Raw genomic sequence first — 144,179 nt, 5'->3', positions numbered from 1 at the left:
ATAAATAAGGCTACAAAGGCTAAGTGTTCCTTAAGAGCAAGTCCAAACAACAATGATAAATTCCTCAAAAATGTAACCCTTCTTCTGATCTGCATTGAAATATTTTGCGTAGGTTTAGACTATAGTTCTTCACAAAAAATGTATCCAGTGAAAAATTAATAATACTTTATTTAATCCTCAACGTATCATAGAGGTTAATATTAAACACACTTTATTGATGTAAGCACTGAGGTTTAGAGAATGTTGACAACTTGCTTAAAATCACATTGCTGATGGGACTAGATGAGGCTGAAAAGAGAAAAAAAGAAACAGATTTTTAGGCAGAAAAAGGAGGAAGGGGCAACAGCGAGAGAGACAGGACACAGTTGAGGAGGAAAAGAAAAAGACACTGAGGTACTGCACTTGCTGAAGAAGGAATACTATCAGATACTGATGCTATTAAATAGTCACAGTATTGAATACTGAAGAATACTGGGCAATTTTATTGTTATTTAAACAAAATTAAAAATGAAATAGAGACAGACTCATAGATGGAGAGTGAATGACAGCTAAGGGGGCAAGGAGGTTACTGGTGGAGGGACTGAGTAAAAATGACAAAGACTCACAGACACGGACACCAGTGTGGCGATTGCCAGGGTCAGGGTGGGTGTAAAGGGACTAAACAATAATGGGAAAAACAATAAAACATTCAAAATGAAAAACAAATAAATTTTAAAATGGCCAATTTGAATGCAGTGAGTTTTTTAACTTAGTTGTTATAATTAGTTTATTCATTATGTAAGAATTTTACTAATCTTTATGATTTTGAGCATTTTCTTAAAAGCGTTCTTCCTACATTGATTTACCAACTTTGGTCATGTCTATACTTCTACGTCATAACATGGCAGCTAGTAGCCAATCGTGATTATTACAATTTCATTGTTGAAAGAGGAAATTTTTTAAAAAGTCATTGCAATTAATTTAAATGAAAACTTTCTAGATGGTATCTGATAAAAGACACTAATAGTCTCTTATGGGTTTTGAGTGTTTGTGTGGGTGGGTCTGTTTGTGGATGTGTGTGATTTGGGGTCTTAATGGAAGTACTTGAGGTTTATTGGGAGTAACACCTGTTAAAGGAAAGAGGGGTGCTTTCCTGCACCTACTGTCCCTCGATCTTACTCAGATCTATGTGTGCTAACTGGTTTGTGGATCAGAGCAGCATCAATAGGTGTGAGCTCTACCACCTCTAAAAACCAAGGGGAAAGCCCTGCAACCAATGTTCCTCCTTGTTTGTATTAGGAGATACATGATGGACTTTGTTTTTTAATTTTGGAGGGAATGTTTTAGCATATTCCCCAAAATGTCACAGAAGTGGTAGGTTTGTGAAATGCCATCACCTTTATTTCACCTCTAAAGAACATGTTTTTCATCAGTGCCTCTAGCAAGCCCGCCAGCTCTTATAAGTCTAACATTATTGATGTAACTGTGAAATACGATATTCTCTGAGAGGCCCAGACAATCCAGATCATTTTCGGTTGAGAGCAACATTGTTACATATTCACAAAACAAAACAGTAAAAGGATATTGTTGACTGTTCCACATGAATGCAAACTGGTTTTTATTCACTTTACTGGTTGAGATAGAAAAAAAATGTTTTCCAAATCAATAGCTACTAGTTTAGCTTACTAGTTTAGCTTACTCTAGTCTATAGTTATTCTCCAGGATTCATCTGGTACCATACTCACCAGGTTAGTGGGCTACAGATAGAGAGGACAGATTCTTTGGACTAGAGTTGACAGTAATCTCTTCTATTGGGACAAGGCCTGAGTCTTTGAAACTTCCTTTACAGGCTGCAGTGAATTAGCTATTCACCAAGTCTGGTATGGGAGGGCACTCTGCCCCTGACATTTTTCAAGTAAAGACTTTGTGACTGCCTAGCGCCAAGCTGAACGATCACACAGAGAAATACCAGATGGAACTGGACTCCTTAAACCCCTTTAGCTATTGCTCCAATGCTGGTATAGTGACCACAACCTTCTGACTTCTGGCAGTCTACATTTGGTCTCAATTGCTTCAGCGTTCAAAAATCCTCATTACTATTACTGAGCCAAGAGACTGCATTTCCCAGCGTCAACCCTGGCTCCCAGAAGAGATCGAATGTCAAACTTCTCAGTGTAGCTGGCATTCTCCCACCAGGATGGCCCCGACGGCCTTAGTCAATGGTACCCTCTCTGAGCCTTTCTCATGGGACAAAATGCTCTGACCTCCTATGATATATCCATTTCTGCCTCCTGTCTCCCTTGCACATTTTTTGAGATGACAGCTAAGGAATTTCAACTTTTTCAGTGAAAGTCATCACTTTCTTCAGATCGTTAAGAGCCTTCCTTATTTATTGGAGTCCTTGCTAGGGAGTTAAATCATCTATCCCCAAAGAGTGTTCCCAAATCAATGTGTTCTTACACTCATTTTGTGTACTTTCTGGTACTAAACCATTGGCCAAAATCCAATTCTGTTGGTACTACTTAGGTCTCTGCTGGTCCTCACTAGAAAAGTGGGTGTAGAATCCTTTTTACCCTATTAGGTCTGGGATATCTCCAGGTTATTTATACTATGATTTAACATTAGTTAATGGTCTGAAAGCCAGAGGGAAGATGAGAGCAGCCCCTGCAGTGTATTTTCAGGTGTGGGAAGTGTTAGTTCTCACAGCAGGGGATGAAGTTCCCCTTCAGATTCTGAGGGTTCAGAGGAATCACCAGAGTCACCGTTCTAGTGGGATCCACCCAGGTGCTTTTACTTCATATTTAAGAGTCCCAGGTTCTCTCTACTAGACCCTAGACCTTAGCATAGCAGGCTTATCTTGGCTGACAATTCAATCTTTGAAAGTCTGAAACTCTAACTGTCAAAATCCTGAGACTGCCATCAGCAATGTCTGATCTTCTAGTGTAAGAGGTAAGGTTCTAGGATAACAGATGATGTGGAAAAGTTTTTTTTCTGTCTTCCCCAAACCATTTTTACTCTTTGATAAGCACCCTGGATTTCCCTCATCCCCCTGGAAAATGTCAATGCATCTTAGTAATAACCAGACAGCTGCAATATTGTTATGGGTACAACTCTCCCTCATGCCTTATAAAGCCTGACTTTTCATGGAAGTACGGCACTCTGTAGGAGATCACTCAGCGTGGTGTGGGCCCAGCCCCCAGGGGCAAACATTTACTGCAGAATAACTTCCTAAAATCCATGCTAAAGCTTCCAAGGAGTGTAACCGGTTCAACCACTTTTGCCTTTTCACTTGCAAATATCCCTCTTCTGTGATGTGATTAGCAGCATTGTCTCCTCTGTTTTCTGTAAATGGTAATGACCTAGAGCAACCTGTGCATAGTAAATGAGGACCATCTTGAAATGTGCTGAGAAACCCAATAAAGGCTGGTCAAGGCGAGGGCTCAGGCTTTTGCTCCCTTTGAGAGGAATCCCTTTTCCTCCACAGGACTCGGTAGTATGTGAATGTCTCATTTCATTCATGATAACACAGACACTGCAGGCCAATGTCCAAATCACACTCTTTTTCAATGGGGCATTTTCCCAAATCCCATCTAGAAGAATTTTTAGCCTTCGGGCTACCACCTTATTCTAGTAACTATTCAGAGGACATGGCCTCATGATAGCTTGCGATCTAGTTCTTGGGGCCCATCGGATTGATGCTTCCTGAGACCACTTCTGACAAGACTATTGTGTCATTTTGGTTCTACCAGGAACCACAGGCTAACATAACTTTAGATGTCGGGGCCTAAAGACGGTGAATGCAATCCATTAAGAAAATCGCACCAGGAGGGCTTGGCTGAGGCAGCCCCAAACAGGATGCTGCAGCCGAGCCAGGTAGCCCCCACCCTTGTAGGCATCTCTTAATCACGAGTACTACCTACCAATTAAGATGCTGATCACGCGCCCACCCACCAACGGTCGCCAAGAGCATGCAGTGAGCATGCACAGGACAACCTATCGGGACCACCTCCCCTTTTCCCTTCCTCTCTATAAATAACAGCCCCGCCCAAAATAAAATTTGCAGCTTGATCAGAAACCTTTGTCTTGCTGCCTTTCTCCGCGCCTCTTGTCCCCATCCCTATACATCCGTTTCAGGTAGACTCGGGACCCTCGTTGACTGTTCCTCGGGATGGAACATTTAGAAGTGCAAGGGATTTATTGTGGGTTCAGGCTGTNATGAGAGCAGCCCCTGCAGTGTATTTTCAGGTGTGGGAAGTGTTAGTTCTCACAGCAGGGGATGAAGTTCCCCTTCAGATTCTGAGGGTTCAGAGGAATCACCAGAGTCACCGTTCTAGTGGGATCCACCCAGGTGCTTTTACTTCATATTTAAGAGTCCCAGGTTCTCTCTACTAGACCCTAGACCTTAGCATAGCAGGCTTATCTTGGCTGACAATTCAATCTTTGAAAGTCTGAAACTCTAACTGTCAAAATCCTGAGACTGCCATCAGCGATGTCTGATCTTCCAGTGTAAGAGGTAAGGTTCTAGGATAACAGATGATGTGGAAAAGTTTTTTTCTGTCTTCCCCAAACCATTTTTACTCTTTGATAAGCACCCTGGATTTCCCTCATCCCCCTGGAAAGTGTCAATGCATCTTAGTAATAACCAGACAGCTGCAATATTGTTATGGGTACAACTCTCCCACATGCCTTATAAAGGCTGACTTTTTCATGGAAGTAAGGCACTCTGTAGGAGATCACTCAGCGTGGTGTGGGCCCAGCCCCCAGGGGCAAACATTTACTGCAGAATAACTTCCTAAAATCCATGCTAAACCTTCCAAGGAGTGTAACCGGTTCAACCACTTTTGCCTTTTCACTTGCAAATATCCCTCTTCTGTGATGTGATTAGCAGCATTGTCTCCTGTGTTTTCTGTAAATGGTAATGACCTAGAGCAACCTGTGCATAGTAAATGAGGACCATCTTGAAATGTGCTGAGAAACCCAATAAAGGCTGGTCAAGGTGAGGGCTCAGGCTTTTGCTCCCTTTGAGAGGAATCCCTTTTCCTCCACAGGACTCGGTAGTATGTGAATGTCTCATTTCATTCATGATAACACAGACACTGCAGGCCAATGTCCGAATCACACTCTTTTTCAATGGGGCATTTTCCCAAATCCCATCTAGAAGAATTTTTAGCGTTCGGGCTACCACCTTATTCTAGTAACTATTCAGAGGACATGGCCTCATGATAGCTTGCGATCTAGTCCTTGGGGCCCATCGGATTGATGCTTCCTGAGACCACTTCTGACAAGACTATTGTGTCATTTTGGTTCTACCAGGAACCACAGGCTAACATAACTTTAGAAGTGCAAGGGATTTATTGTGGGTTCAGGCTGTGCCAAGATAAGGCAGAAGGAGAAAGTTTAAAAGCAAAAACCTAGAGTCTGATGCTGGTCTGATACCTCTGAAAGGTGAGAAGGATGGATGCTTACTTAGGAAGAGCCACAGCGTGTGGTACAGCTCTGAGAAAATCTCAGGTGAGCTGATTTGGGGCAAGGGATATGCACAATACAAATATAAGGGATATGTACAATATAAATTCCCCGTGCTTAATTCACTGCCTCAAGTTTACTTGATCTAAAAGGTGTCCTTTGGTCAAAAGAGGAATAAAAGGATGATGAACAAAACATTACATAAATAAGTTGATGGTGGCTTTGACAGAAGTATTGGGAGTTAGAAGGTCACATTCATATCCAAGAAAAGCATCTACTCTAGTGAGAACAAACTAATGCCCTCTTTATAATCAAAAGGTTGGGACTAATGAGGGACCAGATATGTCTTGGTGAGGCTTGGAATTATTATATAAACATTTTTTCTGGGCCTCATTAAAATCTCGCAACCTTATGGATTACTGAATATCAAGACCCAGTAATATGTCCAAATAATATAAAATGCATGCAAAATACAAAGACATTTTTAAGCATGAAAAGACTTTCTTGTTTGGAAATACCAGTTGCAGTATGTTCTTAATATTGTAGGGGATAGCTCAACTCACTATAACCCACTGGAAGCATGTTACTGAACAAAGGGTCCGAGGGGGGGCAATACTTGGCCCACCGAGGGATGCCAAAAACTGCTACAGAAAACAGGGGCCCCTCCCAAGGACAATACTCTAATATCTATAGGGTTCTTCTGTNACCCACTGGAAGCATAGAAAAGTCCCTGAGCTAATGAACTTCTAATTTTGTGGGTCATACTTCTCACTTGTGTTTGTATTCACTTCTGAATGTGAATTACAAGTTATTCACTAATACGCAGTTACCAGTACAATCAACATTGCCCCATCTTTATTGCATACCTATCCAACATTCTAGGGTTAGCCTGAAGGTTTTAAGTGTGTTTTGCTAAACATTCAACAAACTAAAAATATTATGGAATTAATATTCATTTCTCAGGAGTAGACTTCAACCAAATATTGAAGGAAGAAACAATAGGCATACTCCAGTTCTCTTGCCCTTTCAACAGGATGATTCCTAAGTTACATGTTTCATTCTGCCTCCTGGACTTCCCCTGTGGGAACAGGCTCCAAGTACTCATCGTGGTCACTTGATTGATAGCACATTTTCAGTATGATATGATAAAGACTAACTCTCTACAGATTTAGTAGAGTTCTGTAAGTCAAAAATCTGGAAATAATATTTTAACTAATTGGCTTAATATTTTGATAACACATGGCTTAGGAAAATTAACTAGTTTACTAGTTATAAGGAGGAAACCAAGGTGATAAATTAATAAACAAACTCAAGTTATTTAAAAAAACTAAATGGGATCTACTTTATTCTGTTAAAGAGATATGGATAAATAAGGCTTAGTCAGATTTATTTTCTCCTATTAGGTATAGCTAATAAGATCAGCCCTTTGAATTTAGTAACTGCATCCTGAAATGTGCAGAATTATGGCAAGTGAGATGTGTCAATTTTTAAGGCCCAACCTTCTAGTCTTTCTGATTTAAATTTTCTTATACAGGTACTCATGGACTTTGTACCCTACCTTGAGAGGCAGCTCAGGATTGCTCATAAAGCTTGCACACAAACACACATGAACACATACAAATGATAACTTCTAGACGTTGGTAACTTCTAGCAATGACCTTGGATAACAATCCAGTAATATATGAAGGAAGTGTAAATTGTGCCAAACTCTTTTTTTTGAAATTATCTGGCAACATTAATTGACAGGGAATATGTGCATTCATTTTGGCACATAACACCAGATTTTAGAATTCCAACAGACTTGATAATACAATGCATATCCCTTGTAAAGCAGTAGGGGGAGAATATTAGAAAGAAATTAAATGTCTAGCAGTGTAAAATAGTTGACCTTTTCTACATCTATCCAATAACATCGGTGTCATACACCCATGGCAAGTTATAACTAAGTGTGAAAGCATATTGCACAGTTAAATACAAGACAGGAGATGGGACTGGGGATAGAAGTTGGGAGGGGAAGGGAAGGGAAACAGAGAGGGGAGAGAAACACTTGAAAAAATATGAAAGAAAAGAAAGGTAACAAAGCTACCACACTGGCTACTTTACAGGCCAAGGTAAGAAGCTGACTGAAGATTCTTTTTACAAATCAATACAATAAATCATCCTTAAATAAAATCTAAAGACAAATAAGCAAAACAAGGTAGTATATGAAATATGCATATAGATTTCTTAATGAAGGGATTGAGAAAGCTCACTTAACTACAGAATTTGATTAAGGGAAGCAAATAAGCTAATTTAATTCTTACTTAAAAATGCAATTATAGACATAGTCAACATTTAGAATATTCAGCCTCTGAAAGTACATTAATCACTTTTTTGACCCTTTTAAAATGAGTTTTGGTATTCTCTTCCTCCTAAATTTCTTGGGTAGATAGCACAATTTTTATTAAGGGAAAAAAAAAAACAGAACAAAACAAAGCAAAGGTCATTGTGACCTAATTTAGCAACTTTTTTCCTACATTCAATTTATAAAATGTATCTTAACCATGAAATACAAAATCAATATTCTTCTTGATAAATTAAAACACCAGGTCATCCTATACTGTTGTTTAAAAGATCACACAGAAGTTAAGAATTTCAAAATATATAGAAGTTAATACCCAAAACTTATATCACATTTTTAATTCCAATTTGAGAATTAGAATTCAACTTGATCAAGAAAGAATAAGAAACATTTCTTAGATTTTTTAAATTCACTTTTTAATTTATAGCATTATAAAGTTAAATTTCAACTGCTTAAAACTGTTGCAACAGATGAAAATGTCTTCTAACTGAATTTCAATAGTCATTATAATGTTAAGATTATGATGCAGTTGCTGGCAGGATCTTAGCATCTTGATGCTCATTTTTCATTTCTGCTGCAAAAAAACTCAGACTAAAACCCTTCTTTTCTTATCTTTTTCTTTCTCCTTCTCCTCCTCCTTTTTCTTCTTCTTCTATTCTTATTCCTTCTTCTTCTTCCTCTTCTTTTAGTAGCTGACACTGTTTAATGCTTGACTGATCTAAAACTATTTGAAGACAATCAAAAAATAGCCTCATACATAAATGTATCTAATTTCTAATTTAATAGTCCGTCACAAATTTGGAAACAAATAATTTAATACACTCCAGAAATAAAGCCATGTACACTACTTGGGGGTGAGATAAGCAGATAAGCAGATGTGCAGGTACAACTCTTTGGTACTTTGCTATTTAGGAATTAACCAGAACTAATAAAACTTCATCTTTTCACACCTACTAACATTCACTAAATTTTGTGTTTTTTCTCTGCATCTTTCTAGAAACAGCTTCTGAAATATTCTATATAGAGTATGACCTTTCAGAAGAACATGAAAAAACAAGATGTGGTTTCTTTAATTCCGTGGTTGTCAGACTTCCATTCAACTAAGATAGCTCAGGGGGGATGACACCAAGCAAAACACATGGTGGGGGGCGGGGGGGGGCGGACCTTGGCCTGTACCACCTGGGAAACCATAGTGCCTGATCATGTAGATCTTAAAAGGAGCAGCAGGAAAAATGTTAGCTACGTAAAGAAGAGTTCCCATAAGACTGTCAGCTGATTTCTCAAAAAAATTTTTTTAGGCTAGAAGAGATTGGAAAGAAATATTCAATGTCACAAAAACCAAGACCTATAGCCAAGATTGCTTTACCAGGAAAAATATCATTTAGAATTGAAAAGTGGTTAGAGAGCACCCCAGACAAGAAAAAACTAAAGGCATTCTTCATAATCAAACCATTATTACATGACATGTTAAAGGGACTTATTTAAGAAAAATAAGAAATCAAATCTATGAACAATAAAATGTCAATAAACACATGTCTAACAGCTGAATCTTAAAAACTAGGTAAATGGGAAGAACAAACAGAATCATGGATATGGAGAGAGTTTTGATGATTGTCAGATGGGAAGGGAGTGTGGGGAAATGGGTGAAGAGGTGAGGGGTTTAAGTACAAAGAAGTAGTTACAGAATAGCCACAAGGATGTGAAGTACAGTATAGGAAATGGAGTTGTCAGTGAACTTACACGTATAAGTGATTGACATGAACAATGATGTGGAGATTGCCTGAGGAGTGCTGGGTAAAGAGACACAAAGGTGGAAAAATTGAAACAACTGTAATAGCATAATCAATAAGGTATAATTATAAAAACAAGATAATCAAATTTTATTTTTTAGTTATACCAGTAGGTGATTATACAATCAAATTTTGTGAACTTTTGTACATTAGTACAAAAATTGGTAAGGAATTGGAAAACTTTTCTTTCCATATTAAAATTAAACTTCCAATATAGATGCAAAGATTTTGTCATTGCTATTTGCCAGTAATGTGTCCCAAACTGGAAAGCACTGCAGGTGAGTAAGACGAGAGAGAGAGGGGCGGAGAGAGACAGAGAGAGAGAGAGAGAAAGAGAGAGAATGAATGAGACTTCTGCCCAAAAGAATTTGAAACTGTGTCCATTACTTGAAAAACCACTTTAACAGTAATCTTAGTCTCAGCACGCATGTATCTGAGCTTAGATAATCATTTTTAAAATGCATCTCTGCATCTTTGGCTTAATCAGTACTGTTATACAGCAGCAGCAGAAGTCTCAGGCTGCCAAACTCAGAAACGGCTTGAGTTACTGTGTGATTGATAAAACAAGTTTAAGAAGTAAAATGTAATTCTATTGTTAAATGCAATACCAATGAGGAATCTTATTTCACTTTAGTGGGAGAACAATACGTATTATATAACAATACGAGTTATATAATTCTGCCTAAATTTGACTCACTGTGCAGTTAATAATTAAATATATTGTTACAAGTGACTTTTTTCTTTGATATTAGAGATTAACAAAAGAACAATTTCACCTAGACTCTATAATTGTTATTCAAGAGGAATAATTATATATATATATATATATGTATAGAGATATTTAAATTGTGTATACATGCTTATAAAGATTTGTAAGATCTTTGGTTTATCTTTTACAGTTCAAAAAATGTTTACTGTTAACAGATAAATTAGTTACTTGCTTACTACATCAAATTACATAAACATATTTTGTATATATGGTATCTAATTCTACAAAATTGTGAATATATTACTAACTTTGTCAGATTGTCATATTTTTCTTTAAGGTTATGAATTCTATTTTTAAAATTAATGTTATATATTTTCTAATATATATGTCTTATGTGCTTGTATGTGTATATTAAGATATTATATTCAATATACTTTGATTATTCTATTCTATCATATAAATTATTCTATTCTAACATATAATTAAAGTATTTCCTGTCATTTTTACTATCCTAACGTGTCACTTGTATAATTTTAAATAATAATTTTGCTAAAAGTTCTATTCAAGTGAAGAATTTCATAGTCAATTTTGGTTAGTGGAAACACTATGGATTCTAGAGTCTTGAAACATAGGTTCCTGGTACTGAGTTTACAGCTACCTATTACGGCAACTTTCTCTACTACAATTGTTGTATTTTTTTTTCTTTTTTAATCTTGTGTTGGAAGTTGGAAGTTGGTTAAATCAGACCTGTTTTATCTAAGACTCTAAATATATCATACCATTATTGTACAATAAACCAATATATTATTACACTTCTATTCACAAGGGTTTTATTTTTTACCCAATGAGTTTTTATTACTCCCCACTCACCATATATCTATAACAGAGGCAGTTATAGGAATAGAAATAACAGAAGAACAAATACATTCTACTTGAAAACATGTATTGTAATCTAGCATTGTATGCAATATATTAACCATAAATATGCTAATGTAGAATCATGTTCAATACTTTACTGGAACATACAGTGGGAAGCTTTTAATTCAGCTTGACCAGTAAGAGGGAGTTAAACAGATGATATTGGACCAATGTCTTTAGGATCGAATATGTGTTCTTCAAGTAGATTGAGTCTGAAATTAGAATGGGCTGGGAGGGAGACGCTAAAATGAATGGCTAGCAACTCCGCTTTTGGGTATATATCCAACAAAAATGATAACACTAAGCGGGAAAAATACATGCACCCCCATAATCACTGCAGTATGATTTATAATACAAATATACAGAAAAACCATAATGGATAATATTTATATATTATTCATCCAGAAATGAAGCAAATCTTTCCATTTGTTTTGGGATGGACGGACCTCCAGGGCACTATGCCAGGTGAAATAAGCCAGAGAAAGACACACACCTTAGAATTTCTCATGTGTGGACACTAAAAACAAACAAAACCACCGAGGATCCCAGATACCCTAGTTAGAGAGTCAGTTGGCCACCGCCAGAGGTGGGGGTGGGGAGTGGAAGAAATGGGTAAACTTTTTTTTATTCACTTAAAATAAATCCAGTTAAAAAATAAGAATAGAAGAGAATGGCAAAGAGGCAACAATAAGCCAATCAGGCAAGAGCCAAACTGAAATAAATTAATGAATATGAAGTAATAGTGACATAAAATTTAAAACATTGGAAACTTTCTAGGAGTACGGATCAACATATGGAATAAAAAATAAACTGACATATTCAGCTACCTGAAAATAAGAACAAATGCTCAGATTCAGGCAGGAGACGAGATGTGGTCCCATATGGAGCCATATAAGCCATCCTTAAAAAAAAAGAAATAGCAGGGGCTGATCAGCGAGTCACCTCTTCCCTGTGGAGGTCAATTTAACTGAGACACCAGTTTTTCTCTAAGACAATAACCAATTCAGTGTTATGATACTTGGGATAAGGAAAGCATAAAAAGTGAACTCCACATTTATCTCAGCTTTCCCCCCGGTGTGTTTGGCAAAGGCACAAGGGAAAATGCGACAGAAGCAGAGGTGGCTATGTTGCTGCATGGATGAAAATGGGAAACTGAGGCAGACAGGGCAATGAAGTTTGGGATGCGGGTTGTGAGAGAGGCAGAAACTACATACAAGGACATCTAAAATCTTTATAAAAATTCTCCTGGTATCCTTGGCTATATACATATTCAAGGCAAAACTTTGGGAAACCTAGGAGAGAACAGATTCTGAGAGACTGAGAGCCAAATAGGACTGCCAGAGGTTTGCAGAGTTGAAATCCATTGGTGTATAATAAACTCAGACAGGGTAGAGATAACTTAATGTAGATTCTGGGTGTTGAGACACTGAAAACCACAGGAAAGAGCTAAAAGAAAGAAATGCACACGAGGAGTCCTAAAAATAGTCCACACTAAGTTCCCTAACACTCACACTAATAGTCCTCATAGTCAACAGGACCGGGGTGATCCATGAGTGTGAGACTACATAACAGAACAGATATTGTTACTCTTCAGAAAAAGTCAGCATATGCCAGCTTCTCATGGTAACAGGCCCAGTACTCAGTATGCAATAAAAATCGTTGGGAGTGTGAAAGAGAAGTTTATCAGGTGATATTCAGGAGGTGAAACTGTCAACAGTAGCTGACTTGAAAATAACTGAGATTGTGAAGTAAACCCAAGCATCAGAAAGTTATTTGTATGTTAAATTAAAACTATTTTACAAAATGGATGAAAAGATAAGTTAATGCTAGACTAACATCATTGACTAAAAAAGAGGATTAGAAAATTTAAAGATAGTTCAAGAGAAAAATACCGCATCTGAAACACAAGAGAGAAAAGAATGGAAAAGAGAGACAGCATAGGAAAATGTAGCATATGATAAAATACAAGAATGTTGCCCTGGCTGGTGTAGCTCAGTGGATTGAGCGCAAGCCTGCGAACCACACGATAGCGGTTTGATTCCCAGTCAGGGCACATGCCTGGGTTGCAGGCCAGTTCCCATCAGGGGACTCACAAGAAGCAACCATACATTGATATTTCTCTCCTTCTCTCCTTCCCTTCCCCTCTAAAAATAAATGAATAAATGAAATTAAAAAAAAGAATATAAATGAGGTCATAGAAAAAGAAGATAGGGAAAGAATTGCAGAAGTAATTTTTGAGAAAAAATAATAAGTAAGAACTTTTTAAATATGAAGAGATATCAAAACACATATTCGAGAAAGTGAATAAAGGAATCAAAGGAAGAAACACAAAGACAACTACACGTAGAAAAAGTGTAAACAAACCTCAGAGAATGAAATATAAAGAGTAAATCTTAAACTCAGCCAGAGGAAAAAGAGAAATACTTATTTTTAATGATCAATAATGAAAAATAACTGATTTCTCTACAGAATCTGTTTTTTTAGCAAAAAACAAAGAAAGGTTATGGTTCAGTTGATGAAAAAAATAGAACAGTTAAGAAAGAATTCTATATCCAGCCAGAATAGTCTTCAAAAATGAAGGAGAAATTAAAATATCCTCAGAAAAATTAAAGCTAAGGAAATTTATTTTAAAGTATATGTTCACTATAGGAAATGCTATATTTCAAATAGAAAGAGATAAAGTCCTCTCAGAAGGAATAAAGAGTAATGGAATGGTAAACATATAATTAAATATATAATGCTATTATTGTTTATAGCATCAAACTATTAAATACAATGTCTTATATTTTATAAACATATGTAGGATCAAATATATAACAAAAATTGCACAGGTAGGTACAGAAAATGAAGTCATTCCATTATAATCATTTTTATATTGTTTTAGATGCTGTAAAAATAGTAGTGACTTATTTAATAATAAAAATATGTAGTATTTCTCTAATATATTAAGGCTATTTGTTATTTCTAAGATAACCAGTAGAAGAGCAATAAAATGTATAGCCTAGAAGCTACCAGAAGAAATTTAAATAAATGAAATAAAAATATCTAATATAAAGCCCTGGCTGGTGTAGCTCAGTGGATTGAGCGCGGGCCTGTGAACCAGATGATCACGGTTCGATTCCCAGTCAGGGTACATGCCTAGATTGCAGGCCAGTTCCCACCAGGGGCCAGTTCCCAGCAGGGAATGCACGAGAAGCAACCATACATTGATGTTTCTCTTCCTCTCTCCTTCCCTTCCCCTCTTAAGATAAATAAATAAAATAAAATAAAATAAAAACTTATTAAAATAAATATCTAATATAAAGAGCACCAGGAAGGGAACAATGCAAAAGAAAATGACAAACAGAAAACATAAACCCATATGATATATTTGAACCCAACTGTATCAGCATTTATACATACATGATCTAAATATTCACAATGATCATCAGATAGGACTTCAAATAATAATTACTCAAACTGTTTTTAGAACATGTATACATCAAATATAATTATTATATATAAAGCCTGAAACACCCAGAAAGGAGCACGCCCTCTCAAAGAAATACGCACTGTATAAAGCTCAGTTCTAACACCAATGAAGTGATTACCAAAGTTTTCTTTATACTTTTTTTCCTCCATAAGACAACAGAAGTGCTCTTCTATTGCGCATTACAGAGGTTCGGGAAATGCACTGTGTACTTCCTCCTTCGGCTTTCTGTGTAGCAACGTGGGCGTATTCTTTCTGAATCAACCTTCCCTTGTCACCTTTTGCACAATCGAGTGATAGTCCATGTTCAGGCTCAGTTGATGTTAGTTCTCAGTATCAATCTGGAACCTCAAAGTGAAGAATCCCAAACAGATATTGAAGACTTCGGCTGGGAGTACAGTGATGTAATACGGAATGTCTTGGCCCAGCTGTCCAACTGGAGAGACAGCCAGCATCGAGTGGGAAGGTTTAAGTGGGCCAGAAGAATTGCTAAACTACACCTGGGTCTCATCTCCGAAGACGCACTTCTCTTTGTTTTGAAAGCAAACATTTCAAATTTGATACTAGTTACTTAATACCCCAACCTTTTTTTGGCACCAGGGACCAGTGTCATGGGAAACAATTTTTTCAGGGACCAGAGCGGGGGTGATGTTTTCAGGATGATTCAAGCACGTTACATTCAAGGTCACCTCCTGCTGGGCAGCCCTGGTGCCTAACAGGCCCTGACTAGTACAGGTCCATGGCCCAGAGGCCGGGAGCCCTGCTCTGTACCAATGGCATCACCTCATTGCATCCTCACAGAGACTCTATGATTAGTTCCCCCTATGTTGTGTGAATTTGAGGCTGTGAGATATCGGGTACCTTGTCCAGGTTCATACAACTAGAGCATGGAGAACTTGAAATTATTGTTGAACTCATTGAACCCATTCTCCGGAAAAGTGGACTATGAAAAGAAAATCAGACAATTGTGCTCAGAATAGATAATGTGATGTTCTCATGTACAGCATACTAGAAATATGTGTCAGAATAGAACAGATATGGGTTTAACCCCATCTGTACCAGCGGGTATCTGTGCGATTTGGCTATAAGCTCGTGACCATTTCTGAGCCTACATTTCTTTATTTGTAGGGTGGGAAAATTCCTGCATACCTTTTTATCTAATTGTGGAGATCCAATGAGGAAAATGTAGGAGGTAAATAGTGCAATAACTTATGGCTGGTTTTCAACTTTGGTAGTTCTGTTAAGCATAACATCAATTAAAGCTAAAACAAACAAAATGCAAGTGTAGTCTCGTTCTTCTGTGTGCATATTTATTTTATAAATTGAAATTAATATATAGGTATTAAGATATTAATCTTCATACACAAGTGCCAAAACAATGAAACCGAGTGTTGACTAATATTACATTTCCTTTTAAGGTGTGTTTTTAAATTGTTACTTTAGTGGTATCTGATGAATTATTCTACTGTATAGATAAGGTTAGCTATATTTTATATACAATGAGGTAATTGCAGAAAGTTCTTTCTTTTAGTGAAAAAACTGTAAATCCTATACATTAATCAGTTGGCTGATTTAAAAATTAGAGGACCACTTTATGAGTACTGTTGTTGTCAGACAGGTAATGATGTAGGTGTTGGCAACATCGCCATGTGTAAATGAAAAAAGATCACTGCCTCCAAGGAACGTAAGTCGGATGGAGGGAAACTAGGGCCTGTCAACAACAGACAAAAGAGACAGACAGAAACGCATGCCCCTTAGCGATGCCCGATGAGCAGTGGTACACCAGGGACAGTGCCATAAAGAAGGTGGCAATTACACTGTATTGAAGGATTTACAAATATACAGAGAACAGAAAGACTTTTTCCTTAGCATAATGCTTTCCAGTTTCATCCGTGCTGACAAACAAGCAAAATGTAACCAAGGACACTGAAATAGAGAACAGGCTGACAGTGACCAGAGGGGAGAGGGAAGGGAATTTCAGGGGAAAAGGGGGAAGGGCTTACAGGGACAAGTATAAAGGACACATGGACAAAAGCTCGGGTTGGGGGGTGGAAATGGGAGGGAGGTGGGGAGCACTGGCGGGGGGGGGGGGCTGGGATGGGAGTAAAAGACAGAAAACTGTATTTGAACAACAATTAAAATAAACTGTAAAAAAAGAAGGAAAAAAAGACTTTTCGGGCAGAGGGAACAGTATATGCAAAGAATGCAAACCAAACAAAAAGCAATATATTCAAGGAAGTATGGAAACTTCCAGTGCCCTTGAGTCCTGCAAATGGTACCGGGGGCACTAGAAACTGAAGTCTTCAGAGACCTACAGATCCTGCAGGCTTAGACCCTCTCTTCAACATACCCAGGTGCTGAACTTGTAAGCTTGTTATTCTCAGGTCAGCTCCCTGGCCTGTGCTTGCTTTTGGACCTTCTCATTGGAATCTTCAGGGGAGCTGTGGAGAGCACCATGACCTTGACTTTACCTGACAACAACTGAATCAGAATGTCAAGAAGAGGAGCTTACACAGGCAATTGTCTGTCATATGTGGATACCAAGAAGAAACACTGACCTAGTTTTATTCCAACCAGGGTGAGATGCCATCAGACAGTAGATAAGAGTCAGACATATTTCCTTTTAGTAGGTTTAAAAAGAAAACTTCACAAGATAAACTTCATTCTGCAAGGTGTAAATTGTTCTTTTGGTATCTTAAGAGAAGAAACTCAGACTTTATACTCTGGTGTCTCAGCACTTGTACCAAAGTCCTGTGTGTGTCAAAGTTATTATTTACAGGTTTGCTAATTTAGGCAGATTATGTCAAAGTCAATGTTTAACTCAGAACTTTCCATCTTTTCTTGGCTATGCCCTTAAGATATGTATGTGTGTATATATACATATATATATATGTGTATCTGTATATATACATATATATGTATATGTATATATACACACACTCTTTTTGTACTATCTCAATTATAATTTTGAAATATATATTTATGCTATATGTGTGCATATATGTATATAGCATGCATATATTATGTATGATGCATGTGTATATAATGTATAATATATAGCATATAATGCATAGCATGCATATACCATATACATATATTAAACATATAATATATGTGCATATGATATACATATATGCACACATACACACACTTTTATACTATCTTAATTATAATTTTTTGTGCAAATCATCCAATTGATACTTATTACAATTATAACAAAATACAATGTATTGAAAGGTCATATACATTGTAAAAGTATAAAAATTGCAAAGATGAAACACATGTAAATTCAACAATAATTTAAACTTTTTTTAAATCTAAAAGAAAAAATAAAAGACTACAAATTAGATTTTTTCCTTAGAACATTTAAGAAATTTTAAGAGGGATATTATTACCAGAAAGCTGTGCAAGACATTTATATTAAAGTCATTGATGGAAATATCCTTATGAACAACCCATAAGAAATTGCTATTAACTAAATTAAAACATGACAGACACATAGAGATAAATATTAGCTTACTTGTTGGAAAACATATTCTTCTTCTTTCAATTGCCTGCAATTTTTGTTATTTCCATTGGCAGGCTCCTTTTTGAAGCTCTGAGATACTGTTTATTATAAAGCTCTTTGATTTAGCGTTAATGTTCCTAGAATTCAAATAGTTGTTATCAGTCTTTTAAATATCAAAGTGTTTCCATTTGTATAAATTTTCTATGTACTTATAAATTATTTTAAAATTGCCTTGGCCTTCTAACCTAATTCCTTATTAGAACTTATTCTAAATCTAGGTACACATTCTCTATATTTAGATAATATTTATGAAGAATCTATATAACAAGGAAAACACGTTACATATAATTTCATATTGTTCAGAAATTGTGAGAATTAGAAATTTCTCCAGGGGATATGTAATATTCTAGGTACTTGTGTCCATCAGCTCATGAATTGGGATGTACTTTGTTGCCAGCAGGCAACTGAGGAGGCAGTAGGTCACAGTGCTTAAAAAGAATGAAAATTAAATTTAAACAAAACTGGTTTCTGCTCCTGGTGCTATCAAAATCCTGGGTAAGTGAATTTTGACAAGTGACTTTGCTGACCATATTTCTTTAGACTATATCAAGAAAAGAAAAAAAACAACAAATTCCACCTTGCAGAGTTGTTTCAAGAAATTTTAAGAAATTCTTATTGGTACTAATAAATGTATACAATAAATTATGGCCTTTGCTATTATTGTAATTAATGGTATTGTTATTACTAGTGCTAGAAATACCAGTTGTAATACTGGTTCCGAAGATGATGATAACCATAAGCAGAACTTTCTAAAACACAGTGAAAGAGTCACTGTAAGCCATTCAAGATTTGCATGGTTTATGAACATCCAAGGAGAGATTTCAAGGATTCGGTGAACTTTCTAAATTTGCATCTTCTATATAAAGCCTGGGATGTGTCAAAGCTCCCTGAACTCTGCGGAAAAAACGAAGAACAACCAAGAACAGCAACGCTAGATCCAAAATTCTACTGCTACTGTGTTATATGAAGTGTGACTCCATGATCCCAGAGCATATGTGGTCCATACTTCACTCACTTTACCTTTTCCTTAAGTTTTTTTCTCCGTTCTCAAAAGAAAATTATCCCCAGGCATCTGCGTGTGTGTGAAATCATGGAGTGCAAACAGAACAAGAGATAATTATGCAGGAGAGCGGTCTGAGGATGAACATGGGTGTGAAGTCAAAGGAGGGGGTGTCCTGCAGGGGAAGAAGTCCTGCTGGCGTCAGATCACAGAGAGTGACTTGACAGTAGGATTCAGAATTGGGAGTTTTTTGGAAACAAAAAATCATAATATGCAGGTCATATTATTTTTTATAATGAAATGTTTAGGTTTTAAGCCACAGGTTAGCAACAAACACCAATTTGGACACCCACACAGGTGCAAGTCGAGGTTCCTCCAAGAAAAATAGTATTGTATGGAAAATAGCAGTACAGTCTTGCAGTGGACTGGATGTCTGTGCTCTCCCATCACTCAGGTGGTGACGTCCCTCTACCTAAGGTGATGCTGCTAGGAGGCGGGGCCTTTGGAACATAATTATGTGGTGAAGGTAAAGCCTACCTTAATAGGATGAGTGCTTTTTTAGAGAGAACCTGACGTGATCCCCGACCCTTCCACCACATGAGGATGTAGTGAAAAGACTTCAAGTGAGGGCATGCTGGCTCTTCAGGCTCCAGAACAGTGAGAAATAAATCTCTGCTGTTTACAAACCTTCCAGTCTGTGGTATTTTGTTGTAGCAACCTAAAAGGACTGAGACACATCTTTTGAGTGCCTCAGCTTTCTCCATCTCGCAGCATGGGGTGTTTGGGTTGGAGACTCTAGGTGATTCCTCAGAAAAGATTTCCCCATTCAAGCGTGGGATGAGGGCACGGGATCCTGTGATCTTTCCTGCTGGGATAAGGCCATCAGGATGAAAGGAACTCTCCTCTCTGACTGTGCCCTGTAGAGACATCCACTTATCAATCATACAAGGCAGGTAGAAGCCTAGTAGTCTTTCATGCCTATCTAATTTAGTTCTACTGAGTCGACCCATTATTAGTTCAACTTGAGGTAAAAAACAGCTGAAATGGAGAGGAGAAAATGATCATTGGAAATCGAAAAAGCAAGGCAAGGAGGAATCAATGCATTGTGAGGATCACCTAAGTGATTGCTGAATTTATTAAGGTCTTTAAATGATTTAAACAAGGAGAGTAAGACATGACTAGATCTACGACAAGCAAGATATTCCTTAATGTTCGAGTAAAGGAAATGAACAGACGGCCAGGCAAAGACAAACAAGGAGATCATTCATCCCAACGCCAGGCCCGGGGTCCATGGGCTACATGGCAATATCATCTCTCAGATGAGAAACATGAAATGGAAAATAGATTTTATATGACTGCCAGCTGGAGTTAGAAAATTGAAGGGGATGTTCAAAGAAAAGGCTGAGCACACAGAGAACCTTGTGAGATTAAACAGATTCACCATCAGGCATAATTGGTCTGAGGGGATTCTAGGGAGGTTCCGGGATGCCTGAAGCCACGGTGATTAAAAAATCACAGTGATGATAGGTGATTGAAGAAGCTTCAACTCCAGAAAGGTTGCCTGCAAGTTGGGGCGTGAGTAATGATGGCTTGTAAAGGAAAAGGAGGAGATGATTCATATTTTTTTCTCCATTCCTGAGTATACTTTAATCTTGAGGTTGTAGCAGCAAATCTTTGGTGTTGCGCTCTGCTGGGGGGTATCCATAACAGTGACAAGTGGAAGGTGTTGAGCGAAGCATTTTAGTTTCAGCTGGGAAGGAAAGAGACGTTCCTACCCGGGTGGTCCTGTGACTGGTGCCACTGCACAGGGAGCTCTGTTCCCTAGCTGCCCCCGTGACATACGCAGGTCTTCACGTAAGGGCCTCACCAAACACTGCAGGCAGGACCAACTGTATCCTTAAAAACCCGCTTGAGTTGATTTTATTTATGAATTCATCCCTTTTTTCCACTTCAGTACATGATTAACCAGCATTGTGACTACATTATTTTTTCAACATTTCTCTCTCAACAATTTGCAAAATGATTATTGTATAACAGAATAGTATTTATTATAATAAATGTTAAAATGTTGAGGTTTTCTCTGCAGTAGGGATATATTGGTTGTCTTCAATGGTATTAAGTAAGTGGAGTCCTCAAGTATGGCGATGCAATATATTAAAAACAGAAGAAAAATTCTATAGCATCTTTTCTCAGTAGTAGTATATTTTAAGTTCCAAATGACTAAGTTAACTGTAACTAAAGTAATTTAGAAAATAAATAAATAAAATAATATCTTACATTTGCTGTTAATGAATTTCAAAATCCAAGTATATAGGAAGAGGAAATACATTCCTACTGTAAATAATGATGATGATTAATAATTTTTGCAAATCTATGTCTTTGCTAAATATTCACATGCATTATTCTTAGTATTAAAAACAATTTAAAAATAATATTAAATGCTACTTACATCTGAAAATTTACAATTACCTACACCTATGATCTAGAAGAATTTTCTGTAATTCCAAGATTTGAGTCCTTGGTTTTCAAATGCTCCGTGATCAACACGATTAATGGAGAGCAAGGCAGCAGACTCCTGAGACAGTAATCATTTTTAACCTGGCAAACTCTGCCCCACCCCCCAACCCATGTCTCTTTTTTCTAGAAGTCATAAAAATTATTTCAAATCAGGCAATAGAACACTCTGTCGCATTGTGGATTTCACACAAAACAGTCTTTCCTTTCAGTTGGGTGTCAGTGGGAGATGAAATGTACGCAACTTTAGAGATTTAAAGATTTTATTTGTGAATACTTATCTTTAAACTATAATAAAATACTTTGTGTTCTTTTTCCTATTTTACATATATTACTTTGTCTCAGTATTAACAAAGAGACTTCTATAATGCATACTTTTATCAAAAGGAACAAGTAAATTTGGCAGAAATCAGTATAAAAGGACACATGAATTTTAAATTATGTGACTTTGCCTCAAGAAAACACTCTTAGCCTCCATGAAGAATCCACTAAGCTGTTGTTTACCATTTTGATGTGTCTGGTCCTAGGCAATATGCATAAAGCTTTATTTATTCCTCCTCTTCTGTTGTAGAGGAACAAATGAAGTACCCTTTTTTTGCTTATTTCCTGTATTTTAAATTCATAATTATTTAAAACCATTTACTGGTAGTTCAATTACCGTGTATTAGCAGTTTCACCCTCTGCTTGGGGATATGTAAATCTGTATTATCTACCTGTTTGTTTTCCCTTTTAAGATAAATTTCCATAACTCACATGCCTCAGATAGATAGCTCTGTTATCTGTACTTCGTGGATAAGCTACAGAGCTGGAAAGTAAAACGAAGTGGCAATTTTATTCTTATTTTCTACTGTGACTGTTTGTTTGAAGCATCAAATAGAGTATTGATACATTTTGGCATTTAAGCTATTTACCTACTGTGACTTAACCCATTGTCATAAAGTGAGTCATATTCCCAGCTGTACATTACATACAACTATCACTACAACTTCTTTTCAGAAGGATTTATCTGCTAATCAATATCTTTCTATTGTGCCATTTCCAGAAGTAGTAAAGGGACTCCTCTTCTGAAACAGGGTTTAACTCTGCTAGGATTTGCCCTCTCTAAAGGCTGTGCAATGTACAACAGCGAATGTAACAGGTGGACCACCTTTGCAATGCAGCTGTGGTTACTTTTCCAGAGCAGGTGAAAATCCCTCAACTGCATTGTCAAGTGTAAGTGTTATAGCAACTTGAAATTGTACTTGAAATAATTATTTTTACTGCAAGAGAACATTATAAAGCATCAACACTAGATGCTTTTAAGTTATTGTTGTGGAATTTTATTTTAGTTTATAAACTCATAGAGACATAAAAATTCATTATCATCAATAATAAATTTAATATGGGTTATTCCTCTTCCTTTTTTTACACTTGGCATTTTGGTATTGAACAGAAAGGTGTGGTGGTGAATTCTGCGGAGACTAGGCAAGGAATTCGTTTTGAGAAACAGTGCTTGCTCTCCATGTGATGTATATTTTCGACAGATGATTTACAGGTTAGACATGCTGTGACCTTTCTCTCCCAATTGCAAACAGATTAAAGGAGCTGATTAAAGGAGACAAAAAACACGGGGTTATTTTCTCCTACGGGGGTCTTTGACAAATCCCTCCTCTTGGAGTCCTCCCACTCCATTCGCTTGCAAATCACTGTGCGCAGAGTTCTTTACTGCCCCAGCCCCAAACGGGGAGCCCTGCAGCGCCTTCAGCGGCAGTATCTTCCTGTTCGAGGGACCGTCTCTTATTAATCAGAAATGCTGAAAGGAAACCAATCAGATAGAGAGTTCCTTTGGCTTCAGCTTCCTGCCTGCCTGAGTTAAAAGTGATGCTCGAAGAGCGAGAAACACTGAGATGCATGAAGATTCAGCTGTGAAGATACTATAAAAAGAGGAGGAATAAGACAGAGCCACACTGCTGCCGGGGCTGAGCTGGGCTAAACTCAGTCCCACTGCCTAAGACAGTAAGTGTTATTTACTTTGATTGCAAATATGAGCTATTCATTATTCAATTTTTCTTCCTAATAATGAAATAGTACAAACAGTGCCTTTCTCCTGTTAGCTATATTTCTCCCTTTCTCTCCCAACGTTTGGATCAGGTAAGAATACATTCTGTGGTAGTTGAATAAGGTATTATTAAAATGCGTGGGTAAAAACTTGCAAACATTAGTTTGTTATTTCACTTTTACAAAACTGATACCTACTCAAGCTCTTGTTATAGTGTTCAAATCTGCATATGGAGCATTGTTATAAAAATAAAACCAAACTTTAAATTGCTAGTTGATATTGGTAGCTTTGAGTCATTCACACATTAATGGATTTATGTTTATTATTATTATATTAATTTTAAATGATCCTTGTGTTTCTCATAATTGTTGTTTATTTAATTTGAGTCAGAACTGTTAAAAATCACATCTTTTTCATAGGTTAAGAAGATATGGTTTATTTATTTTTAATATTAAAATGAAGTGATATGTAAATTATATATGTAGACGGACAGAGGATGTCAGGATTATGTGGTCACTTCACCTGGTAAAGGTTTATTCAAACATCTATGGTCCTTGCCCAGGTCAGCATTCTGAATGTGTACATTGGTTGGCTCTAATTGCTTTCCATTACAGTGGGCAAATGTATCCTAATGTAAAAAAGACTGAATCAAAACCACAGGATGAAAAGAGTTTTGAAAGCAAAATTGGCATGTTTTATTTGAAGAGGCATGGAAAATGCACTGATTTGATGAAGCGTTGTTTATTTTTCTTTGCATACTTAACACAACCATTCTCATCAATTAATTTTTAAGCACATTAATCTCAAAAGGTATGATAAATTTTAATTTTAAGGTTATCATTATTCCACAGAATTTGCAGTTAGACATTGCTAACATTGCATGCTCTTGGATTCTATTTTAAACAACAAAGGTGCATTAAAATAAATATGATCACCTATCATAGGTAAATTCACTTTGATTTTTATGATTTACTTTTAATGAGAATGTAATGGACAATAGATTTGAGGAGAAATTGAAGTTTTTTGGAGATCTGTTGTCATTTAATATTTTGCCTTGAAGATCTATGTGACTACTAATAAGGTTTCTTTTATAAGGTTTTTGAATTCTATGTAGTATGAAAAAAACGAAGGATTATTTGATAGCAAAAAAGTGGTAACTTTTGCATGAAACTTTCTTTTTACTTTATGTATGGTATTAAAAGAGTTACCCATCTTCAACTATAGGTGACTGAGTGAGTTTGATCATTCAATGTCCTTTTCTTGGAAAAATTATCATTTAAACACCTTCTGCATATAGTAGAGGGAGAATTCTACTTTTAGAAGCAGGCACTGCTCCATCGCCTAGGCAATGCCAAGTCAAGTGCAGACTGCATTTGTGCAACTATGAAACTGCTTAATTCAGGTTTGAGTGGTGGGGTTTTGAAAGATAACGAAAATGAAATAACATGTTATTCCAGCACATGGAAGCAAAGAAGTTGGACACAATATGAACAGCTTGCATTTGTGATCTTCTCATAGAGCATATTATTATGCATCTAACTGCATTTTTTTCTCAAAGGAAGAGCACAAAATAACTGTGTGCACTTAGATATATGCTGAGATGTTAACACACTGTCATATCTGTGTTTGTTTGGAAAAATGAGACAATGGAAGATAAAGTACAGAGTATGATGAAATCTAATTCTGTAAATAATGACTAGAAAATGCTGTAGAGGAAGCTGATTATTAGTATCAATTTAAAAGTAGTTCACTAACTTTAGTCAGATATATTTGGTAGGAATATTGAAGCAAGTCATATAAGATGATAATTTCTAGAATTTAAAAAAACACGAGTTTTCCTTTTACTACATGATTTGATAGTTTTTAAAACAGTTTTGAAATGGTTACGCTGCCGTCACTATATTTGTTGTATAATTGAAACAACAATGTCTTGTACCACTGCCTATGTGTAACAAGGTCATGCTATCAAAATTGGCTTTGAAATTATGTTTTTAAAAGCTGTGTTGCTCAAGTTGATACATTGTATGTTGGATCAGAAGCTCTTCTGAGTGTCACCTTGCATGGGGATTTCATTTGGTGTTTTTCTGTGACCCTACTACTTGCAAAGTTTAACCAGTACACTCAATCTCTCTACTATGGTACAGTCACCAACAGGATTAAAAAAGTTAATTGACAGTTGTTTTTCTATTGGCTTGCTTCTGTAGATATTAGTAGTGATTTGAAGCAAAGATGCATTTTCTACAAGATTTGCAGTATGAGTAGGTGCAGTTAATCAAAATGCTTTGGGTAATCACAAAACAATGTGTGAGCAATATGGCAATACCTTGTATGGAAGAATGTGTAAAGAAAAATTTAATGTAATGACACATGTGAGTATGCAACTTGCCCTCTGTGAAAGTGAGCAGTCTGGATGGATGATTACTTAGTGTTAATAAAAATACTTCAATGTGATGGATCATTAGTTTGGTATTCTTTAAGACTAATTTTGTTCCAGCAAATGAAAATTTAAATGTAATGTATAAATAAATCTAGCATTGGTAAAACAACAGAGTGTGATACATTAAGAAATGTCCAATAAGATGTTTTAAATATTTGTACTTTTCATATATATTATCTTATTCTTTTAATTTTATAGTATTTATAATATTAAGTCATAGTAATATTAATTGTAGAGTAAGTTTGGTTTATGGTAAGATATTATAAAAGCTCTAGTTAGGTTCTTGGTTTGGGTATTTTACTTTTTAAATTATTTACTTAAATAGAATTAAGTGTTCTTAAGGAAGAAGAAAATATGTTAAATAGGAACAAAAGAACCTTGGTTTTAAGTAACTTTGTTTACTTTTACTTGACACTAATTTACAAACGTGGCCATTTGTGTTGTAGAACATAAGACATTTCTTGAGATAAAGCATTTTTTCTTTTTCTTTGGCATAATTATCAAAAATGAGGTAGGTCTTAGAATATACTCCCCCAAAGTCTCTGAATATCTATGGCATTATCTTATTTATGGGTTTACATAAATTCTAGAACTTTAGCAACTGGTTTTAAGTACCTCCAACTCTGATGTGACCCCAGAACACTGAGGATTACAAAATCAGGTTAGACTTGAAGACCGGCAAATTGTATATGTAATTTACACACACACACACAGAGTGATTCACAGAAAACAATGATTCCTGGATTGTTTTAAACACCCTGAAAAGGCTTTTTTATTTACTTAATTTTTTATGACTCATTTCACATTCCTCTGCCTGATACCATTCTTCTCACCATGAAAGTACAGCGAGGAACGCACAGTGAGGAGAGTGTATTTACAGCACTTTATACATTTCCATAGCAGCCCTAACAAGTTAATGCACTTGTCCCTAAATTCAGCACTAGTAAGAGATGGTCTTATATCCATGTTAAAATGCCAAGTGTCTGAATAAAAGCAGGATCCCTGGAGCCTAACCAAGACGTGTTCCCTTGGCAATACCAAGAAACCTCTCCCAAAACCAAAAAAGTCACAATAATGGTCTCCCTATGAAGAGAGAAAATGGAAACCTCAGGAGGTACTAGCTTTGTGGTGATGGTGGTGGTGGTGTGTGTGTCATTTTATTCACTTTTATCAGAAAAGGTAAGGAAAAGGGGGAAAACCTGAATATTTCTTGAGGTGGTATTCAAAGTTGTTCTTTTTTCCTTTTCTGTTCCCTTACTTTGCCAAATTGTAAGTCAGTTGCAGGAGGAATGAGTACTCTCATCTCATAATATTTCTCTTCATGAGCAAGATAATTGTTGTTCTTACTAATTTATCAACGAAACACCAGAGTATAATTGTTTCATGAGTATGAATTAAAAGGCTGCCACTCACATGACTTTTTGAGGTTAACTTTACAATGGTGAACAGCATGGATGACTTCCTTATATTTTTTACTCTAAAACTTAATCAACTTAAAGTGGAAAAAGCAATTGCTTGTAGCTATTATTGAATTTCGATTTTAAAGATGAATGTTTCTTAATGCATTGTAAGAAATACATACCTCACAAAATTTATATTGGAACTTGCTAAATTTACTGTATTTATGTAATATTAATAGAATATCCAGTGCATATGGATTTTTCCCATCATATTTACTAAAATAGAGTCTTAGGAAAGCCAAGAAAAACAAGAAAACTATTTACAGGAAGTCAGTATAAGAAGTAAAACAACAGCCCATGTAAACAAGGTATAGACTAAGTAAATAAACACCAACAACGCACCTCCTGGCACATCTGTAAACAAAGTTTAATCTTAGTTGTAATGAAGGATCTCAATGTAAAATATGCACTATTTATGTAAGGTAAGATCTATTCATAAAACTGGGATATCAATTCTAAAAGTTTTCAATCGGAGTTTTCCCTCAGACAATTGACTAACTTCTTTTACCTATTTTTTCCTTAGAAAGCAGGTTACCATAATAATTTACTGCAACTACCAGAAGTAGTTTTCATGATATCCACAATATGTGCTATATGTACTTCACAATGCAAAGACTTATCAGAGATTCAAGACATTAAAATATATATTTATACTATAATGGTAATTAAGGCACAGTTGAATCATACAAGAAAACTTATAGGTGAAATACAAAGTCACATCTGTATATCTATTATTTCATATCTTTATCTATGTATCTGCATCTATACATGTGTTTACATTTAAATTTCTGAGTATCTATGTATGGAAGTAAAGCTGTATGTGTGTACAATCTCAATGTATATGGGAAGTAAAAAGAACTAACAATAAATTATTTCAATTTATACATTTATTATAGACTTTAAACTTACAATGGTATAATATTAGAAACGAATGTTAACATTAGACAATCAAATATATTATATAATGAAGAAATGGCAACATAACAATTTCAACTTATTTTAATTTAGAAAAAGTTAAACTCAGTTATAGTCCATGTGTTATGGCTGATTTAGATCATTTTTTGATTAGGGAGAATTAGGCTTTCATATTTTAAAACTGTAACTGGAAGTAATCACACTACATTCGATGTGCACAACTCTTGAAGAGGTAAACAAACAATACAACTCCTGCCCTGGTCAGTGAGGCTCTTTTGGTTGAACTCTTGAAGAGTTGTCCAGTGTGTTGGATGATTCCTGGTCAGGGCACAGACCTAGGCTGTGGGTTTGTTTCCCGTCAAGGCGCCTAAGAGAGGCAACTGGTCATGTTTTTCTCTCTCATGGATGTTTCTCTTCTTTCCCTGTGTCTCTTTAAAAAAAGAAAGAAGACATATACTCAGTTAAGGATAAAATATGTCTATAAAAATATATAATCTCTTTACCCCATCTTATGGTAGATTGGAAAGTGTTATATTGAGTGGGAATAACAATACTATCTCAAACCATATTATGTAAAAATTAGGTTATTAATATATCAGATTATAAAATTCTCATTTTTTTCCTTTGTTATGTAGAATGCAGAGGAAGCACTTGACATCCTGAGAATTGAAGTTATTTATTTGCTCATGTTCCCTCACTTAGATTCAGGTCACTAGACACTTTATAATCTGTATTACTGGGTAACTTAACTATGCTTAGTTGGAAATTTGTTCTGTATTAAAAATGTGATATTTAGATTAAATAGTGTTGCCTTATATCTGGTAATATGTACAATAAATAATAAAACAGTAAAATAAGTATTTATATTACTGCCACCTCTTCCATATTAATGTTATAACTTATGAGTGTATCATAAATCAACTATACATGCACTGAGCAGAGATCAGAATAGGTTTATCCTTTAAAAGACACATAATATATTTCATTTTTACCCAAATCTTTCCAGTTTATCTAGGTAATTTGACATTGTATATAGTTTCAGTTCAGCTATATTTTAATACAGAGCATTAAATAATATCCAGATTTGTATTTCTGACAATACTTACTCTTCCAAGGATTAAATAGTTGCTGCAGTGTTATCATAATAATTATGATTAGGTATACAAATCAGTTTTTCTGCCTTTTATGTTTAGTTTAAAATTAAGAGCCCCAATAGTTATTAATGATGAATAATGTTATTATCATGACTTCAATAAATATATATTTTTGTAATTTAGATTAACTTTGGTCAGTTAAAAATAGGGAGTTCTATTAAAATATAAATAGTGAATGGCAATAACAAACATTTTTAATATCACAGGGTTATTTTAATACATTAACATGTCCCTTTTAACCAGTCCTGTCTCCATATATTTATTTTTAAATCTAGGTAGATATTTAAATTAGTATAATGTGTCTCAAGCTCACTACTTTGGACTTGAGACCTTGTGACAAATCTTGTTTTTAATAGCTACCATGAAAGATGATTTTATTCATATAGAAAAAATTCAACATTGCACATTTTTTGTGATTTTACAAAACTAAGAGGATGATTATCTGATAGAATGTTTAAACATACATGTGTATCAGGAAACTACTTGAGTTTGTAATTACTTGCACCCCAAGGTGAATGTTGAAGCTGAGGGAGACCAAATGATAGAAAGAAGGGACACCAAAAAGTGGTGGGATGCCATCGCGGACCCAGGAGCAGTCTCACAATGGTTTGAGTTTAATAATGAAGTCGTCACAGTATCTAATTTCTCCCTAGACCTAAGCTGCTTGACAAATGAAGCAGAGCCTTAGGGATGGCCATCGCCCCTTATTTATGCATAGGCATGGAGGGCCGCCTTTGTGGGGGCGACTTTCCTCCCTGTGCCATGGATGAGAGTAAACATGACTGAGACATGATCTGCTTGGGGAGGAGAGGTGGCCCAGTTTCCCAGAGGAAAAAGGCCTTGAGCAGTGGCCAGTTTCTCAGGGGGGAAAGGTGTTGAGCCCCTTCCTCCGAGGGCTTTTATTGGGTTGTAATACGCAGGAATACAGGGAGGCAAGGATCAAACAGTAGATAACATTTCAAAGAAATCTGAGGGCTTAGTCTGAGTCAGAGTTTGTCAGGAACAGAGTTTTAGGGTTTCCTGAATGAAAGCACTCTTAGCAGAGTAGATTTCACAGGTTTATCAGGAAGTCTTTGTGATGCCAGATTTTCCCCCAGGACAGGCTCTAGCAAGGGAAGGAGCTATACCTCTCCCCATCAGGTATTCAGGCTTAAGGGGATTAGAGCCAGGAAGTGCTTCTCCCAGAGGACATGGGGGCTTGGGCTTTGTCAAAGTGGGGGGGGGGCAAGAGTCCATTGCTCCCTCTTTGTCACAGTGCCCCCAGTCCTTCCATGATCAAGTGTGGCTTAGGTTGCCCCCCCCCTGTGAGGGGTCTTACCTGTCATTGACTTCTGACCAAGCTTTAGGGGCAGGGAAAGAAAACTAAGGCAGCATTTGCTACCAGAGACAAGCTTTGTCTCCTGTGGCTCGAATTCCAAAGGTCACTGACTCATCCTTAGCCACAGGGGGTAGAGTTACAATTCTTAGAACCAGGCAGAGTGGTCCACAAGACTTCTTCAGTACCTTGAGACTAAACTGTGTTAATGGAAGCCTGACATTGAAATTGAGCTTTAAACACATACTCAGGGAGAAACAAAAAGGTTATTTTAGAATAAGAATAAAAGTCACTTGGATATGTCTTGCACTGTATTTAGTGACCATAATTACAAATTGAGTGTTTCTAAATGTACAAGAAAATGTAGAAAAAAGTATGAAGAAATTCTATCTCAGAATGAAAATTTTATCCAGATTATGGGCTTGGGCAAACATGTTTCTAACTATTTACAAACCATATCTTACTCTATATAATACAGATTTGAAAGTAAATTTTAGAAAATGAGTATCTGATCATTCTAAAATTCTATATATATATATTCATATAATACAGAGGCTTTCTATAAATGAGATATTTTACCAACTATTGGTAATAGATATTTGTTATTAAATTTGAAGCTTTAGATCACTTTTTTAAATGTAATTATTTGATGATTGTAGTGTTTTTTATTCCCAGAAATGTGGCTGGTGTCAATGAATTGTGATGGTTCATTTGTCCTGCTACTTTTCACTTCTTGGGTGTCCTACCTTCATTGCAACTGTAGCCTTCCTGCTACATATGTTTCCGTTTTGCTTGGCTTCTTCCCCCTCATCACCCCCTTCTCTCCTCCTTCACTTCAAAGACAGAATCCATTGAACTCTTAGTGAGCATCCTTCTTAACTGGGCTGGTATTTTGTGGAGATGAACTGTAACAGAAAAGGCGCTGTCACACGGTAAGAAACTCCTTAGACATGGAGATAATAAAAATCAGTCCCTATATTCATGGACGATCTTAGAGACTCTGCTTCACTTCTCCCTTTTACTGTCTGTTTGGCTGGAAATGAGCTTTCTAGTGTGTTTTGAGTGCCTCCAAGGTCCGGATTCCTTAAGAAGGTGTAAGTGGAACAAGAAGACGTGTTGCTACTAACAAGAGAGTTTGCATATAAGTTCAGGAAGGCAGCCCTGCAGGTCCCCACCTGCAGGAGGATTTTGGAGAATAACAGGTTCTTGAAAACCCAAGGCTATCCCTGCAGACTTACTATTCATGAGGTGGGTGTGTGAAGAGACAAATTGGCAAAGTGTTTTGATATTGACTGCAAGGCTGCAGGAGTCCCCAGATTGAATGCGAAAAGCGTACAAACTTTTCACACCAAGAAGCTGACCTTGTGTTCCATTTCCAGGTAGTAGAATCGGCAAGCCCACCTTACAGTTTGCAGGTGTAAGTAGAAGCTGTGCTTCTCTTTACATCAGTACAGTAATGTAATGATGTCCTAGACATGTGCAGGCTTGTTGAGAAGTGGAGTCAGAACCCTCTCTGCACCTTTTGTCATTGGTTTTTTTTTTCTTTTCTTAACCTTACAATCAGGAAAAAGATCTTCGTATTACTTGTGATACTTAATTAATTTATCCACTGGCTGATTATTTTGTTTTCTTATCTTCGAATTTGCTCATTATTGTGCCCCTGCTGTGGTAGTGAAACACAAGCCAGGGAACTTTCTCATGGACATCACTGTTGCCTCCAAACCACTTTAGATGTTAGAAGTTCTCTTCTTGCCACGCTGCTTGGAACTGATCTTTATTCTACCCCCACCTAAGAGCATTAAATTCATGCAAAGAAAACGTTGTGCATTCCGTAGTTCCTGTTTCGTAGAAACAGTCCTGGTTACTTCAGCTGAAAAACAAGTCCCATTTTACAGGCCGCTCTACCATTCTGGTCACCCTATGTAAAATGAGCCCCTCACCTGTACCTAAAAATAAAATTGATAATACCAACATGAAATATAATTCCCTCTTAAAATCTACTTTTCAAATTAATCCAAGACTGTGCTTTCACTCTTCCTCAATGCTGCCAAAGTCACACCCAGAAAAATTCTCTTCATGATTTTTTATTTTCTCTTAGATAAAATTACCGAATTCTGAGGGCTATAAACCTCCTCACATGTTGCATTGCTCTGTTACTGTCTAGCCTTTAGGCTATTCTTTTCGTAAGAAAATATCTCTTTGCTGTACTAGTAAACCATTTTAATTGCTTACTTAGGAAACAATTTATCAAACTACTGATATATTTCACACAGTATAATTTTGTAAATTAAAGGTTTTTCAAGTAAACTTCTCTCCCCTCACCTGCAACTCACACGCCTACAAATCTAAAAATAACTCAGCGCTCCTCAGCCTTGCACCTAAGCCTTCAGCAATTGGTTTTATCTTAGATTTTATGTTTTTATGCTAAATTGTGAGTTGCAAAAAATGGCCACAGTACAGGAGCTTAAAATATAGGTTTTTAAAATATCGAAACTATTCTGAAATCTTTACAAAAGTATTATACTTGTGATTAATTGTGTGTATGACATTGAGAAACTCTTTTAATACCTTGGAGCACCAGGAGTGTCTTGTAAAAAATTAACGCGTTAACCGTATCTACACTGTAATGTATTATGAGAAAACACAATCAATTTTTCCAATAACCGCTGTTGTTGTTCTTGTTGTTGTTGTTAGTATTATAATTATTGCTAAGAATGTTGTTGCTTGAGTTTATTATATCTAGGTAAGAGTATTGGGACTCTCAATATAGAAAAGTGTAAGAGAGACCTAGCTTAGTTTGTTGACTAATTTCTTTGCTTGTTAATTTAGAAAAGACAAATTTATGTGACTTACAAAGTTATGAATATAAATATTAATAAGCGCCATGTGCTTTTAAATTAAAGGTGACATAACATACAGGAGAATATAAATTTTGAATTGCTTGGTTTTGTAAATTTATATTGTGTTGAAATTAGTATCAAATATTTACTGTTGCAGAATGTCATAACATTTATTGCTTTAAGTCCGAATGAGTACATTACACATGGATGTGAAACATGTGAGTATGGAAGCCTTTTAAATCAATAGTATTTCATATCTCACATAATTCAATGCCATGCATTTAGCTTTTCTATCATTCTTATGGTTGTCCACTTTATTTTTTGAATTTTATTAATAACTATGTAGTAAATTATATTCTTGACCTCAAATGGGTAAAGCTTATAAAGATGGTTTTTATTTGTGTGAGCATGTTATTATGTTTTGAAGGTTATAGTTTAAACCCCAATAGTAATAATGATGGCATGCCTGTGAGACATTCACTAAAGTTAACTTGGAAGTTATATTTGTGATGAATGTTAATAATTTACTATCTTAGCCCTAATCTTTGTAAAAGTGAAGCGTATTATTCATAAAATGTAGAAATCATTGTATTATTGAGCACATTTGCTCTATAACCATGTGTTAGAGCCGCATAGTTTTTCAACCTTTACTACGCACGGAGCGTTTTTCTGCTGCTGAGGTTGCAGGAGCAAACACAATGCGAGGAGTTTCCAATCACAGGAATTTGAGTAGTAACCCAAACAACTAATAAATATGGTATTGAAGAATGCTGAAAAGGTAGGGAGTGTGAGGGACAGTTACTTAAAGGAATGGGTGGAACTTCATTAAGGTGGTGAGGGAATGTTTTTTTTTTAAAGATTTAGAAAATTTACTTTTTACAGAGAGGAGAAGGGAGGAAGAAAGAGAGGGAGAGGAACATCCATGGGTTGCCCACTTGGGGACCTGGCCCACAACCCAGGCCTATGCCTCGACTGGGAATCACACCTTTGGTGTGGAGAAGGACATCCAACCCCCTGAGCTGCACTACTCAGGGTTGAAGGAGGGCTTTTTGAGAAGGTGATATTTGAATAGATTCTGAATAGAAAGAAGGGAACATTATGAGAAATATCATCTTAAGTAAAAGAAATAGCAGTCTAACCCTGGCTGGTGTGGCTCAGTGGATTGAGCACCGGCCTGTGACCCATACCCGATTCCTGACCAGGCAACATGCCTTGGATGCGGACTGGTCCCCAGATTTGGGCATGCAAAAGGCAGTCCATCCATGGATCCATGGATCTCTCACATGGATGTTTCTCTCTCTCTCTCTTCCTCCATCCCATCTCCTTTCTCCAAACTAAATAAGTAAAATTCTTAAAAATTGAATTAGTATTCTCAAAGGTTCTGGTATGTTAACAGACTTTGCTTACTTTATGATATAATCCTAATCACAATTATTTCAATTTATATACACTGCATTATTATATTATGATTATTTAGAGATAAATTTAGTAATAAGAATGTGAACTAAACATTTTCTACTTTTCAGGGTAATGTTATCTTAACAACCTGTATTCTTGAATATTTTTGCTTCATTACATGAGCGGTTCCAATATAATATTTATCTTTTATGCAGATAATCTTAGGCTCTTATTAAATCTTACTATATATATAGACAGCTACTGTAGAATATTTAAATATTAAATATAAATGTCCATATATTTAGTTTTCATGATTTTCCTGGTTATAAGTAGAAATCTCACATAAGGTAGGGAAAGGTAGCTTATTGTAAGGAGGTTGTATATAACTGTGTATATCACTGTATATTTCTTTCTACATCAGTATCTATATAAGGGCCATATGGTCTCACGACTCTCCAAAAAATGGAGTATGTAATAGGATTGATCCTCCTTGGTACTGAATATTGAGGAGAGTTCTGTCTTCAGAGATACTAGGCATAGGGTGATCTGCTCTCAAATTCTCTCAAATGTCTCCAAATATCAGTTCCTTCATATTCGTGTGATTTTATCTTGAACATGGTTTTCATACTTCTAATACAATTTACAAAAAAAGAAATCTAATTACGTGACTCAGGTTCTCTGTTTCTAAATATATGCTCCCCTACAGGTTCCATACTCATCACTTTGTGTGTGTGCCACACCAAGAAACTTCCGTGTTTCCTCTTTCATTGTTACTGACTTCCTCTCTCTGATGATCTCAGTTAAACTTTTTGACATAATTGCATAAATCAAAATTTTGTTGCTTTGTACCGAGACTCTAGATGGTGTTCTGGTTGGTATTCAATATTTTCCTAACCATATCTAATTTAGATGTCTCCAGTTATCTTCTCTTGAGTAATGCATTTGCATTTCCTGGAAAACTAGCTTCTGGCCTCACAGGGATTAGTCAGACACCCTTCTTTAAAGAACCAGTCATTATGCTACTCACTGTATATTAATAGGTCCATACTATTTGCACAAAGAAAAAAGTATAATGACAATATTCTGCCCCCCTCCCCGATAACATGCAGATAATATGCTTCTTTCTTATGCTACACAATGGTGTTCATCTTGCTGAAAATGTATTTTGTAGTTATAAAACAAACATGAAAATATGCCTACTTTGGAGTTTTAATATTATATCATAAAAACTTACTAAATATTTTCAACAAAGAAGAATAACTGTGTTTTGGATGAATCATGTTCAGCAAAATTACTCTCTTAGTTTTGCATTCCATAATTGTGAAACTGATTCATCTACCATATTGGAAGTATGGTATTTATAACTACCTGTTTGATGATAACCCAAGATCTCCTAACTTCCTACTTTTCCTTTGCTAACCCAAATCTGCATGCTCTTGTTTGGAGCTACAGAGTAAGGAAAAGATCATGTTTATTTTAATGTTAACTGTCAGATTTTTGAGCCAGATATAGCAGCTCATGTCTTGCCTCTAGTATGGTCTCAGCAAATTTGTTTTATTTCCCTAAATTTCAGTTTTCTTATGTGAAATGTGAATAATTATAATCATTAAGGATGTTCTCAAGAACAATTATGACATTACATGAATCAAAGTGCTTATCAGAGTAGGCACTTAATAAACATTAATTTTGCTTACTATTATTACTATAATCACCATGTGCTAAAACTATCACTTATAGTTATACTACAGCTTTCGGAGAATTTTACTATTGTATTTGGGAAAGTAGTTGCAATATTCTCTACATATTTTTAGAACTTCCCCTCTCTAGACTTTTATTTTTATTTTATTATAATTTATTATTTCTTAAAGATTTTACTTATTTATCTTTAGAGAGGAAGGGAAGGAGAGAAGGAGAAAAATATCAATGTATGGCTGCCTGTCATGAGCCCCCTGCTGGGAACTGGCCTGCAACCCAGGCATGTGCCCTGACTGGGAATCGAACCGCAGTCATGTGGTTCACAGGCCCACGCTCAATCCACTGAGCTACACCAGCCAGGGCTTCTAGACTTTTAAAACAGAATAGAAAATGAAAAAGAATTATACCTTCAAATAATTGATGGAAAAGATGCCTTTGGCCTGTGCTAGGATACTTGATTAAGCAACATGTTTTATCTAAAAAAAATATACACTGGCTTTTAAAAATACCATGTTACCAGTCATGAAAGCAGACTAGGAGTGACAATGAAAATATATTTTAAAAATTGAACAAATGTTAAAAATTATGTACCTAATCATACCTTCAAAAGGCACAGAACACTAAAAAACACCCCAACTATCAGATTATAAAACTATGTTTGAAAATGCATTAATATATTGGTCTCAGAAAAATATTTATACAATGTTTACTATTAATGAAAATAAGACCAAGTTGTCATAATGATTCCTAAAGATATTACATACTATTTTAAATGGAAAAAGTTTGTCTAAAAAAATGTGATCTCCCCCCTTGGAAGGAGGGTTTTAAATTAAGGAAAGAATGATTTAATGTAATCAGGGATTACAACAGCAAGTTTGCTTAAAGTTATCCCCGAGGAAAAAATCAGAGAGTACAACCCAGGTCCCCAGAAATAAATCTTGTGTTTAGAAATGCCTTATAAATAAAATTATTATATTTTTGCAAAATTGTTTTTGGCCGTTAACCCTTTACATGGAAGTTTGGCTTTATAGTGAGCATGTGTAGTCAAAGGTAAAAAATGTCTGCCATTGGGTTGACCAATGTGGTTGGGCTTTCTCTGCAAACCTTACTGAGAAGTAGGATGAACCAACTGAATCCTGAATGTAGGGAAGGAAAAAATAAATGTATGCCATGCCTATGCCATCTGGGTTGACTGTTTACCGACTTTTACATGGTGCCATTACAATCCAACCTGGTATAGAGAGGAAAACAGTGAATGGGAGGGAAAAGACCAGAGATAAGATGTCTGTGTAGTTTGCCCACTCCAGATTAAATGTCTTCATTTTAAAAATGGTGAAAAGAGGCTAGGAGACATGTAAGGGCTCTTTCTGTGCCAAAGTCAATTGAATCTTACTTAAAAATAATTACCTTTACAGGAACAAGTATAAAGGACACATAGACAAAAACTAAGGGGGGGGATGGAAACAGGAGGGAGGTGGGGAGCACTAGGGTGGGTGGCCTGGGATGAGAGTAAAAGACAGAAAACTGTACTTGAACAATAATTAAATTTTAAAAATATGCAAAAAAAGAAAATAATTTTATATTTAATTTTCAACTGTTTTTGTAATAAGCTTCAGTCTTGAAATAAAACAATAGAAATACTGTGCTTAAAAATATCAAAAAGCTTGGATATCATGCTCTCATACATGATCCTCTCAAAGGCCTGTTCTAAGATGTGGATTTTTCTGTGTTGTTGTCAATATAGTAACAAATGTCTTGCATCTGTTCACATGACTTTCTTCATATTGCCTGTATTTCCAACACTGATATCAGAATTCCCATGTGTACAGAGAATGAGTTGGAATTACATTATTATCAGATATATTCAGAAATGTATTCATTTCAGGGTGTCCACAACACTACTCTGTTTCAAACACCATATCAGCATATTCACAACTATTATAACACATTCAAATATCAACCACCTCAAATGTAAGACAAGTTTGTCCTTTATTTCAATACACTTCTGTGTGCTGTGGCTAATTGAAAGAGAATGATATATTCATTTGTTTGAACATACTTATGTATATATAAAATTATACTATTTTATATTATTTGTGTAAATGATTTTCATACTGTAGAAAACATTGCATGATATGGAACAATTTCTTAATATAATTACCCAATATTTGGGAAAAAAGAAAATATGTAAGTTTGACAATTTAAAAATAAGGATTGAATTGATTTATTATAAAGGGAAATGAAGCTAAAAAACTCAATTTGTAAAATACTTTTTATATATTGACATTGTTTCACAAGTTTTTAAAAATATTTTATTTACTTATTTTTAGAGACAGTAAAATAAGGAGAGAGGGAGAGAAACATCAATGCGCAGTTGCCTCTCATGTGCACCCTACCAGTGACTGGACCTGACCCGCAACCCAGGCATGACTGGGAATTGAACCAATGACCCTTTGGTGACTCTTTGGTTTTCAGGCCAGGGCTCAGTCCACTGAGCCACACCAGTCAGGGCTTGTTTCATAGTTTTTTATCCTTGTATATTATTTCATTGTTTTGTTTTAAATAATATTTCTTAGGCACTCCAGGTACTAGACCCCACTTAAACCTGGAAGAAATTACAATTCATAACCATTTTTCGTCTCTAGTGTTATGAGATTAATAAGAAAAGCATGAGCATGCAAGATAAATTCCCCCAAATCACAAAAAAGCAACACACCCTGTTTCAATGTAATCTCTTAAGGAAACATAATACAAATGCCCGATTAAATATTTTGCTTTCACAATCTATTTACATGAAAATTAATTATTTATAGGTAAATTATCTTCTTGAGATTTCCTACTGGAATTACAGATTTCTTTCTGATGGTCTAAAGAAATTAATCTATTCACTAATTAAATTAATCCCATTGTAAAATGCCATTTTGTAATAAGGATCTGCAGCTTTTCTTTTTTTCTTTTGGCAGGGAACCTTTAGTTATAGTGATATCTTACCCAGGTCTCTGGGGAAAACAAGTAGCAGCTGTGTTCGATATACCACGCACGTAATTAGCATACTGGATCTCTTTGCCAGTGATATTGCTGAAGTTATATGTTCCTGGGGTGTGTTTTATAGATGAATCATATTTTTATTACTTTTAAGAGTGTTCTTGAAAGACACAGAATGCATCCAAATTTAGTTTGTATTGTCAATATTGATTCTTCATTTACTTACACTGTACCACAGATAAGGAACTTAATCAAAATGCATGAAGGAGCCTTTTTTTCCCCTCTTGTGAAATCCTACATGTTCAATCCAGAAATCTTAGCTTAGATTCCGTAATCATTTTGAGCCTTTTTTGTTGTTGATTTTCTAAGTAATTACATTCACTACTGGCCAAGTGGTATGAAACAAAGCAAAAAATAGCAATAACTGACTAGATGAAAGGAGTGATCTGGCTAAATTCTTCTACCCTGTTTGTCTTCCATTACAACCTGTTATTTATCCACTGATAAATTTATTGATCAATTCATCATTTATTCATTTACTTGTTCATGTATTACATTTGTTTTTAATATCAAAGTTTTGAAATTTGGTCAGTTAACTTGGTTGCTTCTCAAAGGCATGTTTTTAAAACACAAAAAGTCTCTCAGCTTGCCTGCCCTGGGAAATCCTCAAGCCCTTTATTTTGTTCCTACTGAACACATTGGCCATAGAAAAGTTACCCAGTACTGAGAAATCTAAGGAGAATCACTCACTAAACCCCAGAATCAGAGCAAACAAAGTGTGCGTGTGCATGGAAACAACCTCAGTATTATTGCAGTAGTCCTTTTATTCACAGGAGACACATTACTAGGCCTTCAGCCCTGGCTGGTGTAGCTCAGTGGATTGAGCATGGGCCTGTGAAGCAAAGGGTCACCAGTTTGATTCCCAGTCAGGGCACATGCACCGGTTTCAGGCCAGGTCCCCAGTTGGGGGCACATGAGAGGTGACTTTTCTCTTACTCTTTCTCCTTCCCTTCCCTTCTCTCTAAATATGAATAAATAAAATATTAATTTAAAAAGATCTTTAGTGGACACCTGAAAAATACAGTAACAAATCCTACCATTATTTTTTCTATATATACATATATTTTCTCTTAAAGGAAGCCCTTTAAGGCTTCTCTTATTGCATATCTGAATTACCAGCATCACTACTCTTGTGTCTTGGGGTAACAGAGAAGGACAAGGTGAGATTTTTTTAAAAACTGCACGAAATGGTGTGCACTTTAAAACTTTATGAACATTTCTATTTATAATAGAAATTTTGGACTATAAAATATTTTTGGACTATAATTGACCTAGGGTAATTGAAACTATGGAAAATGAAATGGCAAATAGTGGGAGATTACTATAATCTCATAAATGTGGAGAAAAATCATGTGATTCAATTTACTTGAGGCTCATATGATTCTTCCCCTTTCTTTATAAGACTCAGTATTAAGAAATTTCACCCTGGCTGGTGTGGCTCAGTGGATTGCGCACTGGCCTGTGAAAGGAAGGGTCACCAGTTTGATTCCCTGTCAGGGCACTTGCCTGGGTTGCAGCCCAGGTCCCCAGCAGGGGCATGTGAGAGGCAACCACACATTGATGTTTCTCTCCCTCTCTTTCTCCCTCCCTTTCCCTCACTCTAAAATAAGTAAATGAAATCATAAAAAAGAAAATAAATTTTACTTATTGTTCTTTTCATCTTTTATAATTAATTTTTAAAATTTTATGATGGCTGAAAAAAATAATTTTCTCCTGGAGGAATATACAACTTTATAGCCATTAATATATAAATATTAATAAGTCAATATGAGAGTCAGTTAAATATACATCTAAACATATTGTGCAGTTCATACAAGAAACAGATCTAAAATCTCACATTCATAAAAACAAGTTACTTAGCATAGTACATTAGCTCCCTCTTTTGGATGGCTGATATTATAATATGAAAATAGGAGAAAATGCCCTAATTTGCCTTTTTTTTCCTGGAATTGTATAATATTTTAGGCAGTGTTTATTCCATTATTATACTGCATAAAGCTAGTCCTTTTAACCAGTTTTCAAGTGAACATAAGCCTGAATCTAGGTGTATTTTCTTAGTTGAATGCTCATTTAATACAGACTGTGTTTTAAAGTTAAAGATGTATTTTGCCAAAATGTTTTAGTACATATTATTTGAAATGAATTAATGTTTACTTTACTTATAAAGATTTTAAATACAAATTCTTCAAATAAAATATTTCAGTTTAAATATTTCATAAAATATGCAATAGTTATAACAATAATGAAAAAATTTTCAAGTATTTATAAATTGCATGGATTCTTACTGTATAGGTTTTTATGTATATTCCATGATTATTTAGTAATTATTCAAGATCATGTATTAAGATGTATGAAACAACTATATGTGTCACCTCTTGGATGTTTATATGTTATGTATATGCATATATGCATTTACATATACATATATAATAAATACTTAAAATAATTACATATCTTGTTCAAAAAATTATCACTTAAAATTTAATATTAACACCTAAATAATTTAAAATTTAAAAATCAAGTTACCATGTATGGTAATAACTTTGTATTTACATTGTAGTATTTGAACAGTATTTATTAAATTGCTCAATATTTAATAGCAATAGGTGTAAATTATGTATGTTATAATTGATGAAATTGTTGCCTTCTCAGAAATAAAAAGTGGATGAATCATGATTTTTACATTGTTAGAGTACAAACTAGGTGGAATATTTTTATTTTATATTTTCACAATTGAAATTTAACTTTATTTTGAAAATTTAAGAATATTTTAAATAATTAAATTGTAAAAATTAATTATGTTCAAAATAATAATACAAGCAATTAAGAAAATTAAATTTCCAGATTAAAATATTTTAAAATTATATTTCACAATACTGTTATTATCTATTTATAGAAAATAAATTATAATAGATATGGATCATCAGACATTCAAAGGGAGTATGATTTTATCTCCTTTATTCCAATTGTGTTCACCTTCTAGACAGCTTCCCAATAAGATAAACCTATTCTAATGTATTTATTTAATTTACAGATTGTTTAAAGTATAATATTTGTACCACTCAAAAGCACAAGCAGATGTTCCAAAGTCTATATATGGTAGATGAATACTAGAAGTTTTTCTATGTATGCATAGCTCTGTATAAATTTTCCATATTTGAATATATAATTTTATTTAAAGTAATATTAAATTATTTTTTCCAATGATTTAATATAAAATCTACTCCATGTATTTATGTATTACTTTTAAATTTCTTTATTGAATGGCCAGTTTGTTCCTAACTAAATGTGAGTTGACTCCACTATATCAGTGCTAATTTTTCTACTCAGTGAGTTCTGTTGAAGAAGTAGAAATTAAATATGAAATGTGCGAAAGATTTGTCATATGCTGGAATTTACCTATTACTGCTTGCTTAAGATTTTTCTTCAAGTTTCTCAGCTGATCTCAATGCTTAACCCTGAATAGTTTCCTTTTTATTTCCCTCAGTCCTACTAATAGTAGGATGGAATAATCATTAATAACAATGTAACATTACACCCTTTAAAGAATGATAAAAAGAATGAGGATAATGTTAAGGAACACAGACATCAGGAAATAAAAAATTAACATGCAGTACATCACTGCCAAATTTAAATTCCACTGTCCAGTTAGTTTTCCAGGACTTACTCGTGGCTATTTACATCCTTTGCTCTCAGCCTGCTCCCTTATAGCTGGTGAGCATTTCTCTAACTGACAGGAATGACCTTGACATTAACTGTTGTTTGGGAATCCAGAATCCTCAATGCATCCTAGACTGTGGGAAAGAATTTTAAAAATTAAATAATTTACTCTCATATCATTTCCCCAGAGATACCAACAGTTATTTTATTTTATTTTTTTACATTGCTGAAGAACATGCTTTATTCCTGTATGACACATGAACACTTGAATTTTTCTAGTAGAAAGTGCAGTACCACTTAACCTACATCTATTTGATATAGAATATTCCCTGAGAACCGAAAGAGCTTCCATAAAGAGAAAGCACACTTTCTTGTAGTAGAATCTTTAAAAAAGAGCTATAATTTTGTCAATAGCACTTTGTCCTAATAATAATTACTCATGGGCCAGAAATATTTTATACTATTTTTCCTCTTCATTTTGGGCAAATATGAAAATTACTTAACCTTACATATGTTTAATATGTGGTTAAGTGAAAATGATATATCTGAGAAACATTCTTATATAATATGTGTGTCAAATAAAAAAAATAGAATGGCTAAGAATAGAAAGTTATAAACAGTGTCAAGGTGATGAGTTCTTGTATTTCAAACTTAAAGCTTGTCATGTTGCAAAAGAAGAAACAGAGACAGAAAACAATAATAACACAACTCCATAACACTCACGCACCTGAAAGTCTAAGTGACCTAAATGCCACATTTTGAAAACTGTCAGGATGTCAATTAAAAAATGCTTTTCCTCTTGGTGGGTATAGATCAAGTCTGTTCAGAAAATGGGCAGCCAGTGTTAATATACAGTTTGCATGACACCGATATAACCTGACAGCCAAAGAGAGTGGACTGGAATGCTCATACATGAACAGTGATGATTTCACTGTACTGGTCAGTGGGTGGTGGTAAATGCCATTGATGCAGCATGTGTACTGTGTGGCTGTTGCATTCAAAGTGACTAGGAGAGTAGAGCAGTAAATCTGCATCAGATTTTGTGTTAGGCTTGATCACTCCTCTGTGGAAACTGTTCGGATTATTCAGAAGGTCACAGCCCTGGGCAACTGGTGACTAGCAGCTTCTTCATGACAATATGCCCACTCATGTATCACATCTGATGCAGAGTTTTTTTTGTGTGTGAGACATCAAATCCCCCAGTTGACTCAGCCCCTTTGTGACTGGCACCTGTGACTTCTAGCTTTTCCCAAAACTAAAATCACCTTCGAAAAGGGAGAGATTTCAAAGCGTTGATGAGATTCAGGAAAATACTCTGGGGCTGTTGATGGTAATGGGGAGAACTGTGTGAGGTCCCAAGCTGCCCGCTTTGAAGGGGACTGAAGTGTCATTGTTCTATGTATAATGATTCTTGTATCTTGTATCTTCTTCAATAAGTGTTTCTATTTTTCATATTACATGGTTGGATATTTCCTGGATACACACACACACACATAGATGTGTGATGGAAACATGAATTAAATAATTCTTGGGGGTTACTATTAATGTACAAGATACATCTATACACACATGTATATACATACATATATACACACATATATATGTATCTCACAAAGACCCACATACAATGTGTTCTTTGACAATTTCCATCTTAATCTCTAATTTTTCTCTTGATCTAACTAAAATTTCATGAATAAAATTGATCACATTCTAAGTTTTTGACTTTTAAAAATATTTTTATCAGGAGTGTGAAGAAAACAAAATTTTATTTCATGGATAATTTCCACATTGGATTTAAGGTATGCTGGATTTTAAAGTACCACTTAGAATCAAGTTATGTGACCAATGTACTAAACTTCCTCCCCAAATGGACAGAATCAAATCATTAGCTTTTTCTCCTACTTCACAAACAGTTAAAATTAAGTAAGCATTCTTATAAGATGAACAGCACATATATTAAGTATATTGGCCATATGGATTCCCTGTCTGAATTGATGGCAGACTTGATTAATACACAGTAATTAAACTTTTTGTATATAAATCCTATAATTGCTTTCGTTCACACTGTGACATTTTGTCATGTGTAATGTATTTTTTAGTCAAGTAGCGATCTCACCTTTATACCCTTCCTCAAGCTTATACGGTCAGTTCGTTCCCTCTGTGTCATAGAAATGCTTTATGAATGCATGGCCCAAACCCACTCTTGGTATTGCATCTATGTTCTGGAAAATCAAAGGTAAAACTTATTAGTAGGAAGTATTCACAGACCACTGCTGATTGTTAGAGATTTATTGAGACATTACAATATCTATTTCTGAGGATGGTTACAATTAAGGAAAAAATAAACTGTTTAAAACCAGTAAACTATGTAGGGTGTTAAAGAATAAATTATCTCAGTAATAAAAATGACACGAGTCATCAATGCATGTTGTGTTGGTCTTTATCTACACAGTTCCTTTATCTATTTACCTACATTAGGCCTGATGAGATGATGTCTCATTAGAGTAGGGTGACAAAGTCCTTAACTAAGAATGACTTTCCACTGAGTTATTATCAGGAGATAATGACACACTGAAAACTCTGCATCTCAGTGTTGACACAGGCAACCCTCCCATGCTTAATAAGCAGAGTTCTATTAGAAAAGACAGCCACGACAAGTGTTTGGCAGATACAGAGTTATAATGTTATGCAGTAGAAACATGAATTCAATGATTCTGGGAATTACTATTAATGTACAGGAAACCAGAGCATATATTTTAAAATTTATATTTCATCACAGGCACCTTCCTAACAGGCAAATGTTTGAGGATTTTTTGGGTTTCAATGAACATGTATTTAATTGAGTATATCGTATCTCTCATGCTTAATGATGCTATTTAATCAGCAAACAAAGGTTCCTTTAGCAAATATAGATAAAAAGTAAAATAATATGATTTTACTGTGTGGCAAACAAATGGGTTTCGCAAAGAGAGGGATTCCTAGCAAAACATGTAAGCAACTTCAGGTGGTTTTGGAGGATTAACTCAGGTGCATCTTTACTTTTTAGATTTCCTCTTCACAGATGAAAGCTGCCCCAAAAGATCATAGTGAGAACATGATTATTTAGAATGAAAATAATGTTATCTCTTTAAATTCAGTAGGTTAATGAAGATATTGGGTTGTATAATATCTTTGTTGTATTTCAGTGTATGGTTTTATAGTACTTCTAACTAAATTTTAAACATTTTCAACTTTGTAGTGCTTAAAAAATGAGCTACAAATGTGTTCGTTATGTGTAAAGTGAAAGATAACATGCTCAAATTATTGTAATAGCCCACCATAGTTAGGTGTTTCACTATATGTCATCTTATAAGGCACAGTCTGAGTGCACTGAATTGTATGAGAGAACTCTTGGTCTCTCATTCCTCCTCCAAATCAGACCAAGCTCTACACTAACTCTCTATACATTATGAGGATAATTAATTTTTATCGTAAAACACCTCTGATTCAAAGGCTGTAATTAAAAAATCCTCAGGAGAATTGAGGGAATTGAGATTGGCTGATGGAGATAAAAATAAATCAACAAAACAAGAGAAGGTCCTTGTGTGAACCAACAATAATTGCGGTCCATGAGCACGGAGTACAATTTATTCAACAGTCTGCTCATGATGTTGGGGCAGTGGGATGGGAACTAAGTTACTCCTTAATAGTTTTTCCTCAGGTTGGTTATTTGCAAAGTTAAATGTGTTAATGCATCTTTATTCTAAAATGTATGTTAAAGTATAGTTAGAGGGTATTTGAAATTTGAAACCACAAAATATTTCATGGTGGTTGCTTATTTCATTTTTTTAGACGGTTTAGATTTTACTTGACTGATCAAATGAAATATGTTGAGGCCTATTTTGATGTTGCCAAATGGTACACTAGACTCATGTTATGTTGTGACCATGTAGCACTAATTGAAAATGCTACCATGGTGATTACTATAGTAACATTTAAATTGTCACCAGTGCCAAGAAATACTTACTAGAGCTCTCACAGTATTTCACAATACATTCCAAGAACATAAATGTAATTTTACTGGTATTTTCATTTATGTAGACTGATGGTAACAAATTAATGTATGCATATACGTTGAGTAAAATACTTAAATGGAAATATTGATCTATATGATTTTATATTTTAATGGCATCAGAGTACCTCATATAGTATCTTTTTTATTTCAGTATATTTTGCTATATGAATTCTAAAAATATTGAGATACACCATATGTAATTCCATATACAGAATATTAAGTACTTTAAATTCTAGTTATTTAGTTCCTGAACATTTATTTCTAATCTCCTGCATTGTGTAAGACTATATTTTAAATTATAATTTGAAAAAGAGAGAATTGGAAGTAATTTTAAGAGATCTAATCTTAAAGCTTTTCTTGTTTTCTTGCTCAAATGGTTGGTTTATCCAGCCTTTACCTTTATTTTTCTTACATAACTTCATTTCTTCAATCAGTTTTAGATTTACAGAAAAATTGAGAGGATAGTAATAATGTTTCAATATGCCCTTTATCCAGTTTTGTCTATTATTAGCATAATACATTATTACTATCATACGATTTTTACAATTATTCATTGGTTTGGCTTAATACAATCAAAACTGATTCCCTTACAGTATGGAGTTAAGACTCCTGACATCACGCTGCTGTCTGGGCCATGCTCTGTGCACAGATCGCAGTGGAGGGTAATCCTTCCTTATCTCTTCCAGTCTCTGGTAGCTTGGCTGGTGGCAGTATAACTCCAGGCTCTACTTCCATCTTCCTCTGACCGTCTGCCCTCTTCTTTTCTTCTTATGAGAACACCTGTAATATTGGATCAGGCCCAGTCTAACTGAAGAGGGCTTCATTTTAACTCCATTTCATCTTAAACATCCTATTTCCAAATAAGCATACATCGTTGGTCCCAAGAGTAAGGAGTTGAATCCCTCCATCTTTATGGTGGATGATGTTAAACTCATAACAATGACTGTCATACTAGTGAGGCAATATCAGAACTGTGGACCAAACATTTCTGAATTTATCTCTTCCAAACATACCATAAAACTGTATCCCCCACCTGTGTAGTTAGACATAACTCTGGGAGTTGCTTTGCCTACTGAAATGGGAGCACAAATGAGTGTGTCTCTTCTTTGTGGAAGGCCTAAAGGTCAACATGAGCTTTACCATTTTTTTACCATTTTTTCCAGGTTCCTTCACCATTGTCTTTGCAACCATGAGAACGTGGTGATGGAACTTCTCTTGCCTTAGTTTCCCGGTGAGAAGCCTCCTCGGAACACGACAGTGGTCATTTATCCTAAGTGGTTTTCTGTTACCACAGCATAACACAATCTGCTGTGATTGCTGAATAAAAATCTGCTAGGAGTGACATGCTGTTCTAATAATAATAAGAGAAAACAGAATTTGTACACTGGGTTAAGACCTGGCCATCTAGCAGTGGAGAAAGCCTTATGCAGGTCTCAAAAATGGAAATTTATTTCATTCAGTGGTATAATATTTGGTAAAGTTGTCACTTGTGGTAATTTGAAAGGCAGATCCTCAGCCAAATGAACTTGTAGCACTAGGGAAAATGTGGAAAAAACAAAGTATCACTATAGTTGTATTATCAAAGCACTATAAAAAAGAAAACTTCAAAAGCGATTGCCAGTTTGCTGGCAGGAAGTAAGGAAATGAAGACAGCATGGATGAGGGGTTGACAGGTTGAAAGGGAGAGCTAGCATTTCATGATAAAAAGTAATAGTTTTGTTGAAAATGACTGATTGAAACTCTTAAAGCAAAAACAAGAGAATGGCCATCACAGCTATTTTTAAAACTTTTGAATGGATGATGTCAGCAAGTAAGGAAGGACTCAGCTAAGAGTTTGGATCCAGGCAAATAATGTTACCTGGACAAAATATGTCATGTTGCAAACACTGAAGCTGTGGTTCACCCAGTGAACTCTGATAAAATGAAGGAAACTATAATCAGGTAGAAATAGACAGACCTGTGAAATAATGGTAAGAAAATAAATATATAAACTCTAAGAAGTATATTTAAATTAAAAAAAACCTTCTAAGGACTGTCCCTTGGCACATAAAACTAAACAGAGTCAAAAAGATAAGAAGTAATGTAGTGTTTGACGGAGCTGTCCTGCCAGAGACCACAAGCCCAGACCAAATAAATAAATAAATAAAATAAGGCTGGGTCTCACCGAAGTCTAATACAAGCCAGGGGCGCTATTGTGGTAGGACCCTTGCTCTTTCTTTCACTCAACTGAATGTACTTTCTCTGCATGTTTACCTATTGCCCTTTTTCAAATATTTACTCAAATGATTTATTCTCCATAAGACCAACACGAAACTTCATTTTCCTTCTCTTACCCATACTGAGATCCAACTATATTGCCTGATTTTTTTCAGTAGCACTGAATACGCTTTATGTTTTCATATTTATGCTGATTGAATAGTGTTTGTCTGTTCCTGTTTGAACATAAGTAGCAGGGGCCTTGGTGTATGTGTGTGTATATACCCCTAGCACCGTAAGTGTGCTGTGTGCCTGGCAATAGTTGGCATCTGATAACTATTTGAAGAACAGCTAAATGACTCATGTCTAATAAAATAGATACTCATTCAGACTGTGTATGTGTGTGTGTGTATACATATTTTTTTTCTAGAATCAGTCTGACACTTGCATTTGACCCAGGTGATTAATTTAAAATGTGCTTCGCAGGTGAATCCTGTAAGGGAGAAAATGAAGCAGGAGGGAGAAGAGGAAAGAGCACAGCACCAACATGGTCTCAGCTTGAGTCTAGCCTGGGCCTGATTACAGAGAGCAGGCTCTGGGCATGGAGTGAGATGAGAGTTGACAGGCCTTGAGGCAGGGGTCTGGCTATTCGTATCTCAGTGCCATTGACTGTGATGGTGAGTGAAGTAATGTCCCTAGCTTGGTGGTTCTCATCATCCTAGGATAATTCTTAGAAAAAGGAGTAGCTCCAGGTAGTTAGCAGCCAAACGTTATAGTAGCTGCCTGGTAAGTAGAGGGCTTTGTCAATGGGAGCTGCACAGAGCGCCATGCTGCCTGCAGAATCTTAACATAAACTGTGAGTGTGCTTATTTATACTTTTAAAGTGGTTTATGTAATAGTTTGTAATGACTTTCCCAATTCTCATTTATAGTTTCCTAGACAAATACGTATTCTTTTATTGCAGCTTAATAGAATATAATTATGTAATGACTTCATCAATAATTTCAGTTGGAAGTAGAGGAAGAATGTAATCATATATTGCAGATCTACTATATTTCTACTGCGGCCCAACCCTGAACTCCTCCAGTGCTGCTCGTCAGTAAATGTCAGCTCTAAATCTGTTTTTCAAGTCACAGCCTGTGATGTATTTCTAACTCCCCCACTTCTATTAATTGTGAGCCAGTAAGAACATTTTTTTGAGGATTATTTCAATCACCTTCTCAGCATTTTCTGTGTGTTTCCTTGCCTTGTTAAGTCTATTTTTCATATGCCAGTTAGAAGTACCCATTTAATATTAGGTCGTGATTATCATCTGTGGCAAGCTCTCAAGTGATTTCAGTATCATGAAGGTGTAAACTTTTTGTTATGGCTTTTAAGACTCTGGAAGCCTTGACCTTGGAGTCTATAATGCTCCCCTTGTGTACTCAACTGTACTTACACAGAGGTCCTTTCTCTGACTTGAAGGTGCCTCAACTGCATATGCTTTCTCCCCCAAATCCTCCTCACCAAGAATTCACATTTTGTTCATTCTTTTTCTGGAACGCCATGTCCATTGAAACCTCCCTAACTCATCCCTAGCTCCCTTTGGCTTTCTGTTCAGATGTCACCCTAATTAATAGGCTCTTTTGACCATATTAACAATGACAGTACCTCTCCCAACACATATAATTTGTCTACCATTTAACTTTATTTTTCTTAAACAGACTTTATTTCTTAGATCAGTTTTATATTTACAGAAAACTGAGAGGGTTATTTCTTGTTCTCTCTGTTTATTTTTCTCCAATCGCCATATCTACAGGGTAAGGTGCTTTGTTCAATTCATCAGCCCAGGTCTGGAATAGTCTTTATATATGGTATGATTTATTATCAATTTTGTTTTGACTATGAATGAATAAATGTCTATAATTTTTTATACCTCTTTTAAAATACCTGTTTATAACTACTATTTTGTTTATGTTTTTAAAGAGCATTCTTTATATATTAATGAATACTCTGGTTTCTCTTCAAATCGTATAAATCTTTCGCCTTTTTATATATTAATGATATTGATTCCTTCTCCATAAAATCTGTCATTGCCCTTTTTTCCTCCTTTTCTCAAGTATTTAAAGGGAAGTGTCCCCAGACAGTGAGAAGTGTTGAGACTGGGCACTTCCGTCCTCTGTACGAGCTTAATGACTCTTTCCCACCTAAAGCCCTCTCTTTGGATTTCCTTTATTTTCGTAGACCCTGTGTTGTTCTTTTATTTATTTTTGTCTTTTTTCCCCTCAGATGAAAGTGTTATATGTTCTTATGCTGATAAGATAGCGTTCATGTCCCTTGCTTTATTACAGCCCAGTTTATATTGCATATTATATCATTGTGCCACAGCAAGTTGTAAATAGTTTTGTCTAGTTTCCAGTGTATAAAAAGACATAGAGTAAATGTGTCACCATTTGTTTGTGATAATATCAAATTTTACCTTCTCCTAACACCACTAACACCTTGTGAGCAAATAGTCTTAAACACAGACAAGAGCGTAGACAAGAGCGTAGGCAACTCTTTTCTAGCAGGTTTTTTTTTAATCACTGACACACTAAAATGATTGATTTACAAGGCATATCTAAAAATTAAAATATTTCCAATATAATATGCCACCTAAGTTGTCAAATATTTTTCCCTGTCCTGTAATATTTTAGGGAGTGCATTAATTGAGTAGATGTAATAAAATAGTGGCTAACTTCAGAAGGGGCATCTTTGTAATGGAGGGTCATATGTAAATTTTGATACATATGATCCCCATTCAGAGGACTGATACTGGGGAAATATTTTGCTTGGTTATCTCCTTTTCATTGAAAGGCCATGTGTTTGTCATATATCAAAAATTCATCAAACATTATTTTCCAATACTGGCAATCGGTTGTTTACATGTCTTTATATTCTATAGTACTATATATTCTATATATGTCTTTATATTCTCTTGTGTATAATACTGTTATTGTTCATTTGATAGGATATTGGCAAAACCTTATTCAAGAGCTTCTCCTAATAACAGTTTATATAGCCGGTTTCCTAGGGAAGATCTAATGTTAAATTTTTAAAACTGGGAATGTAGTGGTGTTAACTATTAATGATCGCTTACACAAACATGGCAGCTCATATATCTTCCACCATTTTCTGCTTTAAAAAATTATTTCATAACATTTATGTAAAGAAAGGTAGAATCTCAAAATACAATGTGAAAGTATGTGGGCATAAAGTCTTAAAATAAATAGTACATTATCTTGGAGACTTAAAAAAATATATAATACAATATATTATATAATACTATATAATATATAACACACAATACATAGTATATAGTGTATATTAGTAATACAATATATTATATATTAAATATAACAACACAAATTATATGATATAATATAAATATTATATATAAACAAAATATATACTTTATATGTAGTGCTTTGTTTTATATATAGTATGTATGATATGACAACCTAATTATCAATTACATTTATAGTCATACATATCCACTCAAATTTGCATAATCCATATAAGTGTTATCAATTATAATAATATATATATTATAACATATATCCCTAAATAGTACCTGGATATGAAAAAGCATAATAATGTGTAAGAAAAAATATCAGTGGTCAAGGAATTAAACAATATACATAGGAATTTTGCCAATACCATAAAATAACTGGATAATCAGAAATGGTATTCTCCATTTCTCCAAAACTCATATATCTCGTCTGGGAATAATACTTAAATTGTATGACTATATCTTACAGTTGTTGCTATTTTGAAGATATATAAATTAATGTATGAGAAAGTACTTTGTTGATTACAAATTGTATAATAAGATACTAAAATTAATACAAACACTTATCTTATGTGTACATTTCATCTGAGAAGCTTCACCTAAAAAATAAGATTGAACTTATTAAGATACATTATCTTTGTTTAAACTACAAGAATAAGAAATAACAATATAATTTAATTTGGGGTGTGGATTTTATATGGTGAACATCTACTTAATTATAATCATGCACATTTTTTCTTGATTCAAAAATAGCCAACTGCCCTTTTTCTCAAATGCAATTGAAATATAATTAAGGGAACAGGGAGTAATAATAAAACAATTTTCAGTTTTTAAAGTTAATAAGATTCAAGTGAATTCCCTGGTTACAAAATCAAAGTCAAACCAAATTTAAAATATAGTACTTTATAATGCATCTGATGTTATTTATTTATCAACAAAAATATGATTAAAATGCAGAGCATTTAATGCTGATAGAGATAATTAAACATAGAAAATTTAGTAATCAGCTTGTTGCTACTGAATGACTAAAGGATATGAAGAATTTGTGGGTTTTTTTAAGATTTTATTTATTTATCTTTAGAGAGGAAGGGAAGGAGAGAGGGAGAGAAATATCAATGTATGGTTGTCTCTCATGTGTCCCCTGCTGAGAACTGGCCTGCAACCCAGGCATGTGCCCTGACTGGGAATTGAACCGCCATGTTCAATTCTGGTTCAATTCATGTTCTGGTTTGAAGCCCCTTGCTCAATCCACTGAGTTACACCAGCCAGGGCTAGGATATGAATAATTTTTAATAAAACCGATGGGACAAGAGCTTGCTAACTTTAAAAACAAATGAAACAAAAGTCTTTTAGAATGCATACTTTGTATGAAGGAGAGAAATATACAGATGTTAAATCGGTCACGGGATGGGTTCAATAATATTTCCTAAATGTGAAGAATTATGCAAAGAATTATGAGGAAAATAAAGTTAATATTTAATGAAAGGGCTTCAAAATTTAAGCAAACCTTCTATCATTTATACCAATTATGTTGTAAAATTTATACTAATTCCTTGCTATGCAAATTTTGTATGGATATTACTCATACTTCACTGCAGGATGTATTCCATTTGTTTGGGGAAAGAACAACATTCTTTTATTTTTTTAAAGATTTTATTTATTTATTTTTAGAAAGAGAGGAAAGGAGGGAGAAACATCCATGTGTGGTTGCCTCTTGCACTCCTCCTAATGGGGACCTGGCCCACAACCCAAGCATGTTCCCTGACCAGGAATCGAACTGGTGACCCTTTGTTTTACAGTCTGGTGCTCAGTCTACTGAGCCACATCCACCAGGGCAACAACATTCTTTTAGAAGGCACATTTCTTCCCAGGTCATCTCTTTCTATATTTCTATTACCTTGTTTATGGAATGAAATATTAAATTATTCTAGGTGATCCCAAGCTCATATTGGGGATTACCGATTTTATGCATGTATCAGTCAACCAATTAATTTTACAAATACATATTCAGTACTTACTGTATATCAGTAATTGCTTTATACAAGACACAGTGATTTACTAAATATCTCATCATCATACAAGTTACATCATAACAAGAGGAAAGAGTCTATGAACATATAATCTACTAAATGAAAGAGATAACTTAAGTCACATTAAATGGTATAAAGAAAATAAATGTATGGTAAAAAAGAAATTGATAGAGAATGAATTCCTAATTCTCTATTAGGGTAGGGTAAGCAATTTTTCAAAAAGTTGTTTAGAAGTCTTCTCAAGAATTCAGAATATTAAATAGACTGGGAATAATGAGAAAGAAATGGCTATGGATGAGCCAGGTTAGATTGTTCAAGGACAGAGTGTAAGTAAAGATAAGGACCCTGGACTGGGCACATGAAGGAGGCCTCCTGATAGACACATAAGGGTCAAGGTTACTTAGCAGCTGTATAATGCTATCACAAGAATTATCATCAGTCGTATAGAATTTAAATCCTGGATGTCTTCCACCTTTTCCACAGGTGCCTTCCATCCTGTGATATTAGTAAGTTACTTCAACAAGCAAAAAACTCAGTTTAATCCTTCATCTAACATAGCCATTTCCCTTGTAATAATGCTGAGATAAAAGTTCAATAAAAAGTGTTTGAAGAAAGACTCGGTGAACTGACTAGAATGGGAAGCAAGTTAAGCCCAAGTATGATGGAGGACTTAGTTTTGATTCTCAATTTTTCTGTCTCTGTTTATCTAAACTCAGGCAACCAATGAAGCTCTTTCTACTTCAGTTACCTTACGATAACATGAGAAAGTACGAAGACACTACTTTAACGTGTCATATATATATGACAGCACTTTAAGGTAGTTCTGCAGGGGAGCTCTGGAATGTAAATAACATGTACGTTTTCATATTTCTGCACCTGTTAGACAATGGCCCAGGGATTTTGTGGGAGGTGATTGTAGAGTTGCAAACGCTTCAGGATCCCTCTGCCTATGGGCAAAGTGGCACCAGTAGCCAAGGACAATTCTTCAAAGAGTTGCAGGTGCAAGCCGTTAGAAGAAGCAAAAACATACAAAAATGTAGTGTACGCTGTGTGTGTGATCATACTAAAAAAAATCAAAGGGACCCCCAACAGAGTATCACTGCACACTTCAAACCACTTCTCTATAGGACACTGTCATCTCTTAATGGACTAGAGCAATAGATTTTAACTGACTCCCCCACCAACCAAGTCCTTTCCTACCCTCTATAAAGTATTTTCAGCTCTGTAGCCATATTGATGCTTTATAAACACTCCACGTTAAAATCTGCAAACTGTTTTCCAGTGCACTGAAAATGAATGCATTTTTTCCCAGCTTCAGGGCCTATGGGATCCTAACCCCTGCCTAAATCTCTGGTTCCATTTAATACAACTGGACTTTTCTGCTTAAAGGCTTACATTCCCCCTAAAGTGGGCATCATTGTGAGAACAGACCTCAGGAAATGAGGAATGCACTGTACTTTCTCTGGCAAGGGTAATCAGAAAGGATAATGGCCAAAAAAAAAAAAAAAAAACCCTCCAAGTGAGGAGAAATTGGCATAATCAGTGTGGTCATCTGAGGAGTTTGTCATATTTTAACAACGTGAGATATCAGCTGCCCTTGAGATTCCCTGGCTGCTCATTTTCTACCGCACCATTGCTAATCGACAGCACGCAGGGCATGTTCTGAGCTAGTGGCCACTCAGTGGTACTTTTCCATTGCACTTTTTCTCTTTGACATTGAAGTTTTCTGATATTAATTTCAAAGTTTTACATTCATTGCTTGTGATTAAATTTAGCAGTTTTCCATAGTTACAAGGTTATGAATAGCTGCATAAAGTCTTGATAAAATTCTTATCACCCAAGATTTCAGAATCAAAAGTAATGTGACATTGTTTCTTCTAATTGTTAAGTATATGGATTTGTAGCTATATATGTGTATTTGGGTAAGAGCATTTTAAAATAATCAGTATGAATATTAGTGTGTCTGTGTGCTGGATAGAGCTTAGTAAGCATCCATATTATTATCTGTCAATCAAAATTATTTTCTCCACTGTGTTGGAGATTATACATATGTATACATGTACATATATGTGTATATATTTCTCTCTCTATATATATACACATACCTATCATGTTTGATAATAAAACATTAACATATTGAGAATTTGTATGTCAGCACTGTACCAAATTCTTTACATATATAATATAAAACACACTGTTTAAGGCTGTGTGTCTAAAACTAGTTCCAACACATTTCCTGTAAGATCTTCTTTTTTTTTAAAGATTTTATTTATTTATCTTTAGAGAGGAAAGGAAGGAAAGAAGGAGAGTAACATCAATGTATGGTTGCCTCTCGTGAGTCCCCTGCTAGGAACTGGCCCGCAACCCAGGCATGTGCCCTGACTGGGAATTGAACCGCAATTGTGTGGTTTGCAGGCCTGTGCTCAATCCACTGAGCTACACCAGCCAGGGCAAGATATTCTCTTTTAAAAAAAGACTTTATTTATTTATATTTAGAGATAAGGGAAGGGAGAGACACATCAGTGTGCGGTTGCCTCTCATACACCCCCTACTGGGGACCTGGCCTGCAACCCAGGCATGTGCCCTGACTGGGAATCAAATGGGCTACACTTTGGTTCACAGTTGGGTGCTTAATCCACTGAGCTATACCAGCCAGGACTGTTATTTCCTGTAAGATCTTTATGAAAATACTTAATTTCTATATACCTCAGTATTTTCATAGTTAAATGCTACTGTAAAAATAATCACTTGTATTACAAATGACTATTTAAATTTTAAAGTAAAATTAATAATGCCTTGCTTGAGTCAGGTACTAATTATTTTTCTCTGACAGAAAGAGGAGTTGAGGCCTAGTTATGGTAATATTAATATTAATAGGGTAATATTCCAAAGTCTCATAGATAATAAGGGATAAAGCCAAGCTAGCACTTTATATTTGACATTAACCCTGGATAACTGCAGTTGAGTTTGTAGATGGTGTCTTGACCATCTGCTTGAACCAGACAAATCAGAATCCACTATCAGGACTTTTCAAACTCAATTTAGAAAAGACTATCAGTTGCTTTCTGGGTTGGAACATGTTAAATTACAACTCCATATATTCCTATACTCCATGAAGTTGAGAAGATTGAATTCAGAGCAAGAAAGAAAAGAGAGAGACTGAATCAAATACAGAGAATAGTACTGAAGTACCCAACCCCACAATTCTAGTTTTTATGAGCAAGAAATGCTCTATAGCTTCTTTGCTTCTTACATTCTTTCCTTTCCAGACTTAATTTGATTTTAAGATCTAATCTTTTTGTTGTTGTTGTTGCCGACACTAGTTTATGATGGGATTCTATTGTTTACCAAATCATTATCAGCAGCAGCAGCATCATTGTTATAGTCTGATATCTACTAAACTAAATGCCTTACACATTTAAATTGATTTGCTAATAAATGCAATTAATTCTGACATAGCACACAAGTTACCTGTTTTAGTTCATGAAAAATCTATTTACTATCTCAGTAGACACACTGTTTCAAAGTTGTAGATCAAATTCCGCCTTAGATAAAACCCCACATTTACTTCTACAATACTAATTTGGTATGTTCTTTACTATTATTATATTAGGAAATAAATGTGCTGTGGCTTTTATTTATCAGATAAAATGTTTCCACTTAGAACATGTTCAACTCAGTCTCAAATAAATTTGGCATACTCATTCCAGTGATTGTTGGAAAAAAATAGTTATCTATTGTAAAGGATCAATATGGTAAAGTGTTAGGTATTGCAGGATACTATCCAAAGTGTATTTGGTATCATATGATTTGCCTTGAGGCAACATCTCAACCTATTACAGACGGACAAGGAGGGAAAGGAGGAAAAGCAGGAAGAGGAGGAAGAGAAGGAGAAACAGCTTGCAAAATTTAAAAGATTGTGGGCAGAAAATAGTGTTAAAGTATATAGTTTCACATATATGAATATTATAATAAACCATCTACTTTGATTAATCTTAAGCAAAGCTCAAGATGATTTTTGTAGAGATCAGTTGTTCAAAATATTTAGTATTTTAAATTACAAATAATTCACATTTGTATGCTGCATTATAGTTACTATATTAAAGTCAGTGATTAACTTCCTGTTTAGTTTACATATGTCTTCCAACTTATGTATATGACTTTTAGAGACTAGTGTACAATGTTGCATAGAAAACTGGTATGTATGTAACATATTACACATAAAATTTAAATAACATTTAGAAAATGCTTTACAGTTTACAGGTTATTTTTAAGTGCAGCACAATCTAATGAGCCATTTTCTCCCCCTACTCCTCAGGGGAAGTAGACGGTACATTGAATTTGATATCCTGCTGAAGCCGCAGATAATGAGGACTTACCATTGCCTACCACTATTCATCTGGACCTATATGTTTTATACAGTTGATGCTATTCCATTACAAGAAAAAGCTAACAGTGATTTACCAAGCAAAACGATAATGAGTCTGACAAAAGATGATGGTAAAATGCTACGTCGGACCAAGCGTGGCTGGATGTGGAATCAGTTCTTCTTGTTGGAAGAGTACACAGGAACAGATACCCAATATGTGGGCAAGGTAAGAATGTTTGTGTGATAATCTGGAAGCTGAAAGTGGTAGCAATTTATTTTTTTACAGTAACTTTTCACATCACTAATGACTATTCAAAAATACTTGACTAATTATGATCTACAAAAGGTATGATATTGTACAATATTTCAGTAGGGTAGGGGCAGAAATGTGCTTTATTTGATTAGCTAAATGAAGGTCTGTATTGATAGTATGCCTCAAAAGAAAATAAGTTATATGTGGACTCAATTTATTATTAATCAGCTAGATAAGACTTAATCTTATATGTGCATCTAAACAATTAAAAAACTTCCTTTGAAATTTAATTTAAATCATGGATAAGGAATAACTCGGGTATTATAGTTCACAGTACAAAAGAAATTATAATATACCAAAAATCACTAAATTATATTATTATCTATCAATGAATAACTTATAATTAAGAATAGTATGATATGTATGAGAAGTAAATAGACACAGATAATTGTAGGTACTCCTGTTTCTTAATATCAAGGTAAACTGAACTACTCTCTGCTTATAGTCCAGACCAAAGGGTTTGAGGTAGAAGGAGGAAGAAAAGAAAACAAAGAGGAACTTCCTTTAGGAAGATGTAATAGCATTCTTGTGGCAGGATGATGTTGCTCATTATCCTTCTGGAGACTGTTGAAGTTGCTCATTAGCAGCTGGGAGCAAATGACAATGGGGGGTATGTAATTGCCTTGAATTCAGTTTTGAGAAACAGATTCATTACCTTTCTCCCTCTCTTTCATCTGTGTCTCAGATTATGTGACATGATTTTTCTGATGTCCAAAGTTTCCTCTTTATCTATCTCTTTGCCTTAACTATCTCATTTGCACTACTTTATATGCCTGGCGATTCTTGTGTTCACTGTGCATTAGCCCCTATTTGTGGCCACTGATTTCAAGTCATGAGAATAAAACATACTAAACAATTATGTTTTGAATACTAAATGTTATGAATACTAACGTTTCCCATAGATCCTTGTTTATTTCTCTTGATTCTTAGCATGTGATAATAGAAATGATTGTAATGATATGAGTATTGATTGATTCACTGCAACATCAGGCAAATATGTCTAATATTTGTCATCATCATCAGTCTAATATAGATTAGACCTAAGCTATAACAAAAAAGGGCCCGATATCACCAAAGTTATGCCTATTGCTTTTAAACAGGGAATACCTTTATTTACAAATTTTCCAGAACCTTGATCTGACTCTTTCTTTTTTTGTGCATGACAGTATATGTCTTTTCGAATGCAGCCTCCTTTATCAGAAGTCTATTATTTCCACTTCTGTTGAGATCTGTCTCCTCTGGTTTCAAAGGTCAGACTCATTTTGCCCCATACAGTTCACCTGATGGTTCCTTTGTCTCTCCTATTTCTCCTCAGGTTAGTCATCTGGCACCCTCCAGCAACCCGTGTTCAGCATCACTTTTCATTCCACAGTTAATAACCAACATCCTGATATTTCAAGTTCAACTGACAGATATTTTTGTGTCAAAGAATTTGAAATTGCTTTATGTTTCTTTTTCTAAGGCAGTGGAGAAAGGACACATTCCGTTCATGGGGCCTTATATAAAGGGTTTCATCCTGGGAGACTCACAGATAGAGGACACATAAAAAGAGGCACTCACAATCTTACAGCAATCAAGGCCACACTGCAAGCTTTTATTTTTAGCTGTAAACAAAAATGCTTTCTATTTAAGAGTTGAGTATTCATTGATTAATTAACCACCATTGCTGCACTGATATTTTAAAATATACATTGCATTAGGCCTTGGCTGGTTAACTCAATACACCAAGGTTGCAGGTTTGACTCTTGGTCAGGGCATATAATATAATCCACTGATGAATTCATAAATAAGTGTAACGACAGACTGATGTTTCTCTCATTCTCTAAAATCAGTAAATAAAATATACATTATGCTGTAGATATTTTTGTACCATTTTTCTTATTTTTAACAAATTCTGTAATCTGTCAAAGGTAGCTACTAAAAGTGGATATATAGGTTTTATTTTAAATTACTTTTCATTAAATGTTACCAATTATTTTGGGAAAATAACCTCTGTGTTTACCTACAGACAAACTAAGGTGTTCAGTTACCTTTTACAACCAGAACATAGGCCAAAATGGAAAGCCCATATATAATAATCATAACTTTTCTTAAATGAGGAAAATCAAATCAAATCTGTGTCAACTATTTTATATTATCCATGAAAAATAATATGTACATGAAAGACAAATTTCAGTGAAAACATCTATACTACTTTGTAAAAAAAAAATTACTTTCTTTCTTTGGTAATAAGGCCCTGTCTTAGATATGCCATACACCACGTATTTATTTCACCATAAAAGTAAGTTTCCAACTACTTCTTAGCCTTCCTTAAGCCCGTAAGGGTCTACAAATCCTCTCCTAACCTGCTCTCCAGGCTTTTTCCATTATTATTCATTTGTGTATACAGGGACTAGCTAGACTCTAACCCTGATTGGTTGAACACATGAGTTTTGATGAGGATTTAACTGCTTGAGCACCAACACAGATTGTCTTTTTCATTACACCACTCTGGTTGCCCTGGGTAAACACAAACCCTAGTCTTCTTGGATATCTTGACCTGGCAATGTCACATGTGAAGTAAAGACTTACCATATTCACTGTGTACCACCAGCACTGGGCAAGAATAGGTAACTTCTAATGGGAAGAGATTTTCACATTTTTTTCTTAGTTTTACAGAAACTAATAATTCCAGAAAAATAAGATCTACATTAATTTATAGGTTATATAAAATTGTATAAAATCAGAAACGTATATGATCCTTGAATGCAAAACCCAGGGTTTGACTCTGAATTTAGAGGAAACAGTTTTAGAACAAAGAAAATAGTACTAGCAAGGTTTAATACAAGCTATGTGTGCACACTTAGACGCATGCAACTTACAAGGTTCAGTCCTGGTTACACCATTTAATAATTATGCAGAATTTAGAAGTCAATTAAACTTCTCAAACCTCAGATTCTTGTTAGGTTAAATTAAATTGTCATTAAGATTTATTTCAGTCTAAATTTCTGATATATTCTAAGATTGTGGAGAAGGCTGTGATTGTGGAGTGAGGAGGAGGAGGTAGGAGAAGGCTGGAGGAGCTAGTAAAAATGTAATAAAAATGTGACTGTAGATAATCCAAGGAGGTGGGATTGCACATGGCCTGATAAAAGACACATGCATCCCCAGACTAGTCCAATTGGTTAAGTGTAGACCATCACCATAAAAGTCCCCAAATTCCAGGATGAATTGTTTTTACATACAGAATGGTATGTGATTCCCTGCTGAAAACTTCTGTACAAATGCATTATGGGTGGAGTCCAGTTGGGGATGATACATTTGCTTTCATTGTCAGGATGGACTAGAGGAGCAAGAAGATAAACCACAATAATATTTCTATAAGGAAATGCTATAGAATGTTTTTATGTCATTTCAGACATAAAATGAAAACTTGGACGCAATTCAACTCTTTTCGCCGTATGGGTGAGAAAAGTCCGAAGTGTGGGATGAAATTAAGAGCAATTTTTGTTTTTCTCAACAATACCATCTGGAGTTCAGTTGTCACTTCTGACTGAAACTGTCAGATATTTACCAATTCTGTTTTTTGTACCAAGAGAAACCATTGGTATTTACTTAAGAGGATTACAAAGTCATAGCAACTGCCATGTAGCTTCCCTATAATTTTAATAAGTGTATGTGACTGAATTACATAGGCAGACTAGGAACACTACTTGAAATGAATTAAAATGCATTTAACAAGAAGTATAATAAAGGCTTCTACTACTCTGTTAGAACATTTTCATATGCATTTGCTTCTTTGCAATTAGATCTAGTTCCTGAAGAACTCCTAGTTGTTATGGATTAATGATTAATTGATCATATGCCTATTGTTATTAAAAGTAGCAGAATTTAAACGTTTACTTTTAATACCTGGTTATTAAAGCTCATTTATTGCATGAAGAGGTGCCAAAATTACAAGTGTAGTATTTATTCATTTTTAAGGAAAACATTAGGTTATATAAAATAATTTTGAAATAACAACTTAATTGACCATTACATTTTAATTCAAAGCTATGTTTTGAGCACTTACTTTGCTCAAGACAATGGGCGTAGCATCCAGGAACTTTCTATAAATAGTCACCATCTGATTATTATATATCTTTTTACAGAATTGGCCATCAATTTTGTATAGTTTTTATTAAAAAATTACTATTCCATATCTAAAATCATCATTAGTGTAGCCATAAAATCCTAGAATGGAAGGAGATTTTAACATTTATCAAGCTTTTGTTAAAATTCAATAGAATTGGTTTAGACGTTAACTAAAACAATGGAGCATAGATACCAACTCCGAAACAGGGAAGAGTCTGGTTTATATTAAACCGAGTTATCAAACTGTTGAGTAATCAAGCCTTTGCACTTATCTGTATTGACATAAGCACTAAACATTGGTATTTTCCTAAAGCTTACATAAAATAATGTATTTGGATAGACAGGTTTCTCTAGGGCTTCAGAATATGGCAGTTTGATATGTATAGACAAAGAAACAAAATCTCAAATATCCTGCAGGATGTTTGCTAAATTTTTATTGTATTAGAGTGTTTTTCAGAATCAAAATAAATTATGTTTATAAATGTTTTAGAATGTCATTTCTCATGTGCAGTACATATGATTTGAAAGCATCTTATATCCCCAAATTCTCTTTATAGGTTGGTTATTTAAAACTAGGAATACAGGAGATAAATATTAAGCATTAAGACTAGATTCTCAGGACAATGCACAAATGCTTATTTCACATGAGTTATATAAAAAATTTGCTTTTATAACAGAATGCTATCATTTAATTAAGTGCTATATAATGACATCACTGCATAGTATAGTACACTACATAGCCTTTTTACATGAATTTATTTTAATTTTCAAAATATATTATTACACAGTGTTTCTTGAATGATACCCATACCTTGGACAAAATATCTATAGAAAAATAACTCAGAGTTAGTTAAATGTAATTCAAAGTATTCAATACCATTGGACATTTCAGCCTCTGCTTTATGTTACCATAACTATGTAGTCTTAGCAATAGATAGAATGAAATTCCTCCTCCCTTACACTTGACCGATACCTAATTATGTTCACAGACCTTTTGCCAGGAAATATCTAAGCATCCTTTCCATGATTGTCTCTATTCTCCTTGTTTTATGTCTAATAGCAAATGCATCCTGTCACATAAAGCCCATCTTCACTCTCCCCAGCTAGAATTTCTCATCAAAATTATATCACCTATCAAAATCTTAGTCGAGGCCCAATTTTAATTATTCTGGCCTACTATTTTACCACCTAGAATCTGTGACCTTTGAATGTGTGTTGGGTTTTAGTTCTCCAAAGTGTCTGACATTATATATATGCTCAAAATTCACATTCATGTACTCAGACCTTTATTGAGCTTTTACAACCTGGGTCCTGAGAGACTGACGCTATGAAACACAGAAAGGGCAGAGAAAATTTTAAATGAGTGTATTTCCCTTTCCTGGCAGATTTTGTGCCGAATTCAACTCTTTTCCTGTATTTCTGTTATACTTGAGGGTCCTAATTGCAACCAGGCCCCTCCTGTTCTGCTCCCTGCTCTCAAACAGCACATACTTTAGATTCGCTTTTACTCCAGAATAATTTATACGTCTTAACACAGAAAATTTCAAAGAGGTATTAATGATTAAAGGATAAGATTAAACAAATTCTAACTGAATAAGGAAAGGAATTGTAATTACTCTTAGAAACATTTGCATTTAAAATTTTAGTGATTTCCTTTTGCTGGAATATAAATAACTGTTAAACCACTGAAAACTATTACAGTGTGGTAGAAAAATGTTTATTAGTATGATTAGAAATTGTGTGCGATTTTTCCCTGACACTCATTTCAATGCTTTAGTACTGTTTCTGATACTCCAACATTATGTCCTATTTCCAGACTTGGAGAACATCAAATCCACCCTTACATACCCATTAGTGTTAAAAAAAAAAAAGAAAGAAAGGAAGAGAGAAGGAAAGAAAGAAAGAAGGAAAGAAAGGAAGGAAGGAAGACTAAAACAGAAGTAGTGTACCTTCAGGAGAATACGTGGAGAGAGATAGAAAAAATAGATATTTAAGCACAAGCACCATCAAGAATAACATAAAAAGTTCATTTTTCAATTTCTTTCTTTACCTTGGTCATTTTTCTTCATTTTATGCAGTTATCAAGTGAATAGCCAATTATCTTTTATGTTCCTGATTAATTGATGTTTTACTATTATAAAATAGTGGTCTTCAGGTTTGATAATACTACCTGCTTAAACTTTACCTTCTCTGATGCAAATTTACCTGCACCAGTACTTTTATGATTGTGTTTGTGGTATTTATCTTTTCCTATCTTTCTGCTTTCAAGCTTTTTGTGTAATTTTTTAAAACTCAGCTTTGTAAACAGCTAAAATTTGATTTATGTTTTTTCCACTCTGAAAATCTTTAACATTTAATTAAAATATGAAGTCCATTCATATACTCAAATAATGAAATTGATTTTTAAAGATTTTTAATTTTATTTATTTTTAGAGGTGGGGTAAGGGAGGGAGAAAGAGAGGGAGAGAAATATCAATGTGTGGTTGCCTCTTGAGCTCCCCCTATTGGGAACCTGGCCTGCAATCCAGGCACTTGGCCTGAATGAGAATCAAACCAGCTACCTTTAGGTTCCCAGGCCTGCGCTCAATTAACTGAGCCACACAAACCAGGGTGTATAATGTAATTATTGATTAATTTGCATTTAAGCCTACTACTTTCTTGTTTTCATTTATCCCATTCTTTAAACTTTTGTGTTTGCTTTCTAACTTATTTGGGTGAATTCAGGATTTAAAAAAATACCCTAATTCATGCTCTTTATAAATAATCCTTAACTTATTATAATGTAAATTAATGTTATATATTTTAGTATATAGTGAAATAATCTTACAATAGTATAATTTAATTTCCCCTGTGGGGCTTTATTTTTGTCATATACTTTCTTCTGTATATACCATAAAATTCATCACACATTACTAATCTTTATTTTTAATGTATATTAAAAAACTTACAAAAAGAAAATTTATATTAGTTATATTAATATTATATTATAAGGTTATATTTTATATTATTACCATTTCCAGCCAGTGAATTTCACACTTTTGCATAGATCTGAATTTCTGTTGATATCATTTTTCTCAATCTGAAATCTTCTCTTTATATTACTGTAGTGTAAGATCTTTGCTCAGTTTTAACCTTAAGGCTGAGTTCCTTGGAGTCTTACTGTATGAATTATCAGTGTAAAAGTCAGCTACCTGTAACATGTTGAATATATTAAAAGTTTAGAGCTATCTTCTCTCTGGATCCCTCGGTTCCCAGATTTCTTCCTCTCAATTTCTAGTCGTTATGATAGTCCTGAATCTTGATGTCTGAGCACACCCATGCACTCACTTGTGTGCACAAACTCACTTCCCTTCTTTTGTTTCCCAGTTCCATGCTTGGTTCTCTCCTTCCTTGCTCTCTCCCTCCTCTACCCTTCCCTCCATCTCTCCCACTATTTCTTACCTCTCCTCCTAACTATAACTCTTCTCAAGCTTTGTTTTTTGGTTCTCTTTGATCTCTGCTCTTGCTTCTCTCCCCTTCTCTTCTTTCCCCTTCTCCCTTCCTCCCTCCTTCTGAAGTCTGTTCTCTCTCCACAGGCTCCTTCCTCCATAACCCACCCCCCCAAGTCCCACCAAAGATGTCCTAGACACACTCTTTTATGCCATATTTTACCATGTATTCTTATGTTTAGATATGTGTAGATGCACAGCACTTTTAATTGACTACATTATTCAGTAACGTTATATACGGTATAGGTTTTTAGCCTAGGAGCAATAGGCTATACCATCTATCTTAGGTGTGTAGTAAGCTATACCATCTGAGTTTGTGTAAGTGCATGCCGTCATGCTCACACAACCAAATCATCTAACGCTGCACTTTTCAGAACATATGTCCATCATTAAGCTATGCTGACTGTAACATAAACAATGGCTCTGGACAAATAATTTTGAATCTATAGACAAACGTTTTAATGAATATGTGGGTGTTTCTATGCATATATGTTGACAACCTTCCTACTCAAAGATGTGTATGTGTAAGTTAGTGTATGTACATCTTAATCATGGCAAAGAGATTTTACATTTGTATATACCTATGTCAGTAGAACCAAGGCCACAATGTAGAAAATTGGCAGTACCCGGGACTGCACCCCGTCATTCATGACTTTCTAAATTCAATACCCTAGAGGTAACCACTTAGCTGACTTCAATTCTTCATAAGAAGTTTGACAGTCCTTGAATTTAATATGTATGAGTTTAAACGTCATGTCTGATTTTTATCAGTCAACATCATGGGGATGAGTTTATCCATGACACTGTGAATAGGATTAAATTTTTACTGGTGATACAGTTTTCCATTGTATAAATGTACCACAATTATTTATCCTACTATCAGTAGCTGATTGGTCTATTTCTAAATGGAGATTATTATAAAATACTATAAAATTTTATACATTATTATTTTCATATATGAATTTATTTCCTTTGGGCATATTTCAGCAATGGGGTTGCTGCATCATGTAGTGGACATACATTGTTAGTTGATTCTAGCGAAAGGTTTTCAAAAAGATTGTATGAAGTTACTCTACCCAGGAATTTGTGAGAATTCCAGTTACTCCACATACTTACTAATGTTATCTATTGTTATTATATATTTTTAAACATTTCACGTTTTTGGTGATGTGTAGTACTATTTCATTGTACTTTTCATTTGAATGACACTGAAAACTTTAAAGCTAGGCATGTGTTCATTTTATGTTGAACAATTGGAGATCTTAGTTTTGAATTGAATGCATAGTCATTTGCTCAAAATTTTTTTTGTTACCTAAGTTTCTCTTATCATCTCATAAAGCCCTTTATTTATACTAGATAGAAGTCATTTATTAGATAAAGATATGGACATTATTTTCTTCCAATTTCAGGTTACTTTTTTTCATTGCTGTTATAGTGTCTTTTGCTGAACAAAGTCTATTACTTTTAATTCAGTCCAATTTGTTAAACTTTTAAGGTCATTAATTTTGGTGCCTATTTAAGAAACATTTGCTCAGTATTCAGGTAATTTTATGTATCATAGTTAGGCCTATAAGTGAATTTGAATTCATTTATGGACTAGATGTAAGGCAGAGATCAAAGGGTCCTTGGAGATCTGGAGTTGCCCACCAGCACTACTTTAAAAAATCATTTAAGTATCTAATTACAATGTCTATCATTCACATGTTTGTTTATGCATGCATGTATTTCTAGTCATTTTTTGATATTTTGTTAACCTGTTTGCTAATACCAAGCTGCCTTAATTATTGAAGTAATTTTTTAAAATGGTCATTTAAGTTTCCCGACCGTTTCCTCTTCTTTCACTGTGGTTTTCAAGGTCTTTTGCATTTTCATAAAACTTTTAAAATTAGCTGTTCAGTTTTCATTAATTTCAAAAACTATTTCAGGTTTATGAGATTAAAAAGATCTAACTATTTAAGGAAATATGTGATGCTGGATTGAATCATTGGTTTAAGTGGGAAATTACAATAAATACATTATTAGGATAATTGACATATTTGAAAATGGCCTTTATTTTAATGTTAAATGTAATTTTATTGTTAACTTTTTAAATTTTGTAATTTTGCTATATTAGACAGTTTCCTAATTCTAAGGTTATAGAGATGAAATAATCATCTAGAGGTATAAGGTGATAGTACACCTACAAATTGGAGAAATTAATTTTAGAACATATAATCCAGGCAATAATACATAGGACAAATATTAACAGACTTACAGAAGTCTATACAATAATAAAAATATGAACAGGTATATAAAAATTGGCAAATTATTTAAATGGGTATTTCACAGATGATGTCCAAGTCTCTTGCAGAAAGCACAGAAATTATTAAGTCCTCAACTCATTAGTAAATGTAAATTTAAGCCACTCCCATGCAGAGTGACATGAAGTACAAGGGGAAGTGGATGATATGCACATTCTGGGACTCTCACAGATTAGGATTAAGTGACAAATGCTAGAAACATTAAAGGAGACTTAAATAGAGAAATACAACATACTTAGAGATTAGAAGACACAAAATCTAAAGATTAAATATACTCCAATCAATATTTCTGTGTGTTTCTTTAACTTTATTTCAAAATAATTTAAAACTTTGAGAGGGTCACTCAAATTGTGCAAAGTAATTCTGTACATCATTCAGCATTTTTACCAATTACCAGTATTTTATCTGATTTATTTTATCACTTGATTTATAAAGAGTTTATGTTATGGCAGAACTATTTCCATTTGCTTCTTGCTTTTAGGACTTGTCCCTTTTAAATACTATGGGAGACATGCAGTACTTGCAAAGCTGCACTGACCTGGCAAGGATTCAGTCCTCACTTCTGTTCTCTGCTTATCAAATCTCTGTTTAGTTTCTTAGCATTCTTGCTGACGTTATCTATCTTACTTTGAGTTTTATCTTGTTCACATGAAGTTTAGATATCAGCGAAATATTTGGGGATTTTAACAGGGACTTGGAGGATCAAATCTCTGTGGCTCCCTCCTCCTTATGAGTGTGGTCTCCAGTTTCTAGCTACTGCAGCAGACCCAAAGTTTAACCATCTCCACGGCCCAAAACCACTGCTTCTCTCTGCTTGGGCTCTGGTTACATATTGTCCCCAACCCCATGACTAGAAAGTAGCCTCTGTAAGGGGAATGCGCAAGGACCATTCAGGGGTACAGGGTTTCAGTTTGGGGTGATGAAAAAGTCCTAGAGATGGATAATGGTGATAGTTGCACAATGATGTGAATGTAATTAATGCCACTGGATTATACACTAAAAATAGTGAAGATGGTTACTGAGCATTATGTATATTTCAACAAAATTAAAAAAGCTTGTTTGTGATTGTTAGATTGTCAGAAACTTCAGAATTTATTATTATAGATGTTGACTCTTATTAGTGCCTTGCATACAATAGAATCCAACATTTTGTTGCGAAACAAAGAATTCAACTTTCATAGAAAAATAAAGTACTTATTTTAAAAAATTCAACCAATGTGAGGATAAAATAAAGACTAAAATATTCTTTGCATTTTCAAGGATGCTAGGAGGAAAGGAAAAGAGGGAGGGAGGGAGAGAGGGAGGGCCTGTGAGACCAGTGGTCACTGTTCCTTCTTTCCAGTGCGTTCTGATCACCTCCACTCATTCCACCAGTACATCAATGAGAGTAAGAGGGCTGAAGTCAGGGCATTATGTTCTGGCTATCTTTGATGACCTAATCCTTTACTTTACTGTATATATAAGAGTTATGTAAAATTATCACCACATCACTCTTTTGTTTTTAGTGCCTTTCAAAAAATTACCTCTATTACATTGAGATCGTTTACTGTTTGAAAATACAGATACTTCTCCTTCCCTTAGTTCAACCCTTGGTATGTATTAACACTTATTTCAATGTTAGTTTTAATCTAAGTGTTTGAGATAAGACTATGTGAGGTTGTCATCACTATTATAACTACTGCACAGATTAAGCACAGTATAGAGCTAAAGTGAACAGGCATGTAACACATTGAACTTCTGTAGTGGAGTTTTTTGAAAGGAAGAAAATCCATGTATCATGTCTCTTTGCTAATTTATCTGTGTAAGTACAGAAGTCATCATTTTGATCACTAAAGGTGGCTTCTTCTCAACATGAAAACATGATCTTAAAAAATGGTACAAGACAGGAAGAATAAGTTTTAAAATATATTATGTGAGATACGTAAGTAAAATAAGACATATTAAATAACAAACTTTATATTCTTTTTTGTTGATGTTTGATGTACTCTGAAGTATAAAAATACATTATAAAAACTGTTTTGAACTTAAAATTTACACATGCTATTAAAATAGATGATGAGATCACAATACAAACTCAAAGAAAAAAATAATGAAAATATTGATTAAAACATGAACCACAAGGGTGCATTAGGGCAGAGAGACAAACACTAAAATGAGTAAATTTTCCTTTCTTCTTGAAGATTTTATTTATTTATCTTTAGAGAGAGGGGAAGGGAAGGAGAAAGAGACCGAGAGAAACATCAGCATGCGATTGCCTCTCATGCATGCCCTACTGGGGTCCCAGCCCACAACCCAGGCATGTGCCCTGATGGGGAATCGAACCTGCAGCTGTTTGTTTCACAGTCCTGCGCTCAATCCACCGAGCTACACCATCCAGGCTTCAGTGAATTTTCTTGTTGGAATCATTTGATAAATGTTGGTTGTGAAAGAGTTTTGTTTTTTATTTTTTTGTCCTTTCCTCATTAATTAATTTTTTTAAATGTATTTAATTATTTTTCAAGTACAGTTTTCTATTACTCCCATCCAATCCCCCCCCAGCTCCCCCCTCCCTCCCATTTCCACCCTTCTCAGTTGTTGTCCATGTATCCTTTATATATGTTCCTCTAAATCCCTCCCCTATTTCCCCTGAAATTCCCTCCCCTCTCCCCTCTGGTCACTGTCAGAAAGAGTTTTAAATTGATAGATAACATTTTATAATTAAATGTTTGTGATGAATTTAAATTCCATTTTAACTATGAATCAATAGTTAATATGGCCCATACCACTGATATTCAAGTAACCTTTTCAGTAAAAGCACACAAAATAGAATTAATGTCATTGAGATGATTGCAAACTAACGTACAAAAGCAAATGATATATTATTTATGCAATCAGATATCTACACAGGCTGTTCAGGTCTTGGTACCTTAGGTTTTTCAATTTCCTAAGCTCTTAAGGTAAGACATAGTATAGAACTAATACAGAGAACACATCAATAATCCTATTTGAAGGATACACATCACATGAGCATGTATCACTTCAAAGTTGGATTAAAATATGAGCTTACTACTACTACCTCGCTGCAGTTAACAATCCTAAGAGGAGTATAGGCATATGTACACACACACCCCTTTGTTAGCATAATAAGAATAACTCTTTTTTATAAGGAAGTTAAACTTCACAAACAAAGATCTTGAGGCAAATTCTTTTGTCAAAATATTTCAGCCATGCAGTTGATTTTAACAGCATACACACGTATGTCACATAATAATGATTCAGTCTATACTTCCTTCTTCTTGACTTGCAGGTTTATATTTAATGGATTTTGTGCATTGAAAACACAATGAATAATCCTATTTAAAGTTGTTGCTACTGAGGAGTTATTTTTCTAAAGTTGGAATGAAAAAGAAAGAGTGATAATACATTGCTGTAGTTAGCACTCCCTAGAGTATAAATATTGCCTCTCGGAAATGATGTATTCTAGCTATAATCTTTGTTTGCATTCTGTGAGATACAATATGACCAATGAGCATTCTCTCATGTCATTTCACTCCTGGTAATATGTGCTTCATCTTGACCATTTTTATGGTGAATAATTCTGAAATCAGACAGTATACCTTCTCTTTTCTGGTGTTCTGGTCAAGTCTAGAAATAGAGGCTCCAGTGTTAGTTTCGCATAAAGCTGAAAAGAAGCCACGTTTGCATTTATGTCAAAAGGAACTTCATAGAATAAAAGGTAACAAATGTGTAAATTGTGATAAGAATGGCCCCTTCTTGTCAGTAGTATTTCTGAGGTTTTGTTGCTAACATTCTTTTCTCTGCTACAGATCAGAAAATTTTGAGAAAATAATAGTTTAGGTTGATATTCATTTTGAATCTTATGTGACAATTTTGGGACCATTTCTATCATACTTATATGTGACATTTGAATCACTGTAGTATTTGGCAATATTTATAAGAAAGAAATTGTCTTATTTATATAGATACAGGTAAAAAGGTTAAGGTCAAATTTGCCAAGTTAGTTTTTTTTCAAATAAATAAGATATAATCTATATAAATATATGGAAAGAAAGTTCAGGAAAGGCAGAGAAATGAAGATTCTGATTATGAAAGAAACAACTTCAGTTTGCACTCAGGTATTCTATTATTTTTCTTTGCAGTTGTTGCAATGACTTAGTTATTTTCTATGTTTATCTTAAGCTAACAAGCCTGATAAATGTGACTTGAGTTGAACAATTATGCTTGACCATGACTCTCCAAGCAAACCAATAAAGGGAAACTGTTTCCAGAGCACACAGAGCCACATACATCATGTGTGTGTGTAGATGCTGATGTAATAAAGTTGATTTTCTTCACCCATTTCTAAGGTTAATTAACTTGTTAGCAAAATTATAAATACATCTATGAGGCTGAGTCTTTACAGCTAACCAATATGCCTCCTGGTCATTTCTTCAATAAGCTTTTTGCCAAAGTTTAATTGGCTATAAAAAACTGTGATTTAGATTGGTAACAATAAGTTAAACTATACATATAAACAAAAAGATGAGAAAACAACGCCTCTCAAATTATTGGCTCTTTCCTTTGTAAGTGTGTGCCTGCTGCCTGTGATTAGTGTAAACAAACATTCATTGCCGACCCAAGATAGCCTAGCAGAGTACATGGAACTAAATGATACCAATACATAGTTGTAGAGTTTAATTGGGCTGATTGGATACTTTTAAAATTCAAAATTTTGTTTGCCTGATAATTCTGCTTATTCTTTATTTTAGTTATTTTTCCTTTTCTTCATTGCTGACATCAGGAATTCTGGAATTTTATTTTGCTCTGCTTCTGTTGATTTCACTGGTAGGTTGAAAAGGTTGTCAGCATAGTCCAATTAAACTCTACAAGTAGGTGTTGGTGTCACTTAGTTCCAGATCCTATGCCTAGGCATCTCAGGTTTGCAATGAATGTTTGCTTACAGTGAGCACAGGCAGCAGGGACATACATGCAAAGGTAAGAGCTAATTTTTTTCACAACCCACTTAAATAGAATCCCTGCTTTGGCTTTACTGTCATGCTCTAATTTATCACACTGATAATTCAAAAACTTGAAATGATTATCTTTCTAAAAATCATTTTCTGCCTGCTAACATAAGAACAGTTTCTTTATTTTATTCAACATAACAAAAATAACATCAAAGCAATAGTGAAATGCAATTCTTCTCCAGTAAGCATTTTGAAATGAAAAAGTTTAATACTTGTCAAGGGATTTTGAAGTGCATTTTAGTGATGAGTATCCTAAAATAACAAATAAAATAATTAATAGTTGATGTAGCAATTCACCCATTAGAAATTTATCTCATAAATAAATATGAGAAGAAATATATGAAGATGTATGTTTAAGAGTATTCACTATAGCACTCAATGTAGTAACCAACAAAAATAACAAAGGAATCACCCTAAATATTCACTCATTACAAATTGCATAAATATCAATAAATTATTCATTCACAGTGAAAAACAAGTACATGAAACTTTTTAAATGATCTAAGAAGCTATCTGATATAGATTATTTAGTAAAAAAGTACATAGTTTAATTTTAGGAGAACAAAAAGTGTCAAGTAGTAGTTGCATATATATCCATTCTGATATATTAGAGTCTGTTTTAGGTCAGTAAGATGAGGTTGTCATATTCACTTTGCTTTATATACTTGTTTGTACGTGTGTATGTATGTACATATTTCTTTAGTGCTGATCTAATGTCTTTGGAGCAAGCTATGAAGTACTAGCCTGAAATGCTCTGGCTGGGCTCAAATGTCAGCAATGAATAGATGTTGTCACCAAAAACCAGGGAAGACAGAGTTGGCATTCAGTACATTTGTGGTTGGTCATCTTTTCTATATAGAGTTTGAGAGAGTCTAAGGCATGAGTAGCTTATTCAAAATCAACCTGAAAGTAGTTTTGCCATAAGCACTTTAAAGGGGACTGTAGCCAGAAGCTATATCCACTGTTATCCTACAATGAATGTAAATTATCCTGGTACTATTTATGCTCTACACTTTCTTTAAGACAAAGCAAGCCCTATAAGGGGGGGGGAAGCTCTAAAAGGGGGGGGACTCTAAATGCTATAGATTAAAGGTTATATCGTTACCAGAAGTTCTAAGTGATTAATTCTAATGTAATTTAATGGGTCTCACCAACTATTGCTTAGTATTTTTGTGTATCATTATAATTGTATTTACAAATAATAGCAATGAGTAACACTTTTTGTTACTTTTTATATGCTCATGAAATCACTCTGCATATTAACTTGTTCAAAGAGAGTAGATTTTTTATTGTAAAATATGTTGACTGAGTTATCAAGAGGATTCTTTTTATCATAAAATATTATTTTGAAAAAATTGATAAACTTAATTAGAAAGTGAAATCATTATGCCAGAATTTGTTTATTTATTTTAAAATATTTTATTTATTTATTTATCTTTAGAGAAGGAGAGAGGGAGAGAAACATCAATGTATGGTATGAAATCATTATGTCAGAATTTAAACCAACATTAAAAACAAAAAGTTAAGAGGAGAAAGTTTTTGTTGTTGCTGCTCTGTTTGATGGCTCTATCCCGTTGGTGGGTAGGAGAAGAAAAGAAGACAGAAATTTAGGAAATTACTGGTGATGGAAGACTAACTACCTTGGTGAAGAAGAGTCACTAAAAGTCAGTAGGAACACCTTGTGTTTGGTTTCTAATTGGACTGTGTATACTTTCCAGATTATTTTATTTTTAAGTAGCTGATTTTTTTTATGTTAACAAAGTTTGTAAATGCTACTCTCAACCAAAAACCCCAGGGTGGTAATTACATTACTAATTTGAATGATTAATGTGATGTGTAAACTTTTCAGTTATTTTAGACATGGGATATAAGATGTAAGCTTTTTGTGTCTGTGCATGAATTGTCTTGGTTTTTATTCTCATTTTAAAATATATATATATTTATTTATTTTTAGAGAGAGGGGAAGGGTGAGAGAAAGAGAGGGAGAGAGGGAGAGAAATATCAGTGTGAGAGGGAAATGATTTGTTGCCTTTGCTGGGAACCTAACCAGAGACCTTACCTGCAACTCAGGCATGTGTCGTGACTGAGATCGAACTGGTGACCTTTTGCTTTGTGGGAAGACATTCAACTGAGTTATACCAGTCAGGAGTACCCTCATGTTTCATTGATAACTGTACTGAGTATATAATTCATGTTTCACAGTAATTTGAACATAAACATTTAGAGCATTGATCATCACTCCTTTATCATTTAGTGTTCAAGATTGTTGATGAGAAGTCTACTGTTTATAAAATGCACATTCCCCCGCAAGTGAACTGCTGATTTTCCCTTACTAGAAGCACCGAGGTGATTCCCTTTATGTAGTGAAATGTCCTGACAACAAAAGAGAAACAAAATCAAATGAAAGAGATCCATATTTCTATGACTCATTGCTTTATCTCTTTATTTTGCTTTGTTGAAGTATTACTAACATTAAAACCATTTGAAGTGCACCATTCAGTGGAATGTAATATGTTTTTAGTATGCAGCAATCACCTCCATTTCCTAAACATTTCATCACCCCCCCCAAAAAAAAAATTCTATACCTACTAAGCATTCACTCCCTAGTCCCCTAACCTCCAGACCCTGCCAAACACTAATGTGTTTTCAGTCTCTAAGGATTTACCTCTTCCATATATTTTACATAAATAAAATTATAGACTATATTTTATATAAATAAAATTATAGAGTACATTTTATATAAATAAAATTATAGACTACATTTTATTTCTGGCTTCTTTCACTCAGTATAATTTTTTTAGGTTAATCCCTATTGTAGTGTGTATCAGTGCTTCACTTATTTTTATAGTAGAATGATATCCCATTGTACAACTATACCAAATGTTCTTTACTCATTCTCCATTGATGGATATTTGGTTCCATATTTTTCTCTTGTGGATAATGCTATTACAAACATTAATATACAAATATTTATTTTAATACATGCTTTCAGTTCTTTGGGGCATATATGTAGGAGTGGAACTGCTGGATCATGTGATGATTCTATTTGTAACTTACTGAGGTACCATTAACTTATTTTTCATGGTAGATGAACTGTTTTACATTACCACTGGCAATACTAAGGGGTTCCAATTTCACATCCTTGCCTAGATTTGTTAGTTTCCATTTTATTTTCAATACTTTTATGGTTGATGTAGAGTGCCAACTCACTGTGGTTTTGATGAGCATTTCTGAAGTGCACAGGTGGCAAACATAAGGCCTGTGGCCGAATCTGGGCCTCCGCCTTGTTTTATCCGGCCCTCCACCTTGTTTCTACCCTGTGGCACCACGGAGTTCTTTGCCCCTGGTTAAGAAATAGTTACATTTGTCACAGTCCTAAAATTACATTTGGCCCTTTGAAGACAACCACAAGGCTAATGTGGCCCCTGGTGAAAATGAGTTTGACACCCTTGGTCTAGTGACTAATAATGTTGGGCATTGTTTCATGTTTTTGTTGCTGTTTTGTGTATATTCTTGGGAAAATATCTATTCAAGCCATTAAATCATTTTTAATTGTGCTAGTTGCTTTTTGTTGTGAAATTGTAAGAGCTTTTATATATTCTGAGCACTAAATCCTTATGTGCTTTGCAAATATTTTTTCCATTATGTAGGTATTTTTTTAACCTTCCTGGTAGTGTCTTTAATGCACACAGTTTTTTTTGTTGTTTTTCTTATCTAAGACATCTGATTTACCTATGTTTTATTTTTTTGCTTGGGTTTTTGATGTCATATTTAAGAATACACTGCCAAATCCAAGATTATGGAGATTTAGTCTACATTTTCTTCTAACAATTTTATTTTTTTAACTCTTAAGCTTAGGTCTTTGACGTATTTTGAGTTAATTTTTGGCCTGATTTAATTTTTATTCCAATCTTTGTTCCATCATTCTTATTAACATTTTTGCTACATAGATTCTTTCTGTGTTTCTAATCATCCTTCTTTTATACCAGAATATTTTTCCTTGGTGAGCCCAAGTTCGTTGTGAGTACAGTAAGCACACTATGTAGAATTTATTTATAGTAATTTTGTCTTCATTGTAGTGATGCACTATCTTTTCTCTCTCTTTTTTTTTTTGCTTTTTTTTGTTATTCAAGTACAGTTGTCTCCATTTTCCTGCCAGCACATTCCCCCACCCCACCCACCCCCACCTCCCACCCTCAATCCCTACCCCCCCTTTGGCTTTGTCTATGGGTCCTTCATACATGTTCCTTGATGACCCTCTGAGTTCAGTTTTCTAATCTCAGTTGCTTTCTAGTCACCAGTTTTCTTCAAACATACCATGAGCATTTTTTGTTTGTTCACATCTATCACTGCTATCATATCCACTATCCCCTAATTTATAGGTGAACTTCAGTTTGGTGTTTAGGGAAGATCCTTATGGAATGAGAGATTATTTTAGCAAGCATGTGTGGGTACTTGTCAGGCAAAAAAGGCAGTTATCTTTCTGGTAAATAAATTAAAAAATTAGTGTAAGACTTCTGATTTCTTAGAAAGCATACCTCTTATTTCAAATTAAATGTTGGTTAGGGAACAAGGGTGGTGAAAACCAACCAACCAATGATGCCGTTTGATAAGTGGTTCTTTGGTGAACTCCCTCCCTGCTCATGTTTCTCATTTTCACCCTCCATTCCTGTTCACCTCAGAGGTTCATGTACTAAAAAGTAGTAAGACTCCTCTGTTCCTCACTAGAGTGTTTATTTGTTGTAGTTCACTGAAATTTGGGCTCTTCTCTCAAAATCATGTCTTAGTAAATCCCACCCATTTGCTCTTCTCTAGGAATTGGCCAGAATTAACAAATGCATCAGTTCTTATTCTCAACAGTATTTTCAATCCATTTATTTTAGTATTTCTTTTGTCATCTTTCAGTTTGTTTGTGAGAAAGATTAGGAATCTAAATCTGTTCTCTTATTCTGTCGTTTTAAATCAGAAGTCTCACAGTGACTCTGAGGTAATTTGTTAATATAATCATATGTGAAATAATAGTGATTTATTTAAAATGTAGGTAGTTCCAGAACATATTAATTAATTTGATGCAGAGCAAGCATACCATTGTATAACTTGGAATCTGCATAATGCCTGTAGTTGTGCATTGAATTTGTCACTTAGGTAAGTAATTCCAAATATCCATGGAAGTAACAATTTGATCACAAAATAATCTTTAATAATTAGATTTTATTATTCCATAACTTATGGTGATATCATTTCTAATTAACATTATATATAAATGGTATGAATATCATATTAAATGTATTCAATACCAGTCTTATAGCAAATGCAATTATAAATTTCAAAAATAAGTTTATTTATTTTAGCGTTTTGCTTGTAAATAGAAAACATAAAAATTCAACTAACAATATTTTTGAATAGGCAAGTAAATGGAATTAAAAAATGGAGTTACAGAAGTTTTCAGATTAATGCCACCATAATATTTCAATAACATGCTAAAAGCTAACTACTAAACATCCAAATTAATTAAATGTCCTCATAGACAAATGAAAAAAGCAGAGGAAAAGACAACTTTATGGAATTTACTAATGCTTATATATAATATTTATTAAGCACTAACCACAGCTAAGGTATTTTATTGTTTCATATATTTTAAAGAAACATTAAGCCTCAATTCTGAGAGCGATTGCTATTATCATGATTTTATGGAGACAGAGAAAGGTTAAATTACTTGCTCAAATCACAGAGCATCAGCTGCAGAGCCAGGATTTTAAACATGTTTGTCTGCCTCTAAAAATTCATCCTTTAAATCATTCCGCTATACTGATGCCTGGTGGAGCTTATGCTACCTGAAGTTATGTGATAGGAAAATGGTATCCCTATGTCCTAATACCTAGAATCTGTGATTTTAGTGCATTATATGGCAAAAGAGAATTGAGATTGCTAATCAGCTATTCTTGAAATAGAGATGATAGATATAGATAGACAGATGGATAGATAGATAGATAGAAATGTACCCAAAAGGAAGGTTCAGCGAGCTACCATGTGAGAATCACTTCCCCTGCTGCTGGTGGTTTTGAAGATGGAGGAAAGGACTTCAGAGCCAAGGAACTGGGCAAGGAAATGGATTGCTGAAGCTTCCAAAAGGAATGCACTCCGGCTGATAACTTGATTTTAACCTTGTAAGATCTATGAGACTTCTCACTTAGAGAACTGTAAGAATTGTAAGATAAGAAATTTGTGTTACTTCAGGCCATTAAGATTGTGGAAATTCTTAAAGCAGCAACAGGAAACTAACACGAGTTATAAGAAAAGACCTCTACCTATTGTAACATTTAACCTGAGCCTTGAAGAACAGTCAGCAAATGATACTTCAGGAAGTATAGACCAGACATTCTAGATGGTGGGAGCTAATGCTTGTAAAAAGGGAGGGAGAGAACAGCTGAAAAAGAATAGTCGATGACCAATACAATAGAGAGTGATGCTCATTTTAGTTGATGGTAAGTGTTTATTAACAGCTTAGAAAAATAGTCTAACAGTTCATTGCAAATTGTAGTTTAAATTAAACTTTATGATGACATATAACACAGCATTTCACTTTAAATAGTCTTGTTGGAATTATTATGACAAAAATTATCATGTATTTTTTACGATTTTTTACCAGAACATGTTTATTTCAGATGTACCAACATTAAAGTCAGCAAATTAAATTCTTAACTTTACCACATAAACTTAGCTATTTAACTATTTTTCACAGTCAGCTCCTCCAAAATAATTAAGGGAACATTTCTCTTCTACCTCACACACCATCATTCCACAGTGATTTTATTTTTGGAGGACTTCAAATTGAGTAAACTGCTTTGGGAATATTTCAGAACTTCTTTGTTCAAATAAAAACTAATCTGGACAAATTATATATTGCAGATTTTTCTACATATTCCTCTATTAAGAGCCCAAATGCAATCACCCATATGTATATATATATATATATATATATATTTACCTATTTTCCCCACATTAAAAACTATCTGTCCTGAAAAATGGATAGATCCTGTGATCATTTAGTTAATAAAAGTGTTTTACCTCAATGATAATTTTCATCATATTTAAAAAGAACCAATTCAACTTGGACATTATTTTAGTCTTTATAGACTTATAAGCATATGAACTAATACCCACCTTCTACCTCTTCTGTATAATCTTCCTCCACAAGACTATGGATATAATTTTTTATCTTTACCACAGAAAGGGAGTTCTTAAGATTCAGACTAATGATTAATATTTTTTCAAATGGGGGCAGTTGGGCAGTTACCAAAAAGAAAAAGACAAATTTTCCAGGACTCTAGTTAGAGAGAGAATTAATACTCAAAATTGATACTAAATCACTAATGAATGAAGCTGTGGAAAGTGTTACTGCTAATTGGAATTTGTATGTTATAGAAAGGAATGAAACACAATAATGAGGAGTCGGGAAATCTTGTTTTAAATACTTTTCTGCAATAAAAGTCTATCATGACCTTGGGCAAGGTAATTAATCTGTCACTCTAAAGAATTTGTACTCAATTATATTGAGATGCACGGTGAAGAAAGAAAGCCAATATGGGAATAGTTTAGTGAGTGAGGAGGGAAACAGTGAGTAGATAATTTGAAGAGGTAGAAAAAGAGATGGTCATGGAGGTTCTTGGAAGTCATAGTAATCTTTTGGTTTTATTTGCTTTGTTGGTATGTGTGTACATGTAGGTATCTGTTGTGGGGGTGGTGGAGACAGTGAGGGAAGGAGAGGTAGAGAAAGGAAAGAGTGAGTTACTGGAATGAAAAGCCATAGATCTGCTTAAAGCAAGTGATTCATATAAACTAAATCTAGTTTGAAAAATATTTCTGTCGTTATGTGGAACATGGAATCTGAAGGAGACAGACTCAGGGAAAGTGGGTAGAAAGCTACTGAAGTAATTCAAATGGTCGACATTGGTGGCTTGAACTGAGAAGAAGTTAAAAGAGTCCTGGCTGGTGTAGCTCAGTGGATTGAGCACAGGCCTGCAAACTAAGGGATTGTGGTTCGATTCCCAGTCAGGGCACATGCCTGGGTTGCAAGCCAGTTCCCAGCGGGGGACACACAAGAGGCAACCATACACTGATATTTCTCTCCCTCTCTTCTTCCCTTCCCCTCTAAAGATAAATGAATAAAATCTTAAAAAAATTTAAAATAAAAGATTGAGATGATGGGATTTACAGACAGAGTAGATGAAGGAGTTGAGAGAGAGAGGGAGGAAAGAATTTTGATGTAATTAATCATACAAAGAATAGCGCTATTGACTGGAGTGGAGTGTACTGGAAAGGGCAAGGCGAGAGGTTGGCTAAGCGAGAAATAAAGAACTCTATTTGGACCATATAAAATAAAATATGGCTTATTTGACACATTGATGGAATGAAAAGTGGCATTAAAATATTAGATTTGGAAAAACAGTAAAAATTATAAATAAAATGTCATTGTGAGAGTACTTACATATAATTTGTCTACAAAACCATTTGACAAGGTAAACTACTTAGAAAGTACAAATAGAAGACAGAAATAAGAACTCATTATTGTATAATGATACATTTATTAGGGCAATATCTATGACAATATCTAAGAGACATGTTTTGTGAATTCATTTGTGGTGTATTAGTGCATCAATTTTATTAAAAACTATTTTTGAAGTATAATGGAGAAAATTTAATAGAATAATAGTTACATTTAAAATTCACACTGTAGTAATTGAATCAAAAATGATACAAGGTTCATGTATGTCAAATTACTGCCTTATTAGATTTTCTAAAGAAAATGATGTATTAGTATAAACTTTAATGTTTTGCAATAAGAAATGAGTAAATGTGTTGTGGAAACAAAAGCTTCTATAAACACTGAGGTTACACTGAAGTCAATGAGAAGACTCCACTGATGCTAGTATGTTTTATGCTGATACCATATAGAGTGTTAATTATATAACATGATTCTCAAGTACATATTTGTTTTAATTTTCTTACCATTTTAAAACAGCCTTGTTATTCCATTTTGACTTTACTTAGACTGTTTATTCTTAAGGAATGGAGACATTTCAGGTTAATGCAATGAGAATTAGTGTCTTAAAACAGAAAATTTAAATTCCTAGAGAGAATTTTGTTTTTATTTGAACTCTAGCTGTGTGTTGTGGATGAAAGTATTGTGGGCGTGATTGGACCACAGAAAGAGGTATCTGTGAGAACAGCATTGAGATGTCACTATTAAGGATTGATTAATGATTGTCCTTTCCTTCTGAGCGAAGACAAATGATAAGGAATTGTCAAGTCAGACTTTCATAGAAAGACATATTGCCCAATATCAAGCTTTACTGATAATTTCAAGGGCAGGTACAATTTATGGAGGAATGTAAAGTAAGAAAAGGTGAAAGGCATTCATTGCAAGTTCCCAAATCTCCAGGGAATGCCTCTCTAGCACATGCCTAAAGAATTGGTCCCTAAGTAGATAGACAATCACTTGCTCTTAAAAATATTTTATATAAGTTATGAAGCATCTTCATTATGTACTCACATCGTTTATGAGACATTTTCCAGAGAGCATGCCTCATTACTCATAAACTCTTGATTTAAGTACCAAAAGCAACCCTAAACCATGGTAAGTCCACTAAACACTACAGAACTTTGAAGTTAAGTATTCTCCTTCTACCAAATAACGTAGTTTTTTTAGGGTATTTTTTCAGCATGCTTACAAAAAAAATAGGTCATGTTCACCTGCTTAATTTCAACCTCTCTCTGGTGCTGTGAAGGAAACCTGGTGTAGGTGAACTGTTGAACTTCCTACTCAATCCTTTATCCTTGGAAAATATTTCTATATTTCTAAAATGTTTTTAATTCTCTGTGTTATATTTTCTACAAAGATTTATCTAATAACACCATACGAGTAAAGTGGACTTATACCATATTTAATAATAATTTCCTTTGCTATGCTCCTTAACATGGTGAAATCCCTTCAGAGTTATTTTAATAGTCTTTTGTCAGTGTGATTACTCTTTTTTAAAAAAATATTTTATTTATTTTGATTTATCTTTAGAGGGGAAGGGAAGGAGAGAGGGAGAGAAATATCAATGTATGGTTGCCTCTCGTGCGTCCCCTGCTGGGAACTGGCCTGCAACCCAGGCATGTGCCCTGACTGGAAATCGAACCGCGATTGTGTGGTTTGCAGGCCCGCGCTCATCAGTGCGATTACTCTTATCCCTCCAGTGGCCATAGTCAGTTGAACATTTTTATATGTGTTGATGTGAGTATTTATTGAATGTGTAATTTTTATAAGGCCAAATTTTCTTCCTTTTCTGGACAGTTTTCAGAAGCCCTTTGTAAAGTGATGACTTCAATTCAGATCATAAAATATTTTCTCGTTCTGGAGAGTTATCATTTTTCACAAGTCTAGTTTTAATTTAATTCTATAAATCTATTTTTAAAGCATTTGTTCATCCTATAGCTTTGCCAGGGAGATTAATACAGTAATTTCCCTGTGTACCATACATTCCAACTGACTGAGATAAAGACCAAAGCACATCATTCTGTGAATTCTTTGTCACATCTGGTTTGAGTGGATAATGGTGTCCCAGTTAAAACAGGAAAAGGTTTAGAACGCTGGCTGCCAGGTGTAATAACAAAACCTTGTTGCTCCTTCTCTTGAAACCCAATGAGTTACACCATTGTAAAAACTTTTTTAATCTGTAATATTCAGGACTTTAAAAACCATGATAAAAGCCACACTTTTATGTGATGTCTTACTATTGCTGGTTTAACACAGTATTCGCACAATTGCATTATTTTTTAAAAAAGATTTTATTTAGTCATTTTTTTTAGAGAGAAGGAAAGGGAGGAAAAACCATCAATGTGTGCTTGCCTCTCGCACGCCCCCTACTGGGGACCTGGCCTGCAACTTGGCATGTGCCCTGACTGGGAATCCAAACTGGTAACGCTTTGGTTTGCAGGCCTGTGTTCAATCCACTGAGCCACAGCCGCCAGTGCCAGATTGCATTCCTTTTATTTGGCTGAGTAAGCCACACAGTTACTGCCCCTTAAAGCCACCAGGGATTATGATATAAGATAGATCTTTTGTGTAACATATAAGCCTTCTTCTACCACTGTTGACAGCTCTGCTAAAGTTATTACTTAATTAATTTAATTAGAGCTTTTTTTTCCCTCTCAAGATCAATTTTCAGCCAGTGCAGTCTTCTAAAGAGAAGATTTTTTCTAACGTCCTTATATAGGTTAGCAAGACTGTTTCATCATGCTGACAACATTCTAGGAATGTTAATTCAGAATCTACAGATGAGCTCTTACCATATCCACAGAACATGTTAAGTAGTGGGCCAAGCTTATCAAGTCACTACCTGTATTTTTGCAATGGCTAAATGAGCAGGAGTTCAGTGTTCCTTCTGTAGGGATATCAAGTACTGAGCTCTCTCTCTTCCTCCACTTGCCATTAGTCTTTATTAGCTTGGAAAGGAATAACTAAGAGTATCGTTTTCTTGCCCTGAGATGCTCACTTGGAAATTGTATAAACACATCCCTCCCTGGTACACTCATCTTTTTATGAGTACCTTTTCTTTTTGTTATATCTCCCATTTATTTTTTTCCACCTAAGATTGACTGTTAATTTAGCTGGCACGTCATCTACCTCTGGAGATGGTAATAAAAGCAGTCTTACTCACACTTCTCAGCCGTTTCCCACCCCATCTCTTGCCAGATTAGAGATTTGGCAGGTAGAGGATCCAGGACAAGCCTGTTGCTGGATAATGGAACTGAGTTTATAGGTAGCTTTAATTAGGCCTAATGGTTGATGTTATGACTCATCTTTAAACACCGTGAGAAATATGTGCTAGTGAATTCAATCACATCAAAATTAGACCTTAGGCATTAATAATATATACAAAAAATTGTAATTGGCCTGGCATCACTGGATGAGGAGGAATGGAGGAAAAAATTTTATACACAGAAATGTGAAGTGTTTGTAATTGCATCCCCTTACTCCTCTGTCCTTATGTCTAGATTCTACAAACAATTCAATGATGGCTCCCCTTTCTTCCTGTGATATTCAAAATTACAGAGAGGAGAGGGGAGAGAATCATAAGGAAAAAGGGGAGGGACTCACATGAATAAGTATAAAGGACACATGGACAATAATTAAGGTGGGGGTGGAAATGGGAGGGAGGTGGGGAGCACTGGGGGGGCAGGGCAGGGAATATAAAACAGAAAACTGTACTTAAATAAGAATTAAATTTAAAAAAATAAAAAAAATGCTGAGTGAAATAAGCCAGGTGTTGAAGGACAAATGCCGTATGATCTCACCTTTAACAGGGAGCTAAACAACAAAACAAACAAGCAAGCAAAATATAACCAAAGACACTGAAATAGAGAACAGGCTGACAGTGACAAGAGGGGAGAGGGGAGGGAATTTCAGGGGAAATGGGGGAGGGATTTAGAGGAACATATATAAAGGATACATGGACAACAACTGAGAAGGGTGGAAATGAGAGGGAGGAAGGGAGCACGGAGGTGGGATGGGATGGGAGTAATAGACAGAAAACTGTACTTGAAAAATAATTAAATAAATTTAAAAAATAAACAAAGAAACAAAATTACATGTTCATTAAATGATAAAACCAACCTATAGAGCCTTTCCATTTTAAATAGCAAGTGTCTCAATTGCCTGTTGAAAAAGAGCATTTTTTCTGCAAGCAATGAGTTCTGTGATACAGTCATAAAGGATGTTTCCTTGATTCTTTCTGTTTAATAATAACAGTGAGAAAATGTGTAACTTACTCAAGAGGAAAAACATACCTTTAAGGGTGTTGTAAAACATACTATTCTTGAAAATATATTAGTGTATTTGAACATTATTAAAACATCAGAAGTAAATACTATTTTTTTAAAGATTTTATTTATTTGTCTTTAGAGAGGAAGGGAAGGAGAGAAGGAGAGAAACATCAATGCATGGTTGCCTCTCATGAGTCCCCTGCCGGGAACTGGCCTGCAACCCAGGCATGTGGCCTGACCGGGAATCGAACCTCGATCGTGTGGTTCACAGGCCCGTGCTCAATCCACTGAGCTACACCAGCCAGGCCAGAAGTAAATACTATTATTAATAGTTCTTTTTGCAACTCTTAGCAATAGAACATATGTCTTCCTTTATAAAAAACTGAACAAAATGATAGATTTCAAATATATTTTTAAGCATATATGAGTATTGCTGATAATAAGACTTAGATATTATGACACGCTTTGGGGATTAAAACTAGTTTAAACAAATAATTTAACCATTAGTAATAACCATTTCTGATAACCATTAGTAGTCTTATATGGATTAAGTTGTAGCTTTCCATTGACGTTAATCACAGGACATAGCGATATTAAGAGACCCTCTAAGGACCTTATGTTTCCATACACTCTTCCTTGCCTTTGCTTGTGGAGTAGCAGTCCACTCTTCCCTGCATAGTCAGGGTCAGTCACCCCAGGCAGTATGGCTACTCCTTTTTTTGTGTCTTGGTTCAGAGGATGAGGTATCCAAAGTGGCCAAGGAATTGTTCTCTGGTTCAAAGGAATCAATTTAGTGTCTACATCAATCAATGTAGACATTCCTGTTTCTGGAATTAAAAAAACCCTCATTCCATCATATTATAAGGTTGTTGGAACTGGAACAAAAATTTTGCTAGTGGGTCACTAATAATAATAGTGCTGCCACCCCTATTTTGATCTCTTGATTCTTAGACCTGTGAGTCCAGTACCATGTACTGGGTGCTGATTCGGAGCACATACAGTTTTCTAGAGAGACTTGCTCCAGCCCTGTATGTATTAGCTCCTAGCTGACACAGTAATTGAGTCTTCAGAAGGCCAGTCCACAATTCTGTCAAACCAGGATGCTGTGAACCATTGTAAAACCAATGAATTTCATGAGCATTCTATTCCCGTTCCCATTCACTTTTGCTGTGAAGTTATTTCCTTGATTAGAAGAAATGTTGTGCTGTTTATCATGATGATGGTAACACATTCTGTGAGTCCATGATGGTAACTTTGGCTGGGGCATTGTGTACATGGAAGGCAAATCCACATCCAGAGTATCTACTCCAGTAACAATAAAACATTGCCTCTCCCATGATGGAGGCAGCCCAATGCAATCAATCTGCTTCCTCTGGAATGGTGTCATCTCAGGAGCTCAATGTTAGTCAGCTGCTGGCAGATTAGACATTCGGCAGTGGCCAGGTGGCCCTGAGTGAGTGGATGTCAGGGCTGCTGAGGGCATGCAGAGCTTTCATCCCTGCCCCAGCGGCCAGTTTGTTCGGGAGCCCATGAGACGGCGGAAGTGGCTGGAGAAAGAGGCAGACTGGCATATGCAGAACCGTTCATCCTATCTACCTTATTATTAAGATTCTAGTCTACTGAAGTCATCCTTTGGTGAGCATTCACAGGAATGCATGTGTTTTACACTTTTAAAGAGATGTGCCCAGAAGATTCTTCCTCAAATTTTTTTCCACCATTTTTAAAAATCATGGTCTTTCCAACTTGTTCATCATCCAGCCAGACCATTAGTGACAGCTCATGAACTGACACAACCAGGTATACTGCCTGAGGCTCTGCCTACTGAGAGGATTTCTCCTCACCACTGTCCTTTAAAGATGTTCCAGAAAGAGGACTATAATGATTCAGCTGACCACTATTTAGTGATGCCTGAAGATCATGAAGAAGTATCTTTAAATCAGGTCTAAAACTTTTCTTCTTATGTCCCCTGGTTGAAGGAATTCCTGTGAAATCACTGGTACAGCCTGAGAGAGAGAGAAGACAGTGTAGAATGGAGACCATGGACATAAAGAGGGGGAGTGAAACATCAATGGGTGGTTGCTTCTCCTGTGTCCCCTACTGGGGACCTAGCCCACGACCCAGGCATGTGCCTTGACTGGGAATTGGACCAGCAACTGTTTGGTTTGCAGGCCGGTGCTCAATCCACTGAGCCACACCAGCCAGGGTTGAATGTATGATTTAAAATTAATAGTGTAATTGATAAAGAATTTCAGGATAGTAGTTGAAGTTTTGTAATATTGCATAAGAAAATAACCATTGGGAGGTTTCATTCTTAAAATGTAATTGTGAATTAAAGATATGCTTTTAAAATACATGTTTGATTATATGTTAAATAGTTCTTTTAAAATGATGTTCTAAACGAACAGAATAAAGAGCATATATATCATGATAGAAACTAAAACAAGTGTGAACAGGTTAAGCTAAATAATGATTTTAACATATAAATTACTAAAATTATATCATTTGTCCAAATATTTTATTTTGTAATTAAATTTTAATATTTTTGGACACATACTTTGAAGATCTTATAATTCCATTAATATTTTAATTTCTTTTGGATATCATCTTTTGTCCAAACCCCATCATTTTAATATTAAATTTTCCTTGAAATTTTAATTAAATATAAGCCGTTCAGAGAAATTAGTATATTTTATAAAATACACAAAATATGTAATACTTAAAAATAAAGAAAATATTTATAAACCATATAACTGCTTTCAGTGTTATCTATTTGTTGAGTATTTTTATAAAAATGTATTAAAAGTTTAAATTCTATCATGTATTTTAATATGAATATCTTAAGTGATTTATGTCCACATATATACATATATATATAATCATAATTTTAATGGCTAAGAATAATGCCATTGTACCTTAATTAGCCTAACCAAATTCATAAAGTGAAAACTTTAGCTCTTTCCACAAATTCTGCCAAATTAGAGCTCATAATACATATCGATTCTCAATCTACTCACCTATCTATGTTTTTCATCCTTTCCCCATAATTCCCTCTCATTAAAAGTATCTTTTTCCCCCTCTTAGAAGAAAAATACTAGCAATACAAGGATATATGTTCAACAATATTTATTATAAAATAGCTTGAAAAATATCCATAAAATTTAGTCATTAAAAGAATGTTATTTACATAGAGATTTTTAAGATGTAATACATGTAAAAGAAGTCTTATATTATTTATTACCTGATTTTTCTAGTAATAAATTACAATTAAACATGTTGTATACATGTGAAAACACTGTTTAAAAAAGCGGAAATATTTGGGATAGAATGTGTCGAGATTCTAGCTTTTTAAAAAAATCTCTTTTTTAGTTTCCAGTTTAGTGGTCATGGTAAACAATTTCAAATGTGATAAATATCATAAGAGAAAGTAAAATGTGTTTTATAATTACATAGCAGTCGTGTCTGTTTTAATCTACAGACTTTATTGCATCAGCATTTGAGGGTCTCTATGGAGTTGGAAAAGGCCCTAAGAAGAAAATTTTAAAATGAGATAGGATAAATATTTACTAGGGGAAAATGCAGAGAAGAGGAAGGATGTTAAAGGGTGAGAGAAACATATGCCAAAATCAGGTGTAAAGTCTGGAACAGTTCTCAGAAATGAAGAAAATAAAATAAGGCAAAAAAAATTGGTTTCTATGGAATGCCTAACTGAAGTGGTAAAGGTAGAAACATCACAAACTGCAAGGAGGACTGGATTATGAATGATGTATAAATAAAGCCACAACATCCAAAAAATTAGAATTATAATAAAAGTAAAGATTCTTTTTAAAAGGAATATCATGCCCACTAATAAAACAAGTTTAGTAAACACACACATACACATACACACACGCACTATTTGCCCACTGTAATGCCGACATTTGCATGAGACTAACATGGGCTTGTAAGGCTAGATTCGTGGTGGTTACACACTGTACCTGATTAATTTTTAAGCTGGAACCAATATGACCAGATTTGTGATGTAGATTCAACTTATTGAGTGTGAGAAACTGTTTGGAGTAGAGCAAGAGAGCAGGCAGGTTTCATTTAGGAGTTTGTTGTGGTGGACTAGCTCAGACCTGATAGAAAACACAGTAAGGGTGCTACTATGCCATCACAATGGAAGCAGATAGATGGGTGAGGAAGATGTTCCAGAGAAAAAAGACTGCAGATGGTTATTTTAACGTTGGAGTAAAAAGCAGAGGAGGTGTGAAATGCGAACTCCAAGTTTTTAATTTTAGCTAGCATAAAAAACAGATTTGAATAGTCAGATAGTTAACAGATGGAATGTGGAACCAAAGAAACAGGTCGAGCGAGGATGTAGTGAAAGCTGGGTAGTATATAACTGAAGATGACATGCAGGTGCAGGGTAGCTATAGCTCAGGTTACAGAACAGTTACGTTTGCAAACATGTTAAGATGTTTTTCCAGTGTAAACTGTCTGTGAATACCTGATTCACTTTACCTGTTTTAAATAGCCAGATGAACAGTCTTCTGCATTAAGAAGTTTATTACTAAGATGGGTATGTATCAGAAGAAAGACAATTTTTGAAAAATCCTAATATTTTTATTAAATCATTTCTGTGGCCAGTGGAAAAGCCCTGTATCACATGAAATTTTCAATGTCAATGAAATGTTAATTTCTAAAAAAGAAGAAGAGAATGCTGTTTGAAAGAGTACACTCCCAAAGTCTTATAAAACTAATATACAAGATAAAAACCCCCTCTCTCCAACTGGACTCAATGACAGAAGCTGTGCATCTATAAACAACAGGCTGAAGGAGCTAACCCCCTTTAAAACTACAATATTTTTTCTAAACTTATTAGCATTATAAGTTCAGAAATTCCTCATATTACTTCTTTGAGTTTAGTGATTTTAAATGTAATCAAGAGTCTATTAGTATTTTGCACTCCAGATATAGGTTAATAAACTTTTTTCTTGTTAATTACTAGAGGTTTCAATCTTGGTAACATTCTATTCAAAAATATTTTTGAAACACTGTGTTTTGAAAAGAATATATATTCATTTTCATCATATTTTATTTCAGCCCCTATGGTGTATAAATACAATTATTGAAAGGTTTTGAGAATGTTAAAACTGAAATGTTGAGTTTTCCTACAGTGAAAATTAAGATAACTATTGCAGCCATTGTCCCAGTGATGTTATGTGGAGACAATTTGATTTGTGCCAAATTATTTTTTCTTTAATGACAATGTATGTATTTATATAACCCCTTTTTATTTCTACTTCTTAGCTTCACACTGACCAAGATAAAGGAGATGGGAACTTAAAATACATATTAACAGGAGATGGGGCTGGCAGTATATTCGTCATAGATGAAAATACAGGAGATATTCATGCCGCAAAGAAATTAGACAGAGAAGAAAAATCCCTGTACATTCTTCGTGCCAAGGCTATAGACAGAAAGACTGGGCGACAGGTGGAACCTGAATCTGAATTTATCATTAAAATACATGATATCAATGACAATGAACCCAAATTCACAAAAGACTTATACACTGCCAGCGTTCCTGAAATGTCTGGAGTAGGTAGGTATATGTTAATCCATGCAAACTAACTTTTTCATGTGTTTGCTAAGGTGATATTATGGACATTCAAACATATGATGTATAGCCTGTTTCTGGATAAGAACTATAACTAAAACTAGTGTTTATTGTTATCTACCTCACTTTTAAGTATCCCCAGTGCTATATATTTTAATGTTTCTCGCTATGTTATAACTGATATCTAAAGTGATTAGTAGTGAGGACAATTATTCTGTTGCATTTCAACCATTTTCAGCTCAACTAGACTGCCATTGAAATGGCAGTATTTTAATGATTGAAATGATTTAATGCCATTGAAATGGCACTCGAGTTGAGTGCATTCTTTGTCTAAAATGAAAGGAATACAAATAGTATCAGTAGTTTGGGACAGTTTTGCTTGCATTATTTTGCATAATAGCAACTAATGCTCTTGCATTTGACAAATTTCTTTTGATCATCTCATTTGATGACTGAAACAAAATAATGTTGTAGGCGTGGGAAATACAACTTCAAATCCCCATTCTGTTAATTAGGAAACCAAGATTCAGAAAGATTAAGCAACAAAATTAAGATCAAATGACTTGGTAGCATCACAATATTCAAATTCTTTTCATTTATATGTCATTTCAGTTCCTATTGTGCAAGCTGCAAATTATTGTTTCATTTTTAAGGCTACCCAAAATTTTAAATACCATTTGGTATGCATTGTTATTTTATCTGGATGGCTGTCTACATTTAGCTCCACTTTTTTTTTTAATATTTTATTTATTTATCTTTAGAGGGGAAGGGAAGGAGAGAGGATGGAAACATCAATGTATGGTTGCTTCTGGTGCATCCCCTGCAGGGAACTGACCCCTGCCGGAAACTGGCCTGCAACCCAAGCATGTGCCCTGACTGGGAATCGAACCGCGATTGTCTGGTTCGCAGGCCCGCGCTCAATCCACTGAGCTACACCAGCCAGGGCCATTTAGCTCCACTTTTACGAAAAGTTTAGATTAGTTAATGAGATAAGAGCTAACTTTAAATCATAACATAGTTCTAAAAATAAACACCAAAAATAAGCTTACTGTAATATCTAAACTGTGCAACTGATTTTCACACATTAATGCTATTTATTTTAATAGCATTTTAAAAATCAGATTTAAGTATATAATTTTGACATTATTCTAGTTAATGCATTTTCCAGTCTAAAATAATTTTATGAGGAAAATAAACATATCCATGCTTTACTGAGTGACTGATCTAAAAGTGTTTCTTAACTTTTTGCCATTTAGTCAGAAGAACAAAGAGTTTATTTTTTATTTTTATTTTTTTAAGATTTTATTTATTTATCTTTAGAGGGGAAAGGAAGGAGAGAAGTATCAATGTATGGTTGCGTCTCGTGAGTCCCCTGCTGGGAACTGACCTGCGACCCAGGCATATGCCCTGACTGTGAATCGAACTGCGATCGTGTGGTTCGCAGGCCTGCACTCAATCCACTGAGCTATGCCAGCCAGGACCAAAGAGTTTATTTAAAATGTTATGATTTTCTCTAACAGCAAATAAAATCTCATCTGGCTGAGAAAACTGCAGTTCTACTGCCTTTTCCGGCATTCATTTCAATAATTTGAAAGGGACTTATCAAATTAAAAGGAGTCCTATACCATCACAAAGCCTTTGAATGAAATATGAGCAGCTGTGTTCTCTTAAATAATTTAAAATATGTATTATCTTGGTCCAGTTCCATGAAATGTACTGGAGTGGTCCAGGGAGGTCAACCAGAGGGCCAGTGTAGATATGCGTCATGTTCTCTTTGTGGGATTACATTGGAGATGGAGACACATCTAAAAACTATACTCTCCCCCTCAGCTTGCTACCAATGAACGTCCTGATGAAGTTCGGTATTCTTAAAAAAAAGTAAATGCTTTTTCTTGTTATACATATTTTGTCAGATATTTTGACACTTAACAGTATGAGAACTTTCACTTTTTCTTCTCTGAAAAGGTGTGATACACTTATAGGAGTAAAAATAATTGAGATGGCAGAGATATTTGGTTTTATTTTGATAATAATTGCTTTAATTTGTAAAACTTCGAATTTTCAATGGATTACCTCATTTTAGAAATCACAACATTTGTTAGAAACTATTGCTATTTAAACTAAATGACCTGGGTTTTCTCCTATATTATTTTGCATATTTAATGTAATACTATCACCCATACAGGGGTAGGCAAAAGTAGGTGTACAGTTATAATACCAATAAATAATCCAATAATCAATACATAATGATACAAGAATGAACTCCATTTCATGTATTCACAACTGTAAACCTACTTTTGACAACCCCTGTAGACCCAGTTCAAATATGTTCTTCCTCACCTGAAGTACAAATACAATCTAGATTCTATTAGTACTTACAATGTTTGTAATAAGACCAGGAGTGGACTAAGCACATCTGTATTTTATTTCTTAAAGCCCTCCTCTTGCTCAAAGATCATAATAAAATTCAGAATATACAATTTATGCATGGAAGAGGCTTGCTTGTAATCTTGTCCAAAATACCCTCCCTATAAAACAATCCACATTTCTTTTACATAAGATTTAAATTGGGGGCAGTACAATTTCCAATAATTGCAGGAATTAAAAAATAAGAATTTGGGCCATTGACAGTTGTATTTCTTCCTTCTGTAATTACCAAAAAAAGTAAAAACCAAAGCAGGCAACAGTATGGCACTGGTTGCAGTTTTTGGTAGTAATTAAGAAAGATGAGAACTACAGAGAAGTCTTAGTTCTATTTTTACAGGATAGTTATTATACTTTATTATTAATATTAACATCACAGCATTATTTGCTTCTTCCTTGGCCCACCCAGAGACTTTATATGTGTATCTATTGTTAAATATATAAATATTTACATGTAGAGATATACTCGATTTTTCATATATGCTAATAACTAAATAAAAATGAGCCTAAAAGAGTTAGACTGACTTGCCCCACAATACACAAAGACAGTTTATTTCAATGCTAATTTTTTTTAAAAGGTTGAGCCTTGGCTGGTGTTGCTCAGTGGACTGAGCATCGGCCTACAGACAGAAGAATGGCTGGTTTGCTTCCTGGTTGGGGCACAGTGCTGGGTTGCAGGCCAGGTCTCCACTTCGGGGCTTGCAAAAGGCAACCAATCTGTGTTTCCTCTCACATATCAATGTTTCTTCCTTCTCACCCTCCCTCTCTCAAATAATTAAATAAAATCTTTAAAAAGTGTTGATAAATGACAAATAGCAGGATAAATATAGTGCTCTGCTAGTTTTCTCTGCTGTAAAATTGTTGTGCTTAGGCAAAACATAGTTTGAAAAACTTCTAATTTTATTATAGTCTTAGTAACTGTTTCTAATTTCATTCTTTTAATTAGAATGTCCCCCACCCTCAGTAATATTAAATACAAATAAGAGTAGACATGGGAGGGAGGAACTGCATTTTACAGTAAGATTTTCTAGCATTTTTTAGTGAGTTACTCTTACTTACTAAAATAAATATATTTATTAAGAAATAAAGAAAAACTCGTTATAATTTTGCAGATGTGATTTCCTCTTCTTTTCCTTATACAAATAACTGCTTATAGGGCGAAACTAAAAGGATGTCATACTATGTGCAAACCACACACTGACAGTTAAAGCCCATGCATCATCAAATAATAAAGAACGCCTCTACAAATCAATAAGCACACGATGATTTAATTCTAACATTATTTTTAGTACATTAGTGAATTTGATTTTAAGTCAAAGAGTTGAAAAATTATTAACTAAACTTTGGGGGTAGATTCTTATACAAAAAATAAAATTTCTTTTTTATTCTAGACTCTTCTTTCCAAAGTTATCCACTGATACTCTCTGTACTGTTCTCTTCTTCTTGTTTATTATTTTTTCAATATATTTTATCTCCTTTTCCTTTCTTACCAACTGTTCTTGATTTTTCTCTCAGCTCATGTTTCTCTCAAAATCCTATGCATTATTTCATTTTAATTACCAGAATCATGTGCCCTTCTCCCTTTTCAGTTGAAATCCAATGATTCTAATTAACTCTTGAAATCTGAAACACATTATCATCTGAGCAGAATTCATGATCTGGGTAACATATGAAGATACAAAATGATAAATGAGGTATGTCCTAATTCAGGAGCATAGTTAGAGGTGCCCCACCTATGAACTCAATATACAACATGTACCATAATCCCCACAATACCAGACAGGCCAGTTAGGAAAGTATTTAGAATGAAGTTTCTTTCCGCAGATTGGCAAGGTTGAATCCCATCACCATCACCTCCTAGGTGTGTGATCATTAGCCACCTCTAAATGCCCCAGGGCCTAGCACTGTTTATTATTAGGATAAAGTAATAATACAAATCAAGTGCTGAGAACTCTGCACATTGTAACGGGGAGGTCACTTTGCTTTGGTCTAGCTAGAATGCTAGTGCATTAGTGGGTATTTTCTACATAATAAAAGAGTACATCTGGGATTGACTGAGTTAGTTGCACTGTATCTTCTCACAGGACATACCAATTCCACTGTAATTAAGGAAACAGAGGCCTCAAGAAGAACTAAGCTTCTCATTTTTTGATAATTAATTTAAAGAACACAAAAGTTTTGTTGAATTTATCATGTTAAATATGTTGTTAGGAAATGAGCTGTTAGTTTAATCTTAATGTAGAACATATTAATTTTCTGAATTTGCATTTATATATACATGTAAAATTCAAAAACATTCACCACAACTCAATTAGACCAGTTATGGGTGTGTAATATATGTGGGGTATTAATGTAAATGAGAGGGCATTGTCCCAAAGAATATTAAAACCTATGTAAGAATGAGTCAAACATTTAAAAAGTCATATGCAGTATATTGGAAAATGTCATACAAACTCATTTTTCCCAAAGTAAGCTTTAGTTAGTAGTAAGTTTACAATTATGCTTTGGCTCTTTATAGAGAGCTAATGAAATATAAGAAAAGTTTATCAACATATTATATTATGTTTAGCTCCTGAAGCTAACTCCTTTAAGACTTTTAAAAATCTCTTTAAAAAGCTTATTTGTGAAAAAGTTTAAAGAATATAATTTAAATTTTATAAAATAAAATTAAACATAGATTAATGTTAAATTATAGTATTGCACATTATAGAATTATACATTTTTTTCACTCTATAGGAAATGTCTACTGATTTACATATGTACGGAAAATAATAATATGTAGCTTATCAATAGCTATAATCAAATATGACTGTTAGCTACATTTTAAAGGGGGGCAACACTTAGTAATATATATATATTGCATATAAAAACATTGCAGGTCGATTTTATATCATTTTATTTGCTTGTTTGTTTTTATTACAAAGGGCCCTCTCCATTTCCATTCTATTTGCAATATACAGTTGATTTACCAGAGTAAAAAGCAGCATTTGTCTAATTGTATTCATCATTGTGATATGACATGTGTTTCATTCTGAGATAGCTCAAACCGTGAATGCAAAGAGTATTTAGATTTTAAAAAGAATCAAAGACAAAGGTGAGTTTTTTTTCAGGCAGCAAAATTTAAACGCATGTCTTCAAACTAACCATGGTCTACCAGTAGCAATTTTTTGAAAAGAAAGTTTCTAATTCAGAAGTATTTAAGTGTCTATGTTTGGGCGGGGGTTCATGTAGGTACATCTGTCACACAAGTGACCGCGACAGATGCGGATGATGCCAACTATGGAAACAGTGCCAAAGTGGTCTACAGCATATTACAAGGACAGCCATATTTCTCAGTGGACCCAGAATCAGGTACCAGCTTCTAACCTGATCTCTTTCTCATTACATAATACATCTGGCTAGGCAATTAATTTCTATATTTTTCTGTATTTCAAAAGCTAGCTATTCAGTATATGTTTCTACTTATTCCCCATAGTTATTACATGTGAATAACTCATAAAGTTGTTTATAAGTTATTTCCTGTAATTTATAGAGATTATTTGAGTCATTAGCTCTTTCCTGTAATTTATAGAGATTATTTGAGTCATTAGCTCTTTGGATTATGTATTGGGTTTAAATTTGTGACCCTAAATACAAAATTTCACAGAGATTCAGTCTAATGAACACAATAAACTAATGAACAAAACAGAAATAGAAACATAGGTACATGGAGTAGACTGGCTGTGGAATAGAGGGGAGGGCTGGATGAAGGATGGGGAAGAGATTAACCCAAGAACATTAACACATGAATCATGGACATGGACAAAGACGTGGGGAGTAACTGAGGGAAGGGAGGGGGCGGGGCTCGGTGGAGGCGGGCCAAGGGAGAAAAAGCGAGAACTGTAATAGCATAAACAGTATAAATTTTAAAAAGTCACAGAACTTCACCACTTTATGTGTCATAGGAAATACTCAAACCTAAAGAATGGGGCAATCATCCAAATTAAGCTGGTCTAATGATTTTTGAAGTTCATTTTTTTATTAATCAAAAGATAATCATGTTGATATACAAAGACTCAAATCCTGAACAGTTGCCAATGGAAGAATTCTTCCTGTTCCGTCAATTATGTTAAATTAGCTGGAAATTGAAGTGCACGTTTAAGTACACCAACATTTTATCTCTTTGTTATGATTAACCTCTGCAAAATGGACCTTGCTGAGCTTAAATTTAAAAATCAGTAATTAAATTATAAAATACGTCTCTGCTTTTCCAAAAGGCATTATAAAAACGGCTTTGCCGGACATGAGCCGAGAAAACAGGGAGCGGTACCAAGTGGTGATTCAAGCCAAGGACATGGGCGGCCAGATGGGAGGGCTGTCTGGGACCACCACCGTGAACATCACGCTGACGGACGTCAACAACAACCCCCCTCGATTTCCCCAGAGTAAGAGAGGTCTCAGCCGTTTCACGTCCAAAGACTTGTCCAACACGCCATAAATGAGGCTAATAGTTGAACTGGTGGTTTCATTTCATGTTTATGCAGAAAGGCAAATTTGCCACACTCGTCCCTACAAAATATCAGTTTCCCAGGAATGGAAAGTCATTATGATCATTCTTATTAGAGAGAAGTAGGTAGTGGGAGAAAACATGCAAATGTTCCTGTTTTGCTAACTTTTTCTTGTTCTATATTTAGAAGATCAGTAAAGTTTTCCAGACCACCTTTTGCAACCTTTACTATGACCAACTTGATGTTTGGGTTTTTTTTCTTATCTCTTTCTTGGTTAGGAGTGTGGACTCTCAGATCTCACTGCCTGGCTTCAAATCTCACGTCTACGGTTTGTCTTGCCTTAGTTCTATTGTCTGTGCATAAGAATGATCACTTCTTTTTTAATCGATTCTGAAACACAGACTTGGTGCTTTAACAATCTCTGAAATCAGATACCATACTAAAGTCAATGCAGGTTGCTTCACTTGGCAGCATTTTTTTCATTTTCTTAGAGGCCCAAAGAGTTATGGTGCACCTTGGCTATGATGGTGTCTGAGACATGTTCAAGTTTGCTTGTATCTGCTGCCTACTAGTGAAGGTTAAATCAGTCGGTGCTCTTTCAGTCAAGAGCCTTTTGTATGCCACGAAGTCCTACTGAAAGAGAGGCCCACACTTTGCTGAAATTGTTTGCATTTTTGCACTAAATAAATGTATAGAGGTCCTTATCTTAAAATGTTCAATTAAAGACCTTGAATTTAAGTTCATGACATCGATTCCAATACAGTAAAACATTTTCCCAGGCTAATCGAATTTAAAGTGTTTGGTGATTCAGCTCTAGATGGTAGACTTAAACATGTGATAAAAGTTAAAAAATAAAGTTTGCTAAGGACAAGAATAGTAAGCCCAATTAACATAAATCTAAACTCCATTTTCAGTTTCCATAAGTATTAACTGAAAAGTATGAGCTAATGAATTCTCAAATGGTTTGTCATTGTCTAATCTATGATCTATTATAAACTTAGCAAAAGGTTTGCACCTACAACAGCAATCAAGAACTATCCCCAAGTTAAGCACATTAAAGGCATCATTTCATGCAATCTTTATAACAAACTTATAAGTCCATTGCTATCATTATCATTATGACTTTACAGATGTGGAAATCAAGGGTTAGAGAATTTAACAAATTTGTCCAGTGGTGGAAATTTCAGTCCAGGCTGTTATGTTTAGAAGTCCCTCTTCCTAATCACCATGCAAAATGGAAAGAGAGCACACTTGGAAGTCAGAGGGCCTTTGTTCTGCATTCTGCTTCCCCCAGTTTTACAGCATGATTTCCCCGAGCCTTATCCCTGAGGATAGTATACCTACCTTGGTCCTAAGACAACAAATATTAGAATTACATAAATTAACCTAGACAGGTTTATACTTATATAGAAATCAGCACATATGAACTATTCAAATGTTTTTCTAATTTTCATTGATGTATTTTGTCATTGTTTTCCTATTTGTATTTTGAGTACACAGTTAGATACTATGTAAAATGCTTTCAGGGATAGCACAGTGCAAAATAATGGTTGGCTAGAACTGCAGGAAATAAAAACAGTCACACCCCAATTAAATGCATTGACACATAATATCTAAAAAATATACATTTATTGTCTATCCCTGATTTAGAATATAAAACAAATGCTTAAGGGCTCAAAAAAAGCTAAATATTTACAACTTATCTAGACAAACATTGTCATACACTTTTATATGAATTAAATTATTTAAAAGATTTATTTGGCTTTTGCCCTCAGTCCAAGTTCTGCATTCTAATACTAGGCCTACAATCAATTACCTGAATAACCTGGGACATTCACTCATCCTTCTGAAACTTGTATGTCTCGTTTAGAAAATGAGAGTGCTCTGCCTTTATAAGTTATTTTTCCAACTTAATAAATCTATAATTTTTGACAGCTTAAAATTCAGCATGATGAAAAACTCTCCCAATTTAAAATTATTTAAGTAGAAAGGACAAAGGAAATAAAGGATTTCTGTTATCTAAAGATGAAATGCTCAAAAGAGCTCCTGTTTAATTTTCAGGTACTTATCTATTTAATTCTCCTGAGTCTGTACCTCTCGGAACCCACCTTGGAAGAATAAAAGCCAACGACCCCGATGTGGGGGAGAATGCCGAGATGGAATACCGCATTGCTGAGGGAGAGGGAGCCGACATGTTCGACGTCCTCACTGACCAGGAGACACAGGAAGGGATTATAACTGTCAAACAGGTTTCTTTCTGCTGCTTCATTTTTTCATTGAGTACTTTACAGTTGATTTTTGCTTTTCAGTTAAGGGAAGAAAAGCCTAGGGTTTATTTTCTCATCCTTTACGTGCTGTCCATCCTTCATAGAAGTAGGAATAGTTGTGATTTCACTTCAAGTTAAACACCTTTATTATTGACACTTAAAAAGTGATTCAAAACTTCAACTGCTTGTGATTATAGAAGACACCAATCAAACCGGGGTTAGATAACTTCCAAAGTGCATATTTTATGTTTGTCCACAGTGGAAAAATAGGCATGCAGTCACCACTTTATTTCTTGATTTTTTAAACATATTTACCTTTTTAAATATGATACTCTATTCAAGGTAAAAAAAATCTGAAGGTGCTATTTGCTTTATGTTGGATTTACTGATTTTTAATGTAGCGTGGGAGAATATTTTGAAGCTTTATATATCCAGTTAAATATTAATTACTTTTTATTGTCCTGATTGTTTGCTTTCATTCATTTCTTGCTTTTCACAGTGTTAAGATTAATAAAATAGTTTTATTAATACCAGTTTTAGAATGTAGGACCTAAGGAAGCAACTTATATGAATATTTTGGCAAATCTCTGCTTTATCCTATATATCTTCTCATGTTAATTTTGTCTAATTTTAGTAATAATAATATTAATAGTAATAAATAGTCTATATATACATTAGATTATAAACCTGTGACCACAACAATGTGACATGTATTATTAAGTGGGAATTGGTATTAATGTGTTTTCCATAATATTCAGTTACATTCTGCAAATAAGCATAAGGCACAGAAATATTTCCTAACTTCTTTGATGTACCTATGAAGTAATAATTGGGAAAATTACTTAAAAATTAAGAATGCTGGTTATTGAACATGGAAGTCATCTTCCATGGTCATGCCTGCTCTATTAGATTAATTTATTTTATTTTATTTAATTCCAGAATTTAGATTTTGAAAATAAAATGCTGTACACTCTAAGAGTGGATGCAAGTAACACACACCCAGATCCACGATTTCTACACCTGGGACCTTTCAAAGACACAGCTGTGGTCAAAATATCTGTGGAGGACGTGGACGAGCCCCCTGTGTTCAGTAAGATCTCTTACCTGATAGAGGCAGACGAAGACGTGAAGGAGGGCAGCATCATCGGACAGGTTACGGCGTACGATCCCGACGCCGTGAACAATTTCATTAAGTAAGGGTTTTGAGAAAATTTAAGTTTGCCGAAAAATAATAATCTCACCATTTATAAGCTGTGTGAAAAAATTTATACTGTATGATATAATTTGTACAAGTAGATCAAACACAGATACTTTCCTATAAAAATTCTTACTCGGACTGTCTTAGAAGTACTCAACATATATTTAATATTCAATTTGACTCATCACTTCACAAGGTAAATCTTATTACACCTTCCTGAAGATGAGAAGACTAGGGCACTAAGCATTTAAATAACTTGGTAAATAATTAGTCAGTGTCAAGCTGGCTTTGAAAATCAGGCTGTAAGTCTTCAGAGTCTGTGATTTTTAATCCCTTAGCTCTTGTGATCCTTTCTTCTAGTACCTTTTGGGTAAATGATAGTTCAGATCATATGTGATCAAAGTAAATTTAAAAATTATTCTTCTAGAAATGTTATTGAAAGAGACCTTAGAAATTGTTGAAATATCTTCTTTTGATAACAGTCACTAGGGATACCATATATAATGCTTATTGGAGAATTAATGTCAATTATATGCTAATGATTAAATTAGTAAAGAGTAAGAAATTACTTTCAGATAATACTCTTATCGACAAACTATTGAGCATTCATCAGTATGAATGAGAACAAGTCTTAATAATCTGTATATGCTTTTCTCATTCCTTTGGTATGATATCTTGAATATTTGGAATTCAATGAATGTTGGCTAAATTGAGAGAGGCACCTGACTTCTGCATGTTGCCAAGGGTGTTTGTTTATTCAGAGAACATCGGGGGCCTCATCAAGCTGTATCAGTTTAACACTTCTCTGTACACAAATTTTTATTAATTATTAAGTAGTAAGCAACAAAACATATGTTCTGTGACTATAATTGTGGCATGAAATTCATGATCTAAAATTGTCAAACAATTTGCCTACATTTTCCTCCATAAAAGAACTGTTCATTTATTAAGCATTTGCTATGAACTAGAACTGTCTAAAAAGCTTAATATTTCAGCTCATTGAAGCCCCACTACAAATTTATAAGGTAGGTATTATTATTATCACCCACATTTTACAGAAGTATAAACTGAGATGCAAAGAGTTTAAGGAAAGCCTAAGAAAGTTCCTTAAACTTGATAGAGTTTAAGGAACTTTCTCAAGGACTCAGCACAATTAGCAAAGGGAAAATTCAAAGTCTTACTGATCTGAATGTATAGCCAGTTCTTTAGCAAATGTATTGTACTCTGCTTTCTTACTCTGCTTATTAATTAAAGGTAATTAATATGTCTCTTATTCATCGACTAATTCACTGAATTCAGTGGTACAAAGCAGTCCTCAAAGACAAAATTATGCAAAAGGAAAAACAGGGCTTTTGTTCACTCAGATTTTGGTCTTGTTTCTTTTTGCTTTTTCCATTGACCGCAATATGGAATTACATAAGCTCTCGCTATAGGCATGTTTGCTTAAAAATTATGGCCTTATTTTTATTCCTCATTTTTAACAAACCTAATGAAATATTACTGACCAGAAAAGAACAGCAGAAATATAAATGATATGATCTAGTAAAGTCTAGCATATTAATACACCCATTAAAACATCACCAAAATCAAGATGATGTACAAATATCTTATGCTGTTCTCATGTTCCTTTGTAATACTTTCCTCTCAAACTTCCTGGAACCAAACCTCATTCTCAGGCTAACACTGTTCTGCTTTCTGTCAACATAGATTTGATTAGATTAGACTTTCTTGAATTTTTACAAATGAAGTCATACAGTGGCTATCCTCTTTTGTCCAAGTTATTTCACTTAGTATAACTATCTTAGATTTTTCCATGTTGTTAAGATTGTTACATGTTGTTGTGTGCATCAAGAATTTATTTTTCCAATTCCAGTGTATGGGAATATCACAATTTGCTTATCTATTCACTTATTGGTTAAAATTTTGAGTTATTGCAAATATGTGAATATTACAATACACTTAAACACATTTGTATCTCTGTTTTTAATTAAGTAGGGCTCATACAGTAGACATGTAGGAGTGTACTTTTATTAATTGTGAATATTTGACAGTATTATTATTTCTTAAACTTCTATTGCATAAAAATAACACACTATCATGCAGGTGACAGAGCCCTGACAACATTTCAGATTGTTTGGAGACATTCACACATGCATGTGTGCACATACTTATCCTGTTCTATGTCTGGTGATATCAGTATACAGTTTCACAAGTAAAATTTCTGGGTCAAAACATTTCAAAAAAGCTTCTGCACACACTTTTTCTGTTCTATACCTGATTGCATCAGGGTACAATCTCAGAAGTAAAATTTCTGGCAAAAAAACTAATAGTAAATGTGGCTGATAAATTTTTAAGTTCAAAGGTCTCTCAGATTTGTTTATTTTTTATGGGGACTAAAGTCTTGAAAAGACGGTGAACAGCACTTTTACCAATAAAATCTCAAGAATTATGACAGAAGAAAAATATTGGAAACAAATGAATCTCAAAATATATAACTAAAATTATATTGTCAAGTCTGCCAATGCTTAAGGCCATTCCTGAAAATATATCGTATAGGCTGCCTCCTGTTAGTGTAGAAATGCATGAAAAAATGCTTTAGATATCCAATTACAGTGTGAAAACTCAGCAGTGATTTAACAAGGAGGTACCATTGTAGTTGTGACTCTTTTGTTTGCTCTGATTGCCTTTAGAAGAATGACTGATCCCCAGAGCAGAAATAGGCTATGATAATCATCATGGAAAAACATTTTCTATGGAAAGCTTGGGAAGTAATGCTCACCCACCAGTACATCTGTTCATCAAACATATTTTCTGAAATACATCTGCCAGTTGCGATATGAGATTATGGGAACAATTAGCAGCTGTTGTCAGCTTTGCTTTGCTTTATTAGTAATCATGGATTCCCCAGGTTATAGGTTTGTTAATAAGCTTTACAGGTTTGGAAAAAAATATGTTCTCTCATTTCACACCTATTTTATGCTCAAAATATTTAAAGTTCAATGAAATTTTAAAGGGTTCTTTCCTGCAGTCAAATCGAGGGTAAGTCCAAAACAAACTTGCTAGTGAGAAATGAGTTATGCCTTGATACAATATACTTGATTCCACCATAAACTGCTATAAGAGAATAAGTGCTTTCATATATGTGACTCCCTGATATTTCCTGATTTTATTCCAGAGATTCAAATGATAATAATTTGAAAAAAGTCACTAATACCTGCAAAGTTTGTTCAAACTTTATAGCCACATCTCTTTTTGATAGGGAATGAAGGTTTCATAACTCATACCCAGAAAACACATTTCTGAAAAGCAGGACATGGGAAGGAAACCACATAGGTATAGCCTGATGACATCGAATTAGTCAAGAGTGTGCCTGAAATTAAGTAAAGGAAAGGAATGCTGTCTTTGACATATTTCTTCATGTTATTATTTTGTTCCGGTGTTTGTAATTTAATTTACATGTTTTATTTCATAGTAGGTGAAAATACAGGGATCTGATGTATGTTAATGGTAAAACATTTTTTAAAAAGCAAACTACCAAAACCAGATTTTAGCTTCCATAGGTTCAGTTCTCTTGTGATTTTTTTCCCTCACTATCTGCAGCCTGTGTGATTGGATGCAATCTCTGAGGAAGATATCATTCAAAAAAGTATGCCACTGATTTTTTTACATTATTATTTGAATTCCATATGAAGAGATCAAGCAAATGTTTTAATAGGTCATCTGCTGGATCAGAGACAGCTTTGTCCTGTGTCAAGTGTTTATTGGGTTCTTTCTGGTCCTTTGCTGTAATCCAGCACATTCATTATTAATAGGTAAACCAGAAGGTTGGAAATAGAACACTGGCTACTAAGTAGAAGAACATGATACCTGGGCTTTGAAAAATGGCTGGACATTATTTGCACTAGGGCAAAATTTTGAATATATATTGGAAGTTGGTAGTGTTAATGATGAAGTGAGCTATTGCTAAATCATCACAGTGATAGATCTTCACGAATTCTTAACTTGAAAACAGTGCCTTTCAAGCTTGAACCTAAGAGTAGAGCAACTGAATTACCAACTTTGATTTCATAGAAGCTCCAAGTGACTCAAACCTAGATTTGTACAATGTTAGAACTGGTAACTGTTTCTCCATTTATAGAAACCTTCACACTAATAACTGGGGCAAGTAGCGATGAGCACAAAGGGATATTTATTTTCCTTTCTGATCGTTAATGTAAATAGCCATAAGCAAAAAATGGTTAGCTATTTATCTTTCCAATAATGGAGAGAAACATACATAGGTGAATATTGTACACTGAGTCCCATTCAGTGCATGTTGTTGTTTTATTTTGCTCTTTGTTTTTATTTCAGAATGCTTTTACTCTAAAGCAGAATTTTATTTTTTTATTTAAAAAAGTAAAACAGTATTTTAATGTTTCAGTGACTCAGCCCACATTCAGAACTAAATTATCATTGAGTTGACCCCCTTTGTTAAAAAATCTATTTGATTTCAGAGTGTTTTTGTGAAACATCAAATCACTCATGGATGCAGCCCCCTACAGCCCAGATGCGCCGCCCTGCAACTTCTGCCTTTTCCCAAAACTAAAATCATCTTTGAAAAAAAAGAGATTTCAGACCACCAATGAGTTTTAGGAAAATACGACAGGGCAGCTAGCTGATGGTGATGGGGGGAACTGTGTGAGGTACCACGGTGCCTAATTTGAAGGGCACTGAGGCATCCTTGGCCTATGTATGATATTTCTTGTATCTTTTATCCTCTTTAGAAGATGTCTCTGTATTTCACATTACATGGCTGGGCATCTTCTGAATAAGCCTTTGTAAATATGCCTCAAATTCACTTTAAAGCCATATTTATGAGTCTGAACAAATCACTGTACACAGTTTACTGGAAAATAAATTAGGCAAGCACAAGAATGTACTATGTTAAATCACTTAAATTAATTTTTAATTCCAAGTTTACTAACATATGCCTTATGTTTAGTGTAGTTCATATAATAGACTAATTCATATGCTCTTTATTAAAACAACCCAAAGCAAAAATACTCTATCATTTAAATAAATGTATTTTCATCCTATTCATCCTATGTTTAAAAATTGCCAATATTTTACAATGTTTATAAACCTAAATACATATTACTTACGTTTATCAAAGTCCATGCCTGATAGTAAATATATTATAGATTTATAATTGGAACAATAATTCCTTAATTTGTTGGATTAAAAGGGCTTCATTTGTTAAGTGCTTGTAATAGATACCTAACAGATAAAGACATTAGTTGTTAATCAGGCTGTTAGTTATCTGTTACTATTCTTTCTTTTCTTTTTTATTAATGAGGTGACTTATTTTGTCTATTATTATTATTATTTAAATTATACTTTATTGATTATGCTATTACAGTTGTCCCAAGTTTCCCCCTTTGTTGATCCCTACAGTATCCCCCAGTCCCTCAGGCAATCCTCACTCCGTTGTTCATGTCCATGGGTCATGCTTGTAAGCTCTTTGGCTACTCCATTTCCTATACTGTACTTTACATCCCCATGGCTATTCTGCAACTACCTATTTGTACTTTGTCATCATCTGACCTCTTCACCCATTCCTCCACAACACCCTCCTATCTGGCAACCATCACACCTTTCTCTGTATCCATAATTCTGTCTCTGTTCTTCTTGTTTTGATTAGTTTGTCTTTGAGAGTCAATTGTTGATAAATATGTATTTATTGCTGCTCAATTGTTTATAGTTTTGATTTCTTCTTTTTAAAAAATCAGCCTCTTTAAAATTTCATATAATAATGGTTTGGTGATGATGAAATCTTTTAGATTTTTTCTTGTGTGGGAAACTCTTTATCTGTCCTTTGATTCTAAATGATATCTTTGCTGGCTAGAGCAATCTTGGCTGTAGGTCTTTGTTTTTCATGACTTTCAATATTTCTTGCCAATCCCTTCTTGCCTGCAAAGTTTCTTTTAAGAAATCAGCTGACAGTCTTATGGGAACTTCCATGTAAGTAACTAACTGATTTTGTCTTTGCTACTTTTAAGATTTTCTCTTTGTCTTTAACCTTTGGCATTTTAATCATGATGAGTCTTAGAGTGGGCCTCTATCCATCCATCTTGTTTGGGACTCTCTGTGCTTCTTAAACTTGCATGTCTATTTCCTTCAACAAATTAAAAAAGTTTTTGTTCATTATTTTTCAGATAGATTACCAATTTCTTGCTCTTTTTCTTATCCTTCTGGAACCCTTATGATACAAATATTGGAATACTTCAAGTTTCCCCAGAGGCTGTCTTTGTTTGTATTTTTTTCTTGTTATTCTGATTGGTGGTTTTTTGTTTCTTATGTTCTAAATCATTGATTTAATTCTCAGCTTCATGCACTCTACCATTGGTTCCCTGCAAATCGTTCTTTTGTTCAATTAGTGTATTCTTCATTTCTGACTATATCTTTTTTATGCTGTTTTTGTCCTCACTAAATTCCTTGAACATCCTTATAACCAGTGATTTGAACTCTGCATCCCATAGATTGTTATCTCCATTTTGTTTAGTTATTTTTCTGCAGTTTTGAACTTTTTTTTCATGTGGGCCACATTTCTTTGTCTCCTCATTTTGGCAGGCTCCTTGTGTTTGTTTCTCTGTATTGAGTAGAGCTGTTATGAATCCATGTCTTAGTAGTAATTGGGTCATTTAGAGTCCAGTGGCACGGCCCCCTGTATTACTCAAGCTGGTCACTCAAGGTGCACCCTTCATGGAAGGTAAGCACTCCCTGTTCTTGTAGTTGAGCTTGGTTGCTTTGGGAAGTCAAAGGGAGGGATTTATTCAGGTCAGTCAGCTTCAAGGATGGGCTAAAACCACTGGCCACCAATCTCTGCCTTCTGTGGAATATTAGCTGTGCAAGGGCAGGTTGGTGGTGCTCTGACATGGTCTGTAGCTGTCCACTGGGTATGCAGGCTCTGTGGTTTCTTCGGTGACTCAGGCCAAGGTCAGCCCCTACCTGTGTTTTGCCTGGGGCCACCCTGCCTGAGCTATAGAGTAATCTGAGATGGCTGCTACTTATGCTGGGCTTGGAGACTCCCAAGCAAAGCCATGCTATGAATCTTGGCTGGCTGCTGCTAGTTTTAGGTCGGGGTGGGGGCACTTAGCAAAAGATACAGGAGCTCACTGAGGCCAGCCATTGCTTATTTGAGAAGATTTAGGAAGTTGTGAAGCATGAGCCAAGATTGCTGGTCTTGCCATTCATATGGAAAATTCACTGTTAACAGCTTAGGTGGGCCCTAGATAGACTGTAGTTTCAGGGGATCTCCTGATCCCCTGGGTGGGGAATACAGTGTTAGCCCAGTTGATGGAGTCTCAATTATGGCACCTGCCTACTGGCTCTGTGGCTCTATTGTGGGGAATTTTGAAAAGGGGTAATGGCCTCTGCCCACCTTTGTGTTCAGGAGAAAGCTGTCCCTCAGCTCTTGCCTTGTGCAGGCACTTCATTTCCTCCCTGTAAGCCACTGATACATTGCAAGCTGCCAATCCAGTGCTGGAGCTTGAGTATGTCCATCTGAGCAAGTTTGTGTGTGGATTCTTTAAGAGGGACAATTTGGGACTCAAGCAATTTATTCTATGGACTCCATCCCTCCTGGTTTTTGCAGTAACCAGAAACGTGTTCTTTCTCTTCCTAACCAGTTTATCCCATGGTCTTTCATCTTGTTATATGACCTTTTTTCCATGTATTTGCTACATAAAACCTAAGAATTTGTCAGGAATTCAGAATCCCAGCTCCCACACTAAACCTACTGAATCAGAATTTGTTTTTAACAAGATTCCCATGTGATTCATATATAAGTTAGTATTTTACTTTTCTCTTTTCTTCTATTTTTAAGGGTTTATGTGACTAGTTTAGGCCCATCTAGATAATCAGTGTTAATCTCCATATCTACATTTTAACCTTAATCACATCTGCAAAATAACTCTTATGGAATAAAGTAAGATTATCACAAGTTCCACGAATATGGAGATGGACATCTTTTATTATTTTGCAAACCACAGAATGATAGGAAGTCTATGGTGATGTCTTCCATATCTAGACCTACTAGGATATTTATGTTGCTAGTGACATTTAATCTTTATTTGGTATAGGTTGGAGGGATAAGTTGGAGGAAGACATTTGACGCAGCTTAAATATTTTTTTATGAGGAGAGTCAGTCAAAAGCAATGTGTTTTACTACAGCCCCTCTGCATTTGCTTATGCTCTTAAGGACTCTGCGGACACATGTTCTTATGTAATTTTTTAAAACATAATTTCTATTTATCCAGTGCAATCGACTTTCCCAAGTTTAAAATAAATGCTTAATCTGTCTCAAACACTGCATGGGTCTGTAATAAGGTACTAAATCAAGTGACAATTAAAAGCTTACTTACAAGCTACCGCAAAGGTTTATGATTATAAATAATCACTTCAAAGTACATATAACCATAGAATTAAAACAGCAAAATATATCAAATTGTTTAAATAACAACTACATTAAATAAAAATTTTTGAAAAGTTCTCAACATTTTACTGGTTATGTTTTATCAGATCATGATGTGAATTGCTGATTGTGTGAACTATCCATTTAATAATCTTAAAATGATGCTTGGATTTAGGACTTTTTTTTCTGGCAGATACTCCATTGATCGGCACACTGACGTGGACTCGATTTTCAGCATCCATGCAGAAAATGGCTCTATTTTCACCCTGAAGCCCCTGGACCGGGAATCGTCTCCGTGGCACAACATCACCATTATAGCCACAGAATTAAGTAAGTGGGAAAGACATCCACCTGAACATATTCTTTTTCACCAAAGGGGTAGAATAATGACATTAAAAAAGACTCTTGTTCCTTGAGAGGAATGATTTTGAGTGTGTTGCCTTTTTAATTATTTTAATGATTATTAAATATTCATCTCTTTTAAACTTGATTTTCTTGATACTTCCCTATAAGATAGAAAAAAATCAAACCTCATTAAATTAATCAGTTTAAGAAAGTTATCTCTTACAAATAATAGTTTATTATCAATCATGTTCTCTTCTTTTTATCACGCCTTCCCTGTGGGCCAGGTGAGACAGCTGAGATGCCCATCAACAATCCAATCCAGTAGTGAACACCACATAAACGACCTGTTGCTAAACTGCAAATGGGGAGAGTGGTATCACTGCTTCTCAGTACATGAGACTGAACTCTTATCCATGTTCTCATTGCAGATAACTCAAAACAAAGTAGCCATGTTCCAGTCTTCATCAGAATTCTAGATATAAATGACCATGCTCCGGAATTTGCCATGTACTATGAAACTTTTGTTTGTGAAAATGCAAAACCCGGGCAGGTAAATAAAATTATTTTGAACTTTAAAAACGATATTTTTTCTTTACAAAGTGGATAACATTGCCTTACTTTACTTGCACGTGTCTTTTTTATTTTTCATACGAACTATTGTCAATCTTTTGTGTCGCTTAGCTTCCTTTACCACAAAACTCACAATGATCTAAAAAAGATTATTTAAATATGGTTTTTATTATGGAATCCATGTTAAAACAGGAAAAATATATGCTTTAATTTATATACCAGTCCTAGCTGGACTCATAATTATGTTGATACTGAATTATAATCAGAATGGAAATACATTAACAAACATAAAATTGAAATTAAAATGTTCTCTGTTAGTATAAAGGGGGTCAATTGTCATTTTGTTGATTCTATTTTGTCACTTTCAGTTGCTCAGTCATAACATTTTGGTATAATATAAGCTATATTTTATTTGTTATTTTTTCAACTTGAATACTAGTGAGATTAAAATAAGTACTTTAAGTCCTCTACAAAGCAATACTTCAGATAGCTCTAAAATAATTTTAAGCAAAGTCAGAATATGTTTATTTTCGACACTGATAGAGTACTTTACAAATGACAGTAATGGCATAAACTTTACTGAGAGAAATTTTAACCAATTATTTGGGTATTTCTTTAAGAAAATGTAGGCAAAAGAATCCTGTGTAATGTGATTATTTTTTAACACAGAAAATATAAGTGAGATACAGTCTTCTGTTCCAATAGAGATTGTAGTGGACTGAGTGTTTCTGTTGTCCCCAACCTTCATATATTAAAGCCCCCTAACCACTGTTGTATATTTGTAGATGGGGCCCCTAAGGAAGCAATAGGTTTTAAAATGTCATTATGGTAGGGCTCTGATGTGACAGGGTTAGCATACTTTAAGGAAGAGACCTCGGAGAGATCATGCTCTCTCCATGCACACACAGGAAGGCAAGGCCACGTGGAGATTCACACGGAGAAAGCAGACACCTGCATACCAGGAAGTGATCTCTCACAAGAAGCCCACTGTACCTGTACATTGATCTCAAACTTTTTTTTTAAAGTTTTTTTTTAATTTAATTGTTGTTCAAGTACAGTTTTCTGTCTTTTACTCCCATCCCAGCCCACCCCCAGTGCTTCCCACCTCCCTTCCATTTCTAGCCCCCTTAGTTGTTGTCCATGTGTCCTTTATACTAACTAGTTCCTGTAAATCCTTCTCCCTTTTCCCCTGAAATTCCCTCCCCTTTCCCCTCTGGTCCCTGTCAGCCTGTTCTGTATTTCAGTGTCTTTGGTTATATTCTGTTTGCTTGTTTGTTTTGTTGTTTAGGTTCTTGTTAAAGGTGAGATCATATGGTATTTGTCTTTCACCACCTGGTTTATCTCACTCTGCCTAATGCTTTCTAGCTTCATCCATGCTGTTGCAAAGGACAGGAGCAAAGGGTAGGAGGAGCTCCTTTCTTTCTGCTGCATAGGATTTCATTGTGTATATGTATCATAATTTTTTGATCCATTCACTTACTGGCGGGCACCTAGGTTGCTTCCACCTCTTGGCTATTGTAAATTGTGCTGCTATGAAAATTGGGGTGCAGAGGTTCTTTTGGATTGGTGTTTTAGGGTTCTCCATTTTTTGTTTTCTGAGAAAATTCCATACTATTTTCCATAGTGGTTGTACCAGTCTGCAATCCCACCAACAATGGATTAGGGTCCCCTCTTCTCCACATCCTCTCCAACACTTGTTGTTTGTTGCTCTGTTTATGATGGCCATTCGACCAGTGTAAAGTGGTATCTCATTGTGGTTTTAATTTGCATCTCTCTGATAGCTAGCAATATTGAGCATCTTTTCATGTGTCTCTAGATCTTCTGTATGTCCTCCTTGGAGAAATGTCTGTTCAAGTTCTTTGCCCACTTTTTAATTGGGTTGCTTGTCTTCTTGTAGTGGAGTCGTGTAAATTCTTTGTATATTTTAGAGATTAAACCCTTGTCTGAGGTATCATTGGCAAATATGTTTTCCCATATAGTTGGTTCTCTTTTTATTTTAATACTGTTTTCTTTAGCCATGCAAAAGCTTTTAATTTTGATGAGATCCCATTTGTGTATTCTTTCCTTTATGTCCCTTGCTCTAGAGGACATATCAGTAAAAATGTTGCTGTGTGAAATATCTGAGATTTTCCTGCCAGTGCTCTCCTCTAGGACTTTAATGGTGTCACGGCTTACATTTAAGTCTTTTATCCACCTTGAATTTATTTTGTTGTATGGTGTAAGTTGGTGCTCGAGTTTCATTTTTTTGCATGTAGCTGTCCAGTTCCCCCGACACCATTTGTTGAAGAGGCTATTATTACTCCATTTTATGTTGCTGCCCTCTTTGTTGAATATTAATTGGCTGTAGAGATTTGGGTTTATTTCTGGGCTCTCTATTCTGTTCCATTGGTTTATGTGTCTGTTTTTATGCCAGTACCAGGCTGTTTTGATTACAGTAGCCTTGTAATACAGCTTGGTATCAGGTATTGTGATCCCGCATACTTTGCTCTTCTTTCTCACAATTGAAGCTGCTATCCAGGGTCATTTATACTTCCACATAATTTTTTATTATTTTTAAAATATATTTTATTGATTATACCATTACAGTTGTTCTGTTCTCCCCCTTTCTTCCCCTCCACCCGCACACTCCCTCCCCCACTATTCTCCCCTGCTTAGTTTATAACCACGTGTCTCAATTTCTTTTGAAGTGTTTTTTTCTGTGTCTGTGAAATATGCCATTTGTACTTTAATAGGTATTGCATTGGATCTGTAAATTGCTTTGGGTAGTGTGGACATTTTGATGATGTTAATTCTTCCAATCCATGAACATGGTATATGTTCCCACTTGTTTGTGTCTTCCTTGATTTCTTTCTTCAGTGTTGTGTAGTTTTCTGCATACAGGTCTTTTACCTCCTTGGTTAAGTTTATTCCTAGGTATTTTATTTTTCTTTTTGCTATATCGAATGTTTTTTTTTTTATTTCTGCTTCTGCTTTTTCATTGTTGGTATACAAAAATGCCTTTGATTTCTGGATAGTGACTTTGTATACTGTTGTTTTGCCAAATTCATTTATTAGGTTGAGCAGCTTTTGGATAGCATCTATAGGATTTTCCATGTACACTATCATGTCATCTGCAAAGAGTGACAGTTTTGTTTCCTCCTTTCCAATTTGGATGCCTTTTATTTCTTTTTCTTGTCTGATAGCTGTGGCTAAAACTTCCAATACTATGTTGAATAGAAATGGTGAAAGTGGACAGCCTTGTCTTGTTCCTGATCTTAGTGGAAAAGCTTTTAGTTTTTGCCTATTGAGTATGATTTTGGCTGTAGGTCTTTCATATATGGTCTTTCTTTTATTATATTGAGGAGTGCTCCCTCTATTCCCACTTTTCTGAGTGTTTTTATCATAAATGGATGTTGAACCTTATCAAAAGCTTTTTCCGCATCTATTGATATGATCATGTGATTTTTGTCTTTGCTTTTATTTATATGATGTGTTACATTTACTGATTTGCAAACATTGAACCATCCTTGCATCCTTGGGATGAATCCCACTTGGTCATGGTGTATGATCTTTTTAATGTATTGTTGGATGTGGTTTGCCAATATTTTGTTGAGGATTTTAGAGTCTATGTTGATCAGCGATATTGGCCTGAACTTTTCTTTCTTTGTTGTATCTTTATCTGATTTTGGAATTAGGATGATGCTGGCTTCATAAAAAGAGTTTGGGAGTCTTCCATCATTTTGAATTTTTTGGAATAGCCTGTGAAGAATAGGAGTTAGTTCTTCCTTAAATGCTTTGTAGAATTCTCCTGTGAAACCATCTGGTCCAGGGCTTGATCTCAAACTTTTTATTTCATTTTACCAACAATAAATCATTACAATGATCAGATTAAACATTATTTTTCTTTTATTCTTACTTTGCAACTGGTAATGAGCATATTCCCAGTTCAAAAAAATGTTTATTTTTAATTTGATGCTTAATATTTATAGCATAGTTATGTATTAAACTATTCATCTATATACCTATTAATGAAAATTCACTTTATCAATAAGGTATTACTTTATCAGCCAGTACTATATTGAGTACTATATAATACATTTATATTTATACACTACTTGGTGTTATTTTTATTTGATATAATTCTAAAAGCAGGAATAATTAAATTTCATGTATGCTCATATGCTTTCAAACATGTTACATATCTGATATGTTATATTTGATAACTCTTATCATATGTGGATAATTGCTTATTTATTGGGCAACACTGATTTTAAATAACTTACATGTAATATCTCATAATAATGTTAACATCAATTCTTCCAAAATATTGAGGTTGAAGATCCTTCTCATAAATATGTCGCCATTAAAAAAATCTTCACAGCTATACTAGTTTCCTAATTAGTTTCCTTATAATGGCCTTCATCACAAATTACCACAAATTAGATGGTTTAAATAGTACATGGAATCTTCTGACATAGTTCTAAACTCAGTGTGTCAGCATGTTCACGTTCTGTCAGAAGGCACAAGGGGACCATTCTTCTTTGCCACTTCCTAATCTCGGTAGTTGCTTGGATCCCAAGTGACTCCAGTCTCTGTCTCCACTGTTGCATGTCATTCTTCCTGTGTCTTTCTCTCATCCCAATTTCTCTCATTTTATGAGGACTCGGTATTCATTGGATTAGGACCCATGTCATCCAGGATGATCTCATATCAACTTGATTACATCTGCAAAGACCTTATTTCCCAATAAGGGCACAGTCATAGGTACTGGGGAGTAAGACTTAGGCATAAATTTTGGAGGGGCACAAGTCAGCCAATGATGGCTTATAGAGCTTCTTTATTCATTTGTCTACCAGGAGGCTTTTTTATTTGTTCATATGAGTTACTCGTATCTTACAAGTTGATGTTTTATAATGGTAAAGTATATTTGATATTGATGAATAAAATTTTTAATATATACTACTATTAAATGTCTTTGTGTCTTCATATATTTGATATAAACTGATATTCTTGTAAAAATTGGTGAGGCTGAAAATGACATATAGTTTAGGACTCTGATGTGTATTTTCTTAAAATATGCTTAAAAGTGGTCCACCTAATCATTTAAAAAACTCAGTCATATAATCAAAGGAACAATATTGTTTATGATACAAGTATTACTAAATAATAGATATGATTTTGCTATCCTGAAACAGGATATTGAGCAATAATATTGAGTCTTGTGTACATTTTTTCTTTGTTATGCTCCAATTTTCTAAGGAGAAACAGTGGGTCCATTTTGCATCAATAATCAGAAGCATTTGCACTTTCAGAAGCATCATGTAAAAAAACGTAAGGTTACATCTCATCCTTTCAAAATGGATAAAATTATGGTTTATATCAAATTATAGAGGATAACTCTTTACTAATGAGTATGCAGATTAGTGTGTCCAAAAAAGGTACATAACACCCAAAGCAAAGCATACATTAAACTACTGTGAAATTCCAATAATAGTTTATCAAAGAATGTGATGCTATGATATCTAAAAGTGGTATGACATTTTTTAAGAGAAATTTGATCGTCCAAGTACTTAATGACTGTGATGTCAAATCACACAAATTACAGGCCCTGGACTAGGAAAACAGACCCCTGATGTGTAGCTCAGTGTCTTTTCCACAACAAGTGCTTAGTGGGATTTTTGTGCACAACTTGACCTTGCCTGCTCCAAGGGCCACACTGCAGCTTACCTATGGCTCACCATGGGCACAGCGAAGAGGTTCTGCATTTTCTCTGAGTTGACATGGATCTTACAAAACTTTAGCAGCATTTTTTCTATATATTTTTAAACTTTTCAAACACCATTAATAGAAAGGCAAATATTTGAATGAAATATGACTATACTTGTGGTGCCCCATAGCTTTAAAAGGTTTTGATTTCTGATATTATATGACATATTGCTCATTTCCCAAAGCTGTATTTAATAGTGTTTTTAATATCTAGGAGGCGGTTATGCTAAGTGCTTATGTTTTTAATACATCTTTTATGTTATCTCCCTTGGAGACAACCATTATCTAGTGGGTACAGCAGACTGGTAAAAAATTAATAACAAAAAACTGGTATTTTCTAAAATGTTCAAAGAAGATTAATACTGGAGTGATCAATTCTTGCTTGAAGGTTGCAAACTGCGCCGGGCAGGAATCAAACAGTGAATCATAGAGATACCCTGTATAGGAATATTGATCAACATTGTTTTATTCTTTTTTTTTTACATTTTATAATATGTTTACTTCAATTAAGTTTTGTGTAAGTTTTATTCTTAATTAAATGAGTCACAATAAATATAACCATTAAAACAAAAACAAAAACTTTGGCACAGTGTTCTGAGCTGACATATTTTTTGTTTCCTTAATTTCAGTGGTATATTTAAAGCACAAACACTCATTAAAATTCTCTTGTAATAAATAACGAGAGTTGCTTTTTGTTATGCTTTGTTTGATGTCCTTTGCTTCAGTTGATCCAGACTGTCAGTGTCATGGACAAAGATGACCCTCCTCGAGGCCACAAATTCTTCTTTGAACCAGTGCCAGAGTTTCCCCTCAATCCAAACTTCACTATTGTAGATAATAAAGGTATAGAACACTTTTTATATCAAAAATTGAGACCTTAAGTTGCAAAATCAAGAACTGATATGAGTGATCCCCTCCCCACTCGTTCTTTACAGATAACACAGCAGGAATCATGACTCGGAAAGATGGCTATAGCCGCCACAAAATGAGTACCTATCTCCTACCGGTCTTAATCTTTGACAACGATTATCCAATTCAAAGCAGCACCGGCACACTCACTATCCGGGTGTGTGCCTGCGACAGCCAAGGAAACATGCAGTCCTGCAGTGCACAGGCCTTGGTCCTGGCGGCCGGCCTGAGCACCGGAGCTCTGGTTGCCATCCTTCTCTGCGTCCTCATACTACTCGGTAAAGTTACACTTCTGAACGCTATTGAATTTGCAGAATTCTCTGATTGAGTTCCCAGTGATCTTGAACCGAAAAGCTCTCTTCTCTATAGCTAAATACTGAATGCTTTGACTTTTTAAAAATAATTATCCTTTTAACCTGGAAAACAATTGAGTGTTTGTCTGCGGAGATAGGTCTAGTTTGCTAGAGATTAAAAAAAAAGATAAAATAGCTGATGATATTTTATATTTATTGCTTTTTAATCCCTACATAGTTTAGAGCTAACCATGGTCATTGTTCTAATGATTTTTAAGAATCAATTTAATATTTATATAGACACTATAAGGGTAATACTTTTATTCTTCCACAGAAAGACTAAGTAACTTATACAAAGTCACTCATTTAGAAAGTGTTCTAACTATATTTAAAACCGAGATTATTTGAATTCAGAATTCTCCTTTCTAACCATTAGTCTCAAAACCAAAGTATCTTTACAAATAAAAAATAGCCCTGGCAGGTGTAGCTCAGTGGATTGAGTGCGGGCCTGCGAACCACACGATCACGGTTCGGTTCCCAGTCAGGGCACATGCCTGGGTTGCAGGCCAGTTCCCAGCAGGGGACTCATGAGGGGCAACCATACATTGATGTTTCTCTCTTTCTCTCCTTCCCTTCCTCTCTAAACATAAATAAGTAAAATCTTAAAAAAAAAATACAAAACAATTATTAAGCTATGTACATCAGACATCTTAATGGCAAATGTGTTTAAGTTTTCACAAGATAATTTTTTCATAAAATGTGTTATATGTAAGTGTAATACGCAAAATTAAAAGCTCATGTTCATTTAAGCAAATTATCATGGTGGCATTGTGGACTATCTAGTCATGCAGTGTTTTCTAAATAAAGTCATGCTTCCAATAGAAAATGTTTTATTTGAGCATGCCCTAACAGGACAACGATTTAATTCAATTAAACAGTTGTTCCACCGTAAAACATTCCTCCAAAATTGTTTCCAGCAAATATTCATCCAAAATGCTTATGCTTGGGGCAGGATATCTAGCCAAATTTATGTTCCAATGCCCATATGTGCTGGCTCCTTTTCACTGCAAATCTTTTCAAATTATCTGGATGAAATCCCTTTGGCCAGATATCCTTGTAGGACTTCAGTGGGGGATTGATGAAAGTGAGGGGAAGCTGTTATTTTTCAGTTAAAATGATCCAACTATTTAGAAACACATTTTCTCAGGGTGTCAGAACATGCATGCTATCATCACCATCAGCAGTCCACATCTCCACCTGCTGCTACCACGTTCGGCTCTTCAGTAATAAATTTTTGTATCCCCCACGGAGATTAAATTTTGACCTACCCCTTTAGCTAAGTGCCACTTGGATGCTTTTCATATTGTTTTATTTGCTCACATAGCTCTACTTTCCTAATTAATAACATGAAATCAGGTATATTTCAGAATAGATTTTTTCACCTATTAACATAAGATGCACACATACGTAAAGACATGCTGCATACAGAGGGGAACAAAAGCACCCCCCCCCAAATAAGTTTAGATATTGTAGCATTCTTAAACTGAATCGTATACTTTCCTCTGCAGAAATCCCAGAAGGCTTCTTTTTATTCTAAAAAGTGTCACTTCTTTCCAGAGAAATATAGAAGACACACACTTGTTCATCTTCCCAACTCATTGCCTATATGTAGAGTGATTTGCTATTTTAGTTAAAATTGGTGAGAACCAGATAATAAAACGTCAAGTTTCGTATCGCAGTTCCAATGCAGTCTTGCTGGTATTTCGAGGCTGCATGTGGATGACTGAACAGAGTTATTGCATTTATGTAGTTAAGAGAGCCTGCTCTTGCAAGACAATGATATAGCATGATATATTTTACTCATGGCCTACTACAATTGGAAGAAATGTACTTCTTAGTTGATTTCTCTGTTTCAAGATGAAGTAAGGGATTAAAATCTAAGGCAGGATTATTTAAACTTTTTGGTTCCTAGGACACCTTTGGCAATCAGATAAAGAGTATGGGCCCATTTACAATAACTTAAATTCATAGAAATGAGATATATAAGACAAAACAAATCTGTCAATTGAAAAAAAGCAAACTGTGCTTGATTATTGTCATATTTCCTTGTTCTAGTAACAGTTTAATAATCACTTGAAATAGTTGTAACTATAATGCAAAGTTAAATAAGTGATTTGCACTGGTTTATAGTCACACGTACTGTTACTATCATGACGGTTTATGCTGAAGTTCATAATAGAAAGAAATGCTAAATTCCAGTTATGGTTTAGTGAAAATAATGGTATACTTTTTTCTATTCCACATCTTAGCCTCTCTACATTTCATTCATATATCCCAGATTGATAACCTCATTCTAGGGAAAAGAAGTGGATAGTTCTGACCTGGCAGCAAAAATAAAACCACTCAGAATAGGTACTAAGGACCATTTGTGAGAGTTAAGAAACATTATGTTAGCTAATAAATTTTAAAATAACTTGACTATACAGTTGTTCTTTTGATTATAAAAAGTAGACAATTTATAAATTAATGCATTCAATGTTAAGTTTACAAAGAGTCCACTTTTACTACTTCATGGTTCCCTAGTTTTTGGATTTTAAATATATGTTTGACATAATCAGTTTAATTTTATCTTTTTCAGTACAGTATGTCTCATTTTTACTGAAATTTAAAAAATTATTTAAGGTAATTCTGAATATAGCTCATCACTCAAAGCCCATTGTGTGGAGACTAAAGATGTTTTGAATGATTTTTTTAAAGATTCTTTCTGCTCTAGCTGACATAGCTCAATGAATTGAGCACAGGCCTCCAAACCAAAAGGTCACTGGTTTGATTCCCAGTCAAGGCATGTGCCTGGGTTTTGGGCCAGATCATTAGTAGGGGGTACACAAGAGGCAACCACATGTTGATGTTTCTCTTCCTCTTTTTCTCCTTCCCTCCCCCTCTCTATAAACAAACAAACAAACAAACAAACAAATAAATGGAAAAGTTGTATTTTGGCAACAGTGTGTTTTTTCTTATTTTTAAAATAAATGTATTTTTAAATAGCATAAGGTAAATATTTATTTTACATGTGCTCACTGTCAGGCTTGTTAAATTCTTGTAATGTAATGTAAAATAAAGTATATCAAATGTGTATCAAAAACATATCAAACTTGATTATATATATATGTATATATATAAGTAATTATATAATATAGGTAAAAATATAGGTAAATAATAAAACAAAACAGAAAGCATGGAGAATACAAATTAACATTTTAGCCCAAAAGGTTGAATGCAAAGTGGAATTCAAGGATTCTTTGGTAATAAGATGTGATCAGAGCTATCTTGTAAGATGATTATATGCTTAAGATTCATTTGAGTTTTTATTTTATATTGTAAATATAAAAGACAATATTGAGTTATATTTGAAATCTTAAGCAGGCTTCAAAACCAGCTAAATAAAGACTTTTAAGTAAGTAGGTATGAGCAATAGAAAGGATGGGATGAGCAGCACAGACATATATATGCATATATACATTATACATCTCTGTTATATATTATATGTGTACATATGCTTATTCATACATATACACTATATATACATAACCTATGTCAAATGTACACACATGTATATATGCACATATGTGAGTAATGTTTTATGAAATGAGATATCAATATTTATAGCTGGCTAGATATATTAACCATAACTGAATAAATCTTTTTTAATGTCAGGGCTCAGTGGGACAGTGAATCTTGAAAGTAAATAAATGACACTGTAATATCCGCTTTACCAATTCAGTGTACCTAGTCCTTGGCTCAAAGCACCCTGCATTTGTATATGACAGTTACTATTTTTATGCAATTTTAGCACTTCTCACCCCACACAAACTTCATTCACAGAAATGTGCTACACATAATTCAAACCTGAATCGTGCAATTCTCTCTCTCTGTCTCCAGTTTTAGTTGTGCTGTTTGCTGCATTGAAGAGGCAAAGGAAAAAGGAACCTCTCATAATCTCAAAGGATGACGTCCGGGATAACATTGTGACTTACAACGATGAAGGCGGTGGGGAAGAAGACACTCAAGCCTTTGACATTGGCACATTGAGGAATCCTGAAGCAAGAGAAGAAAGTAAACTTAGAAGGGATGTAATGCCAGAAACTATTTTTCAGATAAGGAGGTCTGTGCCTCTGTGGGAAAATATTGATGTGCAAGATTTTATCCATCGACGATTAAAAGAAAATGACTCAGACCCAAATGCACCTCCTTACGATTCACTGGCTACTTACGCCTATGAAGGGACTGATTCCATAGCAGATTCACTCAGTTCTTTAGAGTCTCTCACAGCAGATTGTAACCAGGATTATGATTACCTCAGTGACTGGGGGCCTCGGTTTAAAAAACTGGCGGATATGTATGGGGGTGATGAGAGTGACCGAGAATAACAGTATTTTATGACTTGATTGATGTTAGTGGAAGTATTCTTTGTTACTGGATTGAGTGGCCTGTATTCTCTTCCTTGGAGGGAATTTTTAAAAAGTCAAAATTGCAAACAATACGTAGGTGTTGTCTTAGTAAGGGTTTGCTTAATCAGTGAGTTTCTGTAAGTGAATATGAATGACATAGATTTTTAAAAAAGTAATAATAAACCAGTTCACCCTCTTTGCCTAAGAATCTCTGAAGGAAAGTATATCATATCAATCATAAATAAAATATATATAAAGGCTTTTTGTGCCTTTCCTTAAGTATAAGAACTTTATAAATGTTTTCTTAACTTAATTATAGTTACCTTTACTATTAAACGAGATATTGTGCAACTGCTTTGTAAATTAAAATAGAAAAATATCCCTAAAGAAATAGGAATGAATATTACTGCCATATTTATTTAGTTGAAGAATGTCTTGGTGTTAATTTATTCATATTTTTATAAATGTATATTTATATTTTTGTATTTTTATGAAATAAATTAGTATTTGTAAGAATAAATTTCATTTTATTTAATTCCTAGAAGCAGTTCTGATATCACTTATAACAAAAGTTTTTTACACCTTTAAATGGAAAACATGATAAGGTAAAGGTACTCAGGGAAAAAGCAGCTATGTTATGCATGCGATTTGGAACTCGAATGTACTGGAACTATAAAAGAACTTTGGTACAAATTGCGATTTTTTGCTTCAAAACTTAAATATAAGCGGGTGTTTATTGAGCTACTGGTGTGTACTTATCAATAGGATATAAATCACATTTGGAATAGAAAATATTATGCTTATAAGTGATTAATTTTGTGTACAATTCTTTACTATGAGATAGATGGGTGAATTAGGAGAGAAATTCTGCCAGTGATGTTGTGTAGATGACATCTAAATCTCTCTTCTTCTATGAGTAGTAATTTTCAGAATGAGAAATAATACTCCTGATTTTTTTCTTCATGATCAGAAAACTCNGATTTGGAACTCGAATGTACTGGAACTATAAAAGAACTTTGGTACAAATTGCGATTTTTTGCTTCAAAACTTAAATATAAGCGGGTGTTTATTGAGCTACTGGTGTGTACTTATCAATAGGATATAAATCACATTTGGAATAGAAAATATTATGCTTATAAGTGATTAATTTTGTGTACAATTCTTTACTATGAGATAGATGGGTGAATTAGGAGAGAAATTCTGCCAGTGATGTTGTGTAGATGACATCTAAATCTCTCTTCTTCTTCTATGAATAGTAATTTTCAGAATGAGAAATAATAGTTCTGATTTTTTTCTTTATGATCAGACAATTCATGCAATATAACTTGAGTAACATTTAAAGTGTGTATATACAAACTAGAGAAGTATTTTAATTATTTTTTGAGTAGATATATAGTCAGTGTACTTGAGGAAATTTTGGAAAAACTAGTGACATATAGACTAAAGACCCCAAGCCTGAAAAACTATAACATTTAATTAATGATTGGATAGTCCCAAAACAGAACATAGACACCTTCACACCTGGAAAGAAGGAGTTGGAGAATTGTGCATAATGACTTTCTTGCAATGTCTGAAAGACTGCCATATAGAATGCTTGCCCTGGTTTGGCCTGGAAAATAAACCCTAAGTCAAAACAAATTTCACAATGAGATTCCTTGCTATCCATTTCTGTGCCGTTAATGATCCTCTTCTTTCCCTTTTATTACTTATCTTTCAGGGAGCAAAAGTCATGGTCAGGATGATTCCTAGGTGAAATTTGTACAGAAATTTAACATTGAATAGTCTGTTGTCAAGAGTTTTCAAATAATGTATCTACCAAACCACAAAGAGGTACTTTTGTGTTCTATCATTGTACTATGTGATAACATTTTTAAAAATTAAGATTGTTTTAATAACTTTACCACAGATACCTAACACATATTAAAGATGTAATGTAATGTTAAGGGAAAAAAACATACTGGGCCCTTAAAATTATTTGATTTTTGAAAATAATTGGCATATTTCAGAAAACAGAAAGTTTTCTGTTTTAATATTAGTTTAGAACATTTTATGTTCTCTTTTTATGTTCTAAAAAATGTTCAACATTTTTACCTAATAAAGTAGTTAAAGTACCTCATTGCAAGAACTCTTTCAGCTTGGATCAGACAAATATTTGAAGAGGATTATATAAAATATCAAGGTAGAAAAAATTAATGAATTAGATAGCTATTGATGCCTCTTATAATCCCTCAAACTATAATCATTAGGAATATAAGTGACAATAAGTAAACAAATTCTGAAGAGGATGATAATAATTGCATATGTAACAGCTGCTTAAAAAGAAGAAATTTTGTCAAGAGATGGAGAAATTGATGATTCCATCACGTGCCTGATTGCGCTTGCCATTCTTTAACATCTACGAGCATCGCAACAAACCAAGCCACCTACAAGTTTAGATCTACAGGTGCTATGATAAAATAATATTTTAACCGTATATTAGCTAGAATAAGACATTGATTTTTTTAAGCTCAATTTGAAGAAATGTTCATTTGACTACCATTTTTTTGGCAATTTGGCTATTAAATAGTGAAGTTTGATTCAGAGTTCTTGTTCCTCCATCTGAAAATGACTGATATAGGGAATCTTTATTAGGACAAAGATAAGAGATTTTTATTTAATAGATACACTTAATAATCATTTTTGCTATAAATCAGGTGATCTGATTTGATCAATGAATTTATCAGAGCTATGTGATACCAGTACTTCCTATAATTTCCCAATAATTCAAGGAATGCCTATTGTGAGAAAAAAATACACTTAAGAGATCAGATTTTATTATTTTCTTATTGACAAGTTAAAAATAATTCCTTACCTTCTCCCAAAAAGTAGACACAATATTTTACCCTATTCGATTTGGATTTTATTTTGCTAGATGCACAAAATACACCCAATTACTTTAGTTTCTATCACTTGATTCTCATAGGTTAGTGCGTTTTACCTAGATATTATACTACAAAGATTTGCCAAATGTCAAATGACATGCTCAATATTTAGTATGATGATATTCTTAATTTGATAAAATATGATGAGTAATTAGGGGGTTAACATAAAAGACATGTAATAAAATAGGTTACACTCAAAGTTAAAATAATGTGCATTTATTCATCATCGCATTGATTATAGCATAAAGTGTTAAATCCAAATACTGTTGAATTCTGGTTCATCTTAAGTCACTATTTCAAAAAATCTTTTGAAAATTATGGAAGAGTATGAATAATATTTCCATTTTTTAAAAGCCTCACACTGAACTACAATAGCATTAGCTGATCTTTGCTTGTCAAAGAATATGGTAATGAAACATAACTAGATTTCAGGCCACCAAATCCAAATGTCAGAATTATATCACAAGCCAACCCAAAGAAGGGATAAAATAACCTTCTCTTCTGAAGTTTTAAGTATCTTCATAATCTCCTAATCAATAGCCTGCTCTTTGCTTACTTTTATTTTATACTTGGATGATAGAATATGGGTAAAAGCAAGCTAACTGATCCTCAAAATATTTTCTTACTTAAATATTTAACTTCTCTACAAATTTCAGTAGTAATACATAGCTATTTCTAAGAATTAATATTGGTTGATGATAGTTTATATGAAATAGACACCAGCCCTTTCAGTCTGTGTGGTCAAACAGCAATGCACAGGCAACAGGTCTTATCTGACCTGCTTGCTGTCTTTGTTGTTCCACAGAATCATATTAGCTAACATAGTGTTAACACCTGGGACAAAAATCATCTGTTATTGCCAGCATTTACAAGTCAAAACATTTTACCTAAATGTGTCCCTTTGGATCCTTCTTCCTTGAAGAATCTGTTAGTGAGATTAAGACATTCCTTTATATTAATGAGTCACTCAGTTAATTTCATAAATTGCTAGTTTTCATGTGAGACAGTTTCTTTTAGATACTTTTATTTTACTGTTTCTAAACAATTATATAATTTTATAGCAATTATTTGTCAATGATATAAATAACTCATCAATATGTGTTTTTTACTATGATTAATTTCAATGTTATCAAAATTATGCACACTATAGTTTCCCTGCTATAATTTGCTTGCTTTTATATGTGCCTTTATTATTAATTTGGCTCCAAGCTCTTTGTCAGTCATCTAAATTTTCTCTCATGAGATTCTCAAGCACAAAAAGCAGGGAGACAACTTTATCCCCTTGAAGAAATCTTTTCTTCAATCACTGAACTATTCCAGTGGATGGACTAATTGCCCTCTCTTCCAGGTGCATCCTGATACTCCTGCCGCAATGAACCTGCCCATTTCCTGGATCTGTCCTTTAGGGTTACAAGGCCGAGTTCCACAGCTCAAGTCAAGCACTTCTGGTTTGCTTCCCTTGTTCTTCATCCTCTTTATATTTAAGCTAATTTAGTCTACACATCTTCCAAATAATGTTATTGCTTATTTGTCCCTAGTATGATAGATCCACTATGTTCTAAACAATAATTATTTCTTGATGATCAATTAGTTTCTTTCTATTTTTGCTCTAGACGTATTTGGTACCCTGAGGTTTTCTTAGTATTTTGAAGTGCTTTAACTCCTTAGTCACCAGAAATTTATTTTATGAATGCTTAATTGCTTCATTAATTTATATGGCTTGCCTGCTTCTAATAGGTGTTAGGCATTGCATTTTTAAGTCATATTATACTCATATAATTTTGAACAGAATTCTAAAAATTTATGATGCTATTATTAATAAATATGTTTATTTGATTTTAATAATTCTATTTAGTATATAATCATTACTGATACTAATAATAACTTCATATATATGAATTATAAGAAAATATATTTTAAGTAATTGTATTATTGAGATAAATATAAACATTCAGATAAATTTTTAACCATTTTCATTATGTTTATTCATAATACTTTTCAATGTAGAGTATCTTACAGATTTCATTTAATATCTTATATATACTTGGAATTCAGTATTCTCACACTCATTTAATAATCAAGTACAACTTGATGTGGAACAGTATTTATATGCAAGTAATTAAAAATGAATCATATATACAATGCCTATATGTTTATTTGAATTAGAAGTTATAATTCTCAAAGTGTGGGACATTTACAGCCACTCTCTAATGCTAATTTACAATGACTGTTTTAGTTGTGGGATATGTTTCAAATTTATTTATATCAGAAGCATTGGCACTTTATTCTAAAGTTACAGGAATGGTATACTAAGAAAACTATGGTTTTAATAAACAGTATTGTCTCATATTATAAGTGATAATTTAAATTATAATATATCAACAAAAATAATTTATTGAAAGGATCTTATGTAAATTAATGGCTAATAGAATTACTATTTGTAAATCCTTATTAAATGCAACATTTGTGAGGCTAGATAAAAAAATGAAAAAATAGTACAATGCAGACCTTAATCCTTTTAATATTTTGCAATTCAATTTAATAGATAAAACTAAAGCAAGTAACTAAAAGATAAAGTGGTATTTGATTGAAGCTTGCTAATGATACAAAGGTTAAAAATAGTAAGAAATACTTTTTAGCTTCACATGTGCTTTAAAACTAGATTTTTAAAAGATGCAGCACATGAATGAGAATGACTGTATCTAGTAAAAATCAGTCAATCTGTGAATAAAATACGGTAAAAAATGTTATTACTTAAATTCAGTCAATTTTCATATTAAAATTAAAAGTCGCAATGTAATGAGGCTACTGATGCCATTTTTTGACATCTGACCACTGCTAGTTTTAAAGCCTCACTCTTCCCTCTCCTTGAGTCCACATCTAGACAAGCTGTTAAGAAAGCCTGGTGTTTCTTCCTTTCCTGGGTTCAGACTGGAAAATTCAAACCTCAGAAGTCCCACGCACTGGGGAGAGAACTCACCTAGCCCATCGCCCTAGCCACAGCAACAACACGGGCCAAGCATCCTTTCCTTCCTCTCTCTAGCCACTTCGAACTTGCTTCAGAGGTACAGCCTGCTCTCCCCAGGGATATCGATTATGTAAGTAGTGAAGCCTTTCCTATCCCACCGGTGGGCTTGCATAGCATCACCAGTTTGCACAATCAACCCAAACCTGAGGGGGCGTCCATCCACTTGATCAGCAAGTGACAGCAACGCAAAAATAACACACAGATATAGGTAAGTTTTGGAAATCTAAAAATAGTACTGTAGTAAGGTTAAAAACAACTTTAATAATACACATGGACATTTTGTAAGTTTTCTAAAATATATATTTTTATTGCTCTTTATCCCCATCTTCATAATATTTCAAAGATATTTGCTAATGCTTCTTTTAATCATGAAATTGGTTGAATTTAGTTTTATTCATTTAATAAAATATTCAGTTTTATTAAATGAAATATTTTGGTTGGACAATATTTATGATTTTAATTATAATGTGATAGGTATTTGACTATCGTGAGAATAAAGGGGTTGATACATGTAGGAAAATAACTTTACCTTAATCTGCACTGAGTGATTGTATGTATCAGGCATTGTACTCATCATTTTACGTGGATTATTCACTAAAATCCCAAAGTCTTTTATTTGGATATTACCTTTGCCCGTATACTGTACAACAGGAACTTAAACCTACATATAGTCACAAGTTAGTAAGAGATGAAGCAAAGTTTTAAGTCTAGGCAACTTGACTCAGTAGGATCTGATATTGAAAGTATCCAATACTATAGTATCATTATTTTGTGAAACTGAAAAATGGTAGTAGCATTGAGCTGTGAACTGTTTAATCATATTTGTCTCAGAAAATATGAACGGCACTGGATTTGCTTAAATATGTCATAAAATGTCCAACAAGAGTTTGGAGTTTAGAAAAACCAAAGAATATAAAATATTTTCCTTATAGATGGAAAGGTCTGAAATTACACATGAAAGAAATGTTCTGGAAAAGGACAATACCTGGACCTGAAACTATGGTATCTAATACTAGATATCAAAAGCTAACTTTAAACTGTAGTAATGAGCCAAGTACAGAGTGAGTGCATTACTACCATTCTTTAAGGGTATGAATATCATGAGCAGGCAGGATGGAGCAATAGGGACTTTCATTATTATATCACAAGGACCTTAAAACCTACATATGGTCACAGGTTAGTAAAAGGTGAAGCAAAGTTTTAAATGTAGGCAACTGGAAATGCTTACTATTAAATAACAACATATATAATAATTTGCTTTACAGAAAAAAAATCCAATGAGTCGATAAACATTTTACTAAATAATATACACTTGGCAAAATATTAGGAAAATATCTTTTAAAATTACTAACTGTAAAAACTAATTGCAGCAATATGGATGAGATTTATGTTGCCTATTTCTCCTTAGATGGAAAAATCAATCTGTGATGGGGGACAATCCCACATAATTTTGAACATTATTTCTTTGCCTTGAAAAATAAGTCCTTAAGTCAAATGGAATGCGTGGAGGCTCAGTCAGATATAGTTGATCATATTTGAGTTTATTTGGGCTCTTCTGTTAAAACTAACAATAGTAGGTAAATTTGTACTCACACCTTGAAGGAAGGTTTCAGTGGGAAGCATGCCCTGTAGCAAAACACTTGGGTGGAGAAGTACTGTGAAACAACAGCAATTTGAGGACAGAAGTGAGATCATACACTTTGAATTTTTATATGGTGCTTTGAAGCCTTGAAAAGACCACCTGAAAATTAATCTGAGGAGCAAGAAAATGAAGATGTGGGCTAGAAGCAATCAAGTCTAATTCCAAGCAGAGGATTGAAGATTACCCATGTCATTAGTCACATTCATTCTAAAGAGTTCTATCTGGAACTTGGGACCATACTAGTAATAGGAGAAAACAGAGAAATTGGCAGTGGTAACATGAAGCCCATTACTTATTTCTGTGGTCAATGAATAAAATTCATTTTATTGTCATTTTTATTCAATTAAATAAAATTACAGTGGGAAAGCCAGGGAGACATTTTGATGGCTCTCCCCTCTCCCCCACAAACACTTCCCCAAGCATGATGTTAAATTTGCCAAAAGGCAAATAGTTTCTTGAGTGCTAAGACAACTTTTCAGTGATTGAAAACTTTAGCCGTCACCGAGGACAAAATAAGAAAAACATTGCACTGAACAGTTCTTATATTGATTCTCAGTCATGCATTGCACCTATTTAATACCATATAGTTTTAAAATATAGAGAATTATTCTTATCCATTATTTTGAGTGTGTTTGTACACTCGGCCTTTAATTTTTATAGAAAAATCCTACTTTGAATTACAACTTACCGAATCAATGGGAAAAAAACTGTGAAGCTTACCATATTCTAAATATTCTGCTTATTTTCCTGTTTAATGCTGGCTTCCTACACTGACGGCATCATGCTAATAAACAGCTTAACTTATAATAAAGGTAGCTACTAATTTCAGTTTCAGGGCTGTTGATGTATTTGTTAAGTAGTATAAAACATCAGTGAAATTATATAATATGATCTACTTGGATGTTATTTATTGAATTGTCATCACCTTGTGGCCTGACAGAAATGTCTATCTAGTGATGCTAAACAAGACAACAGACATGCTCGGAATAGAAGAGTTTATTCTACTGATCTAAGCATTAGTTGATAAAATAGTGGGCAAGTTATTTCCATTTCATGGCCTGCAAAATTAATTCCTTAACCCTCCAGCTATAATGAAAGATCATAGTATGCATTTTTCATTATTAATCTACTCACATATTATTATGAAATCATATTAAATATTCTCAACCTATTCTCATTAAAACTTTAATGCAATAACCATCAGTTTTGTTCACTGAATAACAAATAAGTAAAAGTAATGTTAAAGGATACTTAAATGCAAATCTATGTTAAATAAAAGAGTGAACCGAATTCCTAAAATACTTTATTTAAAAGCCTACTGTAATGCAGTTGAAACTAGTAGAACTGAACAGCTAGCTTTTAGTTCATATGGGACTAATTAGCATGACTTGCTATCTCAGCAGCTTAACAAAAATATGTTCTATTTATTCTTTAAATTCTATATTTGTCTTCCTTTTATAAAGAAATATTAATGACACCCAAAGGTAAAATCTGTACATAAAATAATGTTTTAATGGAAAAATAAATGGTTACTTAATTTTAGGTATCTATTTTTGATTAGTTCCTGCGTATGTGGCAAACACGTTTGAGAACTGGAATCAAGGATGTGAACTTCAAATGAAGAGGAAATTCTGCTCATCTTTGAGGGGATAACTCTTTCAAATTTTTATGAAGCATCCAAGAAGAAAAGCAGTTAATGTAAGTGATCAAAAAGAAAAATCCCAAGCATATATATTCCAAAAGAGAATAAAATCAACCTTACAAATGAGTGAAGTCCTCCTCCACTGAGGACAAAGTGACAATGAGTTGAGGAGTTAAAGAAAGCCTGTTCTTTCCCCAAACCCAAGGAAATATATGGAGGCTTAGTCAGGAAGGACACTGGGGTAACTACTTCTATAATCTGACTCCTCTCTGCCTCTTTGAAGGTATACTGTCTCTTTCCATTCTAATAAATCTCACCACTATCGCTAAACTCCTCCTTTTCAAGTGTCCCTGAAATTTTTTACCTGTGACACTGCAAGAAGCTACTTGCTGAAGGTGCCAGGGCAGACCTGCCCCATCTCAGTCCTCCTCTGGCAACAGAAAGAGCTTCCAGAATTTCCCCCATCATTGAAAATTAGGACACATGACAGATTCTCTACTTTGATGACAAAAATAGAGTGAGGCAACCTCTTCAGGGGTTTAGTAAGCATCTAGTTAATGAGAAAAAGGAAACGGATTGTATGTTTTTAATTATCCTAGATCTGTTGGTGTGAATTATGTTTGGTTCTCTTGGAGACACCTGACTTTGAAAGGTTGAAAGGCTGAAACTATGACAGGCTGAAAAAAATTGCACATAGATTTTCTGCAACTCGTCTCATCAAGGATAGATGAACAGCAGGTGTTTGGTGATTGGAGAGCATAGACATTCCAGCGATCTCTTAGTGAACTTCAAAGAAGTACTTAATGACACAATTTTGTCCTTACCTTTTATTTAATTCATCAATAAATAAAGATGTCACATTCAATGTCTTCAGAATATTTAACTGAAGAAAAGTATTGAGTACAAGAGAGTGGATAGCATTTACAGAAACAATAAAGGTGAGTGCATAGCCACTGAAAATGCCAATGAGAAGACTTTTTATATACAGACCTAAAAGAATAAGGATTCTAGTAATGTGACAGAAATAACCTATGAAATAGAGTACCAGTCAGCATCTGTGGATAAAGAAATCTGTTTAATACTATACCATGGCGAGGAGAGGAAAACAATATTTTGACCTCTCTTTCCTCTTGCCACTTTATTTGCTTTGGGTGGTATCTATTGGCTAAACCCTATGAGAAAAAAAAGAAGAAGAAAGATCTGTGGTACATTGTACAGACATTAGCATTTTGGAGCATAGAGCAGAACAACAAAAAGAAGGTCAGAAAAGCTGGGGAAACTGGTCAGGTAAGGCAACAAAAAGGAGCCATCCAGATTTTCTATTATAAGCCCTTAGTATCTAAGTTCCATTCAATGTCCATAACATTCTGCACATACAAAGCTAATATTTACTGAGTGCACTTATGTGTCAGGCATTGTGCTTAATGTCTATGAATGCATATATTCCTCTCGAAAACATTACGAGTTTACTATCATTATTATCCTTATTTCACAGTTGAGGAAACCAGAGTATATAGAGTTATTTTTTTTCCAAGGTCATGCAGCTAAAAGGAAGAAGATTAGAGATTCAAAAACGCAGTCTGGATCCCAAGTATATAATTTTGCTAACTTCTCTGTGTTACTTTGAAAAGATTCTGCAGTATTGCTACTGGTGAAATAAGTAATGCTGGCAGCCCTTAAAACCCAGGGCTAAGAAGTACCACTGAAATTAACAGGGAGAAATTAAAGCAGATTTTCAAAGGAGTCTGAGTAGCTAGAGGTGCCAACAGTCTATCATTTCCCACAAACACTGATCACTCAGCCAGGAGCCATCTTATGCACAAGCTCAGTCAGATTGAAAGAGACTGTCTCATTCTACCCCTGGGGAATGCGTACAATTTTCCCCATAAAACCTGGAAGCAAACTCTAACATAGTGCTTTGTATTAAAAAAAAAGAAAGAAAGAAAGATTGTTTAGTAAGTAGCTCTCAACAGATCACCCAGTAGATTTAAAGACGTCTCCTAAGAATCTCCTAAGAGAACCCTAAACAAGCTAAATGATCACCGATGTCAACTCCTTCCAAAAGACCCAACTCCAGTCAGTAATCATTCTTTTATCTCAAGGCAGACAGCATCCTCTATCAAATTGAATATTTCCTTACTGGACTGTGATTTGCTTCAGAGGCTTTAAAATGATCAGATTAATTATAATATCAAGAATAATCTGAATAGAAAGTAATTTCAAATTATCTCTGAAAGGTAATATTACCCAAATGATCAATCTATATGCATTCAACAATTTCAACTCTTATAAAAATTTTCAAAACATAAGTAATTCTCAATTCTATATATCTGTGATGGAATTACAGTTTTTTGGATTAGTGATAATAACATACTGACTAACTAATTAACAAAATTACATATTATTGACTAACCAGAAATATGTAAGCAAAAAATTAACTTACATGGATAGCATACACAGAAGTTTGTTATTGTAAAACATTCTGAAGATCAAACTATGATTATGTGATGGCTTTGTATTCCAAAAAAATTGTACTACACTAAATACAAAAAGATTACTGGACTTGAACACTATGCAATAAGTTATTGATGTTAAAAAACCTATACAAAGTGAAGAAGGTATTAGATTCCTAAAAGCTGAAGTTAATAAAGTCTCAGGAAATGTAATCTCTTTGATGATTTAGTGAGTTTTTGTACTTTATCATCTAAGCAATGCTTCAGTAGAAAATATGAGAAAGGATGCTATTGTCTAAAATAAATGATTCCTATACTTTGTAATAGACTGCCTTTTTAAATATAGTGACTGACAGTAAAAGAAAGTTTGAAAATCCACCTAATTAATATCCTGGGTAAGATATATATATTTTCCTTTGTTTTTCAAAATTTAGTAAATTAGTTCCCTTTAACACAAGTTTTAAATGCACTAGCTATATTTATTACTTTTACTCATCTTCAGCTAGCTCCCATACTAGACTGGTAACTCCAGGAGAACACAAGCCAAATCCCATTTATTCACTCATCCTTAGCACAAAGCACATGCCAACACTTCAGAATTAGTCTATGTATTTGGGATGAACATTGCTTGTCTTCAAAGAGTAGAACAGACTAGATAAACCCTCCCTCATATCAGTTACAGGGTGTTCAAAATGATTCTGGACAGAAAATCAAATAAAAGATAGCAATATTTCCAAAGAGATTGTCTCCATTAATATTTGTTGAATAATAATAATAAAGTCAAAGATTATTTGCTTGTCCTTTGCGAGTGAATTAACAAAAGACAGTAAGTACAATATTCTGTGACTACCTTTCTCAGCAGCTACGCTTATAGGATTAGTAACCAATGTGTGAAAGACGTATTTCTATTCTGGGGCATGACGGCAAAAAAAATCATTTAAATGAAAAAGATATTGGAGAAGACCCTGTTTTTGAGAGGTTACTGAGTGGCACATCTGTCAAAACTCTGTTTTAAAGAGGAAGGACATGAGTAATTGATCACAGAGAAAATGGCTTACTTGATTTTATATCTAAAAAGAACTGTTTCTTAAATCACTAGGATGAATCACCAGTTGGCATTCATTGCAGTCATATACCAGTGAGAACAGATGGAATATAAAATGGTATAAAACATGACTACTGAGAAAACAAGCATTTTAAAAATTAATGAAAGAAAAAAAAGGAGAGTATAAAGGGGGCCTACTGAATGTTAATGAAACTAAAGCATAAAGAGAACCTCTATACTTTTAATGGTTATCTGAATGATAAGTAATAATAATACTAGTAATATATGATACATATATGAAATATATGAAAAATGATACATATATTATTGTATATGTATCATTTTTCTAAGCAGTATTTTAAGCACTTTGGCATATAATATTCCCTGATCCTAAAATAACTTGAGTGGTGTGCTTTTATTAATTCTATTTTATTGATAAGACAAATGAAACTCAGAAGTTAAATAAACCATAGGGTGTGGAAGTTCAGCACTTAAATTAGAGGAATTCATCCCAGTATGTTAGTTCACAGACTCTATGCTATACCAATTACATTAAATGATATTTTGAGTATTGAGTGTTCATTTGCAAATTGATAAATGATGTATTTTGGTGGAATGCCTTGAGTCTTATTAATTCATCAAAAAGAACTATCTACCAGGCACTGGGACATTCAAGGAAAAACAGTAAACAAAAAAGAGACACCAATATCTTTTTTATTCCTTACCTCACACCAAAGTACTTTTTGGTGTACAGTATTTAGTATTACTTATTGAGCATTTGCTATGGTTTTGCTACTATTCTAAGTTCATTAAAGCTATTAATTGATTTAATCTATTATTGAGGTAGAACTATTAGTGCATACATTTCTGATATAACAAGCAAATACAGAGAGATTGAACAATTTACATACATTTTCACCATTAATAAGTAACAAAGATGGAAATATTCCCCCAGGCAGTCTGCCTCTAAATTCTGTTGATGCAACCACTATGTAATAAGCCAAGGATATTCTATCAGAGAGCTATCGTAATGAACTTTTGAACAGCTTATTTTAGTCAACCTCAAATATGCTTCCTTAAGGATGAATTACATAATGAAGCCTGAAGATGGCCAAAATTTGAATAAGTCAAATATGATAATTTATAGTGGCAAAATAAATCAGCTTTAAATATCAGCCAGGATTTGTATCACTTTGTTATACACTGACTTGGCCATGACAAAAAAAAAAGGCACTTATTAAATAATTTAATATAAGTATACTCATTAGAAAAGTATATAATTAACAGTACCAAAGAGATGATATATTTTCAAGAAAGAGCTGAATTTAGCTTATGTATTAGCTGTTCTCCAAATACAGAACAATAGCAATTTAGATTTGTGAACATTTACCAAATGTTATCATTTGGAGAACTGTAATTCTCATGCCATTTAGATGAAATGTCCCTTACGTAGTGGATTTTATCTGGACATTCAGCCAAGGCTTTTGCATCCTACTCATTCTGCTGTTTTTCAGCCTGTATTACTTATTTGAATATCAGAATAAGGACCAGTGCTTCTACTGAGTTTCTCTTAGAACACTTTTTCTCTTATAATATATGCCTCATTTATAAATATAAAATGACATTTATATCATTTCTGATTTTGATCCAGACTAAGATCATTCACTGAATTTGCCAAGTTGAGAAAGGGATTGAGCACATTTATTGTAGATACTCCTAGAGTCCATCTGGATTGTACATTTTTCAATACCAGAGGGATTTTTAACAATAAGTGTTTCACGAACAATTTGTTTGTGTCTGGCATTACATAAAATGAAACTTAAGCATCTGAAATTTGAGCATTAATGGTATTGACCTGTCTCTGCTTATTAACATTGTAGGGAATTTAGTAAGTAATACATGTTCATTCTAAGTCTTGCAGTAAGATATAATTCAGGGCTGAGTTATAGCTTTGATGACTATAAGAATTTTTGCCTTTGTAGGTCCCTTCCTCTGTAAAAAATAAAATAAAATTCTATTTTACACCTTGACATAATGACGTTCAATTTGTTCCCTCTCTAGAAGAATAAAATACAACAATTATCCCAAACCTTGAAAGCATCAAGGTAATGGATATGTGGATGCTTGTTAATGGACTCACTTTAAATCTGCTGTGAGACCATATTGGCAGGAAGGAAAAATATGCAAAGGTCGTAGTAAGGGCAAACTTGTTTTCCAATACATACGAGATATATGCTTACTTCTAAACACTAACAGCCATAGTCATATTTTTCCTACATCTGATTGGAATAGATTTGGTCTTTTCCCATGTGGTGAGTTTATCAGAGGGCTGTGGTGGAATGATTGTCCCATTACATTTCAGAGAGAAAGAATATGAGCCGGGGGTATAAGCCCTTGAGGTTTACAAGAGTTTATGGCTATTTATTGAAGTAAAAGTTCCTAATGTAGTCACTTAAGAAGACAAAAACATAATTCAAGTCCAGCTAAAAGAAGAAATTTCCCCAAAGCATGAAGAAGTTGCTGCATAAATTAGTTCAGAAAATCATTTTTAATCTTATGTAAATTCAACATTTTGCATAAATCCAACAACATTTTGCACAATATTATTTAAGACCATTATGCCCCAAAAGGGACTTTGGGAATCTATAATATTTCTCTTGATATCATCATCTGAAATTCTTATTTTATTTTTCTGAATTCTTAAAACTATGTGATATATCAACTATCACATGTACAATTTATTGGTTATACTTTAATCAAGGTTACGATGAAAGACTCAGATAAAGTTTATAACAAAAGTATACACTTGTCTTTCCAGATGGCACACTGCAAATTTGTTCACATAAAATAAATATTCAAAAAGAAAAACTACCCTGGGCTTGTTGTTATTTGGTAGGAGCATCTTTGCGTGCCACATCCCTAAATCGCAAGAGCACCCTTGGTCGAGGCATGTAGAGGTGCAACTGATCAATGTTTCTGTCTCACATTGTTGCCTCTCTCTCTCTCCTTTCCTCTCTATCTAAAAATAAAAAAAAATATCCTCCAGTGAGGGTAAAAAAATCAAAACATATTTTAAAGAAAAAATAGGAAAAATGAATACTAGTGTAACTAATCACGTATTCTAGGGCTATAAATGTTATAAAAACAAAACTAAGTTGTTATTCACGATAAAGGGTTTATTCCATAACACTATGGGCAACAAGAAAAATAATAACTCTTAAAGTGATTTCTTTCATTACTTCAATTCCATTGACCTATGTCTCCATTTTAAGCCAACCAAATACAATGTATGATTTAGTCAATATACAATGTGGTACAAATAATTTAGTTTATGATTAATTGTATACTTAGACTTATTAAGTCATTACATTAAATATTATACATTTAGTGTAAATAAAACACACTTAATATAGCAATGTACTAAAAATATAGTCATTAATTTTGTGTCAAGATATTCATTAAGTAGTTTGTAAGACTGTATTTAGGAATTAATGTTTAGAAATGTCCTTCTTCTTTGCAGTCCACCTTCATTCAAATTAGTTTTTGTACATCCATTGACTTTTGCTTGTTTGTGTATGATTTTTAGATATTACTGTTCTCTAAAATGATCCAATGGGCTAAAAGGATGGATTCAAATGAACCCTTACTGTGCTCACTGAGAACATTTATATGCTCTCTCTGTGTTTTGCTCACTTTTTTCATGTTTTAACTTTTCCCTTTGAAGATTCTACTTCTGCCACTTACTGTGTCTCTTTTTTGTCCCTCCGTCTCACTTCTTGCAATACTAACATCGATGCAAAATAGCTGTACCAATGTGTAGTGTGATCTCTTTATAACTTTACTTTAGAAAGACAGTTATGTTACCCCTTTCTGCCCAGTAGAAAAAAATGTATATTTTCTTAGGAATCCACTAATTGTATTTGAATTAAAAAATTATTCTTGGCAAATTAACCAAATTATAATCACACCCTCTGGAAACAAAATTATTCTCTTGTCAGTGAAATTCTTGGTTCTCTCACTCAAAAGCGTCCGAATTATAGCTCCTGAGCAAGATGAAAGAAACACTTAAAGTTATAGAAAACAGGAAATAGAATAAGAAGATTCACTTCTAACTTTTTATGGTCCACCATGTGTAAATTTAAATAGTACAGCATAATTTTTGATCTGCATTGGTAGATGTCTCTACCCTTCAGTATTCAGCAATGATTGTTTTAAGTTTTTAGATATAGCTACAACATTAAACATAACACTTTTCTATTGAATGCATGGTGATAAAATTAAAGATGTAGGCTTCTTCTGAGAAAAACGTGGTTAAAGACTTTTATGATCGGTGCCACTTGAACAAACAAAACGAGAGGCCATTTTAAAACTTTTTGGAGCTTGTTTTAGCATCAAAATGTTAATAAATAAATTTATAATTGATGCTTTAAGCAAATGTTTAGTTTATCTAATGGTTAAACCTATAAGGCCTAGAATAAAGATCGTCTAAATTGCCTCTTCTAACTGTAGTTTAAAATAATGTTCTTCGCCCTGGCTGGTGTAGCTCAGTGGATTGAGCGTGGGCCTACAAACCAGAGGATCGTGGTTCGATTCCCAGTCAGGGCACATGCCTGGGTTGCAGGCCGGTTCCCTGCAGGCCAACTCCCAGCAGGGGATGCACAAAAGGCAACCATACATTGCTGTTTCTCTCCTTCTCTCCTTCCCCTCTAAAGATAAATAAATAAAATCTTTTAAAAAATAAATAAATAAAATAATGTTCTTCAATTATATCACTTATTTTTTCTATAAAAGTATAAAAGTTGCATAATGATTGTTCTCCCTGATCATTGATGTCTAGCTTCCACTTTTGTTTTGTATAGTAATGGTTTAACATGATGTCAAACGTATGATAACACTTAAAATTATTCATCTACATCAGGAAGTCTTGAATGAAATAGAGTCCCCAAATTTTATAGATGAAGATAGAAAAAAGGCAATTAATTGTTTCTGGGCAAAACAATAACCATGTTGTTTTTTCTTACACAAAACAAATTCTAACTATATCTTGGTAGTATTTTATTTTATTTTATTTTTTAAATATTATTTTATTTTTAGAGAGAGGGGAAGAGAGGGAGAAGGAGAAGGAGAGAAAGATCAATGTGTGATTGCCTTTTTCAGGCTCCCTACTGGGGACCTGGCCTGCAACCCAGGTCTGTGTCCTGACCAGGAATGGACCTGGTGATCCTTGGGTTCACAGGCTGTCACTCAATCCACTGTGCCACACCAGCCAGGGCTATTCTGGCAATATTTTAAATCTTACAAATTTCTAGGCACATTGAGTTTTTCATAACCTCTGAAAGCTCACTCACGTTTTTCATTCATTCATTCATTCATTGATTTATTCAGTCTGTCAGTTACTCAATTGTTCAGCAAATATTATGGGATTAATATATGTTACACACAGATCGATGTCTAATAGAGACGAGGGAGCTACACAATTTCATTGTAGTCATATTCTAGTGTATGTAACCTATATTTTAATAGAGAAATGGACCAAAACTAATTACATAGGTATAGTATAATAGTTAAGTTGCTAGAAGAAAAATAAAGCAGGTAAGGCAGGACAAATATTTTAAGTGGGTGTGTATTATTTCATATAAGGCTATTAGGAAAAGCTCCCTGATAAGATAGTATCTTAGCAGACACTATAAGAAAATACAAAGACCAAAAAAACCCTTGAAAATTCTGGAGAAATTATTTCCCAGATAGGAAAACAAATGCAAAGCCATTGAGGCAGAGATTAGCTTGTGACAACAAAGCATCAAAATGAAGGTGAGGAAGAGGCAAGGAGGTGAGAAGTGAGTTATTATAAAACTGTGGCTCAGATTACATACAACCCGGGAAACTGCCACATAGAGTTTGAACTGTCCTCTGAGTGAGATTGGGACAACCTCAACAACTTTAAGTGCTATGATGTGCTGTATTTTTAAAGGATTACGTTTGAAGCCATAGACAGTGACTGCTGCCCAGAGGTGATGAAAAGTACTCAGACAGGGGACACATTTCAGTGGAACAACCAGTAATATTATTGATTCATTGGAATATGAACTATGGTAGAGAAGGCTCAAAGATGATCCCATGGGTTTTCTCTGAATAAGTAGAAGAATGGAAGCGCCTTTTTAGTGAGACTGGAGTACTACAGAAGGTGTAGGTTTGATGACGCACTTACAAAGTTTTATTTTATGCCCATTAAATTTGAAGTCTCTCCTAGATATACATGTGCAAGTAACGGAGGAGGGGGCCTTTCTGGAGGTCAGGGGTAAGACATGGTCTGGAGATAAAGATTTTCAACATGATGAGAAGGGCAGTGTCGATGGAGTGGTTCGAATCGAATAATGACTGAAGTGTTTTCAAAGGAGAAAGGAAGCAATAAACCAGAAGGTTGAAAAAATGCAATTAAAATAATTTCCTTTAAGTTAAGAGCCAATAAAATTTTTGTCAGCTGCATGGAGTTCAGTGTCAAAGCTAGGGATATATTAAAGCCAGAATATAGATTGATGAAAATGACTCAATAGAAAGAAAACATGCTGGTAGAGGAAGTAGAAAGAGGGAGAGGTTTGGGAAATGAAGGTAAAGAAAAAAAGAGATAAAAATCACGAGTGGCTCTTTGTGCTCTGAAAAGGAATCCAAACAGTGTGTACACTGTGATAGGAAGGCAGGCAGGAACACACATAGAGATGGATTTTACGAATTTGATGGTAGATGTGTATAGACATTCTCTTCTTACTGATTCCATTTTCACAGTGAAAAAGAGCTAAGTTTTCTGGGCACAAGGCAGGACAATGAAGTGGTAAAATGATTTAGGAGAGAAGAGAAGATGTGACATAGGCATCTGCGAGAGTGCCTCTGTGCCGTCAACTGCACTTCAACTTAATTCCATCTGAAGGACCAGCACTTACTCTTTTGTGCCCTGATAAGACTCTAACCCCCACTACCAAGAACAATTGATCACTTTCCTTTGGGTTACTACTT

At 34.3% G+C, this 144,179-nt stretch overlaps 1 protein-coding gene across 3 annotated transcripts; it reads left to right on the top strand.

The window, feature by feature from the left end:
- Positions 1-59,668: 59,668 nt before the first annotated feature.
- CDH9 (cadherin 9) lies at positions 59,669-124,570 on the top strand. Of its 3 annotated transcripts, none has more exons than XM_037062802.1 (11): positions 59,669-59,896; positions 92,990-93,284; positions 98,955-99,074; positions 99,980-100,147; positions 102,272-102,459; positions 103,417-103,670; positions 112,321-112,457; positions 112,901-113,022; positions 119,513-119,630; positions 119,723-119,974; positions 123,929-124,570. In XM_037062802.1, the coding sequence occupies exons 1-11, from the start codon at positions 59,669-59,671 to the stop codon at positions 124,414-124,416; spliced, it is 2,370 nt and encodes a 789-aa protein (XP_036918697.1). In that variant the 3' UTR covers positions 124,417-124,570. The 3 variants fall into 3 exon arrangements, with proteins under 3 accessions (XP_036918697.1, XP_036918698.1, XP_036918699.1); XM_037062803.1 differs by having other exon boundaries at positions 59,731-59,896; positions 123,935-124,570; XM_037062804.1 differs by lacking the exon at positions 98,955-99,074 and having other exon boundaries at positions 59,731-59,896.
- The last annotated feature ends 19,609 nt before the right edge of the window (positions 124,571-144,179 follow it).

Source organism: Sturnira hondurensis, unplaced genomic scaffold (assembly GCF_014824575.4).
Source record: "Sturnira hondurensis isolate 20B ecotype Veracruz unplaced genomic scaffold, ASM1482457v3 Scaffold0014384, whole genome shotgun sequence".
Taxonomy (NCBI): Eukaryota; Metazoa; Chordata; class Mammalia; order Chiroptera; family Phyllostomidae; genus Sturnira; species Sturnira hondurensis.
The sequence above is the reverse complement of the archived record's forward strand: the minus strand, read 5'-3'. Positions and strand labels throughout refer to the sequence as shown.

What these genes read in the sequence shown, in the direction of transcription:
- CDH9 (XM_037062802.1), top strand. Translation starts at nt 59,669, where the DNA reads ATGAGGACTTACCATTGCCTACCACTATTCATCTGGACCTATATGTTT. An exon ending in ATACCCAATATGTGGGCAAG is followed by an intron (nt 59,897 to 92,989) that starts GTAAGAATGTTT and finishes TCTACTTCTTAG; the next exon opens with CTTCACACTGACCAAGATAA. An exon ending in TCCTGAAATGTCTGGAGTAG is followed by an intron (nt 93,285 to 98,954) that starts GTAGGTATATGT and finishes GGGTTCATGTAG; the next exon opens with GTACATCTGTCACACAAGTG.